The sequence below is a fragment of the Diadema setosum genome, chromosome 7 (genome assembly GCF_964275005.1).
Source record: "Diadema setosum chromosome 7, eeDiaSeto1, whole genome shotgun sequence".
Classification (NCBI taxonomy): domain Eukaryota; kingdom Metazoa; phylum Echinodermata; class Echinoidea; order Diadematoida; family Diadematidae; genus Diadema; species Diadema setosum.
This window is the reverse complement of record NC_092691.1, coordinates 35,119,970-35,264,148: the sequence shown is the minus strand read 5'-3', so window position 1 is coordinate 35,264,148 and position 144,179 is coordinate 35,119,970. Positions and strand designations below refer to the sequence as shown.

Below are 144,179 nucleotides of genomic sequence, written 5' to 3'. Positions count from 1 at the left end.
AGTACGTCAGTCGCCACGTCTGCACTCAAACATTGCCGCGCCGCCGCGCCTGGCGACACTCACGCCAGTAATCGCTCGCATTTCAGCATTCGCATGGGTCGTTTGACATCGCATTTAAATCCATGATTTTAGATATGATGCCTCAAACCGATTTTGCTCAAATTTCGTGAGTAACTAGGAAACTTGTGAAGCTTTATGGACATAATCAAGCGAATTGCCGCAGTCCTTTCATTTTCGCGTTGCATTGCAAAAAAGCGTGGAGACTCCTTATAAGGGGTGCCCCGGGGGTTACTTATAAGGGGGACGGGGTTACTTATAAGGGGGACGGGTTACTTATAAGGAGGGGCCCCCCTTGTGAGTGGGTTTCCCGAACTGGTATGGCAAGCAATATTACGCGTGGGACTAAATAAGCGCAAAATTTGCCAAAATAATACGCCCATGGAATAAACATAAAATTTACCTGACGTAGGAAGCCTATAACTAGTTAACCGCTAAACATGAGAAGGAAGCAGGTAAGAAATTTTGATTTCGAACAAATTTTTCACGAAATTTCCAATTTTTTACCTTGTAATTTACCTAGGGCCTACCTTTGCTTAAAATCTGTTTTAAGGATGTTGTAGCCTAGAGACAAGTAGAGTATACATAAGTATAGACGTGTCGTCTCGCTTGTCTCGTTCGTAGCCGATTGAATTCATAATTTGTTCCATCGATCCTTTACGTATCGCGTGACATCATCATACACGAGAACACTATTCATGCTACCAGCTGCGCGACCTTTAGGAATCCTAGAAAACATATACCCCGAGAAATTGAACACAGAAATTCAAGTCCGACATACAAACGGCGACAGCGCACTGGTGTACTCTGTCATCGTATCATCAGGAGATTCTGGGAGGTGATTTTTCTGCATTTTCGTGATATTTATTGAGAAATTCAGGTATGATTGTGGAATAATTCTACCGAGTGGCCAAAACAATCGGAGAAATATCTCATCATTCGTCACAGCAACCAGGCAACACCACCTGAATCTGAATGTTTGAATTTTACCAGACTCACATCACTCTTCTAGCAAATCTTGGTCTAGCTAACGGCTGGTCTCAGTAGCGCTTAAAGTAATTGTGGCAGTATGCCACCGTGACCGAAAGATCGGTCTGTATCTGTCCGTCGGGGAATGTTCCGCGGAGACTGCGTCTGGCTTCACGGATCCCCTCCGTATACAGACCGAAGTCAATGATTGCGGCTCCTGTGTGGAGCAGTCGCGCACAGATCAAACGTTACGATAAACCAAATTTCAGACAGCTTTTTTACATTCAAACAAGTTTGACATGACATGACACATTATGCAGCAATATTTGGGATAAATTTCTCACATTGTGCAATCGAAATACTCACCTAAACTCGGTTATAACGCAGAAATTTTATCGATATCGCAACATCGCCGTTCGCAAGCTGTAAGTCGCCATTTTGAATCTGAAAGCCAATCACATGCGAGGTACGTGTTTTAGTAAAACAAACACGTAGAAACTACCTCGCATGTGATTGGCTAATAGATTCATAGTGTATGTTTCTGCAGTTTGAACGTGACGACGCGACAGGCTGTGTTTTACGTTGAAAATTCTACTAAAATGTTGGATTATTCATTAATCTGGTGAGTGTAATGTATTCTTAAAAGCTAATTTCACTATACAAGCTTAAATTTGCCGACCTAGGGCCGTGAATTAGACGCAATCGAGAAGGGTGAGGTACCTCACCCAATTTTCCATAGAGACAGTGGTTAAGAACATCCACACAGCAATGGGTACTGCAACCTTCCGTCTGTCTACGGAAGACAGTGTTAATGGCAAAATATAAAAAGAGTCCTCCGGACAGATGAATCTTTCTGTCTATATGCCACCATGAGACTGTTTTACAGCAGGTACAATATATTCGATATTCGGTATACACTGCTAAACGCAGCGACACACTTTGACCGAAAGATCGGTCTGTATCTGGTCGTCGGGGAAATGTTCCGCGGAGACTGCGTCTGGCTTCATGGATCCCCTCCTATACAGACCAAAGGCAATGATGCTGGCTCTTGTGGGGATGCGCTGCCAGTGGTCGCGCACAGATCAAACGTTACGATAAACCAAATTTCAGACAGCTTTTTTACATTCACACAAGTTTGAAATGACATGACACATTACGCAGCAATATTTAGGGTAACTTTCTCACAATGTTGCGCAATTGAAATACAGTAACTAGGTTATATCGCAGAAATTTGTATCCATACCGCAACATCGCCGTTCACTAGCTGCGACCACTTGTGGGGGCGCTGTGGCATAGTGGTTAAGACTCTCGACTCCCGATCGGAGGACCTGAGTTCGATTCCCGCCCAGTGCTTGCGTCCTTGGACAAGATGTTTTTACTCACCATGTCCCTCTCGACCCAGGTGTATAAATGGGTACCTGGCAACGCTGGGGTAATAATAATGGCAGGGCCCTCTGGTAGAGCAGTGGCAACACTGAAGAGGCTACCCTGGATAAATAAGACCTTATTATTATTATTATTATTATTATTATAAGTCGCCTTTTTGAATCCGTTAGCCAATCACATGCAGGGTACTTGTTTTAATAAAAAGGCAGTGTATACAACCACACGCTTGTGTCTTTACCATCCAGCCACACGAGTGTGGTTGTAGCCATGGCCGGAGTCGCTGGATACAGCCACACTCGCGTGTAATGTATATCTACACACTACAGAGAATTCAGAAGATGATCGCCCGTGCATAGCGCATGTCAAGCACATGAACACCACACAACCAGCATGCTCGCAAAGCGATGAAAGTAACCTCATTTTCATCCCTTCTGATATTGTTTTCTCACAAATATTTTTTTTCGATCCATTCTCATGGTGTTTGCTTGATATGATGGGTTTAGAATTAATAGCAAAGTTACAACTGCCGCTAAATTGGGGGACTTTGGATTGACATCGCTAGACTGCTGGCGGTAGGCCCTAACATTACATCGTGACTTCGGCTGCTAGCAATCGCTCAATGCAGCTAGCTGCAGCCTAGCCAGCGCAGTTGTGCTGCCCGCCGCCCCAGCAGGGACCCGCGCGCCGGCTGCCTGTTTACGCTAAGTGCGCGATTTGCGAGTACCCGACCCGAACGAACGAAGGCGAAGTCTCAATAACGACTCGATGCATGATCAGTCGTAAATCAAAGTCCAAAATCAATTGTAACTTTGCTATTGATTTTAAATTCATCTTATCAAATAAAGAAAATGAGAATGAAGTTTTAAACGAAAAAAAGTAAATTTGTCTAGATGGTGAGATAATATTAAATGAGGTTAATCTGGTGGTAGGAGGTAGGTTCATTCCTTTGCGGTGGTACATCATATCGCGTGTTGATGTGGCCACACACACACAGCGTGTTCCCCGCTGGCTATGCAATATAGATCTAAAGCTTCTCCGTGTGTGTGGATATGTACATTACACACCTGTGTGGCTGTATCCAGCGACTCGGACCATAGCTACAACCACACTCGTGTGGCTGGATGGTAAAGACACACGTGTGTGGTTGTATACACTGCTTAATAAAAAACACGCAGAAATCTACCGTGCATGTGATTGGTTAATGGATTCATATGTTGAAGAGCTGTTACGACCGCTGGTAGTTGCATCTCTTCTCATGAAAATTCTACAAAAATGTTGGATATATCATTAATCTGGTGAGTGCAATGCATACTTGAAATGTTTATTTTTCTATACAAGCTTAAATTTGCCGACCTAGGGCCGTGAATTAGACGCAATCGAGAAGGGCGAGGTACCTCATCCAATTCTCCATAGAGACAGTGGTTAAGAGCTTCCCCACAGCGATGTATACTACCAGCTTCCGTCTGTCTACGGAGGAGAGCGATAACGTCATAAAAATTAAAGACTCCTCCGGACAGACAGATCTTTCTGTCTATGACACACTCTGCTCTGTACGTGTACATGCATACCACACATATAGGGTAAAAAACCCCAGTAGACCTTTTCGTTCATTTAAGCTTTTCTGCAAAATTTTAAAACTAAAATAGACAGAAAATCATATCTACAGCAATATTTGTTAAATATATCAAATTTCTTTTAATCTCAATTTTTATTTTATTGAAAACATCATAGAATTTCACAAAATCCCAAAATATATCACCTTGAAAATTCTCCAGAATACGGTCACCGCGATCAGAATTCGGTCGGGCGAAACACGCATTCAAAGTCAATGCGCAATCAAGGCCACTGAAAAATGCATCGCGCTATTCCTTGTTGGTGCAAAATTGCATCGGAGACGTTGCGGCTCCCATTGGTGACCGAATTCTGGCAAGTCGGCACTTGCATTTAACCCTTGTACATTCAGTCACTGCATTGGCATGTACAGAAATTTTGTTTTTCTTTTGCGTTTTTGCGGATACCATCACACTCTGAGCTTGCAATAAGCAAAAAATCTCATGTGAGAGCAGCATATTTTTTCATTTTTAGCGCTTTTTTTTTGGGGGGGGGGGAAAGTTGCGCCGATCCTGCTTTTTAGATGGCAAAATTTTGGATTTTGGATGGATTTTTGGAGGGGACTAAGGGACTTTTCCTGTTGTGCCAGTTGTGCAAGTTATGCCGAGTCGAGGGGAAGGTGCATTCTAATGTCTTTTGTTAAACATTTCAGTACTTTAGCAATGATTGACAATTGAGGTCATCTCAAGAATATTGGTTTGGAAGGATTTTTATGGGCGTTCCCAAGTAATCTGAAGAAAAATAGAAGAAAAAATTGTTAAAAATATATGGAATGTTTCTAGATATTCGTTTCACCGCAAAAGTGATGTTGAGGGTATCATAAATCAACACAAATCAACATGCACTTGGATTTCAGGGCCCCTTTAATGAAGATTGTCTTTCATGAGTTTGAGGTGACAAAAAAATGATGTCAAGTATCAAAACTCAATGTGATCGTAAAATTCACTTTGTGCTCAGGTACAGCCCTGTCGCGATTTATACAGCGACTGGGCCGAGTAGTGAGTGTACAGTGTATTTACATGTGTATGCACAGCCCTGTCACATCATCTGCTGGGCCCCCAGCCTCGGGCCCTGGCCGTGGGCCCCTGGCCTGCTGGGCCCCCGGCCTCAGGGCCCGGCCTCAAGGGGGCCTAAGCCTGGGACTTAGGCCCCTGGCCTTGGTTCCGGCCTTGGGCCCGGCCTTTGGCCCCAAACCCTACTGTACATTGTATCTGTTACCAAACAAAGTTTGTCTCCCTCAAAATGATTTGTCATAATAATTCAAAACGTTCAGACGATCCCCTGCCTCGCGGTTGCAGTTTGGAGAGTTTTACGGTCAGTCATTCACACGTGCATTGAAATAACGGCTGGTGGTTTCAGCTGTAGGGCGTGCGATTGCATATTCATACGCTTGCCTGATTCGCCGCCACATTTCGAACATGGGCACTTATTAGGAAAACAGCTGTGCGAGAGATCGAGGTCAGTCCCACGCCAGAATTTTGCCGGGGGAGCTGAGAATATCTCACTGCGTAAATGAGAAGCAGACACAAATCGAGTTTCCGAGTAAACAGTCACCTTGAAGGCATTTAATGGAACCCAGCTTCAGACCAGATACCCAGCAGTGTGTAGCAGACAGTAACGCTACAGTCACCGAGAGGTGGCGCTATATAACAAGCTTGACTTGTAACATTGATAATCATTAACAACACTGGCGTGATTGCCTTTCTTTTTTACTCTTTCATTTTTCACCTGAATGATAAAGAAAATATAAAAGCTCTACTTGAGCTTAACAAACCATTACCTTTAAAATGAATAAGGGTGTAAACTATTATAACATACAAGTAGTTGCACTGTTCATGACCTATGATACTTTCAAGAGTAAACTGCCATGAACTATAATAGGCTAGCTGGCTTATAAAAACACTAAGCTAACACCTGAAAATAACAATTACACTAACACCTGACTTAGACACCAAGAGTGTAATCATAAAAACTTATTGGGTACCGTACGTTTAACAATAACACCAGATACGCATTCTACCATCAGTTCTTCTCGTCAACGTTAAAGAAAACAAAAACAATCATGAATTGTTACAAGTATATAACCATCACATCATACCAATACCTCTCTCAGACGTGCTGACACTGAGTCATACAGTCCTGATTGACATGAAACATACCGTTCAGCAAAAACAACAAATTTGACAATCATGTACGACCTGATGGGGCAAGCTAGGATGGCATGAAATAAGTAGCTCCTATAAAGGCATAGACTTACACAGTATAAACAAAAATATGAAATGATGTACAAAATGTTCATGTGGGGACACAGGAAATACACATATCTATATGAAAATAGAATTACATATGCACGTAGCAGAAAACATTGATATGTACGAGTAAAGGTGCAATTAGGGACAGGCACCAAACAGACACCAGAGAAGTAAATATATAAAGGTAACTGGGAAATATTAAGAAGATAAGGGTATGTGATAATAAACCTGGTATTACATACACTCAGAAACAAGAAGGCGTATGCACCCACTAAGGATATAAGCATCATATGTTATACACAGCACAAAGGGGCAAATCACTGAGACATAAGCGGGGTGACTGAAAAAAAAATACACCTATAGAACATATCCACAACTAAATTATACGCAGAACATACCAAGACAGCTAGGTGAGAGACAATAAAGATAAACAAGGATGTCATACAAAGACGGTTTGGTAGAAATGAAGAATAAACATGATACAAGTACAGCTTAAAAGAAAAACAAAAAACGCCCGTTTGGGGCACCTCATAAAAAAGGTTATGTTAAGGGACATAATGTAATAAACCAGATGGGGGAAATGAAATAACATATGTGGCACCAGGATAACATGGCTATAAGAGAGGTACATTGTAAGGATACACAGTGAGTGAGGGGGGGGGGGCATTAATCTGAGGTAGCCAACAGTTCGCACAGAAAACAAAATACATGTACATTGTATATCATTGATTAATACATCAAATAATCATCAAACCTAGGTGGGAGGCGTCGGGAGCGCTGAGGGCGCCCAGTGGGGGTCACATGGGTGGGGGGACAACCTGGACCGTTAATAGTCGGAACAGTGGGGGCAGGTTCCTGGGGCAGAGGGGGAAGGGGGGCTTCAGGAGGGGGCTCCTGCAGGGGGACACACGGGACATCTGGCCCAGGAGGCAATGAGAGTTCCTGTGGAATGTCTCTGCAGGTGTCCGGGGGGAGCAAATCTCGCTCGTCATCTGGGGAAAGCAAGTCTGTCTCATCTTCGTCGGACATCTGGTGCTGGGGAGGAGCCACAAGGGGAACAGGGACCCTCATGCATTGCGATGTCTTTACACGATATGACGATTTTCTGAGCTGAGAGCCAATGAATTTGCGAATGTTACACCACTTGCCATCTATTGATGTTACAAGGTATCGAGGGCGTGCGGAGGACTTGCTGCGATCTGACCGGAGATAAACAAGGTCCCCAACTGCGAGAGGGTCATCATTGGGGAGGATGCGGGAGGGAGCCTTGGAACGCTCGCTGTGGGGATGGTTCGAAAGGCGCTGTTCATGTTGTGAAGAGATGAGGTCTGCATCCGACAGTGGAATTTGGCTGTGCGTGAATTGGTCGCGCTGAGTCCACATTTCACGTGCAGAAAGGCCACGCGAGCGAAGACGGCTATTGAGTCGGGCAGTGGCGAGGGACAGGGACAAGGATGTCAGTGGTCCTCCGGACAAGTCAAGCTTGTTATATAGCGCCACCTCTCGGTGACTGTAGCGTTACTGTCTGCTACACACTGCTGGGTATCTGGTCTGAAGCTGGGTTCCATTAAATGCCTTCAAGGTGACTGTTTACTCGGAAACTCGATTTGTGTCTGCTTCTCATTGACGTGGTGGCAGCGGTGGGATGATCAAGTTGGAGATGGAGTGAAGTAAGCAGGCCATCAAGAACGCTACGGGGGATGATGATGCACTCGCGAGGTGACAGGAGAGCCTGTTCACGGCGGACAACCAACAGCCCATCTCTAGCTATGGTAGCAACACGGAGATAGCGTTTGACGTCTTTGATATTGGTCAGTTTCTTAGAAGGTCGGGTGCCCTGGAGAAGGTGAGCATGAGTGCGTCGCAAGTCTGGGCACTCAGATTGTATGCTGACCCACGCTGGACGGGAAGTGAAGGGTAACTTCTGCTTCCCTGTGAGCACGTCCGTAGGGGACACTCTGTGAACAACAGAATCCTCTGTCTGACGAATGAAGAGGCATACCTGACAAGAGGAATCAGTGCACTCTGGGGCATTCCTGCTAGCAAAATCTGACGGAACATTGGCGGATCCAGCCAGATGGAGCACGGCACATTGGAACCGGCTAACTGTGGACAGGAAGGTTGACACACGTGGGCTGGCAGAGAACTCACCACGACAGAGTTTTTCAAAAGCCTGTACACAGGGCTTGCTATCTGTGAGAATGCATGGCCGGTGCTTGGACTGCACAATGTACGGGCTGAAATACTTGCAGGATGCTGCAATAGAAAGGGCCTCTATCTCACATGGGAGCCAAGTAACCTGCCGATCACGAAGTTTGGAGCTAAAGAAACCAGCTACCTGTGGCTTTCCTTGTCGTGTTATGCACAATGTGGCACCAATACCATGATCTTTGACAGCACCATCAGTAACAATCCAAAGCTGGTCGGATGGTCGGGGAAGGGTAATGGCACGGGGGGAGGCTAAGGCTTCCTGAGCGGTCTTGAAAAATGAACGCAGGTCATCGGACCAATCAATGCGATCACTCGACTGACCACCAGCAATTGCGGCGTCCAGTGGTGTGAGGAAGATAGCGCAATGTGGGAGAACACGGGCGAGCATCTTATATGCCCCAATGAAGGAACGCATTCCTTTCACAGTAGTAGGAGGGGGGCATGAGGCAAGCGCCGCAATGCGATGAGGGCTCGCTTGTAGGGTCCCTTGGGACCAGATCCAGCCCAGGACCGTGGTAGACTTTGGGCAAATCACAGTCTTACGGGCTGAAAGATGAAGGCCTGACTTTCGGAGGGCATGCAGGACATGTGACCAATTCTGGAGAAGCTCCTCGGGGGTATCACCACCAATGAACAAGTCGTCTGCAAGTTTCACAACAATACCTTCCACAAGTAGATCCCCAAGCACGCGACACATCAGCTCTTCAAGAGCAGTTTCTGAGCCTGGCATGCCCATGGCACAGCGTGTATACACACGGACTCCACGATAGGGGGTTGCAACACCACAATACTTCATCGAGGCCTTGGACAGGGGAATTTGATAAAAAGCATTGGTGAGATCTGTGGCAATGAGATGTTTCCATTGACCAATTTTTCTGAGGGTGGAATCCACATCAGGCATAAGGGAGGGCTGAGGCTTGGCATAACGGCCTACATCGGCAAAAGCTGTAACAAGGCGGAAGCCGCCGTTGGCCTTCTTCACAAGGAAGGATGGATTCAGGTACTCAACAGAGATGCCCACATCTTCTGGGCGAGCAAAGACACCCTGTTGTTCTAGTTCATCGAATTTCTCTTGGAGATCAACCAAAGAGTTACGGGAGTAAAGTGGCAAGCGACCCTTGCGTTGGGGAGGCTGAACCGGGCCCATGTTGACAACGGCCTCAAACGGGCCAACAGCACCATTATACCCAGTGAAGGCAGGGTCAAAAACATCATCGAACTCCGCATGGAGAGACTGAAAGTCATGTTTCGTACCAATGGGGATAATGCAATCAGGATCGAGCAATATTGGGTCAGAAAAACGATGCTCAGTATCACGTGAGACACCACTGGGCACGGGCCTATCGGGTACACGGGGGAGGTCATCAGACTGAGGCTCTGAAGGAACGTAGACCGGACGGACCTGGCAGAAATGTTCATGTTTACGGATCAGGCGGGGTTGAGGCGTAAGATTAGGGATACGCACTTTGCCTGCTACACTGGAGACCATGCACGGTTCAGGCCAAGATGGATCAGTTGGGGGAACACCTTTCTGAGGGACAATCCTGGGCTCAAGGGCAAGTGTGTCATGAGACAGTAGCTCATCAGGAACTGACAGCTCGACGAATTCACCAGGCAAAAGCACAGTAGACTGAGATGGGGCACGAAGGACATGAGCACGGCGAACTGCATGTGTCGCATTGTCCGAAGGCCTGCGAGAACCATATGAAATGATCATGTCATCACCCACACACACCTGGCGTTTAGCAGGACGAACCGACACATCATTGTGCTCCATGAATGGGGTACCTGCGAGTACTTCTACATCAAGATTATCAATGACCAAACCCTCAAACACGAATGACTTGCCGTCACGAGTGAAGGACAGAGTGGTCTCCCCAACAACATCAAGGGGGGAAGACCCATCGGCTTGATGAGCAGACTGCGAGCTGGGTTTTATGACACCCTGGAGGGACTGGACAGTAGAAGCTCTGATCATGTTACCAGTAGCACCACTGTCGACAGTGATGCGAACGACCTGGTGCCCGCAAAACGCATCAAAATATGGAGACTGACGGACCTGGACTCTGAGGGCCGATGAAGAGTCGCTGGTAGCCGTATCATCCTTCAGAGGGACAGGCTCAGACAGGTGGACCTGTTCAACTTGGCACAAATCATCAATCTCATCATCAGACTCTAAAATATGTGCAACCTGGCGGGCCTTAGCAATGAATCGCCTGTCTGCTTCGGGTAAGTACGTACACTCACTTAAATAATGAGTGTCTGGCCGGCGCGCTTCACGACAGAGAGGACAGTATTTACTGTTGCGCTGGGGGGTGCGAGTCTGCAGATTGCGGCGACTGCGGGGCATTGGAGCACGCTGGGGGCGTAGGCCTACAGGGCGCGGGGAAGGGGAGGTCAGGGTGCGCATAGCACGAGAACTCTCTGTGGTGTGGATTTCATCCAAAAGACTATCTAATGCCTGAGAGATTTCGGGTTTCAGTGAAGCTAGGGTACGAGAGCGCAATTCTGTCCCGTAGCGCTGCTTGACCAGGCGAGGAAGATCTGAATGAATGAGTTGGAGCCAAGTGAGGACGATAAGGTTTTCCAACGTGGGAGTAAGCTCCTCATCTTCGCTAACACGCTTACCATGGTGAGTTATGCCACCTGCGGATGTGAGCAGGTTGTCTTCGATAAAGGCCACCACCCTTTGGTAGAGGTCCTCAGGACGCTCATCCGGCTCTAGTTTGATGTCACTGAAATCAAGAAAGTGAGCGCCGGTACTTTGAAACCCATAATGAAGCCTGATCTTCCCCCAAATATCGTTGAGGGAGGTGGAAGTCTTGACTATGGAATTGCGTGAGATAATGGGACAATAATTAGCAATCTGTCCGAGCATAAGCTCAAGCATACTGGCTTTCTGGTGTGCTGATTTTCGAGACCCAGTCGGGACGCTTTCTGGGTCATCAACAAAGCCACGGAGTGGGCAAGATTTAGATTTTTGAGCCCATGAGCAATCATCATCTAGGAACGGCGCAAAATTTGAGTCTAGGGTGAGAGTGTACACTAAGTTTTGTCGCCAATTTTCGAATGAATTGACTGTTTCACGTTTGGTGAGACACCATTGCTTGGGTGCTCTTGGAGCTGAGGCCATCACTAAAGCCTATAGGTGGGACCGTAATGTAAGAGAAAAACAAGGAACTTACACCAACTCTGGATCGTTGGCCGATTTGGAGCTCAGCAAGCTTAACGTCTGCTTGTGCAGGTGAAAACAAATCCTCAGGAGTAGGTAACGTTTCCAGAGCTGCCACCACGTAAATGAGAAGCAGACACAAATCGAGTTTCCGAGTAAACAGTCACCTTGAAGGCATTTAATGGAACCCAGCTTCAGACCAGATACCCAGCAGTGTGTAGCAGACAGTAACGCTACAGTCACCGAGAGGTGGCGCTATATAACAAGCTTGACTTGTAACATTGATAATCATTAACAACACTGGCGCTGAGTGTTCACATGATGGGATTGCAGGGGATCGTCTGAATGCAGTGACTATTGACAGAATTATTCTACTAGTCTGTTCAAAATTTGAGGTAAATGTGTGTTGTACATACCTCATATATGAAATGAAGTATGAGCAGTATACCCATGGAACAAAATGAAATGAAAGGAAGATACAGGCTAACAAATTTGGGCACAACATTGCTTTAGGGCCTACTGTTGACATAACCATTGGGACTCTTTATTGAAAAAAAAAAAAGTCATGAACAATCTGATTCAAGGAATGAAGCACTATAGCAAAGTGGAATATGATACCAATAATTCTCTAATATGATGTAATCCCCACCTCACATACCAGTAACACTTCTGCCTTGTATGATGGAGCTCAGTGCTTCAAGGGTACAACCTTTCAAAGGTGTCTCAATTACCCACAAACATGGGAACTCAATATTCATGCCAAAAGCTTTTCGGAATTCTGTTTGTGTGTACTGAACTGAAAGGTTGTTTGAGGCTGCTATAGGAGGTTTCAGAACCCCATTTTGCTTAGTATAAACAGGGTGTTTGTGTGTCACGTGTTCTTGTTATCTGGATACATAGCAATGTGCTCTAATGGAAATGAGAAGGATAAAAAGCAAAGGACATGTTATTGTTCTTTTTTTTTAGTTTCCTTGTCTCTTGAATACCATTTAAGGCGTTATTTACCATTTGCAGACGAAACAAAAACCCAGCTATAGTGCTTCAAGGTAGTTTAAAAATGTGAGTTAGGGATAGACATGAGCAGTGTAAACATTTTGATAAGTATAATCAGTGTTAAGTATTGTTGAATATGAATGCAAGAAGTGAACAAGATTTGTACATAATAAAATTGTTTATGAATAAACTGTCTACAGTTATCATGGTTAATTAAGAAAACTAGTGATATCTTTTTATACATTTTAGCCTTTATTGTAAAGTTTTTACATGGTAGGATGTTTTGTGATACATGTACAACTGAACTGTACACAAATTCATAACTCGAACAAATCACTGCTCCATATGGTAAACAATACCTTCAAAGACATCTTCACTAATATTTTCTTATACATTTTAGGCTTAAATCACTGCTTCCAATGGTAAACAATACCTTTAAAGGCATCTTGCTGATCAGTCCAAATAGTACAAGATACCATTTCTAGTATATATAATGTATTGTATGTCCACACAGCTATAAACTTGTAATGTTTTTGATTATTGAATTTGTGCTCTACCACTTGCTTATTTAACCCGTTGAGGATGAGTCCCGAGTATACTCGGGCAGGGGTCTATGGGAAATGCATGTTGTAGCAAAATTTGTAAACCGTCCTCAATGGGTTAAGGAAATACTTGGCTTTTGCAAGCAAAAAAAAAAAAAAAAAAAAAAAAAAAAAACTATCAAAAAGTGTGAAAGAAATTTTCATCTTTGTTCAACCCCTCTCATGAATATAATCTGGTTGATGACCAACTGGATTGTAGCCCCCCTAGTATTGTGGAGGAAAATGGATTCCTGTTCAGGTGTCGGATGGAAAAAGAAATACTTTGCTTGAGATTAAAAGCAGTTGTTATTCTCACCTTTATTTCAATTCACAAAATCTTTTGAAGTGAATGGAATTTACCTGTCAGTTTAGGCACACTGAGGGAACAACCATAATTACCAAGAATTCTTAATGCAAAGGTTTTGTGTTCTACAAGTACAAGTAGCTGCCAAAATAGTTTTTTTTTTTTAAATCAATATGATATCCATATGCCTCCCCCCCCCCCAAAAAAAAAAAATAAAAATAATGAAATAAAAAATGGAAGATGAATAAATGAAAAGCATCACTTGTAATTTAGTTCAATGGTCCAAACACTTTCACATTGAGCTGCAGCTTGTAAACAAGGGATAGCCCAACCTGCACAGGTACCCCATGACATTTGCTTACTTGATGATTTTTTTTTTTATTCTATTGTTTGGTTAGGGTGCAAGATTAGGTCAAAGTTCTCATCAAACAATAAAAAATGGAATGAATTGTTTACTGATTTTTTTTTTTATAATAATGTAAACATGGTTGTAATAAAATCCAGGAGCTTGCTTTCATTACTGTCAACACGACAATGTGTTTTTGTTGTATCACACAGGAGTGTTGGTAGCAGCATCAAATGATAACATTCTTTTTATAGGTCCTACTATATGATATGACTGAGGAAGAGAGCATATGAGCAATTGAATGTCTCTAAGACCCTGTTTACAGTGCGGGGCTGGGCTCGGCCGCGGCTCGGCCACGGCCGAGCCTCGCACTGTAAACGGGGTCTTAGAACCAAATGATTTTGAGATTGAGGAGTCTAAATTGCAGTATGTATTCAGCATTCACATTTGATAAATGCACAGATCCTGGGAAGATTGTAGTTCTAGTACAAGGTATTTCCCAGTAGCTGTCAATTCATATAAAATTCTACTGTAAAAGTGGAAAGTTACATGTAGGTAATTTTTCATGCTCGGCCAGGTAAGATGAAATCTGCATGTTTTTAATTTTATGTATGGTCATGACAATTGAGCAAACACTTTTAATAAACGGGTCACCCCTGCCACTCTAGCTGAGGGTTTGGCAGCTCATACAATGTACTACTTATGGCAAAAGATAACTGGTCCGAATTACGAACAGTTTCACTTTTGCAGATTAGTAGAGTTGTGGAAAACTACAAATAACAGCAGTTATACCTCTACAATGCTGTATAAGCAGTTATTTTCCCTGAGGGTTTACTTTTTGCCGATTTTTTTTTTTGTGTGCAAAAATACTGTATACGCTGTTATTTTCGCGTACAGATATTTTTTGCGAATGACAAGGCCATAGATATTTTGGCGAGATGTTGTTTTCGCGAATTGACGGCGACGTTTTCGTTAATGCGCTATTAACAAGGGTGCATGGAGACATTTTCGTGTGTTGTTACAATTCGCGATCCAACTGTGATTCGCGAAATTCATAAAATAACAGCTTATACAGTAATAGCCTATAAGATACAGTACTTGTGTATCCACCTTAAAATCAAAGATGTAATATTATATTACATACTGGGTATAACAAGGAAAAAATACTATTTGTGCACTTTATTTTCATGCTAGCTTCAGATTGAGCAAAAATGCACAGCATTTCTACCTCACCAAGATTTTGACTTTCACAGAAGCTGTAATTTCGTTTCAAATGTGCAGACATCAATGTTACCACAGAGGTACAGATGATCAATGGTGTTAAATACATCACCGAGAAGGGTAAGGGGGGGGGGGGTGCTTGCACTCAATCAGCTGGGTTAATTCAACATCCTGTGCGTGAACCATCCTGTAAAGGATTTTGCTAGTCTGTAATCCTAGACCCATAAAGACTTTTTTTCAAGAGCTTGTTTGGCTCTCCACTCTTCAGTAGAGTGTGCCATATAAGAATTTGTTTCTGGTGTGTGATATAATGGCAAAATGCAAAATGTAGCCAGCATATTTTGATGTGTTTTTATTTTTGCAAATTTCTTGTGTTGCATCTTGTAACATAAATCGTACATGTACTGTACCAGGTACAATCTTAAAGAAGAAATTTTCGCATGCATGAAGCTTTAGTTCTGAATATCATGAGGAGCTAAGATTTGCGAAAGTAAAATGAATGCACAAGAACATTCTTGTCTATGCAAGGCATTAAATGCCAGTGGCAGTTCATTGCTACATTGCATACTACAAAAAAAAGGCCATCGGCTCCAATCATAAAGGTTTCATGCTGCAAATATTTCTGGTTTTCCAGTATCAGCACTAAAGGTGGGAAATCATGAACATCTTTCCTGAAAAGGGATAACATATATCTCTCATTCCATCATTTTGATGCCTGATCCTGAATGTAACCACTCATGTAAACTGACTTACTATACTTTTCCCATTTGCAAAATAGTTTACCCACAAAATTTATGGCTAGAAACAGTTTATTGTTTTTATTGGTCAGCAAAGCAGCCTCTTACTGGCTGCTTGAAAGCACTGTGAGAAAAAAAAAATAATGGCAGTAATGTTACTTGCATCTAATCTATTGTAATCAAATGATGGTATGTACAGGGAGGTGGGAAGAGTCCCACTTCTCTGGAATGTACACATTATTTTTGTTTGCATGGGGGGGTGAAATTGGGGTGAAATCATGGTCATCACTATTGAAAGGGGGAAATGAAAAACTAGGGTCTGTGCTTGAGCAGACTGTGCATGAGTATACCTGCTATTGATTGTGTGTGCTGATTGGCTTGGTGCACCCAAGCGTGGCTCACCTCACTCTCTCATGTTTATTCATTAGCTGTAGCTCCAGTATGGGCTGATGTATGAGCCGAGGTCACATGCGGTTGGGCTGCTTATGCCTACACTCGTCACAGCTAGTGGCTGATGATGGGGGAGGCCATGTAGCTAGGGAGTGATCAACAAATGTATGCACGTGTCCACTGGCATGGCAAGACTAAGTGAGGAGTGTGGATGGGAGTGGTCTATCATCTTTTAGATGGAAAAGAAAATCCTGTTTCCTCTCCAAAGGAGGGAAAGTAAGATGGCTAGAAATATGCTTTTTGTGCAGATATTGCAAAGCCTGAAGGGTCTCCCACAATTTTTCACCATGAAGATGAGATGATTAGTTGCTGTGATATTAAATTCCACCAGCAACGATCCCTCATGCCTGTGAATCTACCCACAATAAAATGGACCTTTCCACACTGACTCATTTAAATAATTTCAGGGGAGAGCTGGGTGGACTGTCTAGAGGATGAAAGACATAAAGAAGAAAAAGAAAAAAAGAATAAAAACTGTAGAATGAGAGGTGTTTTTTTGCGCAGACTCACAGGAAAGGGGTGAAATGAAAGTGGCACACAGTCTGGTATTCAACAATTATCTTGCATCTTTAGCAGAAATCAATTCTTAAAGATAGAGAAGGGGATATTGTACCCTGGAAATTTCCCTTGCAGACAGCACTGACAGGACACTGCCGGCGTTTTGAAGCACCGGTGTGTGAGGAGCAGAGAATTCGAGACGCTAGGTCCTAATCAAACCTTTCCTTGTCTCTGGGTGATGTCCAGGGTGCAAGGGGTCTTGTCTGCAGAATATCTGTCTATTCAGTGCCAAAAAGTGGATGATTAACCATGATTTTCTTAGATAAGATTGTGGATCTGGATCTGGAAGTGAGAACAAGGTAATTGTCTACTTCTTTCTGCTGTTGCTCTCCTTCTGTGCACTATTACTACATGTTAAATTTACAGAGAAATACAGTGTTGTCTCATGTACATACTTATAGAGCTATAATATTCAGTATTTTGTCTGGTATGAGTGATGAGTAGATTTTCTATATTTCAAAGAGTTTGAATTTTAATGATTATTTGCCTTTTTTATCTTGATGTTCATTGATAAATATGGTATTCTGGTGATTCTGAGTATAGTATAGCTTTTCAAGAAGACAATAAGCAGTTTGTATATTATTAGCAGCATAGATCTGTAAGTCATGTGCATGTAACAGTAGGGTCTAGTCAACTCTAGATTGTAATTTTTGCTAGGCAAAATCCAGATTGTGTGTGGAGTGTGTGTTTTTTTAAGACCATACTTTCTTAGTTTTTTTTGTCATTATTCACAGCTTTTCATATTGTAGCATTTTTTTTTCAAATTACTTTCAGCTTGAAAATGCTGCCCTTGAACCCAAAGCTTCTTACTACATGTACATGTACATGAGGGCAGACATCCATCCCCACTTCCTTGATCTGTGCTAATTCACCATAAAATCTTGCGCCCATCAGCTGCTAACAAATTACTGTGTTATTGAACAAATTGCTTTGGTATGTAGTATCACAGTAATTCTAATGTGACATGCAATCTAATAAGTATTGTGAACAGGTAATTTTCTTCCAACCCTAAAAAGAGTCTGCACTGCAAATGGATTTTGCTCTGATGTATTCCATTTTTACTGTCAAACACATCCTGCAGTGAATCAAAGCTACCAGATGCTATTGATCACTAATTTTATGCTGCCCATTTTCCAAATTCATCTAAGATATAAATTAGGACACAATTTTGACTGAAACTGCAGAGACTGAAATTAAATACCACAAACCTCTGCTGTTAATGTGGTTTCTTCTGTTTGAAGGTGGTTTGTATCTTCTAAAGTGACCTGTGGCCAGAAGTCGGTAAATCTATTGAGTTTTATGTGAAGCATGGATTTCCATGTAAAAGCTACAGCGAGTTATAGCCCTGACATTGGTTCAAAGTTTCATATGGTACAAAAAAACTTGTAGTCTTTTTAGTAAACATATGAAGCCAGAAAATACTCATAGTAAACATATAAAGAGAGTTGTTGAGAGAGGAGAGAGTGAGAGTGAGTCCCATTGTTTATAATAGCATCATAACAATCCACATGTATCCAGTTTAGGAATGATCATTTTGTCCCACAGATAACCTTTCTGCTGTGATGATAACGAAGGCCAGTTTTTGACTTGTATTACATGTTTGTGGTATGTCACTGGCACACTCTGGCAAATGGAATTGAGCTTTTGCTCATTTTCGCCAAAAGAAAGCCAGCTAGCAAAATGAGGAACATTATTCCGTGAGGCACAGTACATTTCTGCAAAGCAGAACTCAATCTAGTTCAATATCTTTAAAACATTCTATGTAGTTGGTGAATTTATTCTTTTTTTTTTTCCATTTTAAATCCCAATTTGTAATGAATCAACAGCCGCAGGAATATTTGCCTGATCATTCATCTGATTTGGTGCAAACTTTATCCTTCACTAATGAATTTTGAAGACCACTGAACAAACAATTTGTGAATGATAGTTTCATTTTGATTATGCACTTTGAAACTTTGTGTTTATAGTGCCCAGCTTTTGAAAGTGTTATGAAATATCTTTATTGCTCTGTGAGAAAATAAAAGACTTTAAAAAATAGTAGGTGTGACAGTTATGATGTAACTAGGCATCCTGCAACTGAGTAAAAAAAATTGCCATACATCAACGTAAAATTTATCGATGCTGGGCAATTTCTTAATCTGTTGCAATAAAACAACTTGACAGAAGAATTTCAGGAATATCAATATAAATATCAAAGTAGCATCCTGTTGTCGCATAAATGTAAGGTCTAACAGTCACATGAATTTGACATCAGCCTTTGAATGCTCTTCTGGTTATGACAGGAAGAATACTACAGCAGAGGTATTCTTTGATTCTTTCATTTCATACAGAGATAGACAGGACATGTTGAAACCTTTTACTGATACTCGCATTTAGTTTGAGTGGAAGACTGGAACTATTAGAAGAAAATGTTTCTTGGAAGAGATCTTGAAGGAATAAGTACTATCAAGTATGCAAGAAATACCGTGTGACTGAGGAACCCACACAAACAGAAAAATGAAAGTTACAGACATCAACACTCAAAGACTTGCAAGCACATGTTGACTATGTTTTCAGTTTCACATGTACATGCTGCCAATATCTTTCATATTACTGTACGAGCTGAAATTTTCGCGGTGGTTTTATTTTCGCGAATTTCGCGAATCGCCTTTGAACTGCGAAAATAACAACACGCGAAAATAACAATGTGTGAATAACTAAGTTCAGTTAGACCCTCGCAACCGCGAAATTAACAAGACGCGAAAATGTCCTCCAAGTAGCAATTCGCAAAGATATCTGTACGCGAAAATTTCAGCTCGTACAGTATGTAAAAGTGAAGGCTCTGTAAATCTGATTTTTTTTTTAATGCTTCCAATTGGGTAAATGTACAGTCTGCAAGTGACCTGATTTGTCAGTCTTTTTACCAAAGTTTGACACTTTTAGCAATTGAGTCACCACATTGTAAAAAGCATCTTTTGAAATTTTTAAGCAAATGATTTATTGCATGGATTGAAACATTTTGATACTCATGCAAATTTTTTATAATTAATATATTACAAAAGTCTGTACTTTTGCCCTGCAAGGTAACTTTCTTTTTTGGCCGTATTCAAGCTGCAGATAATGTGTTTATAATAATACATATGTAGCGCTTACCAACTTCGATATTCAGGACCACTGCTTTTGAAAGTTTCTTACATTACAGATGTTACATGATTTATTATCTTATTTTTAGCGTAAGTAATTTTATGACAGAAAAGTTGTCTATAGAGGAAAATAATAACTAAATATTAAGTGATTATTGTGTGTTAGAAATATTCTACATGATAAAAATGTACCAATGCATGTGAAAAACAAGGGGAAAAATCCTCAATACATAGGCCTACATTGTACTACACTCAGATTTGGTGTCTTTTAGAGCAATGAAAAGTGTACATTTCTCTGGAATGTTTGAGGTTGTCTATACTCTTTTGTATCAGTGAAATTCATATATTTTGAATCTTTTGATACTTTGTATACACAAATGGCTTCTCAAGGTAGAGCACATTTAATTTATGTTGCAATCCTGTCTCTGCCAAAGGACCATGACAAGTGTACGTGATTGTCTTTGCTACTCAGAGCTGCTATTGTGCAGTCTCTAAGCTAGCAGCCTCCTTACTGGGTGCCATATTATCTCTTGATTTCTCTCTTTATGACATTACAGTGGTTTGTCCACACCTGCATAAATTACCTGCAGATTGCGTCCACTCTGAAGACTGTAAATTCATATCAAAAACATGTTTAACCCGTCGAGGATGGTTTGATTTTGCTACTATGCGCATTTCCCGTAGACATCTGCCCAAAGTATACTCGGGACTCGTCCTCAACGGGTTAAAGAGAGGAGATTTTTCATGCATAGATTAAACGTAGCGCCCATTTTTCATGCCATACCTTTTCCATACACACTTAATTTTAAACAAAAAGTAAAATCATTCCATGATCAGTTTAGGCCTACTTGGGGGTCAATGGCTGGTCAAGTGATATTTGGGGACTTCATTACATCAGCCAGATATACATGTTTGTACGCTCGATGTGCAAATACAATTGTGAATAGCAGGAACCAATTCTCTCTCAAGAAAGATTGTGGCCCAATCCATAATAATGCTAATTTGCTCTTTTTGATTAAAAGGGTCACATGTAAATGCATGCTATGCCATTGCTTCCATTGGATGTGAAGTGTTCTGATGCATGTTTGATGCAGTCAATATTTGCATCTTACAGTTGCGTAATTGTTTTGCTGCAAAGATTATGCTTTCTATGGATTTTAGAGCTATAGGCCTATATAGTAATTTGTTGGCAAGATTTTTGTCCTAATTTTTTCCCCCTCTAAACCCAGGTCTGCACTGAATGTATTCATGCACAGGTGTATCTTGTGATAATTTCTCTTACTATATGTGAGATTATATAGTAGAATTTGAATATTCAAAACCTTTCATTTTTCCCAAAATTGTGTACCTCAAAACTTGAGTGACGTGAAAGCAAAATTTATGCAAGGGTAATTCACAGTTTCTGTCTTTTTTCCTTATTTATTTATTTTTTTTTTGATGAAAAGTACACTCCACCTGAGTTACTAATGTGTGTTGATATCATTCCATCTGCCTCCTGAACGAGGAAGTCAAGTGCTCTTTTATAAAGCCGGATATATGAAATTGTGTGGAATATGCCTTGATATCATTCTACTATTATAACGTCATGGACTGTTGTATCGATTCACTGTATTCATGTATTCACTGAATCCACAAACTGTAAATGTTTGTTTGGGTTAGGCCTATCCTCCCATTTGTCTATATAGACAGTACAATATGATTTTAATACATATTTAATTCCATACCCATTGCTGGCAACTTCGCTGCCGCCATGTAGATGATCATTTTTCTCTGAAATTTGTGACGATATCACATAAAAACCATCCAAATGCTATGACAAAGATGTGTTGGTTGTACATGTATTTTCATGAGCAAGCAAACAAGCAAGTGTAGTCATGCAGTGACCCCATGGTGGTTGTAAAAAATGATATTTAAAAAATCATCAACAAACTTGACTACATGTACATTTGGTTCTGAGTCATTAATTCCTTAGAATTCCCTTGCTATTCTTTATCAAGACAATTACATGTAGATTGGTGACAAAGAAATTTATCCTCTTTACTATCGTTTTTTTTTTCTAATATTTTCAATGCAATATGACCAAAAATAAAACAGAACATATTTTTTTTTGATCTTTACTTATTTTCTCAGCATTGGCAATATATGTTAAAAGAATGATAAACTTTCAATATGACAAGTTTACATATGGTGCACTCCAGTTTGTTGGTAAGGACATTGAAACTCCGTCATTACATGATATCACAATAAACACACCCAAGCACTTGGTACATACCATACTCTCAGAGCTATTGAAAAGAGGAAAATATCAGTGATAGAATGAAACAAAACAGAACAGAACAGAACAGAACAGAACAGAACAGAACAGAACAGAACAGAACAGAACAGAACAGAACAGAACAGAATAGAATAGAATAGAATAGAATAGAATCTCTTTAGAAGACGTGTCATTACGGATAGTTGTCTGGCAGCATTCGTAATCCCATAACTTGCCTGAAGACCCCTAGCCTGCTCACATTAGTTTCACAAAATAATGTTGAGATTTTATTCTTATAGGCTTGTGGGATGGATAGCATATGCAATTGGAGACAATTATTAGGCTCCACAAGTGTGCCTGCAGGTGCAAGTAGTTTACACCGCAATAGAATTTTGATTGATGAAAATCACAGTCGTAGAATTGAAACATCTTCCTGTAAAATTCATCACATGTTTCTGTGGGGAACATCGCAGCTACTAGGTAAATTCTGAGACTTTTGTAGGAGTTTTAATTGTGTCTGAGATCACTTTTTTTTTTTCTGGACTTCACTGCTTGGAGGCGTCCAGATAATAGAGAGGGCCACATTATTGAGGTCAGACTGTAGGCCTACTGAATCTCTAGGCGTGTCTTCATCAGCCCGAAGTTTCAAAATAGCGCGCTATCTTGCGGTTACCAAACTAGTCCGATGTCAAGATAGCGCGCTATCTGTGTAGTGAAGACGCAAATAGCGCGCTATTTGATCGGGAAAATTTCCCCCGAAATCTTGGTCTAGTTCGTGAACTAGAGCGCTAATTCGTGAAATTGCGCGCTATTTCGGGTGCGTCTCCATCAGCCCGAAATTTTCTCGATCCCTCCACGCTTCTGGTCAGCCAGCTGGCTATTGAAAGCGCATGTACAAGCTATAGTGATTGTGTATAGTGCATACACTCACGGCGTATTCAAGGATCACATGTGTGTACTAGGCCTATACTGTTGTTGACATCTTTAAAACCAGGGAGGTGATTCCGTGCATGCTAGCTGTTTTTTGTAAACTTCTTCTTCTGGTCCACTCTACCCTATATAGCTAAAGATTCTTGCAGATTGTGTGTATTTTGGATTTGTTTAAACATTGCAATTCGTTCATTTCATATAAGATGTGTCACTGGACAGAAGAGTAGCGTTATTAATATCCCTTTGGAGAGAATTTGCTGTACTGCTCACCCCCCTGGTTGTAGTATCGTACATACGGTGTTGTAGGAGATTTTGAGCAGGAAATCCACTTTTGAACAGCGAGCTAGGCAGAGTAATGATGCAAAGTGCGCATGCGTCAATTTTTCGGACTAATTTCCCGAAGTATAGGCTGTTCGAGCTGATGAAGACGCACATTCGCTCTATCGGGCTATTTTCTAAGACCGCAAAATGTCCCGCTAGTTTGAACTTCGGGCTGATGAAGACACGCCTACTGTGAGTGGATGTGAGTGGATTTTCTCCACCGCCTGTCTGTGTGCCTGCCTGGTGGTGTTTGTTCTTCCTCGGCTGTGAATGCCCTTACAGACACTTGTCCTTCACCTGACTTTCAGCAGGAAGCTATGGGAAGCATTGCCCATGCAATGAGCTGCTGTATTATGCAAGCGGCGCCCAACTCACAAAATCTCAGGTGCCCTCCCCCCCCCCCCCTGAAAGTTATACATGAGATGCATTGGTGCTGAAATTCATCATTTATTTACCAGATTTTTTTGCCCCCACCATATTTGAACGAGAAGAGTATAAGTTGCAGTAATAAGAACAGGTATGATGTTATGTTGTGAGCAAAATTGTTGATGCAGTGACATATGCAATTAATGGCCCTATTTTTCACAATTTGAATGTGAGACAGGTTAAAGGGACTGTACAGTACTGGTTGAGGTGGGGATTCATGTTTAGAACATTCTTAAGTGAGATAATGAAAAGCCTCTTATGAAATATGAAAGATCATGTAATTTTAAGAAGGATTCAATGTTTATTTGATGAAAATTGGTTTTCAAATGGCTGAGATATCCAAAAAAGTGCTAATAATAAAAGGCGACATGCCACAACTTTATTAGGATCTCTTTGTTTCATCTTGTTTTTGGATATCGCAGCCATTTCAACACCAATTTTCATCGAATAAACTTTTGATACCCCTTAGAACTGCATGCTCTTTGACATCTCATAGAGTGGTTTCTGAATATCTCGCAAAACGTTAAAGGCTAAATCCTCACCTCGACCAAAACTGTACACACCCTTTAAATTGCTATAGGAATAGGCGAGTCACATACCTTGGGACTTTCAGTTCAAGCCTTGCTGTCTGATAGTTGTACGGTACTTGACAATAGTATTTGATTTTTAGTCCAGCGATATCACAATTCTTAAAATCAAAGTTATCATTTTTAGGTTAAAAGTACTGACATCCAATCAGTTGTAACTGTGTCTCTGTTATTACAAAGCCAGTTTGGTGAAACTGTGTTAATTTCTTAGCTTTTCTTCCTCAGTATATGCCATAGATTGTAAATAACAATGAGGATAAAAAAAAAAAAACAGCCTATAAGGTTTATTACAGCATTTGATTATGTTTTGTTTAGTATCGTTTGGTTATAAGGGGGAGGGGCATTTAATTATGTTTGCATTGCACAGTTCACAATTCACTGGATGAAAAAAAATTTGAGAAAAAATCTTGGAAAGTGCTCATTCTCTGGGGAAAATCCTGAGTGCAATTATATATATTAAAAAAAAAAAAAAAAAGAAAAAGAATCACATGAGTGAGGGAGCCCATTCCATGTGAAAAATACGAAACAGGTGACAGATTTATGGCAGACTGTGTAGGATTAATGATTTATCCATCGATCAGCCCTGGGGAGAGGGAGTAATATAGAGGGGAGAAATGATTATTAGATCCTCCACTTTCCCTCTTTTCCTCCCTTTATGGCAGATAAAAACATCACCAGTAAGATTGTATCTTATTTCAAAACCAAAGTGTTGGCAATCACACAGTCTTCACGTCATTCGGAAATAGGAAACAGGTGCTGAGCCATCGTGGGGGATTCCCCCAAGTGATGAAATTCATGTCAAACATTTCTTTCCAAGGTATTTAACCATACTGAGTTTCTTGGAATACGCAGTATACCTCTGGGAATCCATTTGGCAAAAAAAAAAGAAAGAAAGAAAGAAGAAGTTGTGAAAGTTTCTACAGGGTAAGTCCCCACAATATGTTTTTGCTATAAATGTCAGAGAGAGTAGGTTTTTTCATTTTCAAGGCCATTTCAACCCTCCTTCCAGTGATTGTGTTCCATTGAGGATGCTTCAACAAGAGAGGCAGACACATAATACCAATACCATTTGCTGAACCTCACACTTGAGGATCTGAAACGGCATTGCGGTCAGTCTGGTTAAAAGACGTTTCCTCGGCGGTCTGTTCATCGTCAAAGCTCATCAAAAGCCAGCGAGTAAGTTACAGAAAATTTAATTCAGTCAACAGAACAGGGAATGATCAGTGATATTTCTGCCACTAGTCCATTTCCAAGTGGCCATTTGGCAAGGGCATTGGTCATACATTTTTCACCAAGCAAGTGCCTACTAATTTTACTTGCCCTTGGCAAGTGGACCAGTGGGGTTGAACTATTTGTGTAGCACCCTACAGGATGTATTATGTGAAATCCGACACTGAGACAAAACTGGACATGGTCCGTAACTTGTTAACATGATCTATTCATGTGATATGGCATCCTACAAGAAATTTAACAGTGATAGTACATGTAATCTCAGTCATTGAACTGTCTTGCTCGCTGCAGTATTGCTTTATTTTGCCTTTGAGCTATGATATCAAAATCAAGCCTGTATAAAAGGAACAACTTTTTTTTTTCCATATCTGTGTAATATACTGTACCTCCTGTATCATATGTTCCCTATGCTGCTGTTGCTAGGAAATTTCTATCAAGTTTTTGAAGTGCCTGTGCATTTCAAACTCTTCTTACCCTGGCATCCACCACCCAGCCTCAACAGAGGATTGGTTAATTATTACTTACATTGCACGACATTGTGTTACCATATGTTATCGGTCAAGGTCCCTTATCTTGCGATAAGTGGAAGCTAATCTTTTAACCGTTTCATGATTATCTGCAACACAATCCCAACCTTGGGTCCTTACCAAGTGTCGTGATAAACCGATATTCTAGACAGTGACAATTGTGGCATTTTCATTGTGCTGCTACAGATGTAGAACTCGCTTAATAGTTGCCGACTGATAAGAATAGCTTCTCTTTAGGCATGCCGATACAATGTCTTCAACCTTGGCTGTTCTTTGTTTGCCAATTGGCGTGCATACTGGAATGCTTTCTTTGCTGCTTTGGCTCAGATGTCTAGACACGGATTGTCAATGAATAGAGATTATAATGTACCTACAATGTATTTCTCCTATTAAAATCCATATATCGTGTCACCGCGGCCTTCCTGCCGAACATTGCTGCACCTGAGTGGGCTTGTCATTCTACAACTTTGTCAGAGTTATGGTTAGATGAATTACTGAAGGCTGATGAAGAAGCTGTGCAAATTAAGCTCAGTACCGGGGACTTGGGACCTACATGTAAAGGGTTAGAGTTTCAAAATTTCTACAAATTAAAAAAAAAAAAAAATCACAGAGTTTAATGAGGCAACTGGCTCATGGAGATGTGTTTTACTCCTTTCATTCTTACTTCTGCTTTAGGTGAATCACCTTGATGGTTGAAGAATAAAAAATGTTGCACGTCAATTGATGTCACTCAGTGAACAGTTTTATCTTTCTGGGGTTTTTTTTTAAAGAATCTGAATTAATTGCATTTAATGCGATTAAAGTGTGTTTTGGTATGGACAAACCCAAGCATTCATGGAAGAGCAGAAACGTGCTTGTCACATGCACTTAAGCCCACACACACTGACACACAAACAAGTCAAATCTACATGATAGGTTACTAATACGCGTAGGCAGTGTTTTTATAGTGGCCTTCTGAGACTCGGTGAGTTCTCAGTAACGACATAAACCTTCAGATTCCAGACAATTGTCATCCACGTCTGATCGCATAATCCTCCATCATCACACACCTTTGTTTTCCCCCTTTCTGTCTCTTTCTGCATCCAGCGTGCGCTCCGACATGCTGACCCGCCTGTTCCTGGCCCAGGGGCGGTTTTGTTCCTCCCACCCCTGGGAGGTCATTGTCTGCACCCTCACCCTCACCATCTGCATGCTGTCCATGAATTACTTCACTGGCCTGCCCCAGATCTGCGGATGGAACTACGAGTGCGACCATGTGCAGGTGAAGACATAAATTGGTTCAATATCTTTGATGATGATGATGATGATGATGATGATGATGATGATGATGATGATGATGGTGGTGGTGGTGGTGATAATGGTGGTGGTGATGATGATGATATTCTTGCAAGAGACTTCCTGTAATTTGTTTTTTGCCTGTATGCCATAGTATCAGATTTATAAGAGCACTTCAGAAAGTAATGTGTCAGTGTAGACTAAAAGTGATTCGAAACTTTCCAACCTGCCAAGATATTCAAAACTTTTGCAAGATGTGTTGATAGCAGATAGAATCAATTGATGAATGATGGATTGGTGATAAATCAAATAGACACAAGAAGGAGAAAATCCCAGAATTTTCAGAAAGGTAATCTTGCTTGCATGATCCACAGTATCTGTGGATGGTTTGGCTTCTGGCTTGGTAAGTCTGAAAAATGACATGTGTGAAGATGCCCGGCTTCTCCTTCAAAGGATCTAATTTTTCTTCATTTCTTTTTCTGTACAGGCATCATCGCACTCGTCGGACATCATCATAATGTGTATAATGAGAACGCTAGCTGTCGTCTACCTCTACTTGCAGTTCACAAAGCTGAGAACGACAGGATCAAAATACATCCTGGGTCAGTGACTAGTCTTAGTTCCAGTATCTTTCATCACATAGGAAGTTACTGTATGCCTAAAATATATTGTACGGATTCTTTTTTTTTTTTCCCATAAATTTCTCACTTGGACTGATATTCACAAAATGAAATGCTCACACAAGTATGGCCTTCTGTTGCACATACGCACTATGTATTGTCTCCAAAGTGGGAGTATGGCATCTTACTTAGTGTATTTAGTACTATCAAACTGGACCCAGTAACTACCACAAATGTACAGAGATCATAACATTGCGTATATTTGCATCATTTACTCTATTTGCGAGTTGAGAGGAAACATGGAAAAATTGTGACTTGTATCTACGTGCAGACCTGACAGGTTTGTATGATTCTGCAAGGGGCTGCCTGAAAAATTTATCTATATGTATCTTCGTGGCCTTGAAAAAAAAAAAAACCAATAAAATCCTCTCTGATCTAGGCATTTCTGTTGCCTCTTAGGATGCATGAAACACTCTTAAGAATGTCTCTTTTAGTCCCTTCAAACATCCTGATTGTCGAGTGTCAATGTTGGCCACCCTGGTACAGATCATTATGAAATCTTTTTCATAGATATTCTAAATGCATTCTAAATCTTGAATTGTCTGCTTCCCCGGGGCCTCATAAAGCGAAATCTTGAGTGACACTTTTAAAGGAATGTATATAATCCACCACAAACTTGCGGGTAGAAGGGATCAAGACACAACAGCTTTTTGCTGACCGTATTTCTCACTTTGCGCAAGCTTTCCCCTTACAGATGATCCTAGATGAAAGGGGAGTAGTTAATCCTAGACATATAAGTCTTTTACCTCTTGAAATTGAAGTCATGAAATGCTTGAGAGGAAGCGAAAAAATTTGGGAGGTGCATGGAGGGCTGTTAAGCTCCTATTGAGGATCGGATTATAGGGATTATGCTTTATGTGTTTTGCTGAGATTTGTTCATTCTTTTAACTTTTTTTCCCTGTATGTGGGTGTATTTATATTCATTTGTTATACCAAGGAGGTACTAGGCGAGCGCCTAGTACCTCCTTGGTTATACGTCATACCTTGGTACTTTTCGCAAAGCTGTTTATTAGTGTTTGTGCAGTATTTAGTATGTTGTTTTTTTTATTCATCAAAAGTAAGAAAATATGGTTTTAAAGTGAAAAATATGTTTGCTTAAGATTAATTTAGCATGCCTAGCATGCTCACTCTTCTCATGAATTATGTGTACTTTGAATTTCATGATTCATTTTTATATTCATTTTTATTTTGTATTTCTTTGTATTTTGTGTGTTTCATTTGGTTACTCTACCTGAAGAAATGCAGTGCAGAAAAAAATAAAATAAAATAAGATATAATCAGGAATGAAATCAAATTTAATCAAATCATGTTATGATTCACTTGCAGGCATCGCCGGTCTCTTCACAATCTTCTCCAGCTTTCTCTTCAGTAGTGCCGTCATCCACCTCTTTGGTCTGGAACTCACAGGGTTAAAGTGAGTGGAAATGCTGCATTCCCATCCTGTCAAATAAGCCCTTACAATCCAAAGTGTGGATACTCTTGGATTATCATCCTTTAACCCCCTTCACACCCCCTCCCCTCCCCCCCCCCCCCCCAGAAAAAAAAAATGGTCATAAATTTGATATTAGGCAATTTTTTGTAGGGTTGGTTAGATGTTGATTTTATGATACTTCCTTTTTTTGGGGGGCATGGATGGAGGGGGAAGGATTTTTTTCTCTATCATGGTAGGATGATAGTTTGGGCAGTCATCCTCTGTTTTCTTTTCATTTTTTTTTTTTTTTGGGGGGGGGGGGTTGGGAATGGAGGGGGAAGTACTGGTAGATCCAGTTTGCATGTAGTCGATTACAGAGGCTGATTGAGAACACGTCGTCGTTATTTTTTTCTCTGTTTGCAGATAGCATTGTTCTAGAATTAAAATGTTCTTGTCGTTGATATGGTGTAGCCGAGATAAACGTCACGTGTGTGTTTGGTCTCAAATACACTTACTTTCTCGACCACTCAAGTGTATTGTTAATGATGTATAACAGCATTTTTTGAGGTTCACAGTGTGCCGAGTTCAACAAGACCGGTATCTTGTTTGCACAAGATAGAAACCAAATACCTCTAGTTTGCATTTCTGCCGTTATCAATGTCGTATCGGCATTCATCAAGACATTGACCCCCCTATACAAGGTGGAATGATTTGTTCGGTTCATGACCAGCGAGTCATTTACCTAGATGTTTTGTTTGTTTTTTAATGAAATAAAATTGAATTCATAGGTGCCGCTGGCTCAGCTGATGTGAACTTTGAAAGTTGCACCCTTATTTCTTATAAAACTGAGTCATATCACGATATATCTTTTATCTCTGCATATTGAGTGTTTTCATCTTGTTTGCGGATGTGACGTCAACAACAAATTGTTCTGATTTATCACTTCTGCATGTGTCAGCCTTGCTTGATAGCTTTTACCTTGGAAATGACACAAGATCTGCCACCTTAATCTTGATTTCTCTTGTTACTGAAGCCCCGTGTGGATTAGGGTGTGTAGATGATACGTGGATATGTATTGCACTTTGCTTTCAGCCTTACAATTATACAGGCTGTGCTCAAAGACATTCTGTTATCAAAGTATTTACCTGTGCTTGGATTGTAATTAGGTATTTCATGTGTTTATGTATAATGATAACGTTTACACAGGAAAATGACTTAAGATTTCATCAGTGCTTTGTGGCTACTCCGAGTTTCATGCACCACATGGGGTGCTATCATCAAGCAATTGACAGCATAGCATGTGATACATCAAATGATATCAATCTCACACAATGTAATGAAAGGTGCATTTCAAAGTGCAAAACATAATGTGTAAAAGGTGGTACACATGTTACCATGGTAATTGAAAATAAGGGAGGCCTCATAGGCAAAATAAACTACTTGTAATACACTACAGGGAGACTTCAATTAGAGCTCACTTCAGCATGTCATATTCATGAATATTCAATTGTATTCTAATGCATGAAAATTGAGTAATAATTATTATACATACTTTTACGAAAAGTTGTACAGGAAATCATTGTTGCTATTTAGAATATCAGCAAGTCATCAACCTTCCCAATCTTGGTACAGAGTACCCCGTAAAACCATCAGAGAAGGAAAACACAAAAATAAAAACAAAAACCCCCAGTCAGTACAGTACTTTTATGACTTCATTTTGATGCAGTGCACAATATTTTGCACCATGGAACAAAACGACATTGATAATTCATGCAATAAGTGAAAATGGTTATCATGGTTGCCATGTCTACTGTTTGTGCTACTTCCAGCGAGGCGCTTCCATTCTTCCTGCTCCTAATTGACCTGACCAAGGCGAGCGCCCTCACCAAGTTCGCCCTGAGCAGCACCTCGCAGCGGGAGGTGAAGGAGAACATCGCCCGCGGCATGGCCATCCTCGGCCCCACTATCACCCTGGATACTGTCGTCACGACGCTCGTCATTAGCATCGGGACGATGTCTGGTGAGTTTGCAGAATAATGCTGTCTAGAGAAATCATCCATGTTCATTGACTGTGTGAATGTGAGGGAATGTGTACAATTCTTTTCCTGTCCCAAAGTAAAAACTGTGTGGTACCACTGGGAAAAATAATTCTCAGAGTTCCGTTGTGAATAATTGATTATAAATGGCAAGGTACTCTTCCAGTTATTATGGAAACTCTCCAGGAGATTTATGCTGGAATAAACATGATGACTGCCTGTCCTTCAGACCATGAAACATCAGTGTTAGAAAGACTTACATTTGCTAAAGTACCACCATAGTATTTGTCATGTTTCTGGGTATAAGGGAGGATATACTTTGGGAAAGAGAAAAACAAACAGTGTGTGAAAGAAGTTATACATGAAGAAGGTAGTAAATGCTAATAGGATTATTGTGTTGCATATCTCAGCCCCAAAGGCATTATTTGTCAAATACCTGATTTTGCCGTCAACACTGAAGATGATTTGTCATTCAAAGAGTTCCTTTGTTGAGAGAAATTATTCCTGGAGTGACAGCGGTTTTGGTTTGATGTATAATGCTGACAGAATCTGCTTGTTCGAATTGTATGTTTTCAGGAATCAAGAAGATGGAAGTGTTCTGCTGCTTTGGCTGCCTGTCTCTCATTGCAAACTACTTTGTCTTCATGACCTTCTTCCCGGCTTGCCTTTCACTTGTATTAGAGGTAACGACCAACAAATCTTTTTCATAAAAGAAAGCGATATGACTCTTGTAACTGTGTTGCGTTGATCTCTTGTCTAACCTGTAAAGGCACTTGTGTTCGCATTTTTGGTTCTGAAAAACATTTTCATTATGGAGGAGGACCCCTATCTACAATATCTGCAATAGTGTTATGTCCAAGGCAGTCGTGAGAACTGTCAATGAATAAAGAAAGAGATAAAAAGAGAGAGAGAGAGAGAGAATGTGTGTGTATGTATGTGTGTGTGTGTGTTGTGAGAGAATGGGTTGGGGGATATAGAGAGAAGAGGGAAAACTGTTTGTTTTGTCAAGAGGATATCTTGTCACGTGGCATGCTGCTTGTACCATTGATTGAACACGAGCCATGTGATTAATAACCCTGAATGTCAACACCTGTTACACTGGTTGGCCATTGGGCAGGTGGTGCATTGATTGCTTACTTGTCAGGGTGTGATTGTTCTAACTCTCAATTTGAAATCCCTCCCCCCCCCCCCATTATTTGAAGATTAAAAAAGAAAAACCTGTTCAACTAGCCAAGTGAACCTTTGCTTTTGTTTGTATTTGGTCATGGGTACAAGTACATCTTGCCTAGAGTCAAAACAAGAGGGAAAAAATGTGGAGGGCCTTGTGCTGTTCCGTTAAATGATTTTTTTTCCCCTGAATTTGTCCATCCTTTAAATTATAGGTGTGAGTATTGAGATGGTGTTTTGAGGGTTATTGTCTGAAACAAATTCCAAGTTGTTGGTTCATGTACTTGATACAAACTTCTGCACATCATGTTGTTGTATGATTTTGTCTTAAAGGGACTATACAGTACTGGTTGAGGTGGGGATTCATGTTTTGAACATTCCTAAGTGAGATAATGAAAAGCCTCTCATGAAATATGAAAGAGCATGTAATTCTAAGAAGGATTCAACGTTTATTTGATGAAAATTGGTTTTCAGATGGCTGAGATATCCAAAAAAGTGCTAATGATAAAAGGCGACATGCCACAACTTTATTAGGATCTCTTTGTTTCACCTTGTTTTTGGATATCTCCGCCATTTCAAAACCGATTTTCATCGAATAAACTTTTGATACCCCTTAGAACTGCATGCTCTTTGACATCTCATAGAGTGGTTTCTGAATATCTCGCAAAACGTTAAAAGCTAAATCCTCACCTCGACCAGAACTGTACACACCCTTTAACCAAGTAGACATACTTAATCAAAGTTACGTTAAATTATGTGTGCACTAAAAAGACAAGCTAGGATATTATGGGGAGCTTCTTCAGTGTTATTTTCTTTCTAGCATTTGTAATGATTATCTATCTACCCAGTAGTCTGATATCAACCAATGTGGTCTTGTCTCTCACTCTCATTTCTCTCTGTCTATCTCTCTGTGGTCAATCACAGCTGTCAAACAGCAACAAGCACGGTCGTCCAGTGTGGCACCTCGGTCACTTTGCCGAGGTGCTGGAGGAGGAAGAAGACAAGAAATCCAACCCAGTGGTGCAGAGGGTCAAGATGATCATGGTGAGGGGTCAAGGGGCTACCCAGTCTCATCTCCATGAAGATTGTGAATCCATCTCATGTACCCTTCATACAAATTGTAGATAATTAATTTCTTTCAAATTGTTTTAACACTGATAAATACCATGAGAAAAAGCTTTGAACAGATGTTTGTGAGAAATGAGACTGTTACAGACACAGTCTTTCCCTTTATGTGAACATCATTTGCCACAAAAATTTCTACATGACAACTTGAAGAAGCTGTGATGAGGTGATTGTTTGTTAGGAAATATGATAACCCCAATCTTTCCCTCACTTATGTTTGATATGAAGCACAAATTGATGTTGGGACATTCCATGAATTTGTTTTTAGCAGTGTAGTTTATGCAGAAATTTCTTCAGTGGTGTCAAAATGAATCTTAAAGGTAGCATTTGAATCACAAAAAAAAACCTTTATTGGCACCAAATTTGTGATCTAAACCCATTCATTTGCTACATGGGCATGTTCTTTACCCATCTCTTTATCAGCTTTCTAGAGGAAGTCCATAATATAAACTAAACTGTCAAAAAATATGTGACAGACTGCAGGCTTAGGAGAAAAGAATGTAGGCTAATTTCTATTGTTCAGTTTGGTAATGTCTGTTGCATTTTGGTCATGCTGTGGCCATCTTTCCTCCATACATCTCTTTGATTCTTTCTATCCATTCATTCATTCTTGGCCCTGCCCGAATTGATGTTACCCACAGGCCACAGGTCTGATGCTGGTGCATGCCCACAGCTACTGGGTGGAAGGCAGCAACACCCACCTCATGAGCCAGGACAACCCATTCTTTGGCAGCAACCTGCTGACCAACAAGGAGATAGAACCGGACCTTCCACTCTGGCAGTTCTATCTGACCAGGTCAGTCACCCCTTTGAATGCCCCACTCAATTTTTTATTAACAGTTATAGATATGTATGCTCTAAGCTGCATTTTTTTTTTCATGTTTTATGCATGTGAGTTGAATATTTGCACTAAAAGATTTGTGATATAGTTATCATTCTTTTTGTCTTCAGTAAATGTGAACATGCTTGCAAACTGTAGTCTTTTTTTAATGCAGTAGTAAATTGCCTCTGATGAGGAATATGAGCAACATTGATGTGTAGAATGTTAGATTATCAGTTCTAATACTGTAAAACGAGGAATGTTCGCGTGCATTTTAATTTCGCGCATTTTGCGCTCCGAAATTTGCTAAATTAAAAGGGACACAAAAGTTCTTGTCTACGCTCTATGCATTGAATGCCAGTGAAGGTTTACGAATATTTCATGCCAAGAATTTATCATGTTTTACAGTATTTATTCCTCTCTTTCTCTGGCCTTCATACTTCCACTCATCTCTCTTTCCATCTCACACTCATCTCTTTTTCCATCTTACACTCTCCACCTTTTGTTTTTCCCCGGTGAATTTTTTTCCCCCCTGTCTTTCTGTCTGGCCATTCCTGCTCTAGGATGTGGCCGCCCACCCTGGACTACATCATCACCGCCATCCTGGCGAGCGTCTTGGCCGGACACTATATCCTCTTCTCAGACTATACCCAGAGCGACAAGCGTGTCTGCATCGCAGAAGGTCACGAGGTCGTCAATCAGGGGTCAGACGTTGAAGGTTTGTGTTTGTGGTGTTTAAAGTGTTTCTTTTCTCTCTTTTTTTGGCTAGATAGGGACTTAGAGATCATTGCAGTTTGTGGGAGGTTTGAATGTGTGTTATATATTTGATAGTCCATCTTTGCTATGTCTTCATAAATGTGAATCATATTTTGAAGAATATTTCATTCATTTTCATCACATCAAATCAAATCATATCGCATTCATTGCTGTCTGTGATACAGTTGCCATGTCATAACCCATGATATGATGTGATACTGAGTAGTAATGTGAAAAGTATATTTTGTTAGGTTGCACATTGGAAGATTGTGCCCCAGAAATGTACGAATTACGGATAAGTATTAATATCCATGGGATATTGTTCTCTTCTGCTTTGCTGCATAGACGTCGGTGAGTTTGAAGCTTCAGAAGGCGGTCGCCTCCCATCCACCTCTTCGACCAGTGACGTCAAGGTCATTGAACTCATGACCTCCCGGACCCAGGGTGTCCAGACCGACCCCGTCAAGGCGTCACCCCGCACCACGCCCCACACTAGCCGATCCTCCTCCCCGGTCACCACCCAGGGCCCCGCCCGATTCACCATCGGCTCCATCGGTAGTGAAGATGACGACGATGCAAAGGAGGAAGAGGGGGAGGAGGTAGAGGTCGAGTTGGTTCTCGAGAAAGAGCCGCAGCCTCCCCGACCAGTTGAGGAGTGTCTGGAGATTCTCAATCTTGGAGTAAGCTCCAATATTTTACTTTGTTATACCTCCATCATCCAAGCCCTGTTCAAAGACCATGCTCAGATGCGATGATCAAAGTTTCTCTCCAAAGTGGATGTCACCAATGTTTGTGTTAACATATTTAATAAGAAATTAATAAAAGAAGTAACAAGATGCAATTGGAGATGGACATGTCTTTAGGCAATGCTGTTTATCGATATCATACTCATACAATTTGTGAGAAAGTAATCTGCAAAACGTCAATTATGAAATAATCTCTGAAGAACAGACAGATTGTACAGGTCATGTGCTTGCAGTAAATGCTTGAACTAAACATCTTGTTTGTGTAAATTTGCATCTGTCTTTGCAGAAGGGCCCCGACGAGCTGACAGACGAAGAGATCTGTCTGCTGGTGGCAGGCAAGCACATCCCGTCCTACAAGCTGGAGAGTGTTCTCGGCAACCCGGAGAGGGGCGTGGCCATCCGCAGACAGATTGTCAGCAAGTCGCTTCCCATCACGGACGCCCTCGAGAAACTGCCATATGCCAGCTACGACTACTCCTTTGTGAGTTGACATTGATCAGGAGGTGGCTTTGGGTGATGCACACTTTTTGGTGCTTGTGTTGGTGTGGGATTTGGTGCTCATCCACATGAAGTTTCCTTGACTCCAATATATTTATTTTGATCCCATTTTTCATGCCAAATATGAAATTTGAATAAATTTCTGTCAAGATTTGATGTCTTACAAATGAGAATTTAAAACAAAAATGTTATCACTTTATGTAAAAAAGTTACTGCTAAATAGGCATGTTGATTAAAAAAAGAAATGAATAGGAAAGGATATCAGAAGCAGTGAGACACATTTAATCTGGAAATCTAAGAAATATGTAGCTACAGAACTTTGTGTTTACAATGTGAGAATTTCTGTTTTCCATTATCTAGGTGTCTGGGGCGTGCTGTGAGAATGTGATTGGCTACATGCCCGTGCCCGTGGGCGTGGCAGGCCCGTTGCTCCTGGACGGGAAGGAGTACCAGGTTCCCATGGCAACCACAGAGGGTTGCCTAGTGGCCAGCACAAATAGAGGCTGCCGAGCATTGCGGGTGAGTCTCTAGAAGCTGCAAGTCCTGCCACTTTATTTAGCAAGTCCAATTTTTTTTGCGAATCAGGACTTCACAACAATTTTGCGAGTGGTTAAATTCACAGGTGTGGAGTACAGGACTGAACGGAAAAATATATGCCTGCACGTCACAATTACGTCGGGGTCAGAGTTGATATCTTCACATGTTTCTAAGTTTGTGAAATAACGCGATGCGCGAAATTAGTGAAAACAAAAACCTTGCAAAATATTTGGCGTATGCAGTTCATCATCGTGTATGAAGAATAATTTGTAAATATTTATGGCCGTAGTTACACACATTTCAGAGTTGCATCTTAGAGAATATTTATGTGTGCCAAGAATAAAAGCTTCTAGGGGCATTTTAGATTTATGGTGTTTGTGCTTGGTTTTTGTAACTATTTTTCAATTCCCTCTTGTTTTGTTTTTTGTTTTTTGCCCGTAGTCTGCCGGAGGAATTCACAGTATACTCATCGCAGACGGCATGACAAGAGGCCCGCTGGTCAGACTGCCGAGTGCCATGGAAGCTGGGTAAGGGTCAAGGGTCAAAATGGGGAAAATGCATGCAACTATCCACCAGAATACAGTTAGCTTTGGAGATATACCTCTGGTAATAAAGATGCCTCCCCCCCCCCCCCCCATTGTTTGTGCCTTCCGTGCTCTGTATTGCCTTCTTCATTCTCAATTTCGGCCAATTTTTGTGTATCTGATAGCTGTTTTTATATATTACAGTTATCAGACTTGAGTCAGAGCTATTCTCTTTTATTCTTTTGTCAAACAACCAAGAGATAGACAAATTGTTAGTTGCTTTATGCTACTGAACACCATCAGTTGAATGTAATGAATTGTTCTACAGAGAGAAAGCCCAGTTTTGTTCATGTGTTTACAATTTAAACTTTATCCGATACTGATATTCAAGTGAGCAAAAGGACTAACTTGATACAGTGTTGTGTTCACATAGAAATAGCTGTAGAATAAAAAGTTCTGGAGAGATGTAGTTGAGAATTTCATTTTGTGTCAATCTTCCTTCTCTTTTTTATCATCCTGCTCATCGACAAACAGAGACATCAAGAAGTGGTTGGAGGTTCCTGAAAATTTTGCCATCGTGAAAGAAAGATTCCAGTCGACCAGCCGGTTCGCCAAGCTGATGAGCATCCAGACCGCCCTGGCTGGCCGCTACATGTACCTCAGGTTCAAGGCGGAGACCGGTGACGCCATGGGCATGAATATGGTCTCAAAGGTGAGAGAGAGAGAGATGGTGTAGAAGGATCAACATTTCTATGTTCGAGACTTATCGGACAAACCATAGAATTTATTTTGGGGGAAGATGATGAAATCATCTGTTGGGTGGGATTTCAGCAAGAGAAATTAATTTGTTAGAAGCATCAATCAGTGTGTAGTCTGTAGGGAAGTACTGTTACTGGAGATGAGAAATGCTTTAAAAAAGTGTGAACATCATCCCCAGGGAACATGGATTTAGAACCATTCAGATGTTTGTCTCGCACTGATCACCAGTTCAGTATTCTGAAAACCAGAGGAGGAAAAGTGGAGGAAATGAAGGAAAAAGATATCTCCTGTTGTAGAAGATGATGAGGAACTAACAGAGAAATTGTTTGAAGTCATGAATGGAGCAGAAAGGGCCAAGGATTTAGGTTAAGATGGGAAAGGAGGAGAATTAAGACAAAAAGCATCAGAAAAGCAGATAGATGGATTTTAGAAAAGGGTTGTAAGATGACGGAGGAGAATGGTACACCTCAATAACGTTGAGTTGCTGTGTGTGTAATGATCGTTCCAGGGTACCGAGAAGGCTCTACACGCCCTCCAAGAGCACTTCCCCAACTTGGAGATCCTCAGTCTGAGCGGTAACTACTGCACCGACAAGAAGGTGGCAGCCATCAACTGGATAGAGGGGCGGGGCAAGTCGGTGGTGTGCGAGGCAACGGTCCCTGCCCACATCATCAAGCAGGTGGGTACTCCACACACAAAAGTGTTGACAGTCTGCCATATTCCTTGAGTTGGCAAAACATACATTATCTCACCATCATTGAATGGACTTCAAGTTTTTTTTTTCCTTGGCCACCAAAAGTTGTACAAAGAATTTGGTGCTATTCTCTTTCAGCAGCAAACTTTACTTCATTCTTGGAAGAAAAACAATGATTTCATAAAAACAGTGTAAATACTGTGCATGGTTGTATTTCATAAAGAATGAACTGTAATTGATTATTCTACAAGCTAATGCTTCTCGCTGATTCGACAGCAAAAGTGTACTCCTTCTGCTCGTCTGTGTAGAAAATGATCTTTTCTGAGTGTATATTCTTGTGATTTGCATGTTTTATTTATTTACAGGCAAAACTTTTGTTTAGATTGTGATGCTTAGCCAATACCTCCATCATGATGTTTATTTACATCTCAAAGAAATTGCAGCAGATGAAACACATCAAGTACATTCATATATGTTTTCAGGGCTATGTGCATGGTGTGTTAGCATAGGTGCTCATCATTCAATTATTTTGATTATGTAAACTATGATATTTTCTCACCGTACATCAGGTGCTCAAGACCAGTGCTTCTGCTTTGGTTGACCTGAACATCCACAAGAATCTGGTTGGCTCAGCAATGGCAGGCAGCATTGGGGGCTTCAACGCGCATGCAGCAAACATAGTCACAGCCATCTACATTGCCTGTGGGCAGGTAAGCTTACTGACTTTAGTGACCCCTTTCAAAAGAACTTTTTTGAGATTATTGAAGAAAGTAAATTCCTTTGGAAGGTGTTTGTAACATGTTGTAGATGGTGTGGTGTGTTATGTGTTTGCCTTTTGAGGGCTTTTTTTTTTCTTTTGCCTCTGTTGTGATAATGTCTGTGTGGTGAGCTCCAAAAATCTGAGTAATTGTAACTACCCCATCACCTCATATCTATCATGCAAATTTATTGGACATCGATCTGCATGTATGTGTTTGATGTAGCACAAATTGCGTTACAGTAGAGCTGCTGTCTTGTGACTTTGTAACCCACGGTGAGCATCCGGCCTCCTTTTTCTTCTCACTAGGATGCAGCACAGAACATCGCCAGCTCCAACTGTATCACCCTGATGGAGACGAGCGGGGCCACCGGGGAGGACCTCTACATCAGCTGCACCATGCCCTCCATCGAGATCGGCACCGTGGGCGGAGGCACCGTCCTGCCCCCTCAGTCTGCCTGTCTCTCAGTAAGTCGTGATTGGAGCGGGCGGTTGGGGGTTTAAAGTACTCTTCAGTGGCGGATCCAGGGGGAAGCACACCGAGCACACGACCCCCCCCCCCCCTTTGTTTGTTTGTTTTTTGTTTTTGTTTTTTGTTAAAGCAAAAGAAATAAAAAGAAAAAAAATGGGGAGGGGTGTGTGTGCCCCCCCCCCCCCCTTTAATCTTGTAAAGGCGCCCCCTCTTTACGGAATTCCTAGATCCGCCCTGCTCTTGCAAAGATGCCAAGTCTCCTTGATCCTGCAAGAGACTCCCTGAAATTTAGAACATCCTGTCCTGATGATAATATATGAAAACCTCATTGTTTTGGGAATTACATTTGCGCATTGAAAGGCATGGAACACACTCGTATCTCCCCAATAGCGCTTTAGAACACCTCTCAATTCTAATGCCTAAATTTTGGTACCCTTGCACTAGTTTGGTGTCACTTCATCCATGGTTTGGTATGATACAAATCTAAAACGAATTTATATGCCTTGTTTGTTACAGTGTATTGCAACTGATGTAGGGCAATTTGTCAATAAGTTGCAATAAAAACGTCTCGACGGAAGAATTTCATGAATTGTTACAGTGTAGTAAGTACAGCTGTAAGATAAAGATTTGAAGTGGTCTGTGAAATAGCAATGTATTTAAGCATTTCTTTTTCAGTATTATTTCGGGCAAGACTTGTGAAAGGGTTTCTAAGGAAACCATGTGACATGTTTCCATTCTATCTGTTTCTTCGTTATGCAGATGATGGATGTGAAGGGGTCCAACGTCCACGGATCGGGTCTGAACTCCTCCCAGCTCGCGCGCATCATTTGTGCCACTGTCATGGCCGGAGAGCTTTCCCTCATGTCCGCCCTGGCCGCGGGGCATCTCGTTAAAAGTCACATGAAGCACAACAGGTACATCTAATTTTCTCTTCATTTTTCTAAGCCAATTAGAGTAACAGATTTTTCCATCTGTATTTCTCCATTTACTCAAAAAGAGACTCACAAAAGTAGAAAGTTTAAATCAAGACTATATCCCAATATTTCCCTCTTATGTCAGCGATAAAGTAAAAAGGCACTGGGGTGGTAGTAAAATATTGAAATGGAAATCAAGGCTTTAAGCAGCATATTCATCGTTCTCTTTGATATCACAAAACTGGAAAAGATATCAATGATGAGGCAAAATTGTATTTTGAGAACTATGTAAAGTTTACTGTTGTGTAGTCTTTGGTTGATTTGGAATCTTTTTTATTTGTAATTGGTATAATTTAAAAAATCTACCTCTTTACCTCTTTGCTCGTTTGTCCGCTACAGATCTGCCCTCAATGTCGCCAGCCCCTTACATGCCATTCCAGAGCTCCCTGTTCACAAACGAAGCAAATCCCTCGACTTCACGTCCCTGGCGGAAGCGGCCAATGCGCCGGGTACATGTACGGCAAAGGCTTCATGACGGACCTCACTCGCCACCCATCGCCACGTCACATAGACACCCTCAGGCGTTCCCTCTGGTGGGGATGGCTAGCAAAGTCTCAGCTGTAGAGACTCATGAACTTGTACTCACCAGGAGGGGGAGGAGGAGAAGCATCATTGAATGCAGTCTGTAGCATCAAAATGTTGTCAGATCATCGCGGAAAGTGTACCAAAGTATTCACTGATGGACCCCGAACATATCTGTATATGGAGATGGATTTGTGAAATGGCATCATTTTGCCGAAAATGTTTGTATTTATTGTGGAAGGTGAGACATGGGACAAGCTCACTCTTGCCACATCGTTAAGAGCCTCATCAGCCACCTTCATACTTTGGCTCCAAGCCGCAATGACCCAGCCAAACATCTGAAGAGCATTATATTTATCATTTGTATTGTATACGTCTGCAGCTCGGCGCCTTTATGTAGCATCTGCCCAAATAGTGAAGGTTCTTTTTCCCCACCCATCTCAAGAAACGTTCTCTTCCAATCCCAGTAGATTAGATGAACACTAGGTGGCTTGCAAGAGTAGTAGGAGAACTTAGGTTTATTTGGCACCAACGCAGTGAAACAAAGCCACAGATCCACAAGAGTTTGACTAGAATTGGACAATGCAGCTAATTTTAGGTGCCCACATCATGCCAGCGTAGACTGCACACTGACATATCTCTCAAAATAGTTGTTCCATTCCACTCAAAACTTTTTTAGATCAGTTGCTTTGATTTCACAGGTTTCTCTTCATTCTAGATTTATCTCTTTCAGGTAAAGTCTTATTTTGAGAACATCTTTAAACTGAAATACGGGATGCAGAATGACCAATGAGGCTTTTACTGTAGGTGCTGGAAGAGACGTGTGTAACAATCATCTGATCGTGTTTTTGCTATGAAACAAAGGTGTTGAGCATTAAGTTTTACTATCAGTACATTTATTACATATTGTGTTTTTATTGTATTTTGCTGATTTTGCTAAAGCGTGTGCCCTTTTTGGAAATGATAACAGATGGAAGTATTATAGCTCTTATAAAAAGTTTCAAACATTGTAAGTCCTTCAAAAACAGAACTTTTTAAATGGCTTTTCCTTGAAGTTTGATATGAGTCACTAGTTTTTTTTTTGCTGTGGTATCTGTACTTGGTTTAATGAATGCATGCTGCAACTGTTCAAAAGAGGATACATGCATGAAAACCGACGGCTTTTGTACTCATGCAAAGATGCATTTCAGTCTATTTATTTATCGTGTTTTTAGATTACGCAAGTTTAGCGGTAGATTCCCCCATTCCAATGATAGCGAGGTTCTAGAAAATGGGAGGGGAGAAGTGAGGGTGGAAATGGTTTCTGGGCCCTATCTGTAGAATACCAGTAAGCAAGTTAGTTCCAGTGATGGAGAATTTGAAGAGTGTGAGCAGCTAGCACAAGTAGCGTGCATCAGGGGCTTGCATTTGTGTGAGTGCATTTGTGTCTTCTTTCAAAGATAAATCATTCTTGAAAGACAAACACACACACACACACGCACACACACACTCACACACACACACACACAAACAAACATACAAAGGCAAACAAACACACCCGTCTAAATACAAGGGGATTTGTTGGGGATTGCATGGAATGATCGGCAGTATTATATGTAAAAACCCAGTTGCTGTGGCATACCTGCTAAGGAATCTTTGAAAAGCAGCAGCTTTTATTCACTTTTGTGACTTGATTAAATTCACAACTCATGCATGCTGATAAGGAATACAGTGCCACTGATTTCAAATAAAGCCATACATTATGGAAGGGATGCTTGCCATGGTGTACGGTGACAGCTACCTATGAACACAATCTTTTTTAGACACGTCAAAGTGTGTGTGTTTGTGTGTGTGTGTATACGAAACTGTTTGTAAAAAAAAAAAGAAAGAAAAAGAAAAAAAAACCACTTGATAAAGGCAGCTGTATATGACTGTGCATGTTTGACCATGATCCCATTGTCCATTTAAAAAAGTGTCACATTTGATGTGCTATAGTCATGAATTTCTGATTTTTCTTTCTTTTCTTTTCGTATTATTTTGTCCAGAATGTCATATGAATATATTGTAAAGTGAATGCTCTATGCTGTACACAAAGCTCAAGTTCTGTGAGGCATATCTGATGTGTATCTGCTCTATAGACTGTCAAACATTTATACATGTAGTGATAGATAAGATTTTTTCTTTTAGCTCATCAGAGAATAAATAGATATCTAATGAGATCATTTTGGGATTGTGCAAGACCTAGATAAAGAACTTTAAAAATTGACTTTAAGCAAAAACTTGAATATTTTTATATTGTTCAAACTCAGACAAGTATAATGGAAATTAATGCTTTATCAGTTTTGTAGGAACTATGTGATAACAAGTCAATACCACCACCTTTCTCCAAAATTACTTATTTTTGACTTTCTGTTTTAAGCACCTTCTACCCAAAGGGTGTTGGAGGCACTCTAAGAAACTATTTTACACCTCACTTTCTTCGAGATATCAGCTTACCACAGCTCAAAAGTTTGTCTCTGTAGGGTTTAGGTTATGAAATGTCAGACATGAATAGTGACAGTAACAATAGTATACAATCATAACACTGAATTGATGGCCCAGAATGTATAACCTGCTCAGGTCCAGTGTCTGAAAAAAAAAATGTCATTGCATTATATGACAACTTGTTGTCAATGATACTGAAGGAGTTCATGTGTGTGATACAATGTATAGGATACTAATATTTTGTCACCAAGTGAAGCATTGGGTTCTCTCTGCTGAGTTTGCGTTTTCATTTTGCACACTTAATACGATTTGTGATTTCAAATTGTTCACAAATCTCTGTAGTGCACTTGAGCGTGAGATCACCGGGTTGCTCCGATGGTGTCGTTTTGGGAGTATTAACATGGGGAATATGAACATATGGTTTGGAGAGTGCAGCACGAAAGGAGGGTTATACTGGGATGGGGGGGGGGGGTGGGGGCAGGGGAGGTCAGTAAATCATAGCTTCTCCAGATGCTCTGGTCAAGTAAACAAATCTAGAATATTTGTCTGTAGACGGATTACAAAGTACTGGTATGTATTTTTTTTTTTTCAAGGACATAGAAAACTGAACAACAACTGCATCATCATTACGTGAGAGAAGACATTTTGTCTTATGTCTTTGACACCGAAATTTTGCCAATCGCAATTCTGACATTTTCTGTGATCTTGTAATGATCTCGTATGTCCAGGTATATATGTGAGCACTTTTTGAGTACACACTGTTATTCTGGAGCATCGCATTTTGTTATTTTGGGTTTCTTGCTACTCTAGATCAGATGTGGGGAAATTAGTTTTCAACTATCTAGGACTTAACTTCAACTAATCTCTCTGCTAATTTTTCGTTTTTATCTGTCAAAAACTATACTTGAAATTCGATGACCTGGTTGTTATCAATAGAACGTACCATAATGATATGCATAAACAGCAGTTACATTGGAAGGGGAAAAGAATATTACAAAGTGCCTTTGCCCAAAATTTATGTTGCTCTTCTGCTCATGCTTCATACACTCGTGATTTTGTTACATTTCTCTTTCTTTTGAGGAGGATAATGATAAAAAACAACAAGTTTTCTTTATGAGGGCAGGGAATTCTGATTACCTTTAAAATATTGAGTTTCATCATCATTATGACAAATATTTATGCCATAGTGTCTCCTGGCAATCAGAGGCAAGACTGTTGGAATAGGCACTTTGCTTGATGAGGGTCTGTTCCTACGATGCAGTGGAAGACCCTGTGTAAGTTATAAAAATCCCTGTATGTGCTTGTTTGTCTGTCGAGATGAATATTGATGAAAGATATGCAGAATATAATAAAATCTCTACAATAAAAGATAATGTGTGCTCAAATGACTTCTTCATGTCTACATTTCATGATCGAGGTCTGAGAATGTTTCTCAATCACACCTCCATGGTTTGAGGGTGAGGATTATGATGGTGGTGGTGGTAATTTGGATGTGTTTGGAGTCTTTGTTTTTTTTTCAGTGTGTATGTGAGTGCATCATTTGAAGTATGTGTGTATGTGTGTGTGCATGTTTATACGTGTGAGTGTGTATGCATATGATGTGTATCTTTGTGTTTATGTATGTATCAACTGTGTCTCTAAGTATTTTGAGTGTGTATGTACTTGCTGAATTCATTTGTGGGGTGCGGAGAACAAGAGTACAATGATCACCTTTATTTGGTAATGCCTGTTGAGTATAAAATACCATAGGAGAAAACTTCTAATATATAGAACAGGAGAAAATAATAAATGTGACTTATGTGTATGTATGTAAGGATAGGTGAATCTGAAAGACTTTTAATTGCACATGATGGAGGGTTGTAACAGGGAGGTGGAGGTAATCATCATTACAATGAATGATTTATGAGGAGAAAAGAGCTAGAGGTGGATGTGGATATGTCACAAAATTAAGACCAGTTTTCATAATTGATTTATTGATGAGGCAGACAAACAAAAATCAAAGATTAAGAAGTTTGAAGATATATCCTGATTGAAAAAAAAAATGCCGCATTACTCTGTTGAGAAATGCATTATAGCTTAATTCTTTAATTCTCTTGAAGTGTTTACAAAGGTCCTGTAGGATCTTTGGTGTTTATTTGACAGAAAATTTGCATTGATGCAGAGAAAATCTAAGAAGTAATTTATTAGCTTCCATTATCCCTTGCTATTTTCTTTTTTATCACTACAACACTTTCTTTCTTCCATTCCTCTGCCCCCCCCCCCCTCCTTCCAAGTTTTCTTATTATAGTGCATCTACACTTTTTTCTACCCCCCCCCCCCCCCCCCCCTCCCTTCCCCTGTCCCTCTTCCCTGTTACTCCCCTCTCGACTTCCCCCCTCCCTGAAGTGAAGAGGCGGGAAGGGGCCCTGATCTTTGTGACGTAAAGGGGCGCGTCTGAAAGACTCGCCCTGATTGGATATCTGCTGGTTCGTCAAACACCGTACTTGTAACCTGTTGCGAGATTGCCTTCTTCATAAGGAATACATGTGAAAGGTGTACGTGCATGACCGAGACCCCATGCGTGGCATTTATAAACATACGAAACCAGCATGTCTTCGCAAGGTGTACAGACCGATTTTGTGACGCTAACACGCTTTGTGTTGGCCGAACAGAGGCGTTTTCCTCAGGCCACGGGAGAACTGACCACTCTCCTGAATTCCCTGCTGACCGCTATCAAGGCAATATCGTCAGCTGTGAGAAAAGCCGGTATTTCGAGGCTGTAAGTCACATTTCAGTAACATGGGACACTTTTTTTCCGTATATGGGACTAGGGCAGTGGTGTGCGACTGACTGTTGATGTTGACGTCACGACACTGGATAATGTGTGCTGTGTTGTATCAGCAGCACATTCTAAATTAAAGATTACTGTACTGCCGCCATGGCGTAGCCCAATATAATGATATAGGGATTTACACGTCAGATAAAGTGTCAGAGATGGAATTCCTTGAAGGGTTTCGAGTATGTTTATGTTGTCTGAGCCTGGTTGAGAAGGGCAAGGATCAAAACCCGGTTGTTGTGTCTTGAACTCTGTGTTAAGACATTGGCCCATTGCTGTCTTCTTCTTTTCATAATGATTACTGTGCACACATTAAATGGTCAACCAGTTATGCAATTATGTTTGTCATCAGTGTCGAGTGTCATGTAGATTTTGATTGTTGTAGATTGGGATGATGTAATTGTGGTATAATCGTGATATAGTCCCCACCATAGCCCATAGGCCCCACCGCAGTGCGTGTGCACCCGCGGACTAGGGTTAGGGTATAGGGTTAGGTAGGGTTGTATTTAGTACGGACATGCAGCGGTGGGGACTATATCACGATTATGCCGTAATTGTCATCCACTTTTAATCATGGATTTACAGGGGCTGCAGAACTTTTTTTTTCTTTTTCTTTTGTTTTTTTAAGTGGGAGGGGGCAGGGCAGCAGGTGTAGGACCCTACTACTGCACTGCAGGTCATCTATAGGCCCTGGGTTCTAGACCAACTACTAAAGACCGTCACCCTACTGAGAGAGTACAGGAGAACACAAACAAATAAAACCCACCGAGGGAAAATTACTGGCAGTTTTAGTCTCTATCACTATCCAACATTAAAGTTATGCTGTATTGTCTCGGTTGAGGTGAAAGCTCCAGACACATTTTGCCCCTTGTCTGTTCAGTTATGGCATTGAAGGGTCAGTGAACACAACCGGTGACCAGCAGAAGAAGCTGGACGTCATCTCTAACGACCTCTTCATCAACGCCCTCAAGAGCTCGTACACGACCTGCGTCCTCATCTCCGAGGAGAACGAGACCGTCATTGAAGTGGAGACGGAGAGACAGGGGAAGTACATCGTGGCCTTTGACCCCCTGGATGGCTCCTCAAATATCGACTGTCTCGTCTCAATTGGGTCCATCTTTGGGATTTGGAGAAAGGTAATCATGCTAGGATATTCCAGATTCACGTGTACGTTGTTCATACATGTTTGTATTATTTATGTTCATCCTCATCGCCTACAATGTGGTTTCTTGACAGGAATTTTTAAGCCCTCAACCCCTCTGTAGCTTGCTCACAATCCTTTTAAGTGCTTCCTTAGTGTTCGTGTTGACCAAATCCCAAAACAAACACAATTTTGCTTTTTTCTAAATGAATGTAGACCTATGTTGCACATTGTACTTGTTTTTAAGGTACTGGGTATGGACAGTCACTGCATTTGATGATAGCACACTGACTTTGAGGAAATTTCCTGATTCATAAAACATAGAGGATGAAATTGCATTGTTGTGCTGTGTATTGCCCATGGATATTAATGCTCAAGTTCACAAAGGTGGTTCCAATCATATCCATGATTTAGATTTAGTCCATGGACTAAACTAGGTGCAAAATGGGCATACCTTTCACACACAAGTATTGGCAAGCAGTCATTATTGGATGTCTATTGGCTTACCCAATCTTACACATGTTATGTGCATTTACACAGGAGAAATTTGCATAAAACGAAGGACTAGATCTAAATTACCTTTGTGAATTCCTGCGTAAGTGTGAAAGAACTTCACATAGTGTCTATTATGAGTGCAAGTAATAAGTCTAATGGATGGACACAAGCATCAAGTTTAAAAGTATCCAGCGAGAACACCAGGGGCCCGTTGCATAAAACTTACCGTTGAATTTCAATGGTAACTACCGTCAAAATTAGGCATCACAGCCAATCAGCATCAAGGATTATAAAATTTACCGCTAATTTGAAGACTTACCGCTAGAAAGGAGCGGTAAGTCCAGCGGTAAGGGTTTCATGCAACAGGGTGCAGGAGCCCACTGTGATTACATCTGTATTTCTCTCTATCTTTATTCTATTCTTCTGTTGTCTGTACACCGACATTCACTTGATGTCAACAGACTGGTGATGGTCCCGTGACAGAGAAGGACTACCTCCAGCCTGGTCGAAACATGGTGGCCGCAGGATACGCCCTCTACGGCAGCGCCACAATGGTTGTCCTGAGCACCGGTAACGGGGTCAATGGCTTCCAGCTGGACCCGGTGAGCATCTGCCGATTCTAGTCTTAACCCAAGACTTTCCCCCAACTTATGAAATAGAGCAGCATCTTGCACTCTCTGCAGTTAAGCTGTTTAAAAATACGGCAAATCATTAAAAAAGTATTCATTGTGAGAAATTAGAGTTCGTACACTAGAATTACCACTGTTTGATGTGAGCCTATTTTGGTTATATTACTGAGTGCTGCGCTAATCTGCTCATATTGTCTGATGTGCTTTTTGTCCAAATTCATTCGTTGTCGTATTGCCACAAAAAAAAAAATAAATAAAAAATATGTAACAAAATTACAGGCAAGGTATGAAGACTTTACATCTGGATCACTGATACAAATGGAATCACGTCAATAATTTATTGACTGTATTTATTAATTTATCTGTCCATGTATTTACCTGTATATATCTGCTTGTACCTACCATCCTGCCAATCTGTCCATCCATCCATCCATCCATCCATCCATCCATCCATCCATCCATCCATCCATCTATCTATACAAATGTGGTTCTGTCTGTCTAGATTTGTCTTTCAGTTTGTCTGTCACCATTTATCTATCTTTATTTATTTTGTCCATCAGGCCATTGGTGAGTTTGTGCTGACTGATAGGGACATGAAGGTGAAGCCGAGAGGTAAAATTTTCAGCATCAACGAGGGCTACGCACAGTACTGGGACGAGGCTATCACTGAATACGTCAAGTCCAAGAAGTTCCCAGGGGTGAGTGACACGGCTGCATCAAAACCAGTGATCAAAGCACATTGGGTGATTTCATGTTTGGTGCTAGTGCCAGTGCTAGTGCTAGTGCCAGTGCTAGTGCTGGTGCTAGTGCTAGTGCTATCTCGCCACTAGCACCGGCGAGAAGAAGGTCGACCTCAAAATTATGACATATTTCCGATTGCTGGTGCTGGGCTCAGTGTTGAATGTCATCTGCTGAACCAAGCTCTGCCATTCGTGTTAGCAATTTACATGCTTTTTTTCCATTGGCTAACACTAGCCTGTAGGGATGATCATCTTTATCATTTCAAGTTCGGTGCTGGTGTTAGCATTGCCGTGCAAGACCCACGTTCACTTCCATAAGAGATGTACATGTTACATGCAGAGTCTATGCTTAAATGCAATGGTCGCCCACGTAACATACACAAACACTCTAGACATGGCTTCATAAATCTGAGCCTGGGAGAAAAATTAAGATAGGCAGTAACATACGAGCAAAAGTTCAGATAAGGTTTATATCAGATTGAGATCAAGTTAATATGAGATACCGTGACAGGCTGAAGTTCTGTAAATGTTCCAACAAAGCACTGGGTGTTAGAGTGATACGATGTGTTGGCTCAGTGAGTAGAGCGGCTGCCCTCACAATCGGGAGGTCGTGGGTTCAAACCCCGGCCGCGTCATACCAAAAGACGTTAAAAGATGGGAGTTGCTGCTACCTTGTTTGCCGTTCAACAGTTAAAAAGGTTAGAGCAACGTCGATCTGGCGCTGCTCAGTGGCTGCCGGGCACACGATCAATTGGGCAAAAAGAATTTCCATTCTTGGACGATAAAAATTTGGAGTTTATATGGAGTGGAGTTTTATTATGAGTTGAGGTACTCCTAGGATGCCATTCTAGACAGTTTGCTTCATTCATTCTAGACTGCAGAACTGCCAAGTCTCCCTGATTCTGCAGGAGTCTCCCTGAAAATGTCAAGATCTGTTCATGTCTGAATAAGAGAATGTTAAAATCTCCCTGATTTGGGAATTATTTTCACACATTGAAATGCATGTAACACACAGATATCTCCCTGATTGCTGTGTGGAATCTCTCTGATTTGGATGTGGGAGTGTTGGCAGACCTGTAGACTGTTAGCGATCCATTGCTCTTTGCCACATTTGCTATTAAAAAAAACAACAACTTCACATTCCACATTATTTTGCTCAGTGAGTCTGTGCAGTTACTTTAGTATTTGAGAAAGGAGTCTAAATTTATTGTCCATGAGTTATTTTTCATTCATATGTCAATATTAGTATTGATTTCAGTGAATATGCTTTTTTTTTTTCACTTATCCATCCACTTTTCCCACCTGTAGGATGGCCAGGCCCCCTACGGTGCACGGTACATCGGTTCCATGGTGGCAGACATGCACCGGACTCTCAAGTATGGCGGCATCTTTTTGTACCCTGCACACAAGAAGAGCCCTAAGGGAAAGGTGTGGTTTATTCACTTTTTACCATGTGAAAGTTTCTTTGGATCACTACAGATGAAGAACATGTATAACATAAAATGAGATTGCTGCAGAGTGACATATTAGTCTCTTGTTGTATTATGTCACTATATCATGTCGTCATGTCATTAAATACACTTTTCCCCCCCTTGGGAAATATGAAAGCATTTACTCAAAATAGACTACACTGTGTCAACTATCCTTAAAGTTATGTAAAATCATTTCCATTATTGAAGCAAGCCTTCTTCGCGCACCATTTCTTGTCATTTCAGTATTTCTTAACGTATGTCTGATTGAGCAAGACATGGCTTGTTCTCAGCGTAGATACTTGTAGTTTCAAACCAAAACCTGAAAAAAAAGATGGTTTCTCATAAGTTTTGACTTTTCATGTCTTTCTGTCTGTTATATAGCTTCGCCTGCTTTATGAGTGCAACCCAATGGCATTCATCATGGAGAAGGCTGGCGGCCGTGGGATCGCTGGTCAGGAGAACATCCTGGACATCCAACCCACGGCCATCCACCAGCGCTGCCCTGTCATCATGGGCTCCGCAGACGATGTCGAGGATTTCCTCGCCATCGTCAAGAAGCACTCTCCGTAATCCGCCTGCGAGGGCGGTGCTTGATCTGACCGCGAAGTTCCTGTTGCGAAATCCAACCTGTCCAAGTGAGCTTTGTTTAAATGTGTTGATAGGCAGACAGCATGCTAATTGAAACGTTTCTCAAATTTGCGGAGTTCCGTACTAGCAAACATGTATTTGATAAAAAATTTTCAAGCATATCATCATCTGCAGAAATTATTCAATTCTGCAGAGATGTTCAAAGCATTGGTGAAGCTTACGAATAGCTGATGCAGGTTTTGTATTGTGTTTATTCGGTTTTGTGTGTTTATTTCATGCCATTTCATGTCTGGATGGGTTTGAGTTTATCTAGATATTGTTCTCTTGTACAAGTGCATATCTGCATATTCCATGTCATGTCTTCATCTCACAAAATGGTTAAAAAGCACAACTTGCACTAAATATGCACAGAATATGACTTATGTTTTGTTTGTCATTCACTTCACATTTACTCAGATAGCACAGGAAAATCCTGTGGGCTTTTTCATTTTTCATAATCCCAATATCACACAGAGTTAGTAAGAAAGACAAACAGGAACCCAAACGATATACAGCAAATGTATGACACGATATTTTCCTAATGCATAAAAATTAGAGAATGTTTGCTTGAATATCTTTGATAATTTAAGCTATCACAAAACTATCCTAATTCACATTCTATAGCAGTTTTTCTGATCACCATATTTTTCTATTAATGACAATGTTTATGTGCTGAATTTATCATTGTTATGTTATTGATGGACATGCTTTGTTTTTTCATTCCTTTTTTTTCTGTAAAAAAATCAAGCTGTGTTGTAGTAGTTAAATCTCGAAATTAAAGTGTGCCATAGCAGTGTGCTAGGTGTGCAAAAGTATCCAGTTACATTCAATTTAAGAGTGCAATGAAATTGTAACAATTGCCAGGGTCATTGGGAACATGTCCTTTCATTACATCAGTTATTTTCCTGTAAATGTTGATTTGAAAATTCAGTGTATACATTCCATTTCCTCCTGTTAGGATAGTACGCAAAACACTGATATGAGTTATTGGGTAGTGTAATAAAGAAATATATTCTGACAGTGCAAGACAATCGATTTCTAAATCATGGGTGAAAACACACGCACTTACAAAAATTGTCAGCAAGTTATGTACTGCTTTTACCATAGAATGGCCAACAGGAAAATGTTATTTTAGGTTTGCCACGACTTAAGAGTGATGAAGGATACAGATGTTTAACCGAAGTCAAAGGTCGTAGACATGTTTTCCCCATTATCTTGATGCGTGAAATATAGGCCATCAATGTTAGCGATCAGATAAGATTTATGAAAAATGTATGCACAGCTATATGAATTTAAAAGTGTTTGAATCTTATTGAAATGAAGAGATAAATAAGTGAGATACTTGACAATTCCTAGAGACAATTATTTATATTGTGTATTGTGTATATCATGATCATTGCTTTATTTTTTCTCAAACACATATTTGTTTTTCGTTTTTGCTTATTTTGTATGTCATCTAAATGGACAATAAGAGGATGAAATGGGCCGTGTACTATACCCAACTTAAGGGGCATTCAGTAGTCATATTATGTGCATTTGATACAAGAGATGCAAAAAAATAAAAAAAAAAATAATGATAATAACATAGATTGAAATAGAGGGAGCTGTTCATGCAGATTTTGAAGAGTGACAATATTCATCCAGCAGCTCACCAAAGTTGCTTTAATGAAGAGAGCAGGGGTGATCGCTGGAGATCCCTGAAAGCTGTAGTCCAAGACTGAAACCCGTGTTGGTTATGATGTGGTCGTACAGTTAATGGCTTTAGAAGTGGAGTATATGTGATATTCTGTCGAAGGAGTTGGATTTGGACACCCTAGAAGAGAAAAATCGTGTAAAATGAAAAACTTTGAACGTTTGTCTGTAATGAGGTTTAGATACTGTCTGGAGTCTTCCATGAAGCACGTGTCATACATTATTTTCGTATTACCTGTTGTTGGCTGATAATATAATTCCAAAACTCACAGTTTATAGCTTTTGATAGTTTAATTTTGCACACTTCAGTGATGTAATGATAGGATGTTGAAGTGTTAAAACATGTCTATGTGTTTAGGTGATGACAAAATCAAAAACAAATCTTGTAGCTTTTGATTGTCACGGTACGACAAGTCTTTTTTTTTTTTTTTTTAGATGTGTGTTGCAAGTTGTGCAATCGGTGATGGGAGTAAATTTAACACCTTTTTGATTTTTAAAAGCAACTTGCCAAATAAGGACAGACTTCAAACTGCCAAAGACTGTGTTCATCATTTGCTTTTTTCTGAGCTTCAAAGTATTTTTCCCTCCAATGAAAGCTGCAATAAAGACACTAAATTATTGAATATTTCCAAATGGAGATAAACAAAATGGATAATACTGCAGGCAGGTTGAGAGAATCAATTACTGTGTAAGGCATGAATTTTGTAAGCATGATAATTCTTGAGTGGTTGAAGTTTCAGTGTAGAAAAAGAAAAAGAATGAGGAATAACTACCATCCCTTTACAAAAGAAATCTTTCTTATTTCCCACATCTCGGATGAGTTTGAGGTGCGTTTCGAATACTTCAGGCAACTTTTACATGAATACTGTATGTTCCATATATTTAGTGAATCGAATTTGTTGCAAATCGGGACTTCCCGATAATTTCACAAGTGGTTGAAATTTGTGATCGCAGAGTACATTCCTGAATGGAAAACTCTATGAATGAACCCCACATTAATGTTGGGATTAGAGTCAATATTTTTGCATGTTTTTAAATTCACGAGTAGCACCTGGCTCGCGAAAATAAAAACCCTGCAAAATATATTGTGTACAGTATCAGTTTAGTTGTGAAATGTGCAAAAATGAAAATCGCAAAATATGTAGCATATACACAGATGTGATTTGCCTGATGGAAGTTGCTGAATGGTGGATAGGATCACCTCAGCCAAATTCATGGCACTTGACTTGGCGATGTGAAGGTTTTCCCTGCAGTTACTGCCCTGAAATTTAACTCTATCTTGATGTTCCAATGTGAAAATCATGAGGATTCAATAAAATGGTGTTCCAGCAAGAAGCATTCGTGTAAGATGAGGTCATTTGTGTTTAGATAGTTGTGATTTACCACTTTGCGCATGTGACCAGATGAAACTTGACTCATATGCAACTCAGAAGACAGAAAGGAATCAAGTATTGTTTCTTTGAAAGCAGTCAACAACTGCCAGTGGAAATAGATAGATAGACAGTGTAGATAGATAGATAGATAGATAGATAGATAGATAGATAGATGGATGAATAGGTAAGATAGAAGCAATCAACAGCTGCCAAGGAGATAGATAGACACATAGATACATACACACATACATACATACACACATACATACGCACATACATACATGCATACATACACACATACATACATGCATACATACACACAAACATACATACATACACACACACATACATACATACATACATACACACACACATACATACACACATACATACATACATACATACATACATACATACATACATACATAGAGAGAGGGAGAGAAATATGAATAAAATCAATCAACATATCTGTTGGATATTTTTCTGACACATGGGAAGGGGAAAATGTACATGTACAATCAAAGGAATTGTGACACACAAATCAAAAAGCGGCACAATACATTTTTTTTTCTCCACATTAGAGCATAGTAGAAATTTATTGCCCATGCTATAAGCCATCCTGAGCAAGGAAAAAAAAAAGAGTGAAACTGAAATAGCACAAAATAAGGATATTTTTAATGATTACTAGAACATAGTAATTTTTTAACTTTCTTGAATATTCAGTATCTCTTCTTTTTTTCCTACCATAGATTAGTATCATTTCTTTCGTGAATCTTGCTTGCTCATTTATTTCTTCAAATATGTCTTTACAGTGACATCAGTTTTATCTGGGTGTTTATCCTTTCTGTCGGTTTTGCTCCACAAATTACTCACACTTCACGTAGTCATGATAAATCTAAGAACTGCAGATCAAATTAAACTCGTAGATATGTACTGATAAAGTTCTACACTACTTTGTTTTACCATCGGATGCCTCTAAAAGCAATCTGATTTTCCTCAAAATCCTCCAGGCTTATAGTGAACTTATGGAATGCCCAAGGGGGGGAAAAAACGTGAGACAAAAATGAAATTGCATCTGACACACAACAAAATTATATTTACAAACCCTTAATTAGTACATTTTCTCTCTAGGCTTCAAAGCATGCATATTTTGACATCGATGTCAAAGATATATTTTTTGTTTGTTTTGTTTTTTTAATTTTCATCAGCAACTGGACAATAGTCCTGGGTTAATTTCATTCACACACAAACACGAGACAACGTAAGGATCATGTCCAACATACGAGCACTTACAAGTTCATTGTAAACTGTCACACACAAATTAGTCTGTTTTCTTGAAGTACAGAATGTTTGGGGTTTTTTTCTCTTGCATTTACATTACAAGCCTCCTCATCACATTATCAACTGTGAAATATGCATACACTGTATACTACTTGTATTCCCTTTGATTTTATTCCTGAAAACCAATGAAGTGCATTCCTCAATGTTGCATTCATTTGTTTGCTGTTATTTCTTTCTTCTTTTTTTTTTTTTTTTTTTTTGGGGGGGGGGGGGGTGTTCAGACGAATTTTTTCATGTGAGAACCAGAGTGATGTGAATATTACAGAGACTCTACTAGTGTTCACCCTTTCTGCCTCTCAAATGTGACGATGCCAGAGTCCACATCCATATCTTCCAAATAATCCACGCAATACTGGTTTTTGCAGATGTTCCAAGTTTGCCAAACATATTTGCGATCTCAAAAAGTCAATGACCATGCAAGTCATAACACTTCATTTATATCTCATACATACAGGTTTATGTCATTGTTGATTCCAGTGTAGTGGTCATAACTTGCATAGCACAATTGGGAGATTAAAAAAAAAAAAAAAAAATCAGCTTATTGTGGTTATAGATGAGGGACTGATGTAAAACCAGAAATTTTGGTGTGATGACTCTTGTGCAAATTTTGCAAGGAGCCAAGATTCGCTACAGTAAATGCAAGCAAAAGATTTTTGCGTACACAATGCATTAAATACCAGTGTGGCAATTCACAAAATTTTTATGCCGTGAAAAAAGGACGTCGGCTCCAATTCGCGAAAGTTCCATGCCACGAATGTTTGCTGGGTTTACAGTATCTAGTTCAGTGTTTGGTCACTGCGATTTGATTTTCTTACATCAAAACACTATTTTGTCTTGTCTCAGCTTGGCAACTGACTGCATAAAAAGCACTATTTTGGAAAAGTACCATCTGTAAAGTGGTGTGCAGTTATCCCTTTCAGTGTAGTCTATTTTAGCTGGATGTTTCAACTTCTTACTTGCATACATTACCTGCTTCTCATACTCAACTAGCAGGAAATTACCTCAAAGCAGTCAACATGGACATCAAATAATTAGGCCTAATCATAAATTTGCAATGCAAAAAAAAAAAATAATAATAATAATGAAGTCAAAGTAGGAAATAAGCGAACACATTTCTTCAGGGTCGGCATTAAACAGATGATAAAACTTCTGGGTAACATCCAATAATTATGTTAAGATTGCAACTCTCCGCAGTTCAGCAAAACATAACTTTTTTTTTTCTTAATGTTGAAAGACTAAATGTAAATAGATGAAGACTTAATATCCAATATCATTCACATAAACATTGTATCTACAGGTACATGTTTAGATTCTCTATTTCTTTGTCAGGCATCATGCATTACATAAGAGTGAATATATACACATATATGTATGTACAATTTACATATACACAGTAATGTGTCATCATAAATATGATAATGTAGGGTAAAATGTAGAAAATTATGCAAATGATTGTATATATATATCACTGTTTATCTTCGGAATCCACTTTCTCTTTGACGTGTGGTAAGCATGGGCATTGCTATAGCCATCAATAAATACCACTCAGGGTATTTTACATCTCAAATCCAGAACAGTGACACAATCTTGCACATATTACTGACTCTGTCCACTATTGTATTCATGCATAGATATCGATAACATTAGCTACACAAATCTGCATAACCATGGCAGTTCTGAGACATGTTTGAAAAGATGCATATATCTGAATTACACAATTTTCCTGTATTGATGTCAGGATTACCTCACATATCCACTGCTCTCCTTCTGTAATTCCCTCTCAAAAATATAATAAATCCAATATTGATACCAAGAGCATACTGAGAGAATACCTAAGCCATAAATGTTTCATTTTTATTTAAAGTAGTTTTTTTTTTCTTCCTGGCATCTGCAGTTGTACACAGTCAAGCCTCAAAAAAAAAGTTTATTAACCTTGAATGAAGCAAATATGTTAGGTGTTTACATTGAATGAAACTTTGGTGAAGCATGCTTTGTTTTGTTCTCTTTTGCTTTGTTTGTTTTGCTTTTGAGAGAGACCAATAATTTCTGTGCATTCATTCCCCTTATTCAATGCACAGTAGACATTACATGCATTTATGGCTTAGTGTGATGTAGTACTAACTAAGGCATTATAGCATTCTGGCAATGACTTGTACACAACTTAATTGCTTCTATTCTCTCACTATATATTTCCACTGATACATATACACTGTATCCAATTGTTTCAAAATTTCAAAGCTTATGAAAAATATGTTTCATTTGTAAAAGTACAGCATGCCATATTGCAGACTAAAATGCAGTTTGCTCCTCTGGTTTTCTTTCGTTTAGAAGACTAGAATAATTACACTTTGAAAAGGCAATACATTGCAAATAGATAACAAGTAAATATGTATTGGTTTCTCACACTCTGATATGAAATTTTAAAAAAAAGAAAAAAAAGAGAGATCCATTCATGCATACAAAGAGTTCATAAGCTGCCGGCTAGTTTGTAACAAGCTACCATTCAAATCAGCATCATATATCCATTGTGATATTAACTGTCATTCAATCATCTTTTCAACAACAACAACTAAACAGATGAGATAGAAAAATGTCATCTCTTCTGGCAACGACAGCCTATAATCTCATACTAGGCCATCGCTATCTATCAAGAAGAGTAGGATTTTACTAGACCGCTAGAATAATTTCTTCTCTCTTGACACCATAAGTCTCCCTCCATTTTATTCTGTGTTTTTATTCCCTGGCATGTGATTTACACTCGAATGCCATAGCTATATGATAGGGAGACATAACCTTACCAGTAATGCTGACTGTGATATCAGAACTTACAAATACACTGTCATCTACGCAATAAATACATTGAGTATTCTGTGGAATGCTTGATAGATTGTGCCGTCGAGCATGAAGTTGGGCAAAATTTCAGTATGGCACAACATAAGTTAAATTCACACGTTTTTCATTTAACAAAGTTATTTGTTTTTTAAATCAAGCTGCCATTGTTTTGCAAGTGGTAGATAAATAATTGGAATGTTTTCTCTTCACTAAAATTGAAAGGATTGAAAAGGATTGAAAGGAATGTCAGAAAAAAAAAAGTAGTGCCTCTAGCACCAACTCTGACTACACTTACAGAAAATTTGATTTGGTTTGATGTAAATGTAACTACCATTCACAAAAAAAATGCATGATCAGAAATACAGTGATAATTTTTTTATGCTACAGAGCTGCGGTGGATGAATTAGGGGTACCCAAAAAAAGAGGAGCACTTAATGTCTTCAAAACAGTATGCAAATTAGCTCATATCACTTTATCACTTCACACCAAAGTAAAACTGCCGTTCTGGATTTCAAAAATAAAAAGACAGATTCGGGTTCAAATCCGTTCTGGATTTCAAAAATAAAAAGACCAATTCGGGTTCATCACTGCAGACGACTCCATTCTAAGTATGTGCATTGCCATTTGCCTTTGCAGCTACTGTTTTATTTTGTTTTGATGTGGGTGGACAATTTGTGAAGTTGCTTGAATCAGAAATATTTGGTGGGCATCAGAAATTTATGATACACCCCTTGAAGTTGCCAATTTTGAATGAGTGAAACTGAATAACCTCATTGTAGAATGATTCAACCACAATTAAGTGACATGATCATATATTGTACTACAAACCTTCTTCAAGCCAGGGCACTTAATACTAGAAAATACTGGAATGCTCAGGATTGATTGGCTAAACTCAGCTGAATCTACAAGCCCTCTTGCATAGTGCTAAGAGATGCCTGTGTTTCATTCTTAATCTAACATACAATCTCAACACAAGTCTTGCACACATCGCAAGCATAGTACACCATTTACAAATCAATGCTCAATGATGGAATGTATAAGAAAACAACATAAAAATGAACTCCCATCAGAGATAAAAACATGTTTTAAAAATGGGATCCATTTTCAAACAGCACACATGACGTAAACCCAGAGGGCAAAACAAAGCAGGAATTATAAGTATCGTCTAGCTTGCTGCTCAATCGAAGGAGAAGAAATGTAGTCTCCCCACATTCTAAATTTGCACACTCTCCAATAAATAAGAACATATTATTACAGCAGAAAATCTGCTGGAGGATCTGTTGTTCAGTCACTAAGCATATAAAATCTTAGAAATGAGTCTCTTGGCTTGATTAGTAGTATGTTTCTCTCTGACATACACCTCGACTCCTCACAGTGTGGGAAATTCTGCAAAACGGAGATCACAGTGGCTCACTCCGGAGTCAACAGCTCTGACTGAATATGTTCTGCTTTTTGCTTCTCCTTTAAAGCCAGTGCTGTGGTGTGATAAATGTGTCGAAATCTCAAACGTGGTGCTTGCACAAACTCTAGCGTAATCGAGACGATAGCTGTTGCCAGTCGCAGCAAAACTGCGACAGACGGACAAAATTTATCGACACTTTTGCAGTTCAGTTGTCGGCGCAATATTCTCTATCATAACACCTTGGCGCGAGTCCCTCACAAAAGTGCATTGATGCACCATTTGCATAATTGTCTATGATCCCACGGATGAAATGACACAACCGCTTCAAACGAGTCCTTTATTTGGTTGGCAATTTACGCAGCTTTGGGCCATTTTAATAGAGTTCGGTGGATCCCTCTCGGTTTATATTAATTTATAGGCTCTCAGCGAAGCGACGATGACGTAGACAAACCAGAGAAGAACCAGGAACCATCCTGTCAGGTACTTGGTCAGTTTTTTGCCCCCAAGTTCTCCTCCGAGCACCTGAAATCAGGACAGAAAGACAAATCAATCAATTTTGGAACAAATTTTGGTTTGTTGATTTGCCAATGCATGTTCATAGATGACATATCAAATCAACTCTTAACTAAACACATTAAGATCTGTGATCACAGACATCACAACCTCTGCATGGATATACACTATTAAATGTACGTGAGAAATCAAAAGTATCAATGCTTTTCACAAGCCGCAATATACTTACGAATCTCCTGATGATGAGGAGGACGATGCAGACCATGCCAACGGAAGTGAAGAGAATGACGGACAGGTCAAGGTTCTCCGTTCCGACGGCGAAGGGGATGTCCCGGAAATGGAGGTACATGGTCCGGATGACCCAGGGTAGGCCCAACCCCAAGAACACATTTACACTGTTGCTCCCTGCGGGATAAGAAGGACATGCATCCTCAAAGATTACACACAGCACTACTTGTAGTCACATCCCTAATGGACAAATAGAGGCACTAGATATTAACCACCCTACCCCCCACAACAACAAAAATATATATGAAAGGAAACAGCACACAGTCCCATGGGAACTCCAATGCCATTTACACACATCAGTGGATCCCTCGCTGGGATACAGGTGCATTGTTTCCTTACAATGTCAATTTTACCTTGCTCCATAAGTAATACATGATATTCAAGTGATTGTTATGATCAACAATGCAAACATACTGGCAATCCAACATCTACTTTGGGTCTCACCCGACACACCTTCAGAAGGAATGTGAAGGCCGCTCAGATAGTTTGTGGACACATGATTACCTGACCATTGGTACAGAATGTACTTCTAGTCTTTCTTGTATGATTTTCATTTCACCTATCCAAACAGTCTAGGTCAATTCATCTGAGCACAGAGGAATATCCGTGAATGGTTGAGTTTAATAAGAGATGTGTGCCTTGAATATACCACTCTAAGAATGACGAAAGGTACCAGGCATATCAAAAGACTGCATAGGACCTATCTTGTGTAATTCATATGACGAGATACACATAAGAATAACATTTCACTCAATGACAGACCAAAGGTAAAATGTAATACCATTAGAAATATTGCAGTTTCTCGGCTGGTCAAAAGATGACTAAAGTTACTTGGTACATATCAAACAAAAAAAAAAAACCTTGGTCACATGATGAAGTAACTCAAAGATTATAGATTAAAGAACTGATATTAAATGTAAACCTTTAGGAAGATCTACACCGGATCTTCAGCTGAAGTACAGATTGCCAACACTGGGCTATTACCTGTTATATTGCCAATAGCAGCATCGGCATGTTGGTCTTGTATAGCCGCCGTCCGACTGGCAAACATGTCCGGGACGCTGGTGCCGAGAGCGATGATGGTGATGCCAGCAACACTCGGCTCGATGTTTAGCACGCAGCCAAGAAGATTTCCAAGCTGTTCACACAAACAAGAGGCACAAAATAAAAGATTTATTTCAGAGAATGATACATTGTGTTACATTATTATGTTACCTACTTGTATCCTGCAATAATGTTAGATAGGATTGTGATATACACTCTAATTAACCTCTTACCAATGGGAATCAATGTGTTAAGTGTTGACTGCTATTCAAGATTCAAGACTCAAGATTATATATTGTCTGATAAATTACAGAAATCTGCCTTCCTTTCTTGTCAGAAATAAACAAGGATACCTAGTTATATAATACCTTGGATATTTATGGGTGAAGGAAAAAAACACTGAAACTTTCAATGCAGTGAAAAGAAATTTGTGGGAAGTGTTTTACCTGTTGCACTAAAGCCGTCAGTCCCAGAATGATGAGCAGAGAGCCAAAGAAAGCCGGCCAGCCACCAGCATAGTTCCTGTGAGATGGACATAAATATATCAATACATTACTGTTGAATATCACATACTTGAGGGCTAGCTACGGCTGATCCATTTCTTTTTAGATTTGTTCTCGTTTCTCATTCTTTCTTCTTCCGGATACGTGCGTACTCTCCACTGTACTGAGCAATTCCTTGGGGCTAGCAATTAACCGATCCAACTCTTTAAGTAAGGCAAAGCAAAATTGCTGTTGTTGTGGCCATGGCATGGAGTCTGACTTCCCTTGAACTGTGCTAAATATCATCTTAAAACCCTAAGGCACATTTCCAAACATATCTGTTTAATATTCCAATAATTAAAAAAAAAGGGCAAGATGCACTTTGCGACCATTTCGGTAAGTTTGTTACTGCAAGGAATTACTTGTAAATGCACACTTGAATGTCGGTCATTTGTCCTTTTCAAAAGATTGAACAGGAAAGAGAGCTCGGAATCGTTAAACTCACTTTGGCGGAACGAAAGCGAAGAGAACCTTCCAGAAGAAGGTGATGAAATGCATGAGACAGTCTATCTTGGAGGGAGGAACTTCCTTGCCCTCGTCATCGAGGTCTCCTCCGAGGGTCATGGCGCTGTAGAAGGAGGCACAGAACGACATATTTAACCCACTGGCTACTGTCAAATTTAACATTTTCTCAGTGTAGGAAAGTTTCCCACATTTCTGCGTGACCAGAAACTAGCACGTAAATAAAAAGCACACAGATATTTTTGCTTGTTACATGTACCACTTTGTAATGTCTTGATCCCGTGGTATAAAAAACACACAAAATTTTTCATTACTTGTGCAAAAATATCAACTTTTAAGGTACATAATCTGGACATATCATGCATCAACTCTATGAGCATTAGCATGTCTAGGAGATGATTGGTTAAGTGAGAGCCAATTCTAATACAGAAACTTTGATATAACCCATGCGGGATCTCTCTCAAATTCAGTTCCATTTCTCACCCGTCAAACTTCTGTTTCAGTCAGAATTACTTTAAAATGTCGCATATTGGGTAAGTGGGTGCTTTCATAACTTTGTCGATAATTGTATTCATATACGTAAATATGATTGATTTTCTCTGCAAACAATCAACTCATTCACTTAAATCAAAACTTGACTGTTGTGCACAGTTTAAATTAGACAGAAATACTGCTCACGATCACAGTTGAGTGGGAATATGGTGACACAACATTTGCTCCAGCGACGATTGCTCCAGTCATAATTTCTCCACTGACTTAGGATTAGAGTGAGGGTTGTGATAGGATTTGAGGTTTAGTTTGATGTGAGGATTATGATTAGGGTTATGTTTGGGGGTAGCATTTATGTTTGGCCTAGCATGCAGATATTTCATGGGAGCAATTGTTTCAGGAGCAAATGTATTGGAACCAAGAATACAGATCTAATCATAAGCCCCTCATTTTCATGTTTCTCTTTCATTCTGCATAATTCAATGTTCTTTCACCTTTTGATGAAGACTGGATTAAAAAAAAAAAAAAAACACATTAGGTATTTGTTTACTTGCTAGGAAAAAAAATTATAACAAAATAACCCCCAAGAAAACCCTATAACTTCTTCCAGCTGTAAAACTGTATGCATGAGTTTCTTCTCATGTATGGCACTTTTTCTTCTTCTTCTTCTTCCTCCTCGTCTTCTTCCTCTTCCTCTTCTTCCTCTTCTTCTCCTTCTTCTTCTCCTTCTTCTTCTTCTTCTTCCTCTTCTTCTTCTTCCTCTTCTTCTTCTTCCTCTTCCTCTTCTTCCTCTTCCTCTTCTTCTTCTTCCTCTTCCTCTTCCTCTTCCTCTTCCTCTTCTTCTTCCTCTTCTTCTTCCTCTTCTTCTTCCTCTTCTTCTTCCTCTTCTTCTTCTTCTTCTTCTTCTTCTTCTTCTTCTTCTTCTTCTTCTTCTTCTTCTTCTTCTTCTTCTTCTTCTTCTTCTTCTTCTTCTTCCTTCCTCCTCCTCCTCCTCCTCCTCTTCTTCTTCTTCTTCTTCTTCTTCTTCTTCTTCTTCTTCTTCTTCTTCTTCTTCTTCTTCTTCTTCTTCTTCTTCTTCTTCTTCTTCTTCTTCTTCTTCTTCTTCTTCTTCTTCTTCTTCTTCTTCTTCTTCTTCTTCTTCTTCTTCTTCTTCTTCTTCTTCTTCTTCTTCTTCTTCTCCTCAAATACACAAGGTGCCTAGTTGACACCATTCACTGATTATTGCTAATCACCTGGGGCAAATGTTTTACGGTGAATGCTTGTTAACATTTCAGACATATATATCTGTCCGTGGTGATGGAACATCTGTATCATGGGAAAGGACTGTGTGAATGCCTTCAGGCATTTCCAGGAATTCTACCGAAAGCTACTCACTTCTTGATTTGTCCAAACCACGTCTCTGTGTCTTCGTCGTCGTCAAGAATATTGGCCACCCTCTCACCGATGTCATCTGGTCTGAGGTTTGCTACTGCAGCACTGTGGTCCCCAAGCTTGGCCCCTACACTTGGATTTCGCAGCACTATCACAAAGTTCTTCAGGCCCTGGGAGTAGGGAAGAGAGATTGAGAGAGAGAGGAGGTAGATAGAAGGCAAAATAAGTACATACATACATGTATAGATATATAATTTGATGGATAAGTCAACAGATAAACAGTTATACAGATATTTAGATTACTAAGTAAATGAAGAGACAGACAGGTAGATAGATAAGTGGATGGACTGATAGATAAGCAGATCGATCGATAGATGGATGGATAAATAGATAGATAGATAGATAGATATAATGACAGACATACAGACAGATAGATAGCTCAGTACACATACATATGTAGACAAACAGAAACAGTTTAAAATTTGTTTCTGCATTATTTCTGCAAGGAACATAAAAGAATACAGAAGATACATATTTAAAACATACAAGAAAAATACTCTCATGAGATCGCAGATCCTCTTTTCAAACTTGTCTTCCTAATTAAGCCAACAATTCATTTGAACATCTTATTTGTTTGGGTTTGATTGTAGCTCTGAAACTAACTCCAGTTGCACATGTATGTACTCCACTGCAGTTTTTTTAATTATTTTTTTTTATTTTGGGGTGAGTTCTACATATTTCAACATATAGAGAAATTGATTCCGTACATAAATACTTGATTTTAGTTCTTGGAATTCCTGAATTCATCTATAGCTCATAGCATCCCTGAATCCAGGCAGTACACTGCACTGCCTGGATTCTTTCTTGATCATTTACAGTCTCATTTATGAGGTGCATGATTATTATAAATTTTAACCCTGAACTGCATGTTTTGACATGCACAATTACCATACAAGCCCCGATACATGTGTACGTGTTGTTGTTGTGTTGTTTTTTTTTTTCAATGCTACAATAAAGATACGTGTTCTTTTTGACAACAGTAGTGTGATGTGTGGGAGCAATGACTGAATGGTCAGACTGCGGTCTGAGCTCACCATTGATTCCTTGTTGACTGGGACCTCGATGGTCTTACTCTTCTCCTCATGCTTGAAGCACAGAGTCCCTGACATGGACTTGTAGTCTGCCTCCCCCTCCATGTTCATGCTCCCCTTGGCCGTCCCATCCCTACACAAAAAGTAAGGTATGGGTCCAAGTATATAAGGTGAAGAACTTAATAGTCAGTAAAAAGGCAATATGGCACCACCAAAATATCAACAAACATGCATATTCATACACTGATTTGCATATAATTCACTTACGTAAGAACCAGCATAGTAAAAGAAGAGCATGTTAGTTTCAACAGCCTTTGTCGGGTACGTATCAATCCATACATATACATACATACATACACACATACATACATACACACACATACATACATACATACATACATACATACATACATACATACATACATACATACATACATATATACATACATGCACACATACATACATACATACATACATACATACATACATACATACATACATTTATGTACATAATGTTTGCTGAAATTTAAATTTGAGAAATTTTAAACCATTGGCTGTAGAAACAGGAGTTTCAACCTTACCCTATCAGATTAATAGGCCCTATTATTTCATGTCACAGTAATATGATTCCTTTAAATGATTAAAGGTCCAGTTTACCTTTGGGAGCAGTGATTTCAAAAATGTTCAAGATATCAAATTTGATGCATATTTGTAGGTCTGTTGTATCATAAAACATCCTACCATATGAAATATTTGCAATAAAACCTAGAATATAAGGAGATATCAGGGTTTTTCTCAATAAACCGTAACTGTATACGGTTTAGTCTGGAAACATTTTTATTATAACTATTGTTCACATTTTGTGTATTTAACAACACTTAACAATGATTCTACGGATTCAAATTTTGACAGTGGTTGTTTCTATCCCTAACTCACATTTTAGAACTATTTTAAAGCACTAATGCCGGGTCTTTGTTTCATCTGCAAATGGTAAATTATGCCTTTAATCTTTTTTTTTCTATTCAGTTCTATTTCTAGGTAACCCAACAATGAATCTGAGTATATGGAATATAGTAGTCTGTAACCATTTGTAGTGACCAAATAATAAATTTTTCCCCTTCTCATCCAACACAAGAACTTGAATGAATTTTGAAGTAGAGAATAATGTAGGTAGGCTCTGACTATCAAAGGTCTCTACACATGACATTGCCATGCAACCAATGACGTTTATTTACTTTTTGCATCACTGGGCTAATTTTGGAAACTGGGCAGATTTTTTTTTTGCAACATGAAAATTGATTTATTTGAATTCATGTTAAGATCAGGCAGCAATAAATTTTCTCCTACGTGGAATGTATTTTGTCAAAAATCCAGACATCCTTGGCGATGGTAAACAGAGCGTGACATTCCGCGGATAATATCAAACAAAGCTGATTTAGTCCTTGCTCATAAAAACAGGAGGGTGTTTACACAGCCACTCAAGAAGAAATCCATAGAGCAAACACCAGGTTAATCCCTACACAACTTTCAATGCACTAATTGCACGCCCTGTTTGTCTTCGATGTTGGCAAGTCATCTTGAGATACTGAGGTAACCAAATAAAAACAATCAACATTTTTAATTAAAAGATTCTCTGAGCACCCATCTCTCATTTCAGGACGTAGTGTCATTTTTTTGGGGGAGTCATCCCGACTCGAGACTTATAACGGCGGAATGCGCGTGAAATCTGGTTAGCGCAGTTTCCTAGCACCCGCCTAGAGACAATGGAGTGTTGCCAGAAGTAAAGTTTTGTCACTTCTCCGTCTTCCGCTCAGGATATGCTCTCAAACTCAAGAGAATAAAAAAAATAGGATACCAGGAAGAAATGGTAGTGCCAAATTCTCATTCTGTGAGAAGTACTTTTTCAAGGTGACGTATTTCATCGGCTGTCGCTTCATTAATCCAGTCACACCGGATTCCATCAATGTCATTCTTTTCGCCCCCAACCGCCGATTAATTTTCCCTCAATTTGTGTGGGATATGGAATAGCATATAATTACTCACATCACACGAAATGAAAAATTCCAATCAATCATCCACTCAGTAGCAACAACTTGACAACACAACAAATGAGTTGTGTTCCACGAAGACTTTCTGTTGAGATATATAGCAATGTTTTGCCAGTTACCATGACAACAGAGGATGAGAGTAGGCCCTACAGAGTTGGGGAGCACAAACTTACATTGTTGCATATTGAAGGGTGACCGTTCCATCAAAACCCTTTGTCCTGGTCACAGTGGCGGATACCACACCCTTCTCCAGATCTGCGGTGTATGTTGGTGACTCGAACGAAAACTCGCCCGGTACTGAAAAAAAGTGAAGAGCAAAAAGTGTTTCTTCCATTAATCATTACTACTCATAAAGTATGGCACTCAAATCCAAAACATTAAGGGTTGTGGATAAGGTGAAGTCTACAACCACATCTAAAGAATGCTCTATAGTGATCTCTTTTTGGGATAAAAGTGATACTTGATTGTTAAATATTTGAAGCACAAATATTTTAAGGCAAGAGGGAGATTGACAATTTGACACTCATCAGGCATTGACACAGATTAAAAGGTCAACGCACTGACCACTGCAAGTTGTAACATGCTGAACTTAGCAGTGCATTATGGGTGAGAAAATTCAAATATGCAGACCTGGTTTTACAACTGATATGCAGGTTTCTCAGTGTTTGGTCAAAGCAAATATGAGATTAATACAGACCATCAATCAATTAGTACACAAACATTTCTTCCAAAATGCTCATTTATATCAACTGCCATCCATCACAAACAATTTACATGACATCAGATGACACTGCACGTATATGCCAATCAATTAGATACAAATATCTGCCCAAAAACAAGCACCATGTCTTAAGTAGCAAGTGGCTTCGGGTGATTTCCTATTTCATTACGACGTATTGAGAATGAGAAATCGTTTTTGTGCCTTTGACTTCATTGGGAACCCTTCTCAAAATTCCCCTGAATAAGTATAAAGACAACAAAATCAGTGTTTACATTGGAGCACTAATAATAAGATCCTCCTAGATTGGCATGGTGATATATAACAGTCTATGGCCACAGGTTATTAGAACAATGTCATCAGTCATCTTCGGGGCACACAGCCTACTTTATGTTCCCCTCCATCACTCATCCCAGTTTATGCTCATCCAAAGCCAAACCAATTTAAATGAAAAAAGAGAAAAAGATGCACAGCAAAACCAAACAAAAACATATCAAATAAAGAAAACAAGGTCAATAAAATAGACAAAAACATATGCTCCATGCCAAGAGGTGGAGATAATAACTATGACAACCATAATGATTTGGTTTTAATACACAGACGAGTTGGAAAGAATGCTTGCTCCTGACAAATCCGAATCAGTGACAGCGAATTCGTGCTCTTCAACTTCCAAAACAAACCCCCCTCTATCATCCCCCCCCCCCAAAAAAAAAGGGGAAGAAAAAGAAGAATCAACAACAGATTGTTGAGGGTTGTGGTTTCCTCACGGTCATCTCTCCAAACTCTTACCGTCATCATCGATGATCGTCACCCTGGTAACGCTCGGGTCCCCAAGGACTCCTCCGCCCTCCGGGGACTTGAGGATGACGTAGAACTCCATGTCGTTCTCGTACTGGTTGTCGTTGATGATGGGAATGGTGATCGTCTTCTTCCACTCCGTCTCCTTGAAGCACTGCATGGACAGTGACAGAGAAATTGCGACAGAAATATTATCATTTGCCTCTCGTAACCCTTTTCTTTGTCGCTTCTGTATTTTAACCCTTTGTATCAAGTTATTACTGATCTTAGCATCTCACTTAATTAAGACAGGAGAAAGCCACAGAAGCATGTCAACAGCTTCTCTATTCATTTGTCTCTTCATTTACTTTGTTTGATCCATCATTTCCCCCCCCCCCCCCCTCCTCTCTATGCCACCTCCTCAAAGCACACATATTACCCTATAAAATCTCGGGAGATACGGCTGTTCTTCCCCCGCTTACTTTATTTTCGTCAATAGGATGGTTAGTGCAATGGTCATACAGCATCTTGCGGGGAAATACTAGACGCGGGAAAATGACGCGGAGATGCCTTGGTATCGATTTTTTCACCTTGTTGAGCAAATGGTTAACACAATTTCCACTGGGAAATACTCAGAGGAGAGAGAAAATTGAATTTTCAATCCACTGGCAAGAGCCGCGGCTAGCCACATGCCCCGGCCAAAGGAAAACAAGACAACCCATGATTTGATTTTCATGTTAATTCAACAGAATCTAATCAGTTTCTGTACCTAGCTGTAAGGCCAACTTGCACGGACAGGTTTTGGGGGTTGAAAATATCTGTGAAAATTAATTAAAGCATTGTTTTTCCTCACATTAGACCAACATTCTATAGAAATCTCTTAAATAAGACACATCCTCCATTTTTCAGGGTTTCTTCTTGGGGGAGGAAGGGGGAAGGTATACACCATAAATTTAATCTCGTACCTTTTAAATTTTATGAAGCATTCTAACATTCTTTTTATAGAGGGCCCCATCCATTTCCAGCTTAACTACTCATGATGGCAGTCTCTTGCAGTCAATTATCTGTCATATTTACTGGAAAAGTATCTGCTATATATTTATCTTATTTATACTGTATATTTATCTTATTTACACGTTTTGTATATGTTTATTGCACAATATCATCGCCCATGCTTATCTATTTGTGTAATGTTTTCTTATCACTTTAATCATTGCATTTCTTATTCTTTGTGTCTTTTACATTTATGTTGATTTTTGTATTCCACTGAATGCAGAAATAAACTAAACCAAACCACATCAAATCTGAATGAAACGTGGTCTATCTGTTACACCCTCACCAAGGCTAATTATGTGAGGACAACCTTTGAGTTATGATTTCCTTTGCTACCCCACACGAGTACAAAGTTATCTCCAAGTTAGGCCACATGAAATTTCACGCCCATACCTCATATGACATTTACAATAATTTTTTAAAAAGGTTAGATTTCCCTCATGTGCCTGACTATTAAAAAAGCAACATCACTGATCAATAAATGGGTCGTTTCCTTGAGGGTCATACTGTTCACATGGAATATCTTGCATTGCGGAAATTTCCACATACATCGCACTCTACACTCAGACAAAAAAAAAAAATGATCATGAAATACATTTTGGGGGGGGGGGCATTATCAAATTATGTGCAGAAATGCCTACAGTCATAGAATCAGTAATATGCTGAAAGTTTAAATTCAAGCTGCCCATAGCAAAACATGAATAAATCATGCATTATGGTTCTTCCCTTAGATTCTTTGCGTGCCACAGTGTAAACCCCCTGTGTGCCACATTATTCTGAGACTGCAACGTATGGGTGCATTTGGAAAACATTCTGTTTTTGAAAGCCTTGTAACTTTTCACAGTAACATTTATGCAAGACATGCAGTGAGTAAAGTTGTAGGAAAAATTCAAAGTTCTGCTGTTAGGTAAATCTTATGACAAAGCTATGATCATTTTTCTTGTAAATGGTCAGTAGTTGTTGTAGTCCAGGTCTGGAGGCATGACTTTTGCACACATAACTGCAACAGTAAATTAGAATTTACTTGAAAAACGCCGTGGAACACTACTATTCAATCACCACACAACACAAATTATGTATATCTGGGTGAGGAAGGGAATCGAGAGTGAAGCTTTCATCATACCGTGGCATTTGGCAATTTATGAATTGGTTTGGGCGGGGTTGTGCATTATTCAGCAAAACGTACAAACTAGGCAAGGCACTAAATGAGTCGGGTGTGCAAATGTGGCAAACAAAGATTTTTCGGATAGAATCTTGCTCCCATATCCCACAGTGAGATTCCTACCAGCTGCCCCTGGGTGAAGGAGAACTCCGTGTCCTTCTTGGCCGTTCCGTCCCTCGTCTCGTACGACACATAGACGGTGTCCTTGATGGCGTTGTCGCCGAAGTGCTCGATGCCGCTCGTCTCATCGACCACGTCGTGGCCTGCGGGCCAGCCATTCTCCTGTAGAAATGCCGGCAGACAAGACAAGGATTGGGAGAATAACATCAGCAAATTTTGTCATCAGCACAGCTTACCGGGGAGAGAAAATGAAGAACTCAACAAGTACATTCAAACCTGTCTTAGCAGCCACCTATCTATGGTAGCCACCTGCCATATACGGCCACTATAAAAAATTCCTTCAGACAGAAAAGCCATGTTTAAGACCTTGTCTAGAGCGGGAATCATTTTCATCTTTCTTGAGTAGCCGCTACAGACAGATTTGACTGTATATGAGGTTGACCTTGTTGTGCATACTATTTTACACAGTCATGAATACCCAGGTTGTAAACACATTTTTTTACAATTGGAGAAAAATCAGGTACATGTAGTAACAAGAGGCAGCTGATGGAACAGTTGTTGAGGATAGAACAGAAAGATGACATACGATGATGGGACTACGAAAGATTACAAGATACATACAGACAGACAGAGACTTACAACAGACAAAATGTCTATGAACTCAGAAAGAGAGAGAGAGAGAGACAAAGATGGGGAAACAGAAAGAGAGGGAGAGAGAAAGGGAGAGAGATCAAGAGAATTTATCACACAATATGATAAGAACATTTCCCCCGATTCCCTGTTGCCCTACTTAGCCGGGGAATGAATGCCAAAACATTTAGTGCAAGTTGTAAATGTTCCAAAGTCCCAAATGCACATGGCAGAAATCTTACTATTCTGGGGGCTCCCTCTTCACATTCTGCAGCAGGCTGTTCTGAGCAAAGTATACCCAAGGGAAAAGTGGACTCAAATGCCAATCTGATCATGCAGAAGGCACACTCATTACAGAAATATTGCACTACTTCTTTTTCCATAAATGGAGCAGTAAATTGGATACATGGAGCAACAAATTTAATGTCGGGTCTCACTCGGAGTACAAGCACGCACACACCTACACAAACATGTAAAATCATATTGAAACAAGAATCATATGCTCTTCATTCTCTACAAAGATGGAAAATTCCAATATTTCAACAGGTCTCCTCATTCCACTTTGCCATAAAGACAGAAACGGTACATCAATTCAATATCATGCATGTATATTCTAACTCAAGTAGAAAACTACCAAAAAAAAAATAAAAAGACACATTTACACAAAGTTTCAAAGGTGTGACAGCAAAAATCCAAAGAAGATCACTACCTACATACATCAACACTTTCTTAGTAAACATAAACACATGCTACAAAAAAGCTACTACTGTAAGAGTGGATATTTTCTTGTGAGTAATTTGTTATGCTCGGCCAGGTATACGTGATGAGTTTTGCATGTTTTTAATTCTGGAGAATCAAGACATGAACTACTGGAATATATAGCAAAGCAAAAATGTTCATATGCTTTTATTTTCACGCTGGTTTCTGGTTGCACAAAATGTGCAAAAATTTCAAAATTGCCAAAATTTCCACTTTTACAGTAGTTGTTTGAGACAGAGAGGGGGTGGGAATGACAGAGAGAGAGAGAGAGAGAGAGAGAGGAGGGGGAGGGTATAATAGCCAGAATGACTAACAGGTTTTCTGAAGAAAGCGTAAAAAAACATGTTGTGCTAATCTCTTACCTTTGGGAACTGTTGAGTGCGCCTTTTCCTGGATGAAGCAATAAAAGGAGATGAATAATGAATATATCTTATATACCTCTTTTGTCAGGTAGAAGAAACTTTGTTAATGATTCATGCCAGAAAAAAACAACAACAACAACAACAACACTGCTTATCACAATTTAGAGATAGGAATGCTAAGAAGGATATGATTGGCGTTACCATCCGATCAGACCTGAGATGGGATAGTCAAGTACGGGAAATGATCTCGCGCGCCTCTCGGAGACTTTACATTTTGTGCTCACTCAGGAGAAACGGAGTTACCCATAAAGATCTGTTGTTTGTGTACACCGTGTATATCCGCCCCCTTCTTGAATTTGCTGCCCCAGTGTGGTGCACCAACCTGACGCATGAGCAGTCACAAGCGTTGGAAAAGGTGCAGAGGAGAGCTCTCCGCCTCATCAGTTACCCCTTATATCTCCCCTATAATGATGCTCTCCGCGATATGAACATCGAGTCATTGTCTGAAAGAAGGAGTTCCCTTCTCACTACTTTTGGAAAATCCCTCCTTCGCTCTACCCGTCACCGTGACATGCTTCCCCCTCAGCGTTCCCAACTCATAACTCGTAGCCTTAGGAACTCGTTAAATATCGACATCCCCCGAACCAGAACGCAACGTTTCAGAAACTCAACAATCCCTTGCTTAGTGAGGATACTCAATGGTTTGTAGACTTTTCTACTCATCAATGTGCAATATTCCTGACTTTTTGTAAAGTATTCTCTTTGTGTTTTTAATAGTAAATTTCATGCATATCATGTCCAAAAGGTCAAGGTCAATTTCAAATGCATATATCTGCCCATCATTGATTCTCTTGAGAGTTTTGAGGTCATGGGGTCAAAGGTCAAGGGTCAAGGGTCAGGCTGGATGCTGTAAGTTTGATGTTTGGTGCTGATTTTTTTTCTCTTTTATGTTTTGATGCATGGATTTGTGATAGGTTCGGTGTAAGTTGAAACTTTTTGGATTTTTAGATATCTTGTTTTTTATTTAATAACTTGGATGTTCATTGATTTGGACTTGGTGGGTGGGGGTGGGAAGCACTCAATACCTTTTGTGATAAATACACTGTTTTTTTTTTAATGCTTTGTTAATTGTGTTGAAATACTGCTTTATATTTGAAATGTGCTTTAGACTTGTTTTGAGAACCACATGTTGTGCCATAACGGCGCCTTGAGTTTGTTTACATTCATATGATTGTGTTTATGATGCGTATCGATAATTAAGCTCAATTATTTTATTCAGAAATTTAATTACTCCCTGCTCAGTTCAGTTACTCAATGATTTTTTACAATCATTTGTTTCTTTACATGTGCAATATTTTTCAGTATTCGTACTCCATTATTGATAATTTTAATACATGCATTTTTATTGAGGGTTAAGAGGTCAAAGGTTTTAATCAGCGAAAAAGAAAATATTTATGCATGTACTGTTTGTTGATAATTTCCATGGGAATTCTAGGGTCTTCGTTCGAAATTCAGGGATTTGAGGCGGGTTATGAAATATCAATGTTTTATCTGTTTGTACAGTGTTTCCGTTAGATTCATATTCATATCAATAGCCAAATTCACATATATATATATCTATTTTGTACAATGTTGTATTTCTGTTTTAATTGTAAAATGAACAATTTCAGCTAATGAGCTGCATGTTCTTTTTTTATTGTCAATAAACCTTCATTGAATTGAATTGAATTGAATTGAATATTTCAACAATTGTATTCCTTGAATTTTAATTTGCTACATGTTGTTTTGTTTTTTGTTCCAACGTAAATGGAAGCAATCTTATAAGAAAAAAACCTGGGCCCCGTTGCAAGAAAGTTGCAATCAATTGCAAATGATAGCTAATTTTGAAACAACCATTCTGATTGGCTCAGGGTCTGCCCTATTAAGAAGACATGCATGCAACAATGATTTTGATTGGCCAGTGACAATCAGTTGCAAGTTGCATTTAAACGCAAAGTTTCTAGCAACGGGGCCCAGATGTCAGCTAAATTCTTAAGAAAATAATCAGTAATACAGAATATTTCACATTCATTCTCTTCAGCAGGCTCCTTTCTGTACACTTTTTGTAAACTTCCATATTTGACATAAACTGTGATTGTTTATGTATTTCATGTTTTAACTCCTGAAAAGCTCATAGCTGGAATTAAATGTTACTTAATAATACTTTATCTGAGTATATGATTAATGGAGGATGATACATAGTACAATGTTTTCACAATGCAGTGTTGAGGCAAGGAGGTATGACTTCTCTCATACCTCCTTGGTTGAGGTAGGACACAATGTCCACACAGAGCACAATGGCTACAACTGATATTATTATGTGGCATATGCACTGTACACCAGATACAATGTAGCACAATGTCTACATCAAAGACAATATAGCCTGATTTTTACATGAGAGATGTTGTTACACAATGCCCACACCAGCAATAATGTGGCACAATGTCTACACCTGAACGATGCACAGCACTATGTCTTTATCAAAGATGACATATCACCATGTTTACATCTGAAATAATGTAGCTCAATGTGTACACCAACGCCCCCAAATCACCCATATGTTACTTAATGATTCCTAGTACTTTTCTACACCAGAAGATTACACTGAAGCTCATAGTGACAAGCAGGAGCCAGGCACTGAAGCCTAGCAACTTTGTGTCTGCATATGTACAAGTTTTTACCCGCAAACTCTAACAACAATAAACAAATAGTGCCACTCAATGCAATGGAGATATACTAATTATACTAATTATAACTAAGTACACATATACTGAATGATGTTGTCTCACAGCAATTACTAAAGAGTTCTTGCCTTCACAGCCAGCAAAGGGATCTACTGCTATCTCATTCGCTCTCTTGCTGTCTTATTCTCCAAGCCCTACCACATAGCTGGATATAATGTTCAGGCCCTTTTTGTCACCGCAAGGTAAGAAAAAAAAAATATTCCCTTGCCGGCAGAAACAATACATTATAGACATGCTTGTCCATTAGTAGGGACTCTCCCCTCCCCCCCCCCCCCCATTTCTGCTGGTGTTGCTTGCGTGATGCTGGTGTGATGCACGATCAATGATACATCACCGTCACTGTTATCACTGCTTACCAGGGGCGTTGCGTAGCACCTCTTTGACGATGTGCTGTCACCCCCGTCACCTTTGACCTTTTGATGCATCTCGTGTGACACTTGACTGTCTATCGGAGCCCTCTTCCCATCCTCCTTATAACCTATTTTTTCTTTTCCTTTTTCTTTTTTTTTTGTAGGGGAAGGGGAGGGTAATATATTTCCCTCATACCTTGTAAGAGAAGAGATCTCTATGCATGACAACCATGAAATGCACTTCACATATGATACAGATATTACACTTAAATTTGAGGCAACAGTTTTTTTTTTGTTGTTTCTGTGTCAATTTCCTAGTGTCTGATAAAGGGAACCTATCCATATAATGCTCAAACTTATCACTTGCACGGTGAATGTAGATCCTTATATATTCTTCAGCATTTAATCGTGAAGCAAAAGATGACTTTTTATGCAAAACCACTATCATGCATACAGACTGTATGATACACTTCTTGCACTTCTGTTTTACAACCATAACCAGAGATATCACATGTGTATAACAGGATTTTTTTTTAAACATATATCCTGGTTTTTTCTAGTGTCTCCCTAGCATGTTCAGCACACATTTGGCTTAACTGGCCAGCCACATCACATCTCTCACACAGCACTTTTTTTTCTTTTTCAGAAAACAATGATCACATGTGCGCTACGTATACAACGCTGCTATGGAGATTGTTTTTCGAGATCACAGAGACGAATGAAATGCCAACTTGGAAATTCCCCCTTTTTTTCCAAAGCATTTACAGTCTTCCCAGCCTCAAGTTTTGAAAACACGGTATTTACAAGACCGTTTATGTAAGGATTTAATCTCACTAATGACAGGATATGCCTTTCCTTGGTGTATCAACCCATTATGTACAATATTAGTGTCCTCACGTGGCCTTACAAGCCACAAGAAGTCCTTTTGTATGGAGACGCACACCACTCATTGCAGTCATTTCACCTTGAAGCCGAGTGCTCTGATTGAAATTCGAGATAATGACCGAACGTTTGCCATTTCATCTACGCCAGCAAGAAACATTAGCCTACAAAGACAGCCATTCAGATGGATTCATCCTTTGTGGACAGTGATGGTGATTATAGCGTGTACCTTGGAGAACTTCCTTCGAATACGTTCTTGAATCTACGATTGATATACGAACAAGCAGACTAACCAAAAAAAAAGAGGAAAAAAGTGGAACATGCAACCTCCGCGAGAAGGCGATGCCAAGTCACCTGAGTGCCACCCTTCTTCCACATCACTTATGACAGTTGCCGACAAGAAATGGCAATCAATAATTGTGTTCCTACCCCTTGCCCGATGATTTGCAGCCCCAGATACTCGGCAAAAGGATTTGCGATTGTGCAAGGGAACGAACGATTTGATTGAGTTTGTTCTCCCCGAATGCTTCCTCCCTTCTCTCCATCCCTCCTCTCCTTTCTCTTCTTTCTCCATTTATCTCCCTCCCCTTCCATTCTCCTTTCTTCTCCCCCTCCACACAAACACTTTCGTCGCACACGGCAACAGCCAGCATTAGCCAGGCTGCCCAATCAATAATCCATTATCAACCTGCTTAATGCCATATATACACAGTGGCGTACATGGTATACTCTGGCTAGAAATGCTCGGTGTTCAATAACGGCAGTCGGTCCCCACAAACGCTCACCTGTCTGCTGGCAAGCACGGCCAGGGAGAGTGATAGATATTGTGTGTGACATGAATGCATGCATTTAAAGTTCACTTCCACGCATATCTTCACTTTTTTCTGTTCCTTGTATTTCATATTCTTTTCATCCCTTTCCCACAATAATATGTGATATATATATATATATATATATATATATATACTCATACGCATATATATTTCTGTATTCTGCATGCAAACCCATTAGCATGCTATTTTCTGCATTTTAAGGACTCTTCATAATGTTCCGCACAGCATGATATGCCAAAGCCCAGTTGAGTAGCATATCATATCTGTGTACATTCACATGAGCTTTCATGAATGATGATCATCGTAAAAGACTTATGTTACCTAATATATTTTCTTTGCCTGCGTGGAGCTCACAGCATGTTTTGTGTAAAAATTTTTGGGGCAGAGATATGTACAGAGATGATAATATATTTCATGAAAAATACAGTTTTCCTTATTCCTACACATGCATCAGTGTGTATCATTAGAACAGTCCCTCATCTTTATCATGAAATCTTAAAGGTAGGGGATACCTTTTACAGAACTCCCAAAATGCAGCAAAACATTAAATATGAACCTCAGGGGACTTGTCTAGGCCACTGCTTAGAAATTTGGAAGTCAACAGTTATCTACAATTTGAATAATGCACAAAACTCAACTACTCAGTAGTTCTGTGTGTCAGCCACACTTAAGCCTTTTTGTTGCAGTCTTCTGTATTTTTTTATCTATAAACACAAATCTAAAAGTATAAGAGCTGATGTAATAACATATAGAGTGTGTGGCAAGAATGTATGTAGAAATGTTTGTAAGTTTTGATGAACTTTATTCACAAAATATACATGATGGACACACATGCAGTGCATGGGTCTGCAAAGGTAGCCTAGTAATGTACTGGAATTTACGGTGAGCCCCGAAAAAAATTCAATTCAAAATCAAACGGTCAATAAAGATGTACTAAATGTTACCTTCCACTTTCAATACTTTATGAGAGTTTCTAAAATTATACTCTCTTCAACATACCACTGTGTTTACACAACTCTTCATTTAAGGCATGCAAATGGATTCCCTACCTTTAAGACCACTACAGTTGTAACTTTACAAAAAGTGGACCCTTGTTATGACAAAGTCCTCGGGATCGGTGGCTTTCTTTCATTTTATTGAAATCTTATCATATCCTAACAATAAAGTACATACAGATATGTACATGATAATTTTGGGAACTGAATTTTTACTTCGTTGTAATGAGAATTTCGCTATGGCTGTGTTCGTTCTAATGAGAGTGTACTGTATGTCCGTCCAGTTTTCTATTTCTAGCAAGTGAGTCTAGTAATTTCTTCTATTTTATGCCTGAAAAATGCTAAATTTGGCTGGTCAGCGAATATACTTTGTTATCTGTGAATATGGAGTGATATAATTTTGGATTCAGACTTACATCATCACAATTTACTAAAAATTCATTTTTTTTTTTAGAAATGTAATTGAAACAGTTCAACATCAGCAGAAGGTGAACTATTCACAAACATATACACATCATATACTTATTCCTCCATATATTTTAAATGGCACTGCTACTAGGACATCATGGAAGGAATGAAGATCTTTTTTTCCTCTCTTTATCTTTATTCTATATCATCTACCTAATAAGCCTCCCAATCATTTTTAATCGCAAGTGATAAGTGATTACGTAAGTCGACTGTCTGGTCGTACGTCAGCAAAATCAATGACATCCAAGCTGGGGTGTCGTCTGACGTGCCCATATCTAGCATTGATTTCACCTCATCTCTACACACCTGCTGCCCTCTACCTCTAGCAAACGAACGGGATGTTGCCGCACAGCGAGTTTATGGATTTGTTGCCATCTTTTGACATCCCGTCAACTTTCAGGCAGCACGAGTCCAATTAAAAACAATATTCCTATCAATGCAAAAGCATGGCAGGAGATCTGTAGGAGTCTGCTGCATGCCGTACCACTGTCAGTAATTTGTACTGCTGCCAATTTACAATGTGCCCATCATTCTTATGATGTGCTTAGTCATAACAGATTAGAGCATTAATATCAGGGTGACTTTGACCCGAGGCAAAAAGCACTTGGTTCAACTTGGCAGAAAATGGTCGTCAAAGTTGACATCCAGCACTTCATTGAGTAAGAGTTTTGTTTCTTTTGAAGAACAGTCCAGGAGATTTACTGCACTACCGACAAGTGCCAGGACATTGTGCAACTTACACAACAGCACTACAATAATCTTCAGTATGTCTTATGTAGGTATGTATACTCTGCCACCAGGAAAATACACTTCCTCCACAATACCATACTTTCATAACTTTTAATTCACTTCCATTATTTCAGCAGAGGATTGAGGCAAAATTCAACACAAGGAGAGAGAGAGAGGCATAATTTTCACCGTGAAATGAGAAGCACGTTCATCATAAAATCTACATTGAGAAGGGTTTGACCCCAGGGGAGAAGTGCCCTTTACATCTGGCACAAGTACGACTCATCTCAAAACTACCTGCGACACGCTTTCTTGTCAGTCTGCTGTCTTTCAGCAAACCATTTTTTTTTTCACCCTCGTTTGCTCTTCGACCTTCCCCTTCCTACTCTGGCCTGGTTGCTCACAGGTGACTTTCCCCTGGTTTTCAAAGGTACACGCTTGCTTCCCAACAGCTTTCCCTCTACTCCCCCAACTGTAATGGCGAGTCATCAATAATGTTTCATTGCCACTGTTTGAGAATTTCATTTTCCCCGTGGGGAAAATTAAGTGGTATCACACAGAATTCAGAGAAAATTAGCGGGAGCTGCTTTATAGTATATTTTCAGCTGATTGCATTGACCTCTGAAGCTGCTAGGTAGTTTATAGTCCCTGCCCTGTATTCCCCACAGTCACAAAGCAAAATTTGGAATCCTCCATGTGCAGTTGCTATGGATTCAATGGTGCAAAACGATATATTCATTACTATCCATCAGTGTTTGGATGCACAAGTATCTGTTATTACTGAAGAACTCAGATATTTTGTTTGTTGTTGTTTTTTTTTTAAGGAAAAGATAGCAAGTCGTATGCATAAGATGGACCTACTGAAGAAGCTTTTTGTGACAAATTTGATGAAGTAATCTAAGTAGAGTAGTTTGAAGTGTGTGCATGGACATAACATATACTGCAGTCGTTCAAACCGCCTATCAATGATTGCAGATATCGGCTACCTAGCAATCGACAATCACCAGTCCAAGCCGATATCACCAAAATTGTCACAATGATCTGACCGTCGTCCCTTCATCGGGCACATCTTCGAAGAGCTCTTCATTTTGACTGTCATTTCTTTTAATCTCTGGCTATCGAGCAGCTCAAACCCTCTTCCGATTTCATCACAGTCTCTCCTAGCAACAGCAGGGTATACTTTGGTAAACTCAGAAATATTGGGTTCATTCATTAAAGAGTCAGCTCTGTCATTAATTACCCTCCAACTCTCTGATGCCAAGCCACTCATGCATACAAACTTGCACACGCTCAATATTTAATTTCATTAAAAAGTGAAAGGAGAGGCAGACAGCCAGACAGACAGACAGCTGGACAGACAGACAGACAGACAGACAGACACACACAGACAGAGGAAATGATAGAGAGAGTCGCAGTGGGTGAGAGAGGAAAGAATGAGTAATAAAGTTAAAAAAAAAAGATTGGGCTAGAAATGGAAGAAACAGAGTTGGGAAGGGTTGGTGAGCTTGGGAAGGGTTGGTGGGCTTGGGGAGGGGAGGGAAGGGTTGGTGAGCTTGGGGAGGGAAGGGTTGGTGAGCTTGGGGAGGGGAGGGGAGGGGTGGAAAGGGATAGAGAGGGATGGGAGGGGAGGGGTGGAGAGGGGTAGAGAGGGATGGGATGGGAGGGGCCTGGTAGGGAGAGGAGGGGTGGAGAGGGGTGGAGAGGGGTAGAGAGGGATGGGATGGGAGGGGCCTGGTAGAGAGGAGAGGGGTGGAGAGGGATAGAGAGGGATGGGAGGGGAGGGGCCTGGTAGGGAGGGGAGGGATAGAGAGGGATGGGATGGGAGGGGCCTGGTAGGGAGAGGAGGGGTGGAGAGGGGTGGAGAGGGGTAGAGAGGGATGGGATGGGAGGGGCCTGGTAGAGAGGAGAGGGGTGGAGAGGGATAGAGAGGGATGGGAGGGGAGGGGCCTGGTAGGGAGGGGAGGGGTAGAGAGGGATGGGATAGGAGGGGCCTGGTAGGGAGAGGAGGGGTGGAGAGGGGTAGAGAGGGATGGGATGGAAGGGGCCTGGTAGAGATGGGAGGGGAAGAGAGGAATGGGAGGGGAGAGGTGGGGAAGGGAAGTAAGGGATAGGGAAGGAGGGGTGGGGTGGGGTAGGAGGGATAGCAGGGGAGGGGAAGAGAGGAGGGGAGGGGGAGGAGAGGGGTGAAGAGGGGAGGGGTAGGAAAGGAAGTAAGGGATAAGGAGGGAGGGGTGGGTGGGGTAGGAGGGATAGGAGGGGTAGAGGGGAGAGGAGGATGGCAGGAGGGGTGGGTGGGTTGGAGAGGGGAGGGAAGAAAAAAGTTTTGGAGGGAAGGGGAGAGATAGGGAGGGGGAGGGGGCTCTGTTGACAGGAGAGACAGGATAAGACAATATCACAAGGAGAAAGAGAGATTACAGACCAGGGAGGCATTTCATGAAGGAACTTGTCGGATAAAAAGTCCGACAAGTCAATTATATCCGACAAGTTCAGAGAAATCAGCCAATCAGACTAAAGAATTTCTCAAAATTTGTCGGATATAATTGACTTGTTAGATATTTTATCTGACAAGTTCCTTCATGAAACGCCCCCCAGGTATGTTCTCTGGGATAGAGCTCACTAATTAACTTTGTCGGTAAGTAAACAATGCAAAAGACATTTTCACACAAATCTCACTAGCTGCCAAAATCACTACTTGGCAACAAAAATTCTGAAAAAAAAAAATAGTGGCCTTTGATTACTAGATCCAGAGGAAAACTACAGCAATTAGGGCACCTCAATTTTTTTCCACATTTTTTGATGAAGTGCATTGTATAGGTTTCCTTTCTTAATAATTCTGTTGTTTTGTTTGCTCGCTTTTTGTTAACTGAGGATCTGACGGGAGAACTACAACACTGAGAGAAAGGGGAATATCTGGACTTACGGTGTTGCCCTGTGGAAGAGGACGCTGATCTCCAGCTTGCCCGCACTCTCCAACACGGTGTAATTTGGCAGGGCAAAGGTGAACTTCCCCTTTAAGTCATCTGTACAAGAGAAAGAAAAGAATGCAAATGGGTCAAGTTTGATATTAACTGAGAGAGGTAGGACGTGTATGTAACAGCCAAAATCTCACAAGCAGCAGTAGTAGTGCAGAAATGTGCTGAATCATGTCATGAAATCTGCATTTAGCAAATCCTGCTTTCTATATGGCATCAACCCTCATAGGAGCAGAAACCTAAAAATCCTACTGACATCGTATAGAAACAGATTGCTCATGGGACTGCAGATTTCACAGCATTGATGTTTTGCTGTAATGACACGTTAACATATTTCATGAAAAGCACCCGTTTCGTGGACAAGATTGCAATTATCTACAAAGACACACCCATATCATATTGCAAACTCATAGTTCATAAAAAAGGAAGCCATTTCCATTCAACAGGAGAGGACTTCTGACGCAGGAGAGGGGTCAAAGGTTATCACCTGACTCCTTGTGATTGCATAGCACTTCATTTGTTAAATGTAATAGACCAGAAAATGCTATTGAGGGGACTTTATGTATGACAAGGATATATACTACGATCATAAGAGTATTGAAAAATATCAAATAGATAGGGCGGCATGGAAGACAATTTCTAGGATAGACACATGGACTGGCAGAAAACCAAAGTTACTGCTTTAACAGATGCGCACCTGACATGGCCAGTTCACTCGACTTCTGCATCGCCTGCACCTTGTCTACCAGGGCCAGTAGGCGTGGCTGGTTCCCAACGGCCCCGCCCGCTGCTATCCGCTGGGCCATGAAATGCTTCTTACCCCCTATCATGGACCGCACCACAGCATGCCTGAATCTGTAAGTGTGTGATGGGGAGAGAGAGAGGAGGAAAAAAAAATTGATACTGACACTGAGCAGAGAGAAAAGATGATGTAATTTTGCAAAATGGACCCTATCAAGCTTTCTGATTACCAGACATGATCAGTGGATCCTCAAAAGTTGAAGAATAGTTCACATGTTCAAAAAATATTCAGGTTAATACCAAAGTTGATGAACAATGACAATGCCATGACATGAGACACTTCAGTTTTGATACTCGTCCCTTTATGAAAAACTTCTGTTTGTGGTTAAAGGTTTAAGTGGTTGTCTTATCTTATTCCTACTAAGTCACACAGTGTAAAAAAGGAAAACGATACAGCAAATACACCATCATCCCGTAACTAAACTGATTGGTGGCTGCTCTTTTACCCTTTGATATCAACTTGATAGTGATACTGCATTGTCAGTTGTTCATATGCCTTGCTAATATGGATCAATTACCAAACAACTGACTGCAAATCTACTTTATTTATTATTTTTAGCAAATCCACACCACTTGAATATAGTGCCAACTTTAGCTCTAATAACTAATTTTGAAGCCAAGTATAGATTCAAACCATTACTTTTTATCAAAACCATCTACTGCCTTACTGCTCACCAGACAGGGCATATCTTTAATGTCACTAAAAGCTTTAGATAAAAGCTGAAATACCAGACTGATTTGTGGGGTCAATGCAGGTTGCTTTGTGTAACTCATTTATCTGGCTAACACTGTGTCACAAGAGAGGACATGGGTGAACACAATGGATAAGATCCAATAATCACTTGTGTCGGGATTTGATAGCATCACTGGGGTTGTCCAAGAAGTGTAAATATTTGAGGGTTTTTTATCTACGCATGTACAGTACAATTAGTTACAACGTCTCAAGGCTGAATGTACTTCTTACATGGCTCTTAACCCTTGTGTGCCTTGAGTGTTTATTGGCACTGAAAAGCCCATAGCATTGTACACACTGTACAAAGTCCCTGGCACCAAAGGGGTTTAACATTTATATCTATTTCCTCTGTGGGAGAAGCGATGCCCGCGGCAAAATAAGATATCGTAAATGATTGTACCCCCCTGATGTAGAGATTACACTTTGACAAAGAAGGAGGAGACGTACTACATGAAGAGTATGAATTAACATTGTGTAGAAAATTGGGAAACAAACTGAACTCATTCACTTTAAATGCAATGAGTATAATACAAATGCACAAATATACACCTAGGTACATAACATATATAATATGCATGTATACTTACATATGCCACAAAAAATGCACATACTTTTCAATCACATTACACACAAATATATAAATATATAGTGAATTTGAATATGCATGGGTGTATGATGTAGGCAATGGAAATGCTTATGGGAGAATTTCATGAGATATTCACACACCGCACACTGAACTGTGTCTGGAGCGAGAAAAGAAACTTCACTTTGCGATACCTTAATACACATGCAATACGAAATACATGCACACATTTCATCATTGCACGCTGATTGCATTTCGTTGAAAAATATATTCAATCCATCGAGAATATATCCAAGATGGAAAGAAAAGAAAAGAGATAGGAGCTTTCATTTTGCGCAGATGAGTTCAGATACACAAGCAGGTATGGGATATGCAACGGGAAGGACTGCGACTTAAATTTAATGCACTTATGCTAAAATGACTGCATGATTAGAATGATGAAATGGAAGTATGATACAATATATCATGCCATGGGGGGGGGGGGGGGAGAGAAAATATGCAATCGATAGAAGAGGTGCTATACAATACAATGCAGGGAAAGTTATAGAAAAAATGAAGCATGCAAGGCCTTTGTGACACACCGTATGAAAGGAAGATTTGCATATATGGTTTCCTAAAGTAATTACCTTCCATGTGACCGAAATGATGCCCATACAGCATGGGGAGCAAAAAATACTGACAAATTGAAATGATGCTGGAAGGGAAGTGAAAAGTACTTGACATGCAGGAAAAATCATGCAGCTAGCCTATATTGCTCTTTTGCAACTTTGTTGATGGCACGAGTGAGGAAGAAATGAAGTATTTCTAAAATACACTCAGTTTATATGAATGATCATAAACATACCAATAGGACATAAACATCTCTCGTTAGAGAAGTGTGTATCAGAGAAGATATTTATTGGCTTATATTATTGTTCTTTATTTTGCTTACAATTTGATTTGAAAGAGGATTTCAACTCCTTTCTGATGGAATTCGAAAATAGCCATATGGATCACATTAATTGATCCATTGCTAAAATCTGTTAGCTGCCTGAAAAAAAAAATGAAAGAAATCAATTTCACATTCAAAGAGTCCTGCATTTATGTTCAGCATTCCTCCAGAAATAGCTCTCTAAATCGCCTATAATAGATGTTCAAATGCTGTTTTTGCATTTTCTGCTTTTTCATACCACCTGGATGAAAGCTAATTTCAACAGCAGTGATGGGCATAACAAGCTGTTAGCACACCCATGTAAAAAAAAAAAAAATGCTTATAATTTGCTTCAAGTGGTTGAACACAAGATATGTACAACAAATTACAGATTATGCTAAAACAATGCACAGGACAAACAAACACAAGGGGGGGTGGGGGGTGGGGGGGGGCAAAAAATCAAATGCAATGGAAGGACAAGCAAATAAATACCAGTCAAATGTCAGAGACGTATTGGCATAGAATCCCCTGCAACAAGCTCAGACGATAAATGTCAATTAGCATGGGCCTATTCCGACGGCATCGACCAATCAATATCGCGACGAGAGATGAAATCATGTGACGTGCCGTCGGTATGATGTTGATGCAACGTTGCCGTGGCAATGGGAATCCTCACAAACATAATAATATCTGATCATTGTCATGATCACTGCCAACAGTCCAGGTGAAATCTATAGCGGTCATCGATTTTCCGACCCACTTTCCCCCTCAAAGATAATATACATAAAAAGGAAAGGTTAAATGAGCCATCATCCCATTTATTGCTCGTAGTTTCAGGAATAATATTATAAATTCCTTTTGCTGATTTATCCATTACAATGGCAATGTCCCAAGCTATTCAGATGTCTGAACAACAGAGTCTTACAGAAAACACAAATATTTTGATTCTCACTTTGGATTGAATGCAATAAATATCTTCCACTTTGTCAAATTGCAGAGGTGTCAGTATTTTCTTGAATTTCACTGATACTGAGGCATTACGCCTATACTATAGGCATAGCTAATTTCAGCATCAAACTTCAAGTGTAAGTCGGATAAAAGAAGTATGTAAAATAACCCCTTTATGGCTTCCAAATTTAAAAACCAGGGTACCTTAGCAACACTGACCTTACACTACTGTACTTTTGGCTGATATACTGTTAACCGGTCCCACATTGAAAAGGCGATCATAGGAATTGTTTTCCAGTTAGAACATGGAGCCAGTTTTGTGTGTAAATTTCCCAAATGGACTGAATCAGCAAGAAATACAATGTATCTATCAAAATCTTTAAAAATTTCTACCAAATTTAAACCCGAGTTGATGTGACTGAATAGATGTGCAATTTGACAAGAATTAGCAAAAGGAAATGTTCTCTAAATTTTGCTTCTAGTTCTGGTTAGTTATCTTTTGAAGGCATGTCGTAACATCCCAACAATGTACAGTTTCTCTGGAACACAGAGGACATCATACCCACATGTCATGCCATGCCCAATGCATGCCATGAATCATCATAGATCTTCTACTAGCCAGAAAGGCGCTACAATATAATCTAGCCAGCTCTCAGTGGCTGAGAATGTTTATCTTTTTTATAGATCTATCTCTCTCAATCAGCTTTAAGAAGATTCTCTGAGCCTTTCTTGGCAATGCAATCACTTTTCTTTGCTAAGTTCCTTTCTTTTTAATGCCCCTCTTAAATGCTTCACTTTCTATCACTTTCCATCTATCTTTTTATCAACCTATCGATATCTGTCCTTCCGTCTTTCCCTCATCTTCCTTTCATCTCTCTCTCTCTTCATCTTGAAAATTATCCCTCATCCGTCTGCCGTGCCAGTTCAAATTGGCTGCACGCGCGATGATGTAACCTCGCCCACATACACGCATGCATTTACATGAACTGTGGCATGTCAGACTGCATCACCCTCACCCTCCCAAGTTTGTGTAAGATGAGGTACCGCGAACCTCTACGGTGGTGTCCTATTCCACCTGTACCTTCATAGTGATTTTGGCCTCGCCTTTCTGCTGTGTTATTGCCAGCTCTTCGAAATGTTATCGGGCTGTTTCCGTTTTTCCATCTTCCAAGTTCATCTCTCTCTTTAGCCAGAATGTTCTCAAAGTTTATTGCCCTCCTTCAGCTTCCAGCTAGATGAGCTATGAGAGGGAGGTCATATCACTATCATTAATGTGTAATGCTTGAAAGCTCCTAACCCACCGTGCAACACAATAAGCCAGTTTATAGTTCCACTTTGCGAATGAGCAGAAAAAGGTCATTTGTACCAAGAGGCATGTTGGTTGTTGAGTTAGGCTAGGCATTTATCATATGATTATTCATGCAATCCTCGTAAATGGTGCCTGCCTGTACATCCACCTGACAGCAAGCCTTGTATGTGGCAATGATAAAGCAATCTTTTAATGCATTCAATGCAAAACAATGAAATGAAGGTTTCCTCGAGGGCTGATTGATGGACTATTCTGCTCACATGGTCTACTCAAGTTCATTCTTTATTTGAACATGAAGTCCATGAAGTGTCACAGCAGGTAAAGCCCATGCATCATATTGCTTTGAAAATGAGAGAAGTGTCTAACCAACTGAGAAAAAAGAAAGGTCATTTGTACCAATGTGTACATGAGCTACTTACGAACCAGCTTATAACATACAATCTGAAGTTATGTATAAGATAAGCAGGAAATCTAGGAAATGCAGCTAACTTTTCCCTGGCAAACCTACAATGTACTAAATGAATGTAATTCAAATGCAAACTGTATTTGACTACTGAGTTTGGCATTCCCTGAGTACTTTTACAATTCTTTCATTCTTTTTATCAAATTTGTTCTAAGTCAATTCTCGTGAACGCACTCATATGCACACACACATACATACATACATACATACACATTAAATTCGCAATGAACAGGTGCTCTAAATGTGTCCTACACAAAACATGGTCTACTATTAGAGAAACTATTTTGTAGAAATTCAGACGACTTTGATGGCCATAAAAATTGCAGTAAGGAACACAAGGAAGAAATCAATTCCTAATATGACAATCTGCTGTCAGCAATACAATGCAACACAATACAAAATTAACTAATTTTTACTCTATCACAAAAAAACCTAATTCTATGATAAGAAAATATCTAAAGACCATAGTTCAGCAGCACACACATATCCAGTGAAGCAGATGCATGCTTATATGTGTCTAAAATGTAAGTTCACACGACATTACAAGATATGGATTCAAAACGATATATTGATAAGGGAATACAAAATTTGAAGTGATATCAACTCATTGCTGAAAACAGACACTGCGAATGTATGTTGTATTTGACATCATGGCATAATATCAAATTATTTATGATATATTATAATATTTATAACATATGAATTTGTAATCATTCTTTTAATAATCCATCATACTTTTAACTCTTAATATAAGCATCATATGATCAAATCACAAACCATGCTCTCATGAAATCTGATGCACACATGCCTCTTCCCCCCCCCCCCCCTTCACTTCGTGTGAAGCACTTACCGGCCACAAGAATAAACTGCCACCATGCCACTCTCACTCTTTCATACACATTTCTTTGCTCACTCAAACTTGTTATTTTTCCATGTAAATTATGCATCATCTACCATTCTATCTTTCTTTCTATCCTTTTATACATCTACCTCTCTCACTCTCTCTCTCTCCCTTTTCCTCTATTGTTCATTTGTTGCTGTTGTTGTTGTTGCTGTTGTAATTTAATCACTCACCTGACGATAGCAGTGCTGGTGGACTAGTGTTCATCATGCTGAGGTGTGACAGAAACATGCAGGTGTGGGTGAGGTGCATGCAGGAGGGGTGCATGGATGCAAGGCGTGGTAAAAAAAAAAGGGGGTGGAGGAGGGGCACACAACAAAGAAGAGATGGGTGACAATGATTCACATAGGCATGCAACCCAAGACCAGTCCAATGGAAAGAAATGGAGTGAAGATGTATTAATGGCGGTGGATGATCATGAGATAATGAAAATAAAATGAATCGAATTGGAGAGCATATCGTCTGTTGAGAAATGATAAGGGCGTTAAGTTGTCACTAACCCATAGTGTTCAAGACAACTTAACGCCCTTCTCATTCTCAGCCGACGATATCTTCTCTCTTCTTCATTTTTTATTTGAGGGGAAAGTGGGCCATGGAATGGATATGAGTGATGCATGAAATGATGAGCCGACAAAACGATGGGAAGATAAATGGATGGGAAAGAACATTCACTATTCAGTTACAGGTTGACGAGGTACTCTCAATAAACCAAACATTGTTGGGGGGGGGGGGGGGGTTAAGTAAAATCCTCAGGATGTCATGAATACAACCTATATTTCATAGGTCACCATGGATGCATATTGATTTGGATGGAATGTTTTTAATGACATTATGAGAGAGGTGGATGGATGCGGTGTAAGAGGAGACTGAACCCATCATTCTCTGGGGGTGCTGAACTGCAAAATGCATGAAGAGGAAAAAGCAATGTCCTCCAAGCTCCACAGTTTCATCCCCAAATATTTTCCTTTTGTGAAGATATCTATGCCAGGGTTTTAAAATGGAAATATGATATCTCTCTCACCAATTATAGCATGAAAAACTCCAATCCCATTTGATTTTAAAACAAAGAAACAAAAGAAAAACAAAAACAAAAGAAAAACCCTTCAGGAAGAAATGGTATTAGCCATTGAGTTCCAGGAGAATTTTAAGTGCAGATATTACTATTTTGTCATCATCAAACTGACACTCCTGAATTTCACTGAATATCTCATATTGGAGAGAGACTCAATGGAACTGGCTGCATTTGTTAAATTGGAACAAAATCAGAAAGAAAATCACTAAAGATTGCCAATTTGTGAGAGGTGCAGGAGCACAGATTCTGAAAAATGTGATGTCGAGTTCTAAATCAGCCATGGACGGAGCGATTAAGAGACATTTTGAAATCCTGCAACCAAGGCAACAGGCCTATACGAACAAGAGAAATCATTCAAATAAAAGAATACTTTAGCTCTACCTTATATAGCACACTAACAGTGAAAACCAATAAGCAAGCATACAATATCAAATAAGAAACTGGCACTTAACCACAGTAAGGAACTTCCTGGGGTTTGACGGATAAAGTAAAAATAATGACCTCATTATATTACAGACTGACAAAAAAAAAAAAACACATGACAACAATAAAAGTTTTGCAGAAAGGGGAAAAAAAGCGTTCTGCTTGTTCTAACGTTAATAGAGCGGAAGATACCTAGATGTAAATAGCATGCAACTCTCTGATTAGTTGTCACAGCAAGATGAGTCTGACAGATGGCATTACGTGTTAATTAGGTCTATATGTTAGGAAAGGACTTGGGCAGCTGAAAGCTTGACAAGGGTGGGGATAGGAAGAGGATGAACAACTCCCAACTTAGATTTGACATCTCATTAGCCCTAAATAATGTCTAAGGACACAGATTTCCTTTTTTAAAACCCAAACGAAGACTTTCCCTCTTTTTATTCATCTCTTACCAGCGCGCTCTCTCTCTCTCTCTCTACCTCTCTTGTTCTCTATACTTCTACTTGAAACATTGTTTCACCTCATGGAGACATATATATACAAAAATACATCTCTTCACCTTCTGTTAAAGTTCCTTTCCTGTTTACATCACAATCACGGATCTATTTCCAGTCTGTCCCCTCTAATTTTCCCTGTCAGTTAAAAACTCTGATGCAAAATTGGCGGTGGGATTAAGGACGACGATCGGAGGGTGAGATCCAATTTTGGATTCAATTAAGGTGTTTGTGTTCAGTCTGGCAGCTAGCGTGCCTTGATATATTGTAAATGGTAAACAGTGAAAACTGTGCTAAAACATATCCCAGGCAAGCATATCATTGGTGGGGTGACAAAACCTCGTATCTCAAAATGTCAAATGTTCAGGAGAGCTAAAAACATGGCTGCCATAACATGTAAGTCAATGGAAACAGCCACCATTTATTTATCATTTGCGACTTTATTTTTGCAGATGGGCATATAAGGATTGGGAATTACATAGTAATGGTTCCTAGCTTCAATATAATGAAGAAAACCCATTTTCACCAAATATTGAGATACGAGGTTTTGTCACCCCACCAACGATATGCATTAATCGAGATAATTCAGTGCTATGTAATGACACTGTCTCTGTCCCTCTTCTCTCTCTCTACCTCCTCCCTCTTCTTCTAGCTCATGACAAGGTTAATGCTCATCTAATAATCATAATTTTAATAGACTTCACAGGTCCATTCAAATCTAAAATAAATGCCAAGATAAGATAATCTTGTCTTCCTAATATATTCATCAGTAATTATCCTGCATCTGTCATTACCAATGTAAAAGGAAGTGACGGCTAAATAAAAACAATACAGCTTAATCATTCATTGACTTTTGTCGCTAGAAAAAAAAAAATACAATAGGGTCTAGAAACAGAAACAAGTACAGCTGTAAAAAAAGAGGGGATTTGAAGAACCATCTTTCTGTAGAATTACCAGAAATCAGAAATCACAGGAACACTTTTGTGGTCAATGTAAAAATCATTAGCTTAAATTACATGTCGGGAGGGGATGTTATGTAAGTGCTTAATTATTTTCCATTTTGTTCTTTTCAAGGATTAACCTCCCTCCCTCTTCTTCTAGCTCATGACAAGGTTAATGCTCATCTAATAATCATAATTTTAATAGACTTCACAGGTCCATTCATATCTAAAATAAATGCCAAGATAAGATAATCTTGTCTTCCTAATATATTCATCAGTAATTATCCTGCATCTGTCATTACCAATGTAAAAGGAAGTGACGGCTAAATAAAAACAATACAGCTTAATCATTCCATTGACTTTTTGTCGCTAGAAAAAAAAAAATACAATAGGGTCTAGAAACAGAAACAAGTACAGCTGTAAAAAAAAGAGGGGATTTGAAGAACCATCTTTCTGTAGAATTACCAGAAATCAGAAATCACAGGAACACTTTTGTGGTCAATGTAAAAATCATTAGCTTAAATTACATGTCGGGAGGGGATGTTATGTAAGTGCTTAATTATTTTCCATTTTGTTCTTTTCAAGGATTAACTCTGTCAGTATCAATAGTGACCCATTCATACATATTGTGAATGACATGTTGAGATATTGGTCCTAAGGGGGTTAATGGAGATCTTTGTGGTAAGTCTGCCAACTCTGACTGGGTGGAAGATCTCTCCACTGAAGGTAACCAGGGACATCTGACAAAAAGGTAGAGCTTTGGGATAGAATTCCCCCCCCCCCCCCCCCCCCCCCCCTCAATGCCATCTCCCCGGATTGTACCAGAGACAATTTGGTAAAAGCCTCTTGTTTTATGTATGTGTGTCTGTCTGTCGGCCTGTCTGTCTGTCTCTCCCTCTCTCTGTATATAGTTTCTCTCTTGATCTCTGTGTGCATTTGTTGAGTCCTTTGATAGAGCAAAGCTGCAATGAAAGCAATCATGGCTGGCAGATGACAGATCTGATAGACTTGCACTGTTTACCCCCAATTTGTTTCAGAAGTGGGAAGGAGGTAAGACTCCCAATTATTACACTTTGGTTCCCAACTGTATTTCCTTTGGCATAATCAAGCCAATATTTGCCCTTCCTCTTCATTGCCTCATTTGCCAATTAACCTTTTCATCTACCTGTATATGTAGTTCCTCTACTACAGGGACTCTATTTTGCCTGAGCATATTCATAATGTGACATTTTTCCTCATCATCCAGTTCTGTTTGTCTGTCTGTCTGTCTGTCTCCCTCCCTCTCTTTCATCCCTTTATTTGAATTCTGTCTTGCTAAGTTTGTCTCGTATTTCTAAGTCGTGTTTTTGCACTGTGTTCTATTTGTTTGTTTGTTTGCTTGAAATGTTCATGCGTTGTTTTTGTTTCATGATGAAATCACCAACACACCATTTTTTGCCTTTTTTTCTTTTGCTTTTGCTTTCACAGTCTCGACAAAAATCACTCTTTTCCTATAACAAAGATTGTACCAACTCACACACAATGCACTCATTTGAATTTCATAGAACAGGGGGGAAATTCATGAAATTCTATAAAGGGGGGGGGGGGGGGCAACTAATATTTCTGGTGCTCTTTGGGTTTTTTTACCAAAAAAAAAGGGGGCTGCACTGGTTGCGCCCCCTCCCCCCCCCAATCCAACACTGTAGAAGACTATTTGCAGAACACATCATACGCTATATACCAAAAATCAACATCACAAATAGCATAAAAATGAGATACACAGGCCATATTACATAAAACAAACACATAGACAAACATACACATTCAACAATGATTCCTCACAACATATGCATAAGATGTATTGTAGTTCCTCAACTACCATGATTGCATAATTCTGTTGTATCACTTTGATTTTCTAGTAAAAACACAAACTATTGAAATGATCACATAATAAGTCCATGAAAACAAATGAAAAGTACTTAAACACCAAACATATGATATCCCATGTACAGCAAATATAAATGAGCATTCACCATCAATACTACTAATTTGCAATGCTTCCTAAACATGTTTGGAAAGTACACGCATTTGAGCTACGATTTTAAGTCTGGACAAGCATTTGACGCAACAAAATGTACAGATGGATTATTGTGCAATATACCCACATGACATAGGGGCGTTGAGTGTTTGTGACAGCAGTACTACACCCAGCCACACCAATTAGCTATTAACGCTTTTGACATCATGGGATTACTGACAACCGGTGGAAATGAAATGTTGATGTCAGAATGCACTTTCCCTATTGTAATCTACCTGCTTCCAGCTAAAGCTTCATCTTCCCTCTGCATTTTGCCCACAACTTTTTGTTGTTGTTGTTGGCTTTTGTGGAGAAGGTAGAATCTATTACCCTCCTTTACACGAACTTGCCCTAATTAAGAAATTTTTGATGTTGCTTGCTACTGCTAGATATGCCGAGTTAATTTAAGGGTACATCTAATTTCACATCTTAACCTGATGATATGCATCGTGCTGATATTGTAACACAGTGCTTGAAGATGGAAAAACTCCTTCTTCCTCATCACTGAGCCTTGAAAAGAGAATTCGCTTTAAATATGAAACAGTATAAAAGCAGTAACTGTGACTGCATGCACATGCTTTTTACACGTGTGGTTACATATATGACATTTATGCCCTGGATATATTTTAATTCTATGTTGCAGAGAAATTACAGTTGTAACAGGGACATTGAATCAGGCAAGAAAAACTGTCATGCACATTGCAGCCACGTGACTGCCAATCTAATGAAAACGTTGCAGCTGTCTAAACATACATTATTACTTTGTGTCAGCTCTCAGAAACTTAGAATTAACACTTTATAAATGCATTTCATATCATCGATATAGTCAATGCTGTTATCATTATCATTATTTTAATTATTCTTGAAACTACTATTATGATTATTATTATCATTATTATAATTATTATTATATTATTATCATCATCATCATCATCAGTACTTTTTTCATTTTATCATTATCATTATACTATTATTACTATCATCATCACCATTGTCATCAAATTACATAACTGAAAACTATTTTTATTTTGGTCATTTATACTCTAAACACGTGTTCTAAGCATTCCCCGAATTCCTTGCTTATATATACACTCATTGCATAGCATGGAAGAAGAGATACATGTCTGTATACACTGAGCTGGAAACACCTGCTAAAGTCCAGTGGAGACATACAGAGAATGTAAGCCACAACCAATGATTAACTCTGCCATTCTGACAACTCTGACATCCATGGCTCTAAAGCCGTGGCACTGAGTGAGTTAGAGTGGAATGACGGGCATGACCAGACTGCCACCACGCAGGCCGCGGCAACGATGCAACACAGACAACATCGCCCTGAAACAAACCTCCACAACTTGCCACGAATGAAACAGCGCATGTATACAGTGGAATGAACACACAGATGAGATGAATGATCACTTTGATAGAATCAATTTTTGCACGACAGAACTTGCACAGATTGATATCAGGAGCTGTGAGAAGTCAAAGAAAGTAAATGTCTGGTATTTTCTCCTTTTTTCTTGGGGGGGGGGGGAGAGTAATGCATCTTTCATGCCATTTTTTTTTCTTTTTACAGCATAACAGCATACTCGTTTTGCAATAACAAAACTTTTACGCTCCTTTTTTTTCAGTAAATCAAATTTTTCTCCTGCATTTTCCTTTCTTCTGCACAACAACTGTTGCACTACAAAGAAAAAAAAAAGAAGAAGAAGAAAGATTCCAAATCCATTCACCCAACCTAAAAATGTCTGTATGGAATGTTCGCTGAATGTAATGGAAGAAGCTTCAGATTCTACCCCACAGTCGTGGGAAACCATTATTTCACCTTGACCCATTCCACGTGTGACAGACATTTTGTTTATCAAGGAATGGGAAGAGTCTTTGCTCCACAGACTCTCTCCTCGTTAACCTCCTTTTGCTTCTCATGCAAGGATATCACGCTTTACTTCGTTACACATAATGGTTAAAAAATTGAAATGCAAATCACTATGGCAACAAAAATACAAGAATACACAAAACATGCCACTCCTTAAAAAAAAAAAAAAGAAAAAAAAAAAAGATGGTAGTAGCACTACTGCAGGCAGCTATGCTTTACCAGTTTCCATACACAAGCGCGACGTGAACAACATTTAGCATGAAACCGGTTCATTTCCTACCTTGATCTGTACGTGTTGGCATCACCATTCCATGAGACAAACACAGACATTGAGACGTATTGAGACGAAGACAAACAACACAGCAACAAAAATGGATGGAGTTGTGAAGGGAGAGGATGAGAAAGAGAAGGAAAAAAATCATACAAATGAGTAGGGTTAGCTGAAATTCCACAGAACTAGAAAGAAGAAAGGACCATTGTACATTATCAACACAAGTCACTGTGAAGACAAAGTTTGGTTCATTGAATAGATAGATAGTCATGCTAATTTGAATTTTATCCAGAAGAGTATAAAAAAAATCAAATTTCAAATATTGATTTACACAGTCAATGGTATTAAATGCTACTCAATTCAGTTCACAGAGAGTGAGTTTCCCACATTGCTCAATAAACACCTGAACCTGGCTTTACTGTAATGGAAAAAGACAATAAAGTCATGACTGGACAACACACTAGACTTAAATCATTGAGCAATGCCTATTACTTCATGGATAGAGATCTTCATGGGGCGGGGAACCACTACACCTATTCATCACACAGGATGCGCAAAAACAAAGTTATCATCATCTCCTGAAATAATTTCTTTATACCTTAAATATTGTTAATATGTTTAATGAAATAAGTATGATCCTGCCACACTTCTGCTAGTGCACATGATAGATGATAGAGCCACATTATTAAACAATGACCTGGAAAAAGATTGCTATTTATTTTCCTATACACAATTAGCTTACTAGGACTTTACTCAGATTTTAAATGCACTGATTAGATACACATGCAACCATGATTTTGATTTTGATTCACAATACGACCATTCATTCAAATTCCATTATAAGCATGGAAAAGTATTTTTTTTTTTTTTAGTTATTAATAGCCACTAATGTACTTCAGTGTTTAGAAATGAATAGATACTTAATGAAAACAATTGAATAAAAACAAAAGTGACAGAATTTGAACGATGAAATTCTTTGTAGAAATTAACACTTATCAAATATCACATTTGGCAGCATGAGTGAGGAGATTAATTTCTCTTGGCAATCATTAATCACATGTGAATATATATACCCAATGGCTTAAGCTGACCACTGGGGCTATGGATTATTATACAAGGACTTCTCTGTACATTAGATGAACACTTTAATTACATATCTCAGATATTTCTCTCATTACAGTCTGTTTTTGCATCAGAATTCTCTGCTTGAGTTCTGGGATAACAAATCAATGAACACTGTGTATCAAAGTGGTTGTAATGTTCATCAACATTCAATGCATCAGAACTGGGGCACATATACTGCAGCCCTCATGTTTAGTCCCATCAATCTTTCATCAATTTCAATAATAGCCTAATGGCAGAGTGATATAAAATCATCCAATAAAGGTTGTACAAATTAATATGCAAGGTAAATATCATTTTCACAGTATCCACTAACACTTATGCTTTACACTAGGGAAACTGCTCCTGATAGGATGATAGGAAATTAAAAAAAAAAAAAAAAAAAAACTTAAGTGTTATTCAAAGTGTTATTTAGAAAATTCACAGAATTATGCTTAAACTTTGTACTTTACTTCTGTACACTTTTATGCTTCTTTTTCGCATCAAACATCAAAACAATATTCATGTGAAAAGATTAACATAGGGTATAAGTATGGAAAGTATTCAGTATATCAACCACATGTAACACTCAACAAAGATTCAGGGATCTATCTCAGTGCATACCAACGCTTATGAAGTATTTTGAAAATTGTAAGAAAAGTGAAGTGACACTCTTAGTTGTATGTATACTGATAATTTAATTGCTGAAAAATGAATGGAAATAATTTTACCTTAAAAGCTTTTCGAAGGAACTCATTTGAGTTTAACTTTGTGTGAGATGCCCTCATTACAGCACAACTAATCTACTCACAGTGACACAACCTATTGTTCACAAAGGGTTTTTCTTTATAAGTTGCTCTAAAAAGTCTTCAACCGTATTGTACACTTAGTTATACACTGTAGTTTTATATTTGATTGTCATGTTTTTGTATAAATCATAAAAATTCATAAAAACAAAAATACAAAAAGTCTTTCTTCAACTTAGGATAACTAGCACATGATATGGGGGTTAAGGTCAAGGGAAAAAAAAACTGTATTAAATACAGTTTGTAGAAAAAAGAAATAAAGTATTTTGTTCTTCTCTACATGCAATCTTTTGCTTAGTGCAGATTTTGTTGATATTGTTGTAGACACTGGTGTCCCTTTAACCTAATCAATGAACACCATAGCCCTGGCAACACCAAGTTAGAAAAAGGGTTGCTTTATTCTGTGTGGCAATATATGCATGTATCTGATTATCGTCCTCTACTTCAATTATGATGATTGACAGCGAATACCCCAGGAACAAATTTATAAAGTGATGTGTGTGGGGGGAGGGGAGGAGGGAATCAAACCGAATAAATGTATTGTTGGTTTGTAACCAGAAGGGTCACAACCTTACTTTTGAGTCAATGTCCTTCTACTCTAATCCATCAGTTTTGCTAATTAATGGTTAAGCAAGGAATCATGGACTGTCTAGGGTAGATAAAGAAAAAAATGGCCATTTCTTCTAAGCTGAATGAAAGTGGACGGCCATTAGTAGTATTGATGTTTTGTTTTGGTAAACTGGTAGTTGCCGAATCTCAAAGGACACATGACCTTGCCGTAATGCCAAGGTGACATTTTGTGTCATTTTCTTCAGAGATGGTATTACCTTATTTGAACCAAAAAAAAAAAAAAAAAAAAGACGCATAATGTGAGCGATGACTGGGAAAATCAATTTTATCAGATGTCATAAATAATAAGTTTCAGAGTAATGATATCATATCTGTGGTTTACAGTTTAACCATTATTGCTGTTTACTGTTCACTTGTAATCAGGGTGCTTCTTTTTCATATGGCCTTAATCCAAACATCAATAAGATTAGGAAAAGGTGTACAGTGTATGCAAGGTAAAGCTCTGCCATGTAGTGCACCCTGAAAATTAGCTTGTGTAAACAGGAGCAATGAATTATTACAGTAAAATATCTCTTTTTCATATTGGATATAGTATTTCATGGAATGGATGTAAGAAAAAAATATTTAAAATGATTGTATTACAGTGCATGTATGATTAGAAATTTACTTGATGGAGACAGTACAGTACAGTACAGAGCAAATGGGAGTGAGTTCATGTGTGACATCACAGAAATGCTCATTTTTGTTTGACCGATATCAACTTCAAAAAGATCATCAATTTTTTAGTTTTCATAAAAATTTGCTCAAACTTTCACTGTCCTGTTCCTATAATTTTTTCTGCTTCCTTCGCACAAACTAATTTTCAGGGTGGATTTTTCCTTTAAATGGCAAATGACCCCTCCAATAAATAGATGACAACATCACTATCAGCAGGAATTACTCTACAGGGATTATCATGATTAATGCTACAGCAGGTGTATGGCTTGGGACAACAGTGATGTTTGATGCAGCATGGGGGAGGGGGGGAGGGGGTTCTAATGAGGTATGTTCAGCAAAATGTCTGGGAGATGATGGATGAGCAGCCATTGTCATGGCAACCGTATCCAGGCACTGGATAAACTGAAACTTTGGTAACCATGGGTCATACTATTTCATGTGATAGTGATATACCAGTAATGTCAAAACAGACAGATGCAGAAGGGAAAAAATATGTAGCTTTGTGCTGATGGAGCATTCAACCTCAAATGGTTCGTGAAAGTGACCAGAATGTTTGAAGTGTTAATTGAGTAATCATGACTAATGTTGGGTATTTATCAGAAAAAAAATGAAAGGGAAAAAACTAACTACAATGATTTAAGCAAACTGAATATATGTTGATTCACACTTTCCCAGTAGGGTAGAAAAAGAATTTATACCTGTAGCGGGCTGTCCTGTTTGGCTGACTAACTTGACTAAGATGACTACATGAACTTTGGTGCAGAATCAAAATTAACAGAGAATTAGTTAACAAAGTAGAGTATTTCTCCTGGGCATAACTTCATGGTTGCCACTCATTGACAAGAAAGTTCCATAGATACATGATACTCTTTTTCTCTGTAATGATGTGATAATGAAAAGTGGCATTTTGCCTTTTAAAAAGACTCTTTCTTTTCGGTTAGAAGTTCTAGTTTGGTAAAAACAAGTTACTTTTCACCACATGCAGGAACACAGAAAATGTTCTGTTAAGATTAATCTCACTTTAAAATTGTCAGTACGGGAGGTCTTTGAAATAAAAATTAAACACACACAATCTCGCTTGTCAAGGAAAAAGAGTGCTGTATGGTAGTGAAATTTTCTGCAAATTAAGTCATTTTATGCTATGCAAGTATCAGAAAATCTGTCAGAAATATCAGTTTGTCCAGTTTGTGGAAAATTAATCACAATTGAGAATAAGTATTGTGCAAACAAAGATATTAAATAAGAGTTTGCAGCTTTAATTATTTTGCTTTCTTGGAAAGACAAATTTGACAGATTTGTGAAATATCAGAATCTTGCACCAAGAACTATGAAGAAATACATGACATCTTTTAAAAAGGGATTGCAATGGACCTGTCACAAGTAATAGTCGTTTTTCTTCTTACACTGGGTGTAAAATATGCTTACCGCGCTCTGGCAAATTGTTGCTTTTCCTCCTCTAAGTAAAGTGGGCGATTGTCTTCAGTCCCAGCCTCTAGGTCTCTTAGAACCCTGTATGAGTGATCCAATACAGAGAGAGAGAGAGAGAGAGAGAGAGAGAGAGGAAACATATAGGAGAGACAGAAGGGAAAAACATGATTGAGAGAGCAGAAAGAGAAGGAAGAAAAAGGGAAAAAATACAGAGAAGAAGGACAGAGCGTTCAAAGAGGGAGAAGTATCAGATGAAATGAATAAAATACAGATAAACAGACAGACAGGAGAAAGGTTACACGGAGAGAGAGAGAGAGAGACAAGAAATAAAATTTTATTATGCATTCTTTTGAAAAAAATATATATATTTTACTGAAATGTAACATAAACATAGTGAAGAATATACTTCAGTATTGGATGTGGTGTATCATGTTGTTTATGTTTTTTTAAGGGTGTTTTTTTAACAGCATCCAGACAGCCATGATGAGAAGACAATCATCCTCCCCATCACAATACACTGTCATCATGATTTTCGTTACCTTCACCTTCATTTTTTTATAAGTGCTGACCCTAATCATCATCAATTGCAATACAGCTGCATTATCATCCATTGAAGAAAATGAGGCGGAATCCAATGAAATAACATCTATTCTTTCCACCCTCACGTGTGCTGATGCATGCATGGATGAGGTGCAATTTACTAATGACTGTGTGCAAGTCTTAGATATACCAAAGAGGAATACACGGTTGATGATATTATATCAGCTTACATTTGCATCTCCCGGCATGAGTGTCCTGCAACTTTAGAACTTTTATCTTTTTTTAATTAGCAGATGAACGACGATGAAAAATGTGTCATAGTGCAGGAGATACCGCCCCTAGCAAGACAGATAGGGTAATTATCAGTTGCCGTTGACAACTCTCCGTGGTACGCAAAGTACAAAGGGCTGCATATGCCATCATTTTTTCCATGATGAATAGCTGACTGAATGCGGGGAGCAAATATGCCAAGAACGCTTTTATCGCTGAGGAGGAGATGAAAATTCCACACAACCCAAAGCCAAAAGAAATATCGCTACATCCTGTGATATGCTTTAAAAGTTATAGAGCAGAAAATTTCTCTGTTACAATCTTTCTTATCAACATGGCTTTGCTAATTACAAAAACAAATACTAACTTAACCAAATGAGGACAAGATAATTTTGCTATAACATGCACTTTCCATAGACATCTGCCCGAGTACACTCAGACTAATCTTCAATGAGTTAAAGAAAATGCATGGAAAACTTTAGTTGAATTCCTTCACAGGTTAGCACTCATTAAATGTTAACATCATTTTCTGAAACGGATTCAGTGTGAGCACTGAGAGGGTATCGCTAAAAATTAATGTCTTCTAATTCTTCACTTGATCTGATATTGAAAATCCATGATGAAATGCCTCACACAGACAAAATATTCCTCACACTGCAAGAGATACGACTGAAAAAAGTGGCTATTATGGAGTAGTACTATCAGTAGAGGTTAAAATGGTCAAGATAATCACCCCAGCGATGGCAATCAGAATCTGCCACGAGAGTAATCGTACATTCAGCAATTGCCATCACTAGTATTTCTATTTTCTCTCTCATTTCTCAGTAGAAGTCCCAGGCCCAAAAATGATCATTCTTCCTATTGACCTAGACAACTGCTCTAAATTCTCTGTACACACAAGCATATGGACCAAACATACATACACGTACACAAACATACTTATACACATACACAAACTTGCATAAACATATCCCTATCTGACCTTGCATCACCAAAAGCAAAAGAAACAAAAATACTTCAGGTTGGGTTAGATTTTGTTTTTACATAAAAATAAACAGTATTTAAAAAGAAATTCTTGGCTTTTAAATCATGTCAAGTTCCTATATCTGATTAAAACCTTAAAAGTTACTAACTGAATGAAGTAAGTCATAGAAAATGTAAACAGTGGTGGTGCCACTTACGAGAAAAGGTGATCTACAGAAGTATACTGACACTCTATGTATGCATAAAAATGGGAACTAAAAACTCCAAAGTAACTCACTACTAGGAAGGGATTACAAGACAATCCTGACACTTGGAATACTCATCAGGTATATTCTTGCTGTAGCCATTTCAGAGTATGAATTCATTGCTCTTGCAAACCTATTTGAAATTTCGTTCAGGATTTTTCATAGGTACTTTCCCTTGCCACAAAATTTGAAAATGGAGAAACACAGAAAATGGAGAAATGCCAGAAACAAAATATGGCTTTAAAAAAAAACTTCAAAAAAATTAAAAGATACAAGGATGATTACTCCTTCAGAGAACAAAAACAACAAAATGAAAATCAATGTCACTGACCCAAAACATATTTTTCCACGCCTACAGAGAAATTCACCCATGCAACTCTTTCATAGTGGATTATATGACTCAAGATTGTATACCCTATACCCTATAATATGTATGATTTAGATAGTCTGATATGTTTTTGTGTCAAATAAGAATAATTTTTTCTCATCTTATTCATGTTACAAATCTTTCAAGAACTCAATTACTTAAGGATTCCAGCATCCAGATAGAGTTAAATGTCAAACTGATCTTGTACCATGTGCTAGACTAGTATGTGCTCAATTTTCTAGCTATAGATATTGGTCTGAGAGGCCAGCTGAGCTTATGGGGCTCAGGATTAGGCAGATGAGGGTTGAAAAGGGGGGCTAGAGCTTTACGAAATGGAGCCAGCAAATGGGATTTGGATTTGGGTCGCGATAAGGATTGGTAATATCACACTATCAGCATTGATGTATTAGAGCTAAAATGGGAACAGGAAACAAACATAACTAAATCACAAACGAATACTACACATCACAGAGTTTTAAAACCCAGCACATCAGTGCAAACAACAAAGAACAATATTTCTGTTCGATGACAACACCTATCACCAGCAGTCCTGACTGGTGCTTCCAACTTTGATGCTTCCATCTAACCCACCATACAAAATATCTTGCCACCTACTCAAATGGTCAATCCTTTTTTGTACAGACCAGGTTTTCAGAAGCAACATCTACTCATGCCCACTATAAAGGAGAGTGCTCAGACTTGGTCGGAAAACATGACCGCACTTTTCTACGATAATAATTGCCCTCTCTCTGCATAACTCATGGTGTCCCATGACGGACAGTCCAAGAGACCAGGAAATAGCTCGCCGCCAGCTTTTGGATGGTGGGGGGGGGGGGTGGGGGAGGAGGAATAAGAAACATCCAAATTGTCCCGGGGTAAATCCAGCGAGACGACCTCGTCCAGACAAGTCCACGCTGAAAGCAAACACGACTCATCACGTCATCACATGAGCACTACGGCAAACACAAGGCGCGAATAGAGCCCCTCTGGATGGGATAACATGCGTGAATAATTCTCGCCATCACTTGACAACCGTTTCCACTCCTCTCCAAAGCAAGTTTTCTTCCATTCTTTCTCTCTTTCAACTGTTTACTCTATCTGTTCCAAAGAAAATGTCAATAGAGAGGTGATACAGCCAATCTACCCTTTCCAACTCGATGTTGCAGGTGCACACAAATTTGTTGCTTAAAGAGATTTCACACCAACACTGAATCCCCTTCAAAGAGACTCCCAAAGAAACCTCTCAAAAACACAATAATACATTCAAAGATTGTGGATGCAGCTACATTTCCTTAACGTGCATCAATTACCGACATGTACACGCCTCTAAAAGGCATTTATGACTAGACCTTTCTGATTTTACAGATCACATCCAATATCCCCAATGACAATGCAGCAGATGAGCTTAAGAACCAAACTAATAGTTCTTAACACATCAAATGTACTTATTTTTCCATTTTCAAAAGGACTAGATCAATGTGGATAAAACTTGTTACTGCACTTCAGTATTCATTATCCCTTGTGCAGATTATAGTCTGAAAATGCCACTATTGATATAGAAATCAGACTTGCTTCTGGCTGTGACTGCTTAATTACCATAGTGTCCCCCATTTTCACTTATGGAATGATCTGTTTAGAGTTGTTGTGCCATTCATTAAAAGGGGAACTAAACTTTCAAACGCCTTTTTCCTAATCCTCGTTACAATGCAAAGAATAATCACTGTTTTCAGTTTCCTCCTACATCTCTCGCTAGTCTGAAAGGCTAAAAAAGCCTACTACTCCAGCGAAATCCTGATAACTCATTGCTGTTTCACAAAGAGGTAGAGCGTCAAGGGATCCCCGATAATTAGCATAAGAAGGACCCTCTTCATCTCAGGGCGCTTCTCCCTTTGGTGTCATTCAATCCCATCAAGAGCTAGACAGAGAGGGGATAGGATGCCCTGGGCAACGTTTCCTTGGAGTCTCGGGCCCAGACACGGCGACAGTTTACTCTACACATTAGCTCCACTCTTTCAGTGTAAACATTTATAGCGAATGGTTGGGAAGAGGTGGGGGGGGGGGGGAAGGGGAGGACAAGGGCTGTGGAGGTGAGAGAAGAGAAGAACCAGTAAGGCTGTGATGGAAAGTTAGCTTGGTCTCTTTGAGACCAATTAGCGGCAAGCTGTTACAGAGGCATTAGATAGAAATGGGAAAAGGATGAAAAGGGAGAGAAGCAAAGAGATACATTTGAGACCGCTTGCCAGTTTTGTTTGCATTGGAAGGACTAATTGTCTGCTTTGTCTGCTAGGAAAGACAGCGAAAGACAAGACATCCTGTAAATGCACACTTGTTACGCAGCCTCTCTAATGCTGTATATTCCATCTCAAGGGATCGAGCTGCACTTGCAGAGATTAAGAAATCAGCTGGACTCTGCATTCTACTCAGTAGCCTTAATAGCCAAGCAATCTTTTTTTCTTTTTTTTCTACACACTGTTCATAACTTTGATGAATGCTCACGAAGCTTCCCAAAGTCTGCTTGAATTTTTTAAAATGATTTCCACATAGAATTTAGACTGTGAATGTTTTAAGCTCACTCTGGCTAGTATCCCATGATTTACTCATTGCAACATCCTAGAAAGAAATGAAGAAATGAAGATATGGTGAAATATTGTGGACACCACTTGTCCTTTTACAAAGAACTTTGGTTACATTGTGTATCTACACTAATCATTCAACTTCAGCATATTTATGATATACACAAGTTGAGCACTGTGGGACATGACACGAGGTAAACCACTGATTTTACCAAATGTGGAAATTACAATTATGTTGCTTTCCATATTTTACTTCAATGAAACAAACATCTTTATCCTTCACATGTCGCCTTGTACAGTCAAAAATTTTAAATAGGATCTGCAATCTGATACATACTAACAGTGTGTTCCCTCGATTCATCATGTTATTACCTCCGCCACAGGAGGAGGTTAGTTTTCGTTACCGTTGGTTTGTGTGTTCGTTTGTCCGTGTGCAAAATAACTCAAAAAGTAGTTAACGGATTGGGATGAAACTTGCAGGAAAGGTTGAGAATGACAACAAGTATCAATGATTAACTTTGGTAGTGATCCGAGAATTTTGTGGGATTTTATGAAGGATTTTTGATATTTTGGCATGTAGGATAAATGAACTTGGGAGTTCAGGTTGCGCGTATTTGAGGTTTGCATGCGCGCACTAAGTGCGTGCTCCACTTTCTGCTAGGGCAAGGCACGCCATGCAGCTGAGGGTTTATGACGTAACAAAGGCTTCTATATTGGGGAAATCGGGCAATTTTAAGCATGTAGACCTATGGGTGGAATTCACTGGTCTCTATGGAAGAGTCCAAAGAGCTTTTCCTCAGTGGTAGAGAGGAGAAAAAAATCTTGAAATTTGGGAAGAGCAAGATCATCGGTGGAATACTGCTTGGCGGAGGTCTGTGCTCTCAGAGTGCTTTTCTAGTTTGTACTACAATCGATCTTTAACACAAACATTACAATGTATGCATTATTCTTTGCAAGGATGTACAATGTACATGAGGAGCATATATTTCAGTATTCCACTTACTAATGAAATAACATAAATAAGATCATTTCAGATTCTTTCATTACGGTTGTGTTCACATGAACTGCAAAAAGTACACCCTACAGCAGTTACTATTCAGTGAATTGTCATAAAACATGACTAAGGAAAATATCAAAAGGATAAAGAAAATAATATCATAACTAAGGAAAAATATCAAAAGGATAAAGAAAACAATATAAAATGTATCGGTCATTCTGTGATCATTTTTAAGTACAAGTCCTGAAGCAATATCAGAGTGAAACTGAATAAGATGGAATTTACCTGCTTAACTTTTAAAAAGCTGTCCTAGATACTCACAGAAAGTATTTCAGATCATATCAGTATAGTGTGCTCCCTATTTTCCACAACAACGTTACCATAATAACAAATCCACGCAGATGCTGCACTGGCATTTTTCAGAATCATCAAAAATGAATAAGATTTCTAGAAAATTACAGTTTGAATTATGATATGAATTCACCCCACCCCATCCAATCACCAACCACTCCCCTTCCCCCCCCCCACTCAACTACAAGCGGTTAAGTCCCAAAGTAATATTAACATCATTCCTTATCTTGCTATGTTTCCTATGTATCTGTGGATGCGTATGTGAGACAAATATACATTTCCTCGTTTCCCACATCGAAATCCCCAAAATGGTGTCCAGTTCCTCATGGCCGCCCGTAGTCTGCGAACAGTTAGCTGTTGAAATTCATGTTAATTGATTCATCCTCAAGTGCTGAAAATAGAGGCAGCGGTGCGTTCACATTTATGTCTCGTTGTGCGGGCTACCTCTGCCTCTAATTTGTCGTCTGCTCAAGCAGATGTCTGATTTGGTGAGGGGAAGATTGATTAAGATCCCTAACAGCTCAATGGCTCTTGCATCTTCCCAAACTCAGCCGGCACGCTTACAGATTTCTGGAGTTCAAACTCTCACAGTGGATGTCATCCACTCGACATTCTCTAGTAACTCGTCACAAGGCAAGGCACTTCTCCAAATTCCCCTCACCATATTGCTAAAATTGCCAGGCTTGCAAAACTTCTCGAAGACTTAATCACACTCATATTCTCCTTTCATCTGAAGATGTTGGGGGTTTGGTTTTGGGTTTTGTCTTGTTCTGTTTTTGGTGTTTTTTCTCCGGTGTTGCGGTTAGGTTCCTCATCTGACTCTGGTTGAATATGGTAAATCAGCCAAACCATGGCATTTGGGGTTTCTTCTTTTTTTTGTAAGACATGCATATCATTTCTATTCTACAAGGAGAGACTGTGATACTACCGCAGGCATCCCACTTATTAGATAAAACCCATGGGAAGCATGATCTTCTAGACAACAACCTCAATGCATCTTCTTTGCACAGAATATGAATAAAAACCCTAAGCATTCAAATGCTTCAAAATTGATATAAATGTTTGAGAGAGATATGATATATAGCAGATAAGATTCTGGACTCCTTCAGTGTAGCAGATAAGATTCTGGATTCCTATGGCATAGCAGATGAGATTATGGACTCCTATGGTGTAGCAGACAAGGTTCTGGACTCTTGTGGTGTAGCAGTTTAGATTCTGGACTCCTATGGTATACTTGATACAATGCTGGACTCATATGGTGTAGCAGACAAGATTCTGGATTCATACAAGAATGCCCTGGGTTCAATGCCTGCCAAGCATATACATTCATGGACAAGGTATACCACTAACTACCAAAAGTTCCCTTGGCACAGGTGTATACATAAATAGATGTCTTACAGTGTTGGGAAATGATGAAAATGACAGGGAGCCTATGGGGAAAATAGTGTTCCAACAACAAGAGACCTTGCTCAGAGAAACAAGGTCATCCTTATTCCTCTTCAACCACAAAACTGACGGTAAAGCATTCAGCACAGAATACAGCCCCTGTATCGCATATATTCACAGTTGGTAGTAAATTTCTTCAATGCAAGTTTCTGTATCTGATAATGATAATGCATATTCTTGAACCCCATTCAATTTCATTCAATTCAACGCAGAGCATCAATGAAAATTCAGCACTCAATGATGCAGTATGACGAGATACGCATGATATCGATCTTATGAATATTGATCTTTAATGCAGAGACCTACACTGTAGGCTCTCCATTATGATAAATAATCAATTATCCTGAAGTTTTTTTCCAACGGCTAGCAATCTGCTGACACATTATATGGTACAAAATTACATATAACAGGAGACCTTGGGAGAATAAAAGGTGAATAACTTTCTACACTGTCTCTTCCAGTTGTGAGTGAAATGGATTTAACAGTTTCATTGCAAGTTATTGATATTCACATGAGAGCCAGTTCTTTCTATCTCAAGGATAAGGCATTTTAAATTATAATTAATATATTCATAAGAAGCTCAATCTCACTGAAGGCTGCAGCATTGGAAAATTCACTCAGGCTGAATTATCAGTAAATGAGTCTATATGTTTTCATCACAGGTTGGAGTATTTGAGAGAGAAAAAAGACAGAAAATGAAAAAGCACAGATCCCTACATACTGCAAAGCACGATACCTTTGAATTTTTTGCAAATTAGCTGTGTTCAGACGAAGGCAGTTTGGTCGCAGTAACATCGGAGGAAGGGTCGGAGGAAGCTTGGTAGGAGTAACTTCGGAGGATAGGTCGGAGTAGTGCCCGTACTTCCTCCGATCGGAGGAACTTACCACGACCTCTTCCTCCGAATGAGATACTCCTGAGTTTTCTCAGGAGTATCTCGCTACCAGGACTAGGCGGTCAGAGTAAATTGCCCGTGCGGACAAGCCCTCGGAGTATCTATGAACTTGCATACCTTACAACCTAGGTAAAACTTCCTGGGTCAAATCGCAATGTTGACATTTTGCGAGTACAAATGCGCGTGTAGTGCAATTCTAACCTAATTGATCGCAACGGAGAAGCTATCGCTCATGCCAAAATTTCCATCAACAAGAATGGAGAACACAAATGCCACTGGTAAAAAACAATCGCATGATCGACATGCGCAGCGCTACCACTTCCGAAAGTTACACCGACCCTCGCACATAAATTGGTTGGAGTTTCTTCCCATGACCGTTGTGTGGACACAAGGGTCGTATATTGGTAAGATATGCATTAATTTCAATTTTAATTGCCGAGCCATAAATTTTTACTTCAACTCTAGGGTCTGAAGATGGTTATTGTCTCTGGCATTCTATGCATATAGTGTAGACAAGACTTTTGCATGCATTTTATTTTCATGAATCTTGGCTCTCTCAAATTCTCAAAATAAAATGCGCGTAAACATTCCTGGTTTTACAATAGTTTCATCATGACACTGTAAGTTAACGTAGTATGATGCACATTGCTCTAGTATGTTAGAATGTCTGTATAATGATTTCACTTGCCATTACGTAATTGGCAGGAGGGAATCTGAGCAATGCATCATCAATTCAGACAGAAACACAATGGAGTGAATGCATGCCAGAAAGGCTCATGAGGTAATGCATTTCTGGCGCTGAAATGGCAAGGCAATTAGTGATGAACACTTGTCAGTGATGCAAAGTGAGCACACGTCTGAAACTAACTACGCTTTCGCAATGGCCAGTCGCAGCGTATGTCCCAAGGACATGGCAGCCCTTGCCAAATCTGCTATCTTAGGCAGAAGTTGACTTAGCAACAAAACAATGAAACGAGGAAGAAAAGAAAATGGCCATGGAAAATGGAGTTATGCTTGACAAATTAATCCAGAGAGTAAAGCAAACTTTGTGAGAGAGCCACAAGTTACACACATGAAAGTTCCAATTTCACTCATTCATTCATTCATCACAAGAGAAGGGTGTATTCAACCCAGTGAAGTGGTTGGCCTCACATCCAACTGGACCTCATGGAAGACCAGCTACTGCAGCTGAACATGGGCTATCCAGCCATCTTCTCTGACGGAAAAATGAAACATCAACACATATGTGGAAATGTAGGAAACAAAACGTAAAACACTCACAAAAAATAAGGTGAGACCTGGCCATGCTAAAGACATGTCTGAAACATATTAGTCTAATTATCCACTAAGAAGTCAATTCAAGTAGCAAATAAGCCAAAAACATGTATTCTTTTTTATTTTCTTTTTTTTTTTGCACAAGGCAATTGTTGGATTTAAGGAAGACCCCTTATAGCCACATAATAATCACAGCTACTTGGAACATCACTTTGTCAAATAAAAAAGAATATGTTACTCCCTTTTGTATGAGGAATTGTGCATGTGCATGACTAACCTGTCTCTTTAACATCACTGTATTCATGTTGATCTTGCACAAGTTTTGCTTGAGATGATGCTCTCCTTTATTTGACAACAAGCACTAAATTCTTGTCAAATGGCACTGTAATGGATGGACAATTACATGAGTGTGGAGGGACGATAATTTTTGATAAATGGTACGGGGTGATGTCAAGTCCTCCCCTTCACAGCTCATTAGAGGTGGTAATTGACCTATATCTCACTCCGCCCTCCTGTGAACCGATACATCACCACACACAACATCACCTTATATAACATCAAACACGGAATTGCTCAACATTACCTCCCTGACCCTCGACAATCTATTTTTTAAGTCTTCACTTACACAAGAAATACTGAGAGTGAGCATGAACCCATTTCGCAGGTTTACAAGTCTGAAGGGTACACACAATCAGACGGATGGGTGGGGCAATCTAAGATTTTCCATCCTGAGTTTAACATGGCCGCACCATCATTGTGCTGAACATATGCAAGTAAAGTCAACTGCCTGGAGAATTGACCGATCTCAAATGTCACTGGGCGATTTCGATGTAATTGCTGTTTGATATCATCAGTCAGAAATGCAGATTGTGTTGGCAGGTTTTGCCACTCTGTTGTCACAACAATATTCGATAGCATTTGCATCCAGAAAGTAGTACTAGCATTGTGTCCTGTGGATCTGCAGGTGGGCATCCATGGACATATACTCTTCTTTTTTAGGAAGGATCAATGAAGAGTAAAATCATAATCAGCCACAACAGCAAGCCTAGTATTCAGGGATTAGTTGATTAAACGATAATCATGGACTACGGTGTGTGGTCGAACATTTTCCCTCATCAAGAATATAGTACACATTTTGTCAGTCCTCAACTGGTTGTGAAACCCTGTTTGTGCAAACTAGTTCTTCCCAATGATAAAGGCAATGTGTAATTTGGCCCGCTACAACTTGCAGCCAGTGCTGCACTATGAATCCATCAATATTTGTCACCTCCAAATTCGGCTCTGGTACCCAAGATCTGCATATGGTGTCATCTGATTGATTTCCGCCAGCTGCAGCCTCATTTGCATAGATGAGAGAGAGAGAGAAGGTTATCTGACCTAAACGGTATCTCTTGACTCACTAGCAGCTCTCTCCAGAAAAGGTGCATTTTAAGAATGTCTGGCAATTCTCTTTCATCGCTAAAATTTTCCATGCATACACTATGAACTCTGCAAAGGGGGGGGGGTGTTGGATGACACTCACATCATTCAAGAAATGCACGAGACTTGCTAAATTACATCAACACCTTCTGACACATTTTAATCCGGTTCTGCCATTTGAGGTTGACACATTTGACGCATTATTCACATCCGACAAGTGGCTGGTTGTTGCTCTTTCCGAAAGAGCTCGCAGCGAATACACAGAGAATGTAATTATACAACATAAGTCTGTCAAACATAACGTTTCTAGTTTGTTTTTTTCTTTCCTATCAAGACTTCCTCGGGCTGTTTATCAGCTTCCTCTTGGATAAACACCAAGCCCTCCCAATCCAAACTCTATCGCCACAAAACATTTGACTCCGTCCAACAGTCTGGCCAACATTCTCTTTGCATGATCATCGCCACAAAACATTTGACTCCGTCCAACAGTCTGGCCAACATTCTCTTTGCATGATCAGTCTGAGAGTACAGCATTCCCTCAGCTGAGCGATGTAAAGCTAGCTGCTAGCTGCTAGCTGTGAGGACAGACATGTTAACTGCCATTCCTCTTTCTACTATTCATCTTATTCTTTCCTCCTCGTGATCCTCCTCCCTTTCAATACCTCTTTCCTCTTCCTTCCCCTTTCATCCTCCTCCTCCTCTTCCTTCTTCTCCTCCTCTTCCTTCTTCTCCTCCTCTTCCTCCTGCACTATCTCCTCCTCTTCCATTGTCTATTCCTCTTCTTCCTCTTTCTTGTGTTCCTGCTTCTCCTCTTCTCCTTCTTCCTCTTTTTCCCCATTCCTTCTTCTTCTCCTCCTCCTCCATCTCCTCTTCTTCATCCTATTCCTCCTCTTCTTAAGACAAGTCTTCAGCTGACCCTCATCCATACTGAAGCAGAATGCATCATACGGCAACCATGTGCCATACAACTTCACAAAATACAACCTCAGACAGACACAAAAATTGTGTTCCCCTTTGAATAATGAATTCTCATTTCAAAATGCCCCCCTACCAAAAACTAACAAACAAACAAACAAAACAAAAGAAAAAAAAAGTAATTTGCAATATCATAAATCTATATCATTAACTCCAGTAGATGAATCCACTATCTCTAAACAGTAGGCATAACTTTTGCTCCGACAAGGTCCTATGTATATGTCCAGTTTTGACAGGAAAAAGAAAAAAAAAAATGGATGAGAAATAGGTATCCCTTTCAAAGCCTGCTCATGGATTTGAATGGCTAAAGTGCTTTTCAGCCTTTCCATCACAATCAAACTAATTAAATGGGATGAGATTCAGCTGCACTGTGTGCATCACTTAGTGGTAGCAGTAGCCTATTCCACTTCAAATCCCCTTCAAACCTTGCTAATTAGATCATAGATATTCTCTCATCAATTTCTGTACAGCTATATATCCAATTCATTTTCTGCGGGATCAACTGCACTATTCAAGTACCTCACATGCGATAACTTATATAATATAATATAGTGTGTGTGTGTACTATATACATACACACACACACATATATATATATATATATATATATATATATATATATATATACACACACATATATACATATATGCATCATTCCTTTATTTCTTTCATATTCAAATTATGTGTACTTGGTACAAGTGTGTAAGTAACACATCAACAAATTTAGGTAAGTTGCTTAGCAATAGAGGCAGTTGTACCCAAGTCATGTGCATAGACCTGAAGCAATGTACACACACCAATCAAAGTTTACAAAGTGTTGACATTTGCGGTCTTTGTTGAGGGGAACTACATATCAGACACTATGTGAAAAAAAAACTACACATTAAAAAACGGTAAAGAAAAGAAATAGAATTTGTACATTTATAATAAATGACCTGTCTTTATGTATTCCTAAAGTTAGATGCATAAAATAGATCTCTTGCAAGTTAACTAAAGAAATTCTCCCATCTTACAAAGCATAACTTTTACGTGCGCAAAGTACACTAGTCACCTGCCTGTTGTCTCATCGCAAATTTCTCAGGCACTTCAGAGCCATGTTAATATGTTAATCAACAATGGAAGGAAATTTCAATATGACTCTCGGGTTCCATTTCTGGTCTTGCGTCATTCGTACCTCCACCCTGTGTTTTCTGTTCAAACACTGGCACAGCTCATTTGTCAACGACATATTGGATCAACAATGGTGTGTGATGGTGAATTATTATTGGCACACTTAATCTTTCCCCGGGACAACGGGCACGTGAGTGACGAGGCTATCTTGACATCATCCCGGCAACCAAACTAGCACATTTAATCTGAAGCATCTTGATCCAGTAAAACTGATGATGAGGTTTGCTGCGTTATGACTACTAGTCATCTTACTGACAGGATCACCTGGTCTGTTGTTTAAAACATTTATAGAAAAAAAAATGTGTATGAATTCTAACAAGATCACAGAAGAAAATTATAGAAAACAATTAAAAAACATGGTCCCCTTTGTTATTATACACTCAAATGTTTCTCTCACTTTTTGGTGACTGATGATTTCTAAAATTGGGACTCTCATCAAAAAGTCTAACGTCATGTCATCATCATCTTACAGACTGGTATTTAAGCTGCAATCACATGACTTGTGTGAAATAATTTTTAGAGGAATCTTACGTAAATTTTGACACAAAATTCTTACAAAAAAAAAATAACACCTGCAGCAAAAGTTATTAAGTTATTAACTCAGAATCCAAACTTCTCCTGACAGGCACTATGCAGCAACAGTTCTGTTTACGTTTTGTTTCATTAGATTGATAGCTCCTGTCATCCCCGAGTATTAATGCCGCACGAACGATCATCCAGCACACGCTGTTCAATCCCCTTAGCGACCGGTGGGGGAGGGGCTTTAGAGGGAAGCCTCAGCCTTGTGCTCCCGATCTCATTCTGCCTCGGGGGAAATCAAATGTGAGAATGAATATGAACTTCTTTAGAGGAGAAAATCCACCCTAATGCTCCCATTTCATGCACAGAAAAGAAAAAGAAAAGGTGCGGTCTCCCATAACATACCCCTCCGTTTACAGGACAAAAGAGCCATTGTGAGCATGAGATACATTGCAATTTTGTTTTGTGCCCATTTCCCATTAATCATGCATCCACACATACAGTTACTTGCAAGTGGAAAATCAAACAAGAAATACCCATCCATCCAAGGCAAAGAACATGCTCTAGTACACAAAGTTTTCATACATGTTTGGGTGACATATTACATTACATCACCCTAAATTTGGTGATTACAATTGGTGTTCTATATTATACAAATAATGACTGCTTATGAGGGCACAGTTAAAATTATGGGCCCAAGGTGATGTGAAAACCGTAACTATGCCCGAAGCGAAGCTGAGGGCATGGTTACGGTTTTCACATCACCGAGGGCCCATAATTTTAACTGTGACCCGAATGTCAAGCAGTTATTATTTGTTTTATATACCGAAAATATAGATTCCGAAAAATAGATACCGAAAATATAGATTCTAGTCTCTTTTACAGCACTCTTAATCAATGCTGATCGACAGCGTGGCGGTCGTATCACTGGTGCGTACAGTGATGTGTACAGTGTACGTTACGTGTGTACTACGGGGTTGCGATTGTCTCCAAACCAGTCCGCTAGTCTCTTTTACAGCACGCTGATTGAATGCGCGGCGGTCGTATCATTGGTGCGTACATATGAGCGATCTACGTGTACGGGGTCGCGACTGTCTCTAAAACCTATTTACTACTGTGCCCGGGCCCCGGTCACAGTAACTCAAAAATAGGGCGCAGTTATTTTCATGACTCCCCTTTTAACCAATCAGATGAGAGGATTCTAGAAATGAGGTATATAAAGCTTGATGTTACAGGGTTGTAAATCCCACATAGGCCTACATTGGAACTGTCACTGACTGCTTTGGGGGCAGTTTTCATTGATTGATTTCTACTATGGCAGGATCATTTTAAGCCGCATTTTTCACAAACGAAATAAACAATACAAAATCCATCCATCTCAATGCTTTTATCTTCATTTTCTCCTATTATTCCTTCAAATGTGTAAGAATGCTAAATTACACACTGAACAATGACTTGCTATGTTGTGTGTCAGCATAGATGTGTCATCACCATGCCATTCAGCAAAGCAGGTGTGAGACAAAAAACAGGTGTCAAAAACAATAGCTACAGCTGTAAGTCTACCACTGCAGCTGTATCATATTCCTTCCATTCTTTCTTTATTTTTTTCTTACTTCAGCAGATCATACTAGGGCTGTTCACACTCAAACTGAAAATTGATTTTTGCAACATGATGCAAAAACTGTAATTCTCATGTGTGCACAAAAAAAAACCTGTTAACTTATAACACATGTGTCATGATGTTAAAATTAGTCCAGGTTCACTTTTTTTTTACTATCATGATGATTCCCCTACAAATTCCCAATGTCTGAATGCCACACAACCATCAATCTTGTTTTTAATCCCATAAATCACTCTGCCATGCTAGGTCCATAAGGTCATTATTCAGGCATGCAGCAATCCAGAGATTCAAAGCACTTCACTTTCAGCTCAGTTATTACAATTTTTTTGTCCATGTGTGAACAAGGGTGAATGAAATTTATTTTCACACCCTGATGCTAAGGGAGAGATAACTCCTGTGTGTGAATGGGGCTAGCATGCAAGCAGACGGCTTTGTGCATCCAGGAATCATGCCATATTCAAGATGTGCTGCAGCAAAGGCATGTGTGTGATCAAGTAGATTCACCAATGATAGCTACCTTTTCACGGATGCAAAAGGCGCTCGCAGTGAGCTTTTGTAAAACGCTACCTTTTCAGATTGTCCATTCTCTCTCTTTTTTTTTCTTCTATGCTACAAGCCACTTAGCCAAAGCTGGCTTGATGTTGGCCCTTATGACAACGGTGACAGAAGACCCACTTTGTCCGTGCCAACGATGATGAATCAGTCGCTATCTATTCACCTACACATTCTTCTGCAGTCATTTCACTTAGCATCACTTGCAATATCCATGCATTTCTTCTTCTTCTTTTTTTCCACTACACTACATACATCCCTCTTCCATTACCCCCTTCCCCATAAAGATAGATAGATGAATAAATATAAATAAATATTTTCCATCCCATGTGCAGTGTCGTTATGGAGTTTCTCCTGATGCTTCTCATAGAGTTTGATTTGCACTTTGGTTGGAGAAGAAACTGTTCCCCCACACACGGTAAATGTCAAATCGCACAGGGAAATGTGGAACGGTAAAGGGGGCCGAGAAGAGCGGAAAATTCTTCAAGTACACCCATCATGATAATTCCCGCACTTCACTTGAGTCGTCTAACCATCTTGTGAATGCTGAGGGCAAGCATGTCAATCTCTTGAGTGAGCTACAGTCTTCGTAATGGTCAATGCCCTGATAGTGCGGTCTGCACAACTCGGACACCATTTCTCAGACGGAGGGGCACACAAGCATCAGAAATATTCGTGTTAAACTGGTAATCAAATTCAGGTACCATCTGAATGTCCTCAGGGATGGCAGATAGGGGGAACAATTCAATTTCAGTCTCACTCAAATCATCATTCCATGTCATGTTTGGCTCCCTTTTCCTGTCCTTGAAAATATGAATGGCATCAAAATGTGTCACATCTTATTAAAATGTGTATCGTGTGTCCATAAACTAGAAAGATTAATAGGCACCTACTTCACTTAGGTAACATTTCAAGTGAACAACAATTTGGGTTTGTCGCTTCTAGCATCATGAAAATATGAATGGCATCAAAATGTGTCACATCTTATTGAAATGTGCATCGTGTGTCTATAAACTAGAAAGATTAATAGGCACCTACTTCACTTATACAATATAGGTAACACTTCAAGTGAACAACAATTGGTCTTTATCACTTCTATCGTCAAAATTAAAAGTTCAAGTATTAAAAAAAAAAAAAAATCTGCCATTGACATAAGAATACTGCTCTATCATTGGTATCATCTCTGTATCTTTACACAAAAATGTTCTTCCATTGTAAAACATCCCATAATGTCCAACCAAGGGGAGAACATCACAAATATTCTACTTTCATGGGATCACAATTACTCTACTGCTGATTAGTATTTGAGTATTCCATATGATATTATTACAAAATTATAAATATTTATAAAAGCCATGTTACAACTCAAACATGACATTCAGACGCCCATTTGTCTTTTCAACAAGGCAAAATCCTGTATTTAGGTCAAACATTCACTGTCAAGTATGACAGTGAACATAGTTCATGAAATATACCACTATCATCATATGTATATTTGTATTTTGCTAATAGTAGGAGTTACCAGAGAATGCCAGGATACTCTAAGTATCTCTTTAGTTACGGGTAGAATGTCTCCTTTGTTGTAATAAGAGGTGTAACAGTGCCTTACTTCTTCTTTTTTTTTTCAAGCTGCGTACCTTCAAAGAGAAAGAGTTCTACATCCTGCACTCTTAACCCACTGAGGATGAGTCCTGAGTATACTCGGGCAAGTGTTTATGGGAATGCATGTTGTATCAAAATCAGCCTGTCCTCAACAGGTTAACGGTTTATCACATGACTGGAAAATGATTACTTCTTTACACCCCTCCCTAGATGTGACAGCATCTTCAGACATAAACATAACAGAACATTGTACAGGGGCAAAACCTTGCTTTCTTTGTGGGCCCCCGATACCATCAAGAATTTTGACAGATAGTCGAAGGAATGTAATGTCATCAATCTGAAAGGATGAGCAGATGTGGAGCATGTATACATACAAGTGATACGCTGTTTTGTTAAGGGTCTATGTTGCAGGCATCGGGTATCATGAAACAGATTATCAAGGAGCTGGGTGCAAAGATGGGGTTTTTATCAAAACAATTCCTCCTCTCCCCCCTTTCTCTCTTCCTTTTTCTTTCAGTCATCTCCCTGCTGTTGTCTCTCTCTACTCACTGCCATCTTTATTACAAAAATATCGATAGGAATCTTAGGATGAGGGTCTCATTGTTATTCCCAGACAAATTTGTCAGTTAACAAAATATGAAACCCATCACTGTACACAATATAATCTGGATACTTTATCTCCCAGTTATAAAATGTCTATCAGCTGACCATTGTCGAAATTTGGATGCCATTCTGTAACCAAACAGGTAGCACTTGAAACAACATTCAAAACTGCCTGTCATGTTGCTCAAGAACCGTTGATGCTCACTTCAAACACTACAGGCATTAATAAACACGGCTATCACAAGTCATGTTCATAATGCTATTGGCAGCAAATTTTCACACGATATTCATTTCATGCCTGTTAGAAAAGAGATATTGAACTCCACTAGATTCCATAGATTCCATGGGACTTTTTTTTATCAAAGTCAATTTGGAACTAGAGTGGATCTTCCCTTTAAGGCCATAGCAAGCCATCAAACATAAGTATCATTGATTTATGATCATAGATCGTATCCTGTGATGTTTCATCATAAAAGCCATCATTAAAGGTGTAATCACCTGTTTTCATTTCTGTACAGAAGACCAATCCATCTTCAAAGAAGTCAACATATGTAATTTTTTTTTTAAATAAATTATGGGGGAAAAAATGCAATTATCTTTATTTCTTCTCAGCATGAAATTGCAAGTAACACATGCAATCCATGGGTGTTAATGGGTTAACGAGGTTGTCTACCTAATTGCTAGTTTGGACTGTTCATTATGGAGCTGCGCAAAAGCACTTAGGCTTAATTGAATTGGGGTGGCATTAAAGGGACATCACCAAACCCTCAGCCCGACATCAATTGCAATGAGGCGATATAAAGCGCAGCCCATGACAAAATTCCAGTATGGATCCAAACCACAATATTTTTGCCCTATACGGAATAAAACAAGACGAAGTCATACAGTCCTGACCTTGACACACACTATGTAAGATATTTTGTTTTGTACTTTGTGTAGTATAAACCAAATTACATATTTTTCAGCTACAAGTGGCCAACCACACACTGAGTAAAATTACTGCTTTGACAGAAATCTGATGCCCCGATGTTTCAAAAATCCAGCTTTCAAGCAAATAGTCTTCCCTATCAGATGATAATTTCTCCAGAGGCCCAGTGGCCCAGGGCCACTAAATATTGATGTCTGGCCACAGAATTTCCAAAAAGGCTTTCTTTTGGTTGCCTGATAAGGCAACTACGAATCCAAATTAATTGTTGTTTCCTTTATTTTGGGCCACTATGATTTCAAGTTTAAAGATTTTAGTGGCCGTAAAGGGCAATCAGAGAAAAAAAAAGTAAGTGTCGAGCCCTGTACATGTACATTCATATTTAGAAAAAAAAATGATTTGACAAGTCAAAACTTCTCAATACTGCTCTCATGGCTATCTAATGAACAGCTATAATGGTAAAAAACACCAGAGTGACTTTTCACACTTCGCACTTTTCCATCATTCACTTTCACCCGAGATGACCATGGCACCCCTTGCAATACTAGCAAAGCCAGTTTCTACGAGGTCAAAACACCAAATGCTCCATACTATGCATACATGTGTGAGGGATGCAGGGGCGGATCCAGGAATTCCGTAAAGGGGAGGCACCTTTACAAAATTAGAGGGGGCGCACATGCCCCCCCCCCATTTTTTTTCTTTATACTTCTTTTGTTTTAACAAAAAATAAAGAGGGGCGCATGCCCAGTGCACCCCCCTCTGGATCCGCCACTGGGGATGTTAATAGAATCAAAGATGGAAGTAAAAGGAAGGTTGGCACAGAGTCAGCATGAGCGCGCTGCTGCCCAATGGAATGTTCTCCGCTAAAAAAAAAAAAGAGAGAGAAGAAGAAGAGGGTAGAATTACAAGGAGGAGCTGCGCACAACATGAATATTTCAGGATGTGCCAGGCACCAACGTGAGAAGCATCGTGCATACTCTTCCGCCAGTCTTGCAAGGGTGTATCGCATGACGTCGTGCCGAACATCGTGAGAGAGCTCGGAGGGGAAGTAATGTACTTGATGCCCACAGCCCCATAGGGTAGGCAGAGTTGCGATGGACACATATATTTCGCACACCGATGCCACAACAAAACAACACCACCAAAACTTCTCAATTTCAACAGGTATCACTTGCCGGAATGCAAAGCAATTGGATCCACAAGATAAAAGTCAAGTGATCATAGCAATCAGGTATTTAGCATAAAATACTCTATAGGTGTAAATTAGTGAATTTACAGCATATGAGAGGGTAGGACAATCATTTCAATTTTTGTTGATATGTCAGTGTACACAATATCTATGTAATCAGCAAAAGATAATTTCTTTTTTAATCACTTTTCCCCATTTCATGTCCTTTCTTTAAACATAACAATTTTGACAAGAAATGCTTACTGTAAAGCCAGACATTTTCATGGCATAAAATTTTTGCAAAGTGCCTCTGGCATTGGATGTATATAGTGAAGGCAAGAACTTTTGCATGCATTTTAATTGTGCGAATCTTGGCTCTCGCGAAATTTTGCGAAATTAAAATGCACGCGAACATTCCTCGTTTTACAGTACTGTAGACAAGAACTTTTGCATGCATTTTGATTTCGCAAATCATGCCTCTTTTGCTAAATTTCAAAATTAAAATGCATGGGAACATTCCTCATTTTACAGTATTCATACTTTTTCCTGGCATTCTGATATTTCTCTTGCTATTACTTCACAGTTGCAGCAAATGTTAACTCGTTTTGCACAAGTTCTACAGCAGTCCTTTGTACAGAATACTTTACCAGTGTATTCAAATTTATGGATTTTCTTCCTCCCCAAGTTCTAACAAAAACCTACTGTAAAAGCTGATATTTTTATGCGAGTAATTTTTAATTCTTTTTTAATTGGTCTATTGAGTTCTCACACCATACTCTGATGACTGCGATTGGTCAGCAATCCTGAAATCCCACGTCATTCCTGGAAAATGTGTATCACACTTTGTACAGCCAGCATCTCATATTTCCCATGAATTCAATCAATTACAGCATCTGCCCAATCATAATTCTATTATCCTTCATAATTAATTGTATGCCATATTGCAAAAATCCACAATGCATGAAGTGGCCATTCCATGAATTCACCTGTTCCGCCTATGCACAGCACATTTCCACCTGCTAGCTTGCGCAGATCAAACAACATGGGGAGAAAGCCCTTTATCTGATTGCTATCATAGTTCACCTTCACCAGAAAGATGATAATCATGCTGTGGTGAGGTCCTATCTCACTGCCATCAATTCATCACATGATGGGGAACCCTAGGTACGAGAACTACATTGTGAGGAAGCAACAACTATGATATATTATACATACACACACAAACACACACACACGCACACACACATGCAACACAAACATACATACATACATACACACACACACACAAACACCCACACATGCAAGCACAAACACAAACATACATAATACATACATGCAAACACAAACATACATACATGCAAACACAAACATACATACATGGATACATATATACATACATACAAACATACATACATACATACACACACACAAGCAATTACATAGGAATAAAGCATTTACCCTTGGGAATGTCCGGTCAATTATCACAGTGCAGCAGAGCAACCTTATACCTAGACTTTAATCAGCATATAGGCTTATCTTTCATGATGATAATAACATAGCATCATTGTAAATCAGTTTAAAGGTAATATTTTTTCATGCTTTAGTTGTTTTCACTACAAAATGATAAAAATCAGCTTGTATTAGTATGATAATTATAACTCAGAAAAAAGAAAAACATGTCGGGAAATGTCTCTCTCAAATGATACATTTTCAAAGCACCAATGCACTCAATAAGTGCTTACTTATGATGACAAGATTCCTTTCTGTGCATTATGAATTGCAAATGTATAACTATGAGAAAGAGAGAGAGAACTAATTTTCTGGTTTCAGTCATTCAAAGATATCTGAAGTATATTTGCAAAGTAAAGATATGAAAATATATGAAAAAGAACTTTTTCAATTTCATTTATAGCAAAAACTGTAAGATATTTGTTCTTCCATGTCTTATCCTAATAACAAATTATTTGGAACTGCTGCAAACTTGGGATATAATTCGTATATTTGAAGAGTTTGTTTGCAAAAACCGATAAGTCCATATTTGCCAAATGGAGATATTTGCGATTAAAGGTCAAGAAAAATAAAGAGAATAATAAGAAAAATTTTGCTTCTTTTGACCATAACTTCAAAAATATACCTTTATATATAGTGACCAATATATCATTTAAAAGGTATTATTTTGTACTTTATGACAGAGATCGTACTTCAAAATCTTCAAAAATGGACTTATCGGTGTTTGCAAACAAACCCTTCATTTGCAGCATTACGTATATTTTACTGTGACTCCTTTATATTTGTTATTTTAACTGAACAAAAATATGCGAGCATGTATAAATACAGCAATTAAAAAAGGAAGTAAATAAGTATTTTCAGTCATGCTGAATAAATCTGCATAATTCTTCTTTTAATCGATAAATGTGATATTGGCCTTCATTATGGTGAATAATGAATTTTTCATAGATTTTGTTAAAGTATTGAATTATTGGCAATTGGGTGGAAAAAAATGGAGAATCAAAAATAAACGAAGAAATGATGAGAAAGAGACAGGCCAATATGCAACAGACAAAGAGCAATGATTCATCTTTATCGGCTTGAAGAGCTCTCAAGAAGGACAAAGAAAAAAAAATCCCTGGTGGAAGCTGTCCATGGAAATTGAAATACGCTTTTGAGTGGACCGATATGCCATCATTCATACATGACTGAATGCTCACGTCAACTCCCCTCCCTTCAACCAAAGATATGAACACAGCACTTTATTACATTTGAAATGCTTCTCTGATAGGGACTAAAGGCACAGAACAAGACTTACATGTCATTCCCATTTGACTTCTCCTCTGTAGCAGTCTTCAAATTAAGTTGGCTGCAAAGAGGAAGATAAAAAAAAGAAGGAATGAAAAATCAACAAAAATTGGAAATCAAATATAGCATATTATGTCATCTCATTACGGTTCACTGGTGCAGTCATGGGGAAGATCTTTTAGAAATCACCAACAATCATTTGTACCAGTGTCTTCCACAGGCAAAAACAAACCCACCCCAATCCAACCTACTTTTCTTCTGCTTTTTGAAGTCTATTAATATATCCATCCCCTAATTCATACAGAAATGTTGTCTCATCCAAAACAAAACAAAAGATTTTTTATCATGAATAGCTTTTCTTCAGTATGACAATTAGTGTGGAAAGCCATCAAGCAGACAATCTCATACTCAGTACAAACTTTACAGGAGTCAGAATTTTCAGGGGTTTTTTTGGAAGCAAAACGTTTCTTTTCTTGTAAGTAATAGAGTCTTGGAATGAATACCCCCCCCCCCCCCCCAACCACCATCATCATCATCCCACATGCCAAACCAGTATTCTATTATGAAAAAAAAAAAATGTAGCAAGGCTTGAATTCTTACCTTTGGGTTTTCTCGGCTTCTAAAGCCTGCAGTTGACGAGATGGCCCATGGAAAACAGTGTTTTTCTTCGCTCCTCCATTTATAACTCTCACATTCTGTAGAAAATGAACAAAAATCAAAATGACAAAGGTTAGTTATTTAACTGGATGAATTCGATTAAACTTGCAAAATCCTAATAAGAAAACAAACTAAAAGCAAATCATGCCACAGATTTCTTTTAAAACAAGTTCAAACAGGACATAATGTAACAGTAAGACTTATTTTGCTCATTAAGTAAAACCTGAGCAAACTGGAGAAAAGAACAGTTTGTATGCATACAAGAAACCTCTTCCTTTTTACAAATTGTTATCCTCTTATGCAAATGAGAGTAATAAATGTGAACTGTACTAGATGAATTAATTGTTACACTGTCAAAAAGATTCAAGTTTATGTCTTTTTTTTTCATTTCTACAACAATGGATTGGAGCTCCTGGATGAACTGTAAATGTCATGAGAAGGGATGATAACAGATAATTCCTTATATGACAGAAATCAAATTCTATTTGTAATTATATGAAAGAGAAAAAAAAAGTTGTGTGAAAGAAGACAAAATTCAAGGCTAGAGTTATAAATTATCTGTGCCGGACAAAACAGGTGAGAGCTCAGTAGAACTTAATGGAATTACAGCGTTTCTCGATTCTGACCTGACTGCAGAATAATCCAACACTCACGTAATTCAAACCTGAAACAGAAGAATCATTGTGCACAGTAGAATGCATTTTGAACTTTCATGCCTATTAGCTCATGCAAGAGAAGACTGAGAAAGGATCCCGAAGACTCTCGGTTTTCAGTCGGCAGTAGAACGAAGCGCAAAAGATCACAAGGTATTAGCATGCCACAGGGCACAAAGATTGACAAAAGCCTGAGAAGACGATGTCTCTCGGTTGGACTTTTTAGCAGCAGCCACCTCAAGGAACTCCATCCCTGCCAGCAAAATGACACTCTATCCAAGAATCGTTCAATGATTGCACAAAAAGACTGGCAAAGAACTAAATCTGTGGGTGTCATATATCACACAGGTGAACAGACACTGCTCTAGATGCATACTGTGTATTCCTGTAATGGCAGCCCATAATTTTCCAGCATTCTGAATGGCTTCCTGCTACGTTTAAGAATTGATTAAATTTCTCCTCTATTCTTGTGCTCCTATCCCACAAATTTTATTGCAGTTGCATCATGTCAGCACTCTGTGACAAAAATCACAACTGGTCAAAAAATCCCGACATGAAATACCGACGGTCGGGGGCACGCATTTTGCACCTTCCACATTTGTAGATGTGCACTTTTTGCATCCACGCACCATGATTTGACATGTGAATAACAAATATTCAGCTTGCTGCCTGATGTGCTAGATGCTAAGAATATTGCAAAAGTGGTAATTGTGAATAAAATCTCCATGAATATAGTTCATTGACATTTTCCTGAAGACAGAAAAATTTACTATGCCTGCTATCATCATCAACCAAACTCTGAATTTCAATAAGTGCAGCTAACATAAACATTTTTTTTTTTCCTGTGAGGACATCAACCACATGACTATGAAAGCAATCAAAATATAGACCATTCTTCAATAATCCTTCAATGACAATACTATTGTCTATTCATCTATTTTTTTCTCTCATTCAATTTAATCTTTTCTTCATCTTCATCTGGCTTTCTTTCAGGGGTTGCCATGGTAAATTATTGTGTCTATATGTATCCTTTCCATCCCCCTCTATCTCTCCTTCTGCCCTCACGTTTCTGTTACCAAATGCATTCTTTGGTAGTGTGTGTTGGCATGGTAACTAGGAAATTTGCATCATATCTGATCTCAGACACTTGCATAATCACTCACACACACACACACACACACACACAAACACACACACACATACACACATATATGCTTCAAGACAATATAACATGTTATTTACATACATTAGTGAACATTTCCTTCAAGACAGTTTGCATTCTATAAATGCAATAGAATCAGAGTCCAGCAGATTAGTGCAAATATGAGGGAAAAAAAATCTGACAAATGTTTTGAGGGCTTTGAGTAGACCATGTGACTGTATTATGAATCAGCCAGTTATTCTAATGTGGGTGGTTGGTACCTTGGAAAAGGACAATCTATGTGCTTAGCATCTGCAATGTCTGTGCACAATGCTCCATGAATTTGCTACAGGTCTACAAGTTTAAAGTACAGTGTAATTCTACATATTTTTATTCTTTATCTTATTTTTCTTATATGATTCTACAGTTGCTTAAAAGGCTTATCTCCATAAAGTTGCCTGAGGGGAAAAAAAAAAAAGGACTTTACAGCACTTCATCCATCAAGGCACATGGGATTTATCTACATCTACAATGTGTACACATACAAGAAAAAGCAGTCACATTTTAAAATCAATGCCTCTCATGTAGCATGTAAAGATTTCCATCTGAGTTACATGTATGTCATGGTGATGTGACTACAAGTTCATTTCTACAGTCAATGACATGACTTACTGATAGTCAAATAGTTGTCTGAATTTCTCAATTCTCTGCTGATTTCCTAAATTATTTGCTGGTCTGTTGCTATAACCACATATACTTCACCTGTTTCCTTCATCATGTCTATATATATATATATACATATATATATATATATATATTTTTTTTTTTTTTTTTTTTTTTTTTTTGGGGGGGGGCAAAGTTTATTCCTTGATAACCATACATGCCTCCTACTTGCTCAAGAAAATTTTCACAAAAAAGGAACATTTAGTCTGCAAAAGATGGTGCCAATGTTTCTTCAACTACAAATCAGGCATCTCCTGCCCAGCTTGACTACTGTACAAATACAAAGGCAATTCATAAAAAACAAGAGAAATGCACACAATTAGGAGAATATAATTGACATTGCACAGTGACATCTTGTCTGCCTCAGTGATGAGACACAGATGCGTGTATCCTCAAATTGATCTGACCTTCAAGAAAGATGGCATGTACCCACTGAGCATCATCCCTGAGAGAATGATAATATCTGACCTACATGCTTATGAAAGTTCACATTTTGATATTTCAAAAAGCCTCCCTCCCCATCCTCCCAACCCCCCCCCCCCCCCCCCAACTCTGGGGCGAATGTGATATGGCATGTCTACAAACCCTTGACATTTTCTTGACCGTCACACTAAACTGCACATCGCTGTGGCATATGGGATTAATTTACTTGAAAACGTTACATATTTCAATATTATTACTGGCCACTGTTTGCAAACATCTTCCACACACGATCTTATCAGGGCACTTCTAGCTCCACAACCATTTCAAACAACACGGCAGTGACTTTTTTTATATCTTTTTAGATTCTGTGCTGCTGATACATGAAGTAGATTTATTGAAGAATCATATTGCATTTGAGATACATCACATCATTGCATCACAGATTTTATATACAATATTGTGTACAGGTGTGTACTTATACGAACTGACTGCTACATGTGCTGTAGTTAAGTAAGCCTAAAAGGGGACGAGAAGTGACCTCCACGAGATAAGTGCCGTTGTGCGGCACGAAACAACATAAGAGACATGAGGCACTAAGTGCCTGGTTCACACTTTACTCCATTGTTCTTGGTGAGGATTGATCGATTTGCCACAATCTTTCAGTCCAAGCAGATGTATTCTAAGGCATTCTATTCAGTCATATTGAACACTTCACGAGTACAGTGTTCTGACAGAACTTGTCCTTTATCTCCCCTTCTCTTTCTTTGCTTTTAATCCTATTAGAACCCCCGTTGCCAGGGGGGAAACAGAGTACGTCGCTTGTGATTGCCCGTGCCACCACAGAAACCTCTTATGGATCATTGATAGCTGAAGATATTTTCCCTTTACAATGCTGTACATTTTAGGCATATGTTCAAACACAGGTACAGGAAATCAACACTAAAAATAGATGTCGTAACCAGCAGCTATCATGTACAAAATTGTATTTCCACTCATTTGACATTGAAATCTTGGTTCTTGTAAGAGGTACTATTAGTCGGGTACCTAAGGGGGGGTCACCGTGCATCCCCCCCAGGACTCCTCGAAACTTACATTTTCAGGATCCTCATGACATACCAAAACATAATCAAGATGTTAACAGGAGCGAAAAGTGGCTGTTCTAGGTGAAATTTAATGTATTCTATTGTTTTTCATAATTTCTTATGTATTTCTTTGTTTTTCAACTTTTTCAACTTTTGTTTTTTCTTTGTTTTTCTATTGGAAATTGTCACTGACCACTTTTCTACCATTATTAGCACAAAACTAATCAATGAAAGTGATTAATTGTAAAAATAATCAGGTTTTCATGACTTTCATGACAGAGCACTGTTTTCCATAGGAAATGTACACAAAAGCACAAAATTGTGCCCGTTTTGGGACGACATTCCGTTACAAAAATGGGCGTGACTTCGCAAAAGTATGCGGGGATGTTGCAAATATGGTCTCAAAAGTTGCGTGAGACTTGAACAAAACAAAGTCAAGTAAGTTTTGAGGAGTCCTAGGGGGTGCACGGTGATCCCCTCCCCCCCTTAAGTACCCTACTATGTAGGCCCTACATGTAAGCACATATTATATATTACATACATACATAAGGACGGGGGGTGGGGGGATCCACCCCCCCCCCTCGAAGTTTCGCGCTATAAATCTGTCGCGAGGCTTCTTGACTTTGTTTGGTCAAGTCTCGCACAACTTTTGAGACCAAATTTGCAACATCCGCGTATACTTTTGCAAAGTCACGCCCATTTTTGTAACGGAATGTCGTCCCAAAACGGGCACAATTTTGTGCTTTTGTGTACATTTCCTATGGAAAACAGTGCTCTGTCATGAAAGTCATGAAAACCTGATTATTTTTACAATTAATCACTTTCATTGATTAGTTTTGTGCTAATTATGGTAGAAAAGTGGTCAGTGACAATTTCCAATAGAAAAACAAAGAAAAAACAAAAGTTGAAAAAGTTGACAAACAAAGAAATACATAAGAAATTATGAAAAACAATAGAATACATTAAATTTCACCTAGAACAGCCACTTTTCGTTCCTGTTAACATCTTGATTATGTTTTAGTATGTCATGAGGATCCTGAAAATGTAAGTTTCGAGGAGTCCTGGGGGGGGATGCACGGTGACCCCCCCTTAGGTACCCAAGTATATACTACAAATTTGTATGCTACTTTAAGGATTCGCTCTGTAAGAAATGTCAAAATGTTAAATCAATGATGGAATGTAATATAACTATATGAGATTCCATCATTGATTTTAACATTTTGACATTTCTTACAGAACAAATGCATAACTGCAAATGTCTACAACCAATAATTTTGTATTTATAAGTTGCTTGTGATTTTTAATGCTGACCTGTTTTCTGTGACTCAAATAAAACATCATTATTTACATCTTTTTTAAAAATCAGAATGAAATCATTCTTGCATTTCAAACCCTTCTTAGTGCCACTCTACGCATGTGTCTAATTTGGTCTGATGTGAACCCATTTGATGCCATCTTCTCTCGTCTTCAGAGTTCGGAGTTTAATTGGCTTATTCTAGGTTTTTTACTTGTCAAAGTACCCTGGAATCTGAGCTGAGAGAACTGAGGAAAACACACAATAGACAACTCCCTTATTCATTTGGCCACTTGTATATCTTATTAAGTATAAGTCTGTATGGAGTCAGCAGCCTTTTTTGCTACATGTAAGTCTGTATGTCACAAATAGTGTATACCACAACCTTTGTTACATAGTGTATGTCCATGGAGAGGTACAGTAATACCAGTATTCAATGCTTCTGCACTTATGTTATGGCAACATGATTATCCGTGTACTCTTCACTTGTAGAGGGAAAAACTAGATGCAAAACAAACTGAGCAAAATAAAAAGCTTTTGATACGATTACACATGGAGGGTTTCTCTGCAGCTCCGAGCCATCACCAAAGCAAACTCCAACAAAGGCAGGATACCCTACGTATGTGCTAGTGTCCTCTCAGCTTCATTTACAACTCCCATCCCAAACAATGGTCAAACTAATTGCTTCTGACCAGTAGGTGAGTGCCTTTGGCATTGCTCTGTCCTTTTCTCCTTCCTCTCCCTCTTCTTCCCTATTGTCTTTTTTGCTGTCTTCAAGAGGCAACCGAAGTGGGTCTCTTGGTGCGCCAGTGTTGCGCCCAGCTATTCAGCCTCATGCGGGATTTGTAACCAGCAGCCCGAGGCGGTGCTAAAAATGACATTTGAATATAACTGTATGACGGGAGCGGGAGGGGGGTTGCATGAAAGGAGCCCCTGCCTCTGTGGAGGATGATGTTGGTAGTTACAGAGGAGCAGTGAGAGAGAGAGGGACATGACAATGCTACAAGTGCAACTTAAGATTTTAAGGACCGAGAGATGTCGGAAGCTGTTGATTATACTCTCACATAAAAAGTCCGTTTGTAATTCACTGCAGCAAAACAGTTGGAACATCGCCAACTAGGTTTATAATTCATTAAAAATTCAACCCAACATTTTCACCAATACCACAATGAACCTACAGGATAAATGTGCTCTAGCACATTCATCAATATCCTAGATAATTGAATTCTAACTACCTCAGAGCATGACCAATTTTTCCAATGTCATCAATTTGTTCAAGTTTATGATTAGCTAGCCAAGGTTAATGATCATTGTGTTTAAAAAAAAACAATGTATGTGCTACCTCATATGGAGATAAATGACTTCAGTCAAGGATGTTTACCATTTACTCTGTAAAGCTGACTACAAATATTTGGATAACGTTATGACTAGATGACATAGCCATAATGAGCACAGCCCACGTACACATCACTGGTCGGAATCACAGAATGCTCCATCCATCCATCAAGCCACCTAGAAGTATGTTCTCAGTCACTTTGCACACTCTACCAATCAAATGGGGAGCATGGTTTCATGTTTGAACATTACATCCAGCACATACATGTATCGTTATGGCTTCTCAAGTAAAGAGAAGAAACCTGTAGTGCACATGGCGATTAAATGTAATGCATAGTCTACACACTGCGACCACTTTACAAATTGATTGCCTTTTCATTTCAGCAAACAATTACAAGTCTACACAAAGTAGAATCAAACAACCAGATTTAGGAGTTATGTTAGCATTGGAAGTAATTGTGCTTATATGGTGACTATTGGTATCCAGGAACTCGGTTCATACACACATGATGGAGCAACATGACAACCAAAAGTGAGTGCTGGTGGGTCTAGTTTCACACAAACTAAGAAAAAAGGCATTTCACGTGCAGGGAGAGTGCAGGTGCAGTCTTCGGTAATCTGCCAACCATAACCCCGAGGCGGAACTTAGCATTCATGTAAACATGTAACCGCCACAGCGACTTAACAATCATCTATTATACGGGTGGCAGGGAAAGCATTTGCTAGGATAGCTGCGTAAAGACCTACTCAAAAATAGATAGCAACCGATCACAGAGAAACTCTAAATAAACCCTCCCTTACACATGCACTGCCAGTCCAATGTTCAAACAAATGAATAGCCATGTGCTTGCATAAGATATCTACTTAACACATATACCCCTCAATTCATTAATTAATCTATTTATTTATTCAAGCAGCTCTTTATATCTTAACACATATATTTGTCAATCTATCTATTCATTTATTTATTTATTCACGCTCCCTACATTGTACAAGGGAGCCAATACATTATAAACATTGAATTGCACCCATGGACTAAATTTTGTAATGACTTACCCTCAGCTGTAAATCAAATGCGTGATATTATTTGATTCTAGTTTAGTGCTATGAGGAACTACATGATTATAATGTCATCTAAAAACACACACGCACACATAAACACACACACACATACATACACACACACACACACACACACACACACACACATGCACATACAAATATCAGATTTCCAAGGAAGATAACAATCTGAAACAAACCAGAATCAACTCTTGGGACATCTTCCCTTTTCTCCATCCACTCTACCAGAGGACACATTTCATTCTCTGCCCTACGATATGTCACGACATCAACAGCCTTGTGCAAATTGCATGGGGCAATGCAGTGAAAAAATACCTCTATACAGTGTACATTTGAAAAGATTATGGAATTCTAGGCACTTACACAGCATGTTTGTTCTTATGTTTGATGGTCCAGATGAATTTTATAAACACTTTACACAGCATGTTAAATTGAAATCATGTTTGATGGTCCAAATGAACTCTATAAACACTTACACAGCATGTTCAATCTCATGTTTGATAGTCCAAATGAACTCTACAAACACTTACACAGCATGTTCAATCTCATGTTTGATGGTCCAAATGAACTCTACAAACACTTACACAGCATGTTCAATCTCATGTTTGTTGGTCCAAATGAACTCTACAAACACTTACACAGCATGTTCAATCTCATGTTTGTTGGTCCAAATGAACTCTACAAACACTTACACAGCATGTTCAATCTCATGTTTGATAGTCCAAATGAACTCTACAAACACTTACACAGCATGTTCAATCTCATGTTTGATGGTCCAAATGAACTCTACAAACACTTACACAGCATGTTCAATCTCATGTTTGTTGGTCCAAATGAACTCTACAAACACTTACACAGCATGTTCAATCTCATGTTTGTTGGTCCAAATGAACTCTACAAACACTTACACAGCATGTTCAATCTCATGTTTGATGGTCCAAATGAACTCTACAAACACTTACACAGCATGTTTCTTTTTATGTTTGATGATTCAAATGAGCTTTATAAACACTTACACAGAATGTTTGTTCTTTGTATATACATAATGTACATTGTATATGTTTGATGATCTAAATGAAATCTATAAACACTTACATAGCATGTCTGTTCTTATGTTTGATCGCCTATCCACCAATATACAACGTGAAAGTCATATGATATGAATATATACAGTACACAGACTTGAATGTTTTAATAATAACTGTAATTAGTTTGCATTTGTATCATTTAAAAACAACTTGCTTGTGTGAACGAAGCACTGTTTATACTGTAGTGCAGCTTTGCTCCAACAGATCAAGGAGCAGATTGAATGGCCGATGCACTCTCCAAGTCATCTCTTGATCCAGCTTGATGGCTGATGTGTTTTCCTAATGCCCAGAAAAAGCCATGCCTTCAGTTTTGATGCATTCTACTACTCTTGAAATTGCTGTTCATGTGATATTTGATCTGTATTCTATGACAGTTGGAAAGCATATCAAGGTGACCAACCATCTGCCAAGTTAAGAAATCCTGATGAAACACAGCATCACAAAAAAGAAAAAAAAAAGACTTGGAAAACAGTCTTCCCTGCTGAATTTTCATTCTGATCCTCTTTGTCATTTATAACACTTTGTCATACTTCCCTTCTTATTCTTTGTGCCTTCAAAAGCAACAAATGTTCCCATTAAGTGAAAGAGTATTTCTCTTTGAACATAGTTGTAGGTTCTAGCAAGGTTAAGAACTATATAAAACACTGTTACAATGACACACAGGAATTGAAAGAAAGAACTAGATGTAGATTGAAAGATGGAACAGGACAAAGACTTCTTCCATGATCTGATGTGTTGATGTGAAATAGATTAATTTAATGGTATGCCCACCACAATGCTGTGAATGTTTCATTCAATTCCAAAGGGTAGCTGTTTATTCTATGAAAGAAATCATTAACTGCCTTCAGATGTTATTCTTACAAATGGCAATAACCTCCCACTGACATTGAAAAGGGTACATAAACGGTCAAACCGCAAAGACGATGAGATCCCAAGGTATGAGTGAGAGAGCCACTTACGGACACAATCCGGCCCTCTTTGAGGCGACCAGCGCTCTTTCTCTTTTTGCATGCGGGGATGTAATTACAGTTCACACATGCCTGAAGCAGTAAACAACTTAACCTTCTCTCTGCCACTATTTCAGAAAGCCATTGACATTGTATGCAAAGAAGCTGAAAGTAGCAACAACAGCATTAATACTGACTGTAATACAGGTGGCAACAGTCACGTTGGAGTACAAATCCGGTCTAGCTCGAACATAATCCTTTACATGTACGTTGTTTGAGTGCCAAAAGCCCAAGATACACGTACCATTTCATTAGATCTCAAAGTTACAATAACCCTGGCAAACTGTGTAGTTCCATAACACAAGCTGGACATTGAAAAACCCTCACAGAATGCTCAGAGAGTTGCAGTACGCGAGTCATTTCAGCTAAGTTTACAATAGTAAATTTCAAATGTATATCATCTCAATACATATCCCATTCACACCTGTCACCATGAAGAGCCAACAAGCTAAACTGTCCTTGAGAAAAAAAAAAGCACCTCATATTAGTAAAAGTAAAAGTATAATGATAAATGAGAGTGTGAACAAATAACCTTGTCAGCAAATGTTCCACTAATCTCTTCTCGTCATCAGTGAGGGAAAAAAATACATGCATTCTGAAGATGGGTCCACACATTCTTGGCTCGTGACTTCCTGTAACAGCAGACCTACTGTATCATACATGGCTGTTAAATACTGAGGTACAGGAGAAATATATAAAGTGAGAAAGATGACAGTGTGTGTTCTGCACCACTCCTACATGTATATCCCTCTTATTGTTAAGATTGAGATATATGTTATATGTCTCAAGCACAGTCAATTAATGGCATGGGAAAGGAAAGTTACAAAATGTATGCTCCTGCAGAGCAAATGCACAAAACTCAATGGCTAAATCATTCCAGGGGGATGACAAACCAGGTAAATGTCAACCCGTGAGCAAAAGTCAATGTGTTTTCTATCACAAGAGAAGTAGGTAAACTTCGTTTATCTCGTCCAATGTAGATAACAACATCATCGCTCAGTGCAGCTCCCTTGAATTTCCTTGTTCACTTCCTTTGGCGGCCACTCATTATTGGTTTCACGTCCTCATGCACAGATTGTAGAGCAGGAGCACCATTACATTGTACATCAAAAAGACCTGTTCCAACAAAATATTTATTAACCCCACTCCGCCCCCCCCCCCCCCAAAAAAAAATAAAAAAAATAAACAAATAAACAAATGAAAGTGGGCATTTGAGTAATGACCCTATACTTCAAACAAGCCAGTACCCAACCACACGTACATGTACAATTTACTTGCCAGATAGCCAGTTTTAGTTGCCTGGGACGAGTGGATAAGTGGGTACACGTACATGTACAGTGCTGTATGTAGCATCCCCTCCCGTAAAACATAAAGTTTACATTGATGCAAGCAAATTGTCATGGAAACATCCTACCACACCCAATATTTCATTCTCCAAGACACTTTCTTGCATTCCTTGAGAAATAGTTCAGCTCAATATACACTTGTACATAATACTGGTGATGATTGATTATCTCTCAAGTTACATGCTGTAGATCCCTTTGTGTCTAATATATTTTTTTAATCTTACTCTGTTTAAAGATGGCACTCAAACTGTGCCCTTTTTATCTTTAAAATGCTCCTTGCAGGTTTACTAAATGATTTCATCTATCCACTGAAAGTGATCAATCACCGCATTAATCAGTTTGCAAGTGGCATTACAGTATGTAGATCAGTGAAGATCGGAGTATGAGCATGTGAGTGTGTAATCATGACACTACTTCACGTCAAGACCTTTTAGCAGAAATCTAAGACTTAACAAAGTTTGATTCTTCTTGTCCCCAATTAAAAATTATGACAGGTGGTATCAGGCACATCACACTCTTATCAAAAATGCCCCAAATGCCAAAGATGACTATTGTGCACATTGAATATAAATGTTGAATAAATGTGTGATTAAGTTTACCTTTTCCTCCCCTGGCAACCAGCAGCATGCACCTGGAATCAACACAATCTTTGTCATGTAATACAATTTTCTATTTGTATTCATGTCTACTTGTATTGTATGTTGAATTGCCAAATAAATGAATAATAATAAGACGTTGGGCATAAAGATGTAAAACAATAGTATCAAAACAATAATCTGCTCTGTACCCATACTATCTGTTTGAAAAAAAAAAGATAGAACAAAAGAAAATAAAAATGACCTGCACTAACATACAATGTATTCTTGCAATAAAAATGTGCATGATTACACAGAAGCAAACTTTGTTCAATTGCATATAAAAGTGCCATCTACATTTGTAGTAGTGGCATTTTATACATGTGACACATGCATGGTTAAGAAATATCCTACATCAGTATACACAAACCATTCTGAAATGTATTTAATCACTTCCATAAAGAAAACATGGATACACCACGGGAACATTTAGATGGAGAAGCAATACTGATTAAAAAAAAGGTAGCACATATTCTCCAGGAAAGGAATATTGTTTCTGAGCTCCATGAAGAAAATAGCAGACAAAAGATCCAAAAGATATGATAACTAACAGGGTGTATATCGAACAGCATAGTATTCGTCTGTAAAGAGAATGCAAAGAGCTTAGGGATGAAATCTGAATGGAAATCATAGAGCAAAGAGACAGATGGCTACCATGGATTGGAAACAGAGTTTGGGGAATACTGGGGAAGAGCCAGTTCATCCTTGGGTAGTGTGGAGATGCTAGCAGGAAGGGAGAGCCCATGAAGAAAGAGGTTTCATTCTATTGCGACATCTCAATTTCATTCTCCGCTTTAGCTTCCCTCTCAGACCACGACAATTTCACTGAAAATTCCTCAACTGGACATGTCTCCTAGCTCAAGCACAGATAAATATTTTTATTGTTGACGGCCATTTACGAGGCTGTAGTCCACTGGGGACAGCATGAGAAGCAGTGTAATAAACTTTGCTTAAAAAGAGTTCTAAAATGTGAGCTAGGGGTAGAAACAATTATAAAATGTAAACATTTTAATTAGTATAATCAATGTTAAGTGTTGTTAAATATACTAAATGAGAACAATAATAAAATTGTTTCTTGAATAAGCCATATACAGTTATAGTGTAGTGAGAAAAAATAGGGATATTTCCTCATAGTTTAGGCTTTACTGCAAAATGGATTTAGGATGTTTTGTGATACAACTGACCTACACATTGTATACATCAAAAGTGACAACTCGAACATTTTTAAAATCACTTCTACCAATGATAAACAGTACATTTAATTCTCACAGACATCTCCAGAGAATGCTTCACCTGAAAGGCTGAGAAGTTAAGATGGAAATCCAAGAAAAGTACTCCACAAAATTCTATGAATTGCATTTAGGGAACTATCTTCTGTTGTCTGAAAGGATAAACTGATTAAAGAAAAAAAAAATCTTTATATAAATGTACATGAACCATACTATGCAGGCTTACTGAAGATTGTATGAGCTGAAAATTTAAAAATGTGTCCAGATATATGAAACGTTATGGTACATGTAAAATGAATATATGCATTATGACAGATATGCCACAACCACATGAACATGGCAACGCTGTGGAAATTTTACTTGCTATGCTTTACAAGACAATTTACCAGAATTTGGCTTGGCATAATTTTTCTCCCTCTTCATTCAAATTTTTACTGATATTTTACTGTTTTATTATTTATATTTTACTGAATTTGAAATTTTTTTTTTGATTTTTCCATGCAGATGTATCCCTTTTAACCCTTGTTCTGCCACAGGAAAATTTGTAATTTCATATCTAGGCCTTTTATGGAATGTCTCTAAGACAGTTATAAACTTACAATGTAAACAAGTAGCTTCAGCACCAAAGTACAAATACAAGAATGCCGTTCTATTGATTCAAATTCTGTACAGCTGCTCAGCCTGTTTGGAAGGGTATTCAAGTTCCTATAACCAAAAGGAAATCTTGGGCCTGGCCCTATATATATGCAAGGCTGTTAGCAACCACAGCAAGACTTGCAACAAGACCGAACCTTTTTTTCCCCCCAACAGATATACATGTACACAATTCATCTTGCACACCGAAGTTGTTCAATAGACTGAAAAGACTATTGATCCGGTTGCCCACGAGATGGAGGATACATGGTCTGTTTGATCAATGCTTCTACACGTACAGGTACATAGACGCCGCAAATTGATTTTGTTCTGCACATGTAACCTTTACACAATGTCACATTGTTTGTCCGTAGACCACGCTTATCTGGCTAGATACAATTTACAGGAATATCCCCATGTGGTTGTAGGGAAGACTAGCCATCTTCTGGTGTCAATTAGATTACACTGTATGTACAATGTACATCATCAGTGAGAGAATAGCTGTCAAACTCTATCAATGTCTTTTTACACGGAATGCAATAAGTCAGTAATGCCCTGTGAGATGGAAATTTTAACACGGTGGACTTCGATTCACCTGGATCAACACATTTCAAATGCTTCTATGAATGAAAGAAGAATGTTAAGATGTTATCATCAGAAGCGGATCTAGAGGGGGGGTTGGGGGGTTGCAACCCCCCCCCCAAAAAAAATAAAAAAATAAAAAAAATCCGGGGACCATTTTTTTTTTTGAATCTTATCTTTTTTTTTAAACTTGTAATTTAATTTTTTTTCTATTTATGGCAATGACCTCTATACCAAAAATAGTGGTGTTTAGATGCAAGAAAATGCCATTTTCACACACAGATTTTCAAAAAATCTCCCTACTCTGGGAGGGGGGACACCCCCCTCCCACACCCTACCCCTCCCCCCCCCCCCCCCTCGCTCGCTCCGCTCGCTCGGGCTCGGTCGCTACGCTCCCTCGCATACCGCCCCCAACCCCCTCCTTTATAAAAAGCTAGATCCGCCCCTGATCATACTTGTAGTATGAATGGAAGGTTGAGGACAAGTCTATTCCTTTTCTGGGCAATCAGAAAATACAAGTATCTTAGGTACTGTATGTATCGCCAGTTTCCTGCTGTTTTGAATGTGGATAACTTCTAAAGGGAAATAAGTTCACTTCATCCTGGTCAGTTAGATTTGAAGGATATCATCTTTAATTAATAATGTCAGTTGTTACCATGCCACCAGTGGCATGACCTTCGTATTAGGACACATACAACTTGTATAGCTGTCACTCAAGATATCACTAAACAGTCTGGTAAATGTTGCATTTTCCTCAGTGAGATTCAGCAGCAAGAAAACTTAAGGGAGTTAAAAGTCACATTTTCATTCTCATCAGTTTTAGTATTCATCTACAATGTAATATGGAACCTTGCTTTACAATGCATGATCAAGCTGCCTTCTCTATATGACAGCCACGAATGGGAATATCATACACATGCAACAGAAATGGAATTTCGAGACAGGAGTCCTGAAAGGGTTAATAAATTATGTTCTCAACCAAGATGATGAAAAAGGTGTTTAGGGGTGCCCTCTGTGGAGTCAAAGGGGGCCTCAGAGGTCTCTTTCTTCTCTCAGCACCCTGTAAAACCATAACATCATTTGTGCATCTGTGTTCTGGGATTTTGGTAGTCATGTTGCCTCTACCTCCACCCTGCTCCCATCCCATGCTTTCCCTCCCCCACTCCCCCCCCCCCCCCCATCAACTATACAACTTGAGGAGCATATCTTTTGACAGCTACACTAACACAATCTGCTGATACAGTATGATAATATACACACTCAACTTACTAAAGAGAGACATACTGTGTATGTGTACATGTACAGTATAGAAGAGTATTCATTGCCGTGTCTTGACAAGTGACTTGCATGTCCCAATAAACACAAGGCGCATTCACAATCACAAGTAAGAAGAATCATTAGTTTCTGCATTGCCTTAAAAAATCAACTTCCTCTAAACTATCCTTTTGGGGCTGTGTGAATGGGCCTTGTGTCATATAAAAGGAAATCTCTTGACAAGATTACTGAATACATTTTAAAGTTCATAAGCTCATCCACATGACCACATCATCCAAGTTTTACAATGTACATGGCATCCAGGAAATGGAGCCATGAACACATCTTTTCCAACATGTCTTATGACTCTCCAATTATGATGGTACAAGTCTATACTTACATTTTTCAGTTCACAATTCTGACAAATCAGAAAAGAGAAAATGTACTTACCAAACTACTTTCACAGTTGGGATCATTTCCAACAGATGGTCCCCTCTTACACCACCACCCACAGTCTTGACAATATGCTGTAAAAACAAGGATGGGTAGAAACGCCAACGTGACCCATGCCTCCCATAGTTCTACCACTCCTCTCGAGTTCCACAGCACAACAATTAGAATCCATACATAGGCAAATATTGACCATACTGTTGTTACAATGAACACGCCAAATTCCTTGATGCGTTTGATGTCCGGTGAGGGGACGCTGACCACACACACCGCCGTGATAATCATCAGATTGAACGCCCCGCTGCCGATAATCGTGAAAGTTCCGAGGCTGTCCTTCCCATCGGGCTTGTCCGTGATGGTAAGCAGCGTTTCCACGGTGCTGAGGAGGATCTCCGGCGCACTGCTTCCCAGCGCCATGAGCGTGAGGTTGGCCACCGTTTCATTCCACACGAGCACCTCCTTCTTGACTTGCACTTTCCTCTCGGGGTCATATTTGACGATTGTCTTCTGTTTGCTCGTGATCACCTCTATACTGCACATGAAGATGTCGCTGATGATGGCGATCCCTATGAAGATGTAAAACATGGCTATGAGGTAGAGGGTGCCCCGCAACCCTGCCGGCCACAGGTTCTCGGCCGGCAGCAAGATCCAGCTCTCGCATGGCGTGCTGTTGACGGGCACCAGCTCCACAACGTAGCCATTGCTGTAGTTGGTGTAGTACCACTCATACTCCGTCATTGTGCTAGATGGCTGTCCTGGACATTGGTCAAGATCCTCCTCGGGTAAACATGGCCAGCTACAGGCAAGAGATTAATCTGGAGGAAAAGGTCAGAGAAAAATAAGAGTCAGTTTTTCTTTTTCTCTTTTTTTTTTTTGGTAATCAGCAACTTACTTGTGGTCTAATGCACTGGGTGTCAGTGACTGTATCTCAGTTACAATTTGCCTCTTTGTGAAACCACTCGAGAAGTTCCACTGAATAGGTAACATTACAAAGAGACAATGAAGAATGACTCCGAAATTCATGTTTTCTGCATGATTAATTACACTATTAACATTACGTGTGTTTGCACATGGACCCCACTGAGAAACAGGTATCAGACAATGTTTTTCACACAATGAGTTTCATTGTGCTGTACGGAGAATGACACAAGCTGTTGATCATGTAAACTATAGGGAAAGCACCCAAAGGTTTCTACATGTTTATGATCATTACATGTATTTATGAAAACTGGTAGAGGAAATAGAACTTCCCTTGAGGCAATAGTACCTCCCTGATAAAGATATAGTATTATTACCCTGTAAAAACATACATATGCAAATGGCAGGACAAAGTATTCTTCCTTTTTCTACCTGCAAGAAAATTCAATTACAACTTTACACAATTATTCACCTACAGTTGAACCTCTCTTATC

At 39.2% G+C, this 144,179-nt stretch overlaps 3 protein-coding genes across 3 annotated transcripts; 2 read left to right on the top strand and 1 right to left on the bottom strand.

Moving 5' to 3' along the window:
- Positions 1 to 27,338: 27,338 nt before the first annotated feature.
- Positions 27,339 to 43,391, top strand: LOC140230752 (3-hydroxy-3-methylglutaryl-coenzyme A reductase-like). Its single transcript, XM_072310889.1, has 18 exons — positions 27,339 to 27,506; positions 28,008 to 28,122; positions 29,527 to 29,614; positions 31,441 to 31,631; positions 32,224 to 32,330; positions 33,739 to 33,858; positions 34,581 to 34,735; positions 35,323 to 35,477; positions 35,861 to 36,195; positions 36,548 to 36,742; positions 37,120 to 37,278; positions 37,738 to 37,823; positions 38,355 to 38,532; positions 39,088 to 39,258; positions 39,843 to 39,983; positions 40,340 to 40,498; positions 41,262 to 41,416; positions 41,816 to 43,391. The coding sequence occupies exons 1-18, from the start codon at positions 27,345 to 27,347 to the stop codon at positions 41,949 to 41,951; spliced, it is 2,808 nt and encodes a 935-aa protein (XP_072166990.1). The 5' UTR covers positions 27,339 to 27,344; the 3' UTR covers positions 41,952 to 43,391.
- Positions 43,392 to 46,997: 3,606 nt separating this feature from the next.
- LOC140231307 (fructose-1,6-bisphosphatase 1-like) lies at positions 46,998 to 55,407 on the top strand. The gene is made up of 6 exons (XM_072311456.1): positions 46,998 to 47,219; positions 48,157 to 48,412; positions 49,374 to 49,514; positions 50,102 to 50,239; positions 51,590 to 51,709; positions 52,135 to 55,407. Exons 1-6 carry the CDS (start codon positions 47,050 to 47,052, stop codon positions 52,321 to 52,323), a joined length of 1,014 nt encoding a protein of 337 aa, XP_072167557.1. The 5' UTR covers positions 46,998 to 47,049; the 3' UTR covers positions 52,324 to 55,407.
- A 5,221-nt stretch (positions 55,408 to 60,628) lies between these two features.
- On the bottom strand, positions 60,629 to 143,540 carry LOC140230750 (sodium/calcium exchanger 3-like). Its single transcript, XM_072310887.1, is given in 19 exon segments — positions 60,629 to 61,542; positions 61,763 to 61,938; positions 62,806 to 62,959; positions 63,312 to 63,387; positions 63,853 to 63,975; positions 65,733 to 65,899; positions 66,824 to 66,953; positions 69,042 to 69,165; positions 70,376 to 70,538; positions 72,702 to 72,860; positions 74,450 to 74,477; positions 84,410 to 84,509; positions 85,159 to 85,316; positions 98,252 to 98,257; positions 102,135 to 102,170; positions 102,808 to 102,945; positions 126,166 to 126,216; positions 126,756 to 126,850; positions 142,768 to 143,540. Coding segments are annotated over 19 exon segments (2,742 nt in total). The 5' UTR covers positions 143,506 to 143,540; the 3' UTR covers positions 60,629 to 61,422.
- Between the last annotated feature and the right edge of the window lie 639 nt (positions 143,541 to 144,179).

What these genes read in the sequence shown, in the direction of transcription:
- LOC140230752 (XM_072310889.1), top strand. Translation starts at nt 27,345, where the DNA reads ATGCTGACCCGCCTGTTCCTGGCCCAGGGGCGGTTTTGTTCCTCCCAC. An exon ending in ACGAGTGCGACCATGTGCAG is followed by an intron (nt 27,507 to 28,007) that starts GTGAAGACATAA and finishes TTTTCTGTACAG; the next exon opens with GCATCATCGCACTCGTCGGA. An exon ending in TGGCAGTTCTATCTGACCAG is followed by an intron (nt 34,736 to 35,322) that starts GTCAGTCACCCC and finishes TTCCTGCTCTAG; the next exon opens with GATGTGGCCGCCCACCCTGG.
- LOC140231307 (XM_072311456.1), top strand. Translation starts at nt 47,050, where the DNA reads ATGTCTTCGCAAGGTGTACAGACCGATTTTGTGACGCTAACACGCTTT. An exon ending in AAAGCCGGTATTTCGAGGCT is followed by an intron (nt 47,220 to 48,156) that starts GTAAGTCACATT and finishes TTGTCTGTTCAG; the next exon opens with TTATGGCATTGAAGGGTCAG. An exon ending in TCTTTGGGATTTGGAGAAAG is followed by an intron (nt 48,413 to 49,373) that starts GTAATCATGCTA and finishes TGATGTCAACAG; the next exon opens with ACTGGTGATGGTCCCGTGAC.